Raw genomic sequence first — 144,179 nt, 5'->3', positions numbered from 1 at the left:
TGGGTTTTTGTCGTTTTATGAGAATTGGAGTTTGTTGAGTTGGCAAGTGAAAAATCAGGTCTTAATTTGAGTTGAAGTTGGAGGCTTTTAAGGATTCTGATGAGGTTTGGGAGCCTGAAATCACCCACTCTTTTATGCTTGATTGTAACAAATTGAGATGAAATACTGACTGTTTTTATTTGTTTAATCCGTTTTCTTGTTTTGTTTTGGGGTCACCTTCCTTCCTTCCTTCCCTTCTTTTATTTACCAAACTGAAGGTTTGCAAATGTAACTCTCCACCAAGGAGTATTCCACTCACAGTACAGGGTGCGAAAATTTGCTGTATTACATGTTTCCAACAACAATTATTACTCAATGTCACTCATATATAGTTTTTATTATTAATAATTAATGTTATGATTCAATATAATTATTCAATCAATTAGAATTTATACACTAATCTATAAAATATAAATAAATAAAACAATCATACAGTTTTATGTTTAAATTCGATTTTTAATTCAATAAATCAATTAGATTACTTATAAGTAAATCGAACCGTTTAATATTTTATTTTTTTAATGTAAAAAATCATAAATCACTTTTTCCCCTATGCCTCATGTGCGAACATTGTAAAAAATAAAGTTGAAATTTGTCTGTAAGTGAAAACAAGTATTTTTGATTAAGTTCATGGGTTTATGAGGATTTTGATATGAAGAAATCACCGACTCTACTATTATAAGTTAGATTACAATAAAGATAAAATAATACCTTGATGTTCAAGTCAGTTCCTTTTATTTAACGCATTTTCTTTGTTATTTCTTTTCCATTCTTCCTTGTAACTCTCTATCTATTAGAATTTAGACTTATATTTATCACAGGTTTTAGTAATTTACTCCATTATGTTACATTAAATAGATATGACAAAATTACTTATGATACAATACAATACAACCCATCATAATTTGTATCAATATGACCATGCTATAGCAATGGATCATGCCGAAAACTATTCTTATTATACTATCAAGTATGATCATGATTTTTTGAATTATGAACTAGCACAACATGATTCATGATGGATGCAGACTTATATATGATAAAAAATTAGTTTTTTTATCAAATTTTTTAAATTTTAATCTTCATTATCGTAAATTTTTTATTAGACTTGTCAAACTACATTCAAAACTTTTAAAAAGATTTTTTTTTATATTTTGTCAATAATAATTAGTTCAAAATAAAAAAGAGTTAAAAAGTGAAAACATTTGATAAGAAGAGATTTTATTTTCAAATTGATTTCTTTGCCACATTTTAAATTTGGATTTATTTTCAAGGTGATGAAAATATTTATGCCAGTGAACAGATGAATGTAATTTGGGAATAGATGAATTCTAACAACACAAATTTTAACTTCAAAAGAGTGATGCAGTTCCAAACACAACTAATTCAACATAGTATATTAGTATGGCTTTTGAAAAGCAAGAAAACTTTGAATTCGTACTTTTTTTTTCCTATTGCTTTTCAGTACCGAAAGCGAGAATAAAAGTACCAAGTTTTTTTTTCTTTTGGCCCTTGAATACCTGGTATTGATGAATACCTTAATTCCAGGTTGAATATCCTTGCCTGTATGTCCGAATGACTTGCTGAAAAGATTGGTAGTATTTGATAGCTATGATCAACATTCTTGTGATACAGCGAATGACTTTTCTGAAAGCAGCTAACTTCAAATTTCCCATGTAGCGCGTTTAAGTTATGGTTTTTGTTACCAAATGCTTACAAGGAGTATGCAATATGTCATCTTCGATCTCTGCTTTTGCAAAATTAATTTCCTTTTCTATTTATCTGTAATATGGTTTCTCAAGACTTAAATATTGAAACCATGCTGGTGGCTATTATTTTAGCAGTGTTTCCTCTGAACTATTGGTGTTTGATTAGCAGAAATGTATGATATCTATCAACCCTACTTGTCACTAATATTTCTGGTACTACTTTTAATGCTAATCAATACAGGTCTTGAACAAGGATCTGCGACTTGTTATTGGCCAGCAAGAACGTATGATTAATGGGGCAAATGTCTGGAATGATAAGCTAGAAGTGAGGTACATGCTATGGAGAGATACCGTTAAACGAGGAGCTAAACAATTACCCTTCAGCAAACCTATGTAAATTTTAACTCTAGCAACCGATTTGACATCCCTTCTCACATTATGTGGACCGACTTTGGCAGTCTCAAACATGCTTAGTACCGTAATCAAAGAAATTTTTAAGGTTTGGCATTGGCACATTGAGGACAAGCAAGGAGATTCAGCGGATAACAACCAAGGTTTGGCATTGGTACGAGTTGTTTGTCCACACACAAGCCCTTGTAAAATATAGAAACTGTACAGTGCTTTTATAGTTTTTATGTACAGTCCAAATCCAATCCCCTTTTTTTTTTTTTTCTCCTTTTATAACCCCAGACCAGAGAAATGATAAAAAAAATAATTTTTTTCTTTAGAACTTAGAAGCCAATGTTAATCTCTAGTCCTGCGGCAGCAAAGATCCTTGTACTATAATAACTGATGTTTAATGAAAATTTCCAAGATTTGCATTTGACTTTCTTGAATTCATCACCTTTTTACGCCCTCAAGGTTCAAAAAATGCACGTCACTTTTTCATCAAGCAGTTGTCTCAAATCCATTTCTATTACCATAAAGATACCAGCTGAAAACACTGAAGATAACCTGATATTTCTAGCAGAATCCTTAACAAATTTCAACTCCAGAAACTGTTTATTTATTGATAAGTGTCAAAGCATATATAATTCAAATTGCATTTTTGTTGAAATTGCTACTTCTAACAGTTATCGATAGAAATTAGAAAGGAATCCTTTTCTTATGTCTTGCTCTCAAACCAACCATTAATTTATTGATCCATTTCAATTTTCAGTAACATTTTCTACCCTACGAAATGTAAAGCGTCTCAAATGGCAGCAGATGATGAATTAATATTGGGAGGTGTAAAAGACAAATTCTTAGGGAAGAAAAGCTTGCAGTAGTTACAATGCTCCAGACTGAGATGCTCTTTTCCAGGCCATCTCCAAATGGGAACAAATAAAAGCTTTAACACTTTCTCGTACACAAATAGGAGCAGCGTTGGCATTGTAATTGGTACTTTCCAGATAAAAGCTGCATTGATAGAATTGTCTCCTTTTGATGCTCTTCTTCATCATCATCAGAAAGAAAACCTCTGCCTGAACCAGGGAAAAAAAGCTGCACCTTAGTTCTCTCGAGGACATTAATCAACAACATACTAAAAGAATTGACTTAATTACTGGAAGATCATATGAAATCGAATAAATTGGACATCTGGTATCGGCATAGTGGATACAATTGACTGGTCTTCAACCACTTAACGATGCAATCATCATGGTAAACATGTCCACAAGGCATCGGGGCAACCTTGTCACCATCAAAGAATTCATTGAAACATATCGTACATTCATTCTTTCAACTCAAACCTTCGAGTAATCTCTTCTTCTTGAAGGGTAGGCAACCTTCATCATCCAATTTAAAGAGCTTGAAGGTTGAAAAAGAAGGTGGTTTCTCCCGGGAATTTAGAGAATATTTGGTGGATGAGATCTGAGACTGGGTTTCTGAGAAAGCAAGGACCTAAAGAAGGAGGAGAGTCGAGAGACAGAAACAGACCAACCAACTAAATAAGAGATCTCCGGGGTACAGTTACCAAGCCAGCAAGAAGGCAAGGCATAGAGTCAATCAACATAGCCAGGAATTGGCTATAGAGCTTTGAATTCTTCTTGCCCAAGAAAAAAACACGTTCTTACCTAAGGTGCCTATTAATGGGAGCTTTGCTGAGTACTTTTCCTTCATCCCTTGCCTTGCTTTTTTGCTCAGCCATTCTATTTTCTTAAGTAAGGTTTCCCTTGAATAGATGAACTGCTAGCAGGCTTGAAATTCAATGTTGATAGCAGTTGAAGCAACCAAGTATGGCATTTCTATTGCTACAACTTGTTCTGATTTTTTTTTTTTTTTTGTGTCAGTTTATTAGAGTTTAGGTAGCGTAATGTATATGTTGTGGTGATCCACAAAATTTGGCAAACAACTTATGTAGTAATTAAGAGTCAACCAAACTTTTGTATTTTTGAAGGTTATAAATGATGAAATGCAGTCTATGCTTTACGTGAAGTTTTTACAGCAACTTAGAGTTAGTTTCTTTATTTTCTTGTTAATTCTTCATACACTTCATATCCTTCAATTGGTATCAGAGCCTTTGTAAGGTCTTAAAGGGCTTGTAAGCTATTGATTTTTTGAGTAAAAACCATCAAAACTTCAAATGGCCTTAAGCAGCTGCTTCTTGCCTCCATCTCTTGTCTTCTCTTGTGAAAATTATCAGATATGGGCTATAAAAATGAAAACATATCTATGTGCCTTTGATTTGTGGTATGTGGTCGAGAATGAGAAGGAACCACCTCACTTGCCAGTAAATCCAACTATAAACCAAATAAAGAATTACAATGAAAAAAAATAAAGAGGTACAAGACTAAAAGTTGCATTGAATCATCAATTTATGATGATATTTTCATCAGAATTATGGCTTGTGAAACTATAAAATAAGCTTAAGATATGCTCAAGGAAGAATTCTAAGGCAGTGACAAGACAAAGCAGATGCAAGTGCTAAACCTTAGGAAAGAATATGAAGTTTTAAAGATAAAAGAGTTTGAAAGCCTAAAAGAGTACAATCACAGACTTATGAAGATTATAAACAAGATTAGACTACTTGGTGAGGAGCTATTAGATAAAAGAATTTTGGAAAAGGTTCTTGTCAGCCTACCAAAGAGGTTTAAGTAAAAATTTTCATCATTTGAAGACTACAAGGACCTGACCAAGATAACTCCAATAGAGTTATTTAACGCTTTGCAAGCTTAAGAACAAAGAATGGTTATCAAACAAAAAGATTCAACAGGAGGCGCTTTTGCAGCCAAGGAAAAAGGCAAGATGTAAACCAAAGGCAAAGGTAAAAAATAAGGAGATCGAAAAAAAAAAAGTTCTGGAAACATTGGAGAAAAATAAAAATTTCTACCTTGCTCTCACTATAAAAAAAACCACTCATTTGGAGAAATCTTACTGGTATAGAACTAACATACAATGTAGGTGCTGTAAGCAACTTGATCACATAAAGAAGGTGTGCAAAATAAAAAACCAGCAACAATAAGATCAATAAACCAAAGTTGTTGACAACTAACAACAACAAAAAGAGTAAGTTTTTGTTGCAACTTGCTATACAACTAGAACCTTTTTATGTGCATGGCTCATTAATAGTGGATGCACATACCATATGGCATCTAATATCAACATATTCAAAGAGCTAGACAAGACTTGCACCTCTAAAGTCATAATAGGTAACGGTGATTTCATAGAAGTTAAAGGAAAATCAATAGTGGCTGTTGAGACACCAACAAGCATCAAACTCATTTAAGATGTGCTATATATGCCTAAAATATATTAAAACCTATTAAGTGTAGGATAGTTGCTAGGAAAGAACTACTCTTTAGTTTTAAAAAGCAAGACATATAATCATGATCCCCTTTGCCATGAACTCTATACTATTAACATGAAAGGAAAATTTTTTTTCTTTAGTTTGGCATGAAGCAAACTCCTCTACATATGTTAGTTCACATGATAAATCTATTTTATGGCATAAAAGGATGGGACATTTTAACTACAATTCATTAAATTACATGCATAAAAATGATCTTGTATTAAATATGCATGCTATTGAAGTTTGTATTGGAGTGTGTGAAGTATGTCTGCTAGAAAAACAAAGTAAGCTGTCATTCACAATTAAAAAAGCATGGAAGGCAACTGAAAAAGTACAACTTATTCATACTGATGTTTATGATCCTATGAGAACCTTGTCCTTGAATGGCAGTAGATATTTCATTACTTTTATAGATGATTTTACCAAAATGTGTTGGATTTACTTTATGAAACAAAAGTTTGAAGTTGCAGTTATGTTTTGGAAGTTTAAGGCTTGGATTGAAAATCATAGTGGCTGCAAAATCAAGATCATAAGGTCAAACAATGGTACGAGTACACATTTGACAGATTTAATGAGTTTTGTGAAGCTGTAGGTGTAGACACCTCATTTTGTTTGGAGGTTTTTCGAAATTCATTAGGTTTCAAATTTTAATTTTGATTGTGCAATTAGGCCTTAATTGAAAAAGTGAATTTTGGGTTTAAAGATTAAGCCCTAAATTATATTTATATTTTAATTTTTTTAGTTTAATTTTTATTTTTTTAGTCAAAAGAATTAAAATCAATTGATAAAAAATAAAAAAGGGTAAAAATAAAAAAAATGTGGGATTTTGCATGAAAATTTTGGATTCAATTCAACTATTGGATTCTATCTCAGATTTTAACTTTAATGGTTGAATAATTTTGAAAAAACTTGGGGCACAATCTATTGAAAAATGGAAGATTGCACAAAGAATAAAATTTGAATAGAAATTCTAGATTCGATTGAATAATTTTTTTCAAATCGAAAAAGATTCAATCCTTATATAAAGACCTTGAATCTAAAAAAAGGGCTTGACAGTAATTCACTTCATGATAAAATAGACGTCATTGAAAAGAGAGAAAATTTGGATAAAATTTTGAATTAACAAGGAAGAAGCTATCAAGCAAAAAATTTGCAAGAATATTTAATTGGAGTTTTTAGAAGGAAGGCTAAGATTTATAATAGGAAACATCAGTTTTCGAAAGGTTAAAAATTCTTAGAACCCGTGATCCATTGATGTAATGTTTGTTTTAATTTTTTTTTTGTGATTTTTGTATAACTTTTATAATATTTAATTACTTCTATTTTTATATTTGTTACTTGATGTTTATTTTTTGCATGAATTTGCATGACTAATATTATATTTGCATGATTTATATATTATTATTTGCATGATTTTATATTTAATTATATGTTTGTTTGCTTGATTTATATATATATTTTTTGCATGATTATATATTAAATTGCATGTTTATTATATGTTTATATATTTAATTTCATGTCTATTTGCATGATTATTAATTTATTTATTGGTGTGATTGTATGATTATTAATATATTTATTTGCATGGTTATATATTTATATGATTATTATTGCATTATTTTATATTTATTGCATGATATGATATTATATGTTATTGCATGATTAATATTATATTTGAATGATATTTAATTGCATGTTTTTATATTTATTGTGTGCATAATTGCATGACTATGTTTAATTGCATAATTACTAATATATTTGTATGATTATATTCGATTTCATGATTATATATTTGCATGGTAATTTATATTATTGAATGATAATATATTTGAATGATATTATATATTTACATGATTGTTATTATTGCATAATAATTAATATATTAGCATGACATCCATGCGTGAATATTTTAGCATATCTAGGTATGATATTATTACATGATATTTAGTATAATTTATAATATATTTGTGTAGATACCCATATGTGTTCGGGGTTAATAGGATTATTTTTAGTGTTATTTTTATTATTATATAGCAATATATTATAGTATTATTATTATTTTTTATTTTTTTTCTTAACTGCCGGGGATTAAGGAAATGGATTTGGATTGAATTCTTTTGGTCAATGGAACCAAATCAAAGGCTTTCAGTTTCACCAAAATCTAGCCAAGTATCATGCTCGGACAGAATCAATCTAGGTTTAAATCTTGAGATTGGATTATGTTCAATTCCTAAGACTGTTTATAAATTGAACTGAGCATTACAATGAACAACAAAGAGAAAAGGAATGAATTTGGGGGAAATGGTTTTAATTTTTTGGAGAATTGGTGTTCTGAAAAATTTTTAGACAATAAATGTTTCTAGGACTTTGATTTTGAGAATTTTATGTTCGTTGGAAATCTCTATGTTAGATTTAGGTTTTTGGACGTTGGATTAAGGTTTTGGAGGACTCAAGGAATAATTTGGACAAAATTGGGGAAAATCTAGAATTTTTCTAAAATATTTAGATTTTTTCTAGAAAATATGAATTTTTCGATGAATGTTTGAAGTTTCTGATGATTTTTTCGATGATTGGTTGAATTTTTCGATCGTATTCTAGCCAGTTTTCTAGAAATTGGTATGTTTTTCAGCTTCTGGTTAAATTTTCCAATGACATTCCCAGAAACTGATGGGATTTTTAATTTTTGATTGAATTTATCTGTAGGTTTCTTGGAGAATTCTAGAGAGAAGTCATAGCTTCCTGGTTTAGAGAGAAAAGGAGTAAAGGAGATTCTAAAGCAAAAACATTGAGGTTGGCTTTTATACAAGGCCAAGACGATGTCGATTTAAGCAGCTTAAGATCCGCGCTCTGACCCAACAACCCGCATGTTGATCTGCGCTCTGACCTAACCCGATCACAAGGTTTCTTTTTTTCATTTTATTTTTATTTTTTGATTTTATTTTTTAGCTCATTTTATTTTTAGTTTTTTTATGGTTTTATTTTTAAGAAATTTTATAAAAATTATTTCTTAAAATAAATAGGTTTTAAGAAAAATAATTATATATAAAAAAAAAAACCTTTTCAAATAAGTAAAAAAAAAAACAAAAAAAAACTTTTCAAATAAGTTTTCAAAATAATAATAAAAAAGATCTTTTTAAGTTTTAAAAAAAAATTTTCAAAAAAAAATTTTTTCAGATAAAAATTCCTACAAAATAAACTCATAAATTTTACCAAACTATTGGAGAATTTTCATGGATTTAATTTTTAAAATGAAATCTACCAAACTATTGAAAAATTTCATGAATCAGTTTTCATAAAAATAAACAAATAATTCTTTTGTCGTTTAAACTATTGAAAGATTGTTTCAAAATGAGTCATACCAAACTATTGAGAGACTTTACTAATTTTTTTAAATAAAATACATTAACAAATCCAATAACGGAGCCTCTTCATAGTGAGACACTAGTCTCCATGAATATTCTTGAAGTGAGAAAATTATCTTAAATTGCTACTAAACTATTGAGACAATTTTAAGATATATTTTCAACATTAAATTATATGGTAAATCACAAATATAATTAAGGCTTGGATAATCTAAAATTTAACTGATACCATCTTTTGGATAGGGGCTGTGGGGTGCTATAACCTTTTCCATGCGTAACCGTACTCCCAAACTTAAACTCTAATTTCGTATATCAAAATATACTATTTAAATATGCCTAAGTCAATCTTGGGACTCCTCTTTAGAGAGGACAGATTCAATCAAGTAGCCAATCACACCTAAACAAAAAGATTGGTGGTGACTACTCTAATTCATGTCTAGCGGTAGGCCCACGATCTATACGTTATACAATTTAGCAACTCTATTGGGGACATCAAAAGTCAAACCAGTAAATGATTTCTTATTATCTAAGCTTTGCTTAATAAACTTAAGATTATTTTCTGTCTTTCCTATTTCTTTCTTTTCATTGTCTATATTTGGTTTATTATTTATTTATTTTCACTTCTTCTCATTGTTTATATTTGTTTAATTATTTATTATATATATCTGTCATTTATTTGACTAAGCATAACATAAAGCTCTCCACTTGAGCTCTACCCTTAGGAAGGAATAAAGTACCTATGCCTTTGTGAGATTTTATGTCTCCGTATGGGCTTACGAAACACTCCAACTCAAATTGGACCCTTTCTGCTTATAGCCTATGATGGGCGAGGATCAAGGTGTTTTACTAATCTGTGATGGACTATGATGTAAGGAACAATTTGGAAACATTTTAAAGGTTGTCCAAACCACATATAGTTAACTTTAAGAGCCTAACCATAGAGCCATGTCTTTTCACCCATTGTAGTTAACCCAAATCTAAGGTCATGTTGTTATTTTACTTGCTTTGTAGTGTTTATTCTTTATTTTATTCATAAACATACATGCATATTACATATTATGCTTACTAACTTTTCGTTTTATTGTGTATGCATGCATTCATGCATCATTGCATTCATTATCATGCATAATTTGATAGATCCATAAACATCATTCTAAATTTGCACCATAATTATGAAAAATCAAGGTTTAAAGATAGCTCAACATCAGTATTACACTCAGGCTAAAGCAAAAAAAAATGGAGCAAGATAATGTAGACTGGCTTGAAAGAATAGAAAAGGCTTAAGAGATACTTAATGGAAAGTTGAACAAAATCTTAGAAGCTATGAAAAGGGGAAATAGAGGAAAGGCAACAAAAGAAGGCATTTCACATGAAAATACTAAGCCATTGTATCTTTCAAGTTTCGCTCCACATTAGACTCGAGACACTTCAAGTTTTCATCAATAACAGACCACGTTCTTAAATTTTAATCAAGAGAATGTTCAGAGCTATACCAATTCTATCTTCACTGAAAAAACAAATAAGCCAATCCAAATCCCCAAAAAGGATGAGGTAAAAAAAAAGTGAAGTTACAAATGACTGTATCCTTGAAAGATTCAAAGACTAATCAAGCTATGAGTATGATTGAGGAAGGATTGCAGGCTATAAAAGACATTGATTTTTATGGATCCATGGATGCTGCCAACCTTTGTCTAGTTTTAGATGTTGTGATTCTTTCAAAATTTAAGGTACCAAAATTTGAACAATATAACAGTACCAAGTGCCTCATTACACACATCACAATGTATTATTGTAAGATGGCAGCACATGCTAGTAATAAGAAATTGCTAATGCATGTATTCAAGGATAGTTTAATAGAGTCTACTATAAGGTGATATGTCCAATTGGATAGGACTCACATTAAGTCATGGAAAGATTTGACTCGATCCTTTATTAACCAGTACCATCACATTATAGACATAGCTCTTGATTGCCTTTTGTTACAAGGCATGGAAAAAAAGTATCTGAGTCTTTTAAGGAATATGTCCAAATATGGTGGGATGTCATCACTTAAGTGCAACCTCCTCTAATAAAGAAAAAAATGATAGTGCTATTTGTGAACACTATAAAGTCGTCATACTATGAGAAGATGGTAGGAAATGCAACTAAGAACTTTACTAATATGGTGATCTTAAGGGAGACTATTAAAAATGCCATCAAGAATGGTAAAATTAAAAAAAAAAAAGACCAACAGTACTAGAGAAGGTGGGATGCCTAAGAGAGAAGAGGATGAAGCCTAAGTGGTGAGTTTTAAAGAATAGCAATCTAGAAGTTATGCTCCATATCCATCATATGTTCATCCTGCTTACTATCTAGTAGCCAATAATGTTGCACAAGTTTCTTACTAGCCTTATCTTCTAACCGTGAACAATATTGCTTTAAGTTCTTCTCAATTAGCTTTTCAAGCACTTACATATGGGCCTAATCTTGTTACTATACCATTTTTAAGGCTTAACAATCAAGTGAATGGTTTGAGAAGATCCAGAGGCAATCAAGAAAAAGCTCGCATTGATCCTATTCTCATAACCTATACTAAACTATTTCCAAAATTGGTCAAGAATGACCTAGTATTGTCATAACGTTTAGATCCAGGGATCTATTGCTAGACATTGACTTGAAGAATCGCCACCAATCTTTTTTGTTTAGGTGTGATTGACCACTTAAGGAATCTATCATTTCAAGGAACACCTAAGCTTGACTAAGGGTCCCTACAAGAATAAATTTGGGTTTATTAACTAGAACATGGTTCGGGAGTTCAATTACAAGTGAGGAAAGTTATAGCACCCTCACAACGCCTATCGAAAGATGGTACCAGCTCAATTTCTTGTTATCCAATAAGTCTTAAACATTTTACCAAGTAATTAATTATTGAAAATAATTCTTAATTAACTCTAATATTTTTGGTAAAAAATTAATAAAAACTCCTTCACCTCAAAAGTATGCAAGGAAACTATTGTTTCTCTTGCATAGGCTCCATCATTGGATTATTTAATATAAAAAAAATTCTAAGAAAAAAAACAAAATGAGAAATGAATGATGATTGACTTTCAATATAGATCTTTGTTTTTTTTTTTTGCTTTATAAGAAAAAAAAACTCATGCTTTTATACAAGAAAAATTGATACTTTCAACTTTTCCTTAAAATATTTTTTTCTTTTCTTAAAATTTATTTTCAAAGAAAATTGATACTTAACTTTTCCTTAAAAATATTTTTCTTGAAAATTTTATTTTATATTTTATTTTATTCTTTTTTTAAAAAATTATTCATGCAAAAATTACTCTTAAAAAAATAAACAAACACATAAATAAAAATAAAAAAAATACAATAAAAATAAGAAATAAATAAATAAAATACCAAAATAAAAATAAAAACAGCTCGGCTGGAGGAAAATTGGCTCTGCTCAGCAACAAGATTTGCAAAACGAGTTGAAGCAGGTCACGCTACAGGTCGAGTCACTCCAGGTGAAAATACGCGGATCCTAGACTCTTTTAAAGGCCAAAATGACGTCGTTTTTAGGAGAGTATAAAAGCTTGGGTTTCAGCATATTTTTGCCATAATTCTTCTGTTCCTTCTTTCTCTCTCTCTCTTATCCCCTCAAGAACATTGATTGAAATTTAACTGAATTCTAAAAATTTTTATCGAAATTTGGGTTATTCACCGAAAGTTCATCAAAAAGTTCGTCAGTTTTTGAAAAGTAGCTGTCGAAAACTGGAAAGCTAACTGAAATCTGTGAAGTCTACCAAAAAACTCAACCGACGCCAAAAAAACTCACCGAATGATTCAACTAACGTCGAAAAATTTCATTGGGATCTGAAAATTTTCTAAAAAATTTCCAAAAAAAAATTGTCAAAAATTCGAAAAAAAAATCTTAAAAATTTTAGGATTCTTGTAGCCATTCTAAACACTTTTTACCCACTTCTACTTTCTATTTTCTCTATTTTTTCTTTGTTTGTCTCCCTTGTATCCACTGTGTTGTGTCTAAGGCTGCATTTATAGAACCATAAAAGTTTCTGATTAATTAGAAATCCTTATTCGATTGGGTTTCTACATTATCAGAAAATCTAAGAATTATCCTAGGGAGATTGAAACCAATTGTAATTCTGCCAGTGCCTATGCACGACAGGATTTGCAAATTTTCCTTTTTCTTTTTTTTTTTAAATTAAAATCCTATTATCTTAAAATAATAATAAAATCAAAAAAATCAAAATAAAAACAAGAATAAAATAAAATAATAAAATAAAATAACCAACAGTTGGGCCTATATACTTGGACCTTATTAAGCGGGCTCCAATGGGTTTAGGCTCAAACCCTGTTGGATCAGGCCTAATGGGCTTGGGCTCGGATCAATTAAGGTATTTACAACTACCCCTCTTTACACATTTTTTGTGAAACAAGAATTGTGCAAAGACGTAGACACCTAATCAAGACTTAACTTAACATTTTTTTATTTTTGTTTTGTTTTTTTAAGAACAAGCTCCTCTAAACAGAGGTTCAATGACTTTGAGAAAAATAAACAAAGCTATTCTAAATAGAGGCTCAACAACTTTGAAAAAATAAATAAGACTTTTCTAAACAGAGGCTCAACAACTTCAAAAAAATAAACAAGGCTCCTTTAATCAAATACTCAACAACTTTGAAAAAATAAATAAGGTTCATCTAATCAGAGGCTTAACGACTTTGAAAAAATAAACAAAAAATAAATTGCTCCTTGACAACTATGTCCATATGAGTCTTAGATCAGATCTGATAAAATTTGTAATAAAAACTCAAAGATTCACAATTTGAGTTTGAAAGTCAAAGGTTTAGATTCGCAAGAACCTTTCAACTTAGCAAGAATTCACTGAAATTTAATTCTCCAAATTTTAGCTTCACAAGATCTCAAGATTCGCATTTGTAAATTGTAAGACTTATATCATTATTTAAAGATTCTCATTTGAACTTTGGAGATTCACACCCAAACGTTCAAAGCTTCTTATTTGAATTCAAAGATTCACATTTGATAAATTTGGGATTTATATCCAAAAATTTTAAAGCTTTTTGTTTGAATTTTGGAGATTCACACCCAGAAGTTCAAAACTTTCCATTCTAGTCCAAAAATTCACATTCGATGAATTTTAGGCTTTACATATTAAAGATTCTCATTTGAAACTCAAAAATTTTCATTTGAAAATGTCTTAAGGATTCCCATTTAAGACTCAAAGATTCTCAATTGAAAACATCTTAAAGATTATCGTTTAAAAATGCCTTAAAGATTCTCATTTGAAACTAAAAAATTCTCATTTAAAAATGTCTTAAAGATTCTCATTTAAGACTCAAAGATTCTTATTTGAAACTTAAAAATTTTCATTTGAAAATGTCTTATAGATTCTCATGTAAGACTCAAGAATTCTCATTTGAAACTCAAAGATTCTCATTTAAAGATTTCTTAAAGATTTTCATTTAAAAAAAATCACGATTCTTATCAAAAGATTCATAATTTCTTCTTTAGGTGACTCAAAATTTTATATGTCATGATCAAAGATGCAAGTACAACAATCTGGATTCACATAATAATGTAGATGCCATATCCTAAATCATAATTTCCATATTTATTAGTTAATGCATGTCTAAACAAAACTTTAAATATTCACCGAATCATGTACATGTACTGTTCAAATGACAAAGCAAACATAATGTATGTAATGTAGATAAATGTCATGAAATTCTAATTATTTGTGGTAATATGATTCTCAACACCCCACCATTTCATGTTTTCTCCTTGTTTAGCTTCTCAACACTTTGGAACAAGTTTCATCAACTAATCCACATTATTTTCATCACTTGATCCCAATTCATCGACCTCCAAGCACTAGCAATTCCAGAATAAATTCTGTTAAGTGATCTACATTAAGATCGTCACTGGATCACCATTCACAGACTTCTTAGCACTGGCCATTCCAAAATGAATTTTGTCCATTGATCCTCATCATTTAATCATAATACACAGGTTATGTCAATCAATCTATCACACTATTCATCTTTTGATCACATCATCTTTTTAGATCATATTGAGCAATCCATCATCATGTTTATCATTTGGCCATCTCATGTGTCATTCTTTCAAGTTTCTGCCATCTCTTCATCATTTTTGCCTTCGATCATCTTGGATTTCTTTTCAAAAGAATGAAAGATCCTTTTAAGCACATATTCATTCATTCATTATCATTTTAATTCTTGACAAACACAACGCAATCATACATTTTCCCAATTCATTCTAGGGATGTGAGAAAAAATAGCATAAGGTGCATTGAGAGAAAAGTAATCAATGAAGAGTGAGTTTTGGTACAAAAGCAAATGGAGAAAAGAAACAAGTTGGATGTATGTCATTAGGACAAATGAATATTTAGACAATTTTAAACATTAATTCAAGATTCTTTTTCGAAAACTCATTCCATTGACTGTTGAAATCATTTTTGAGCTCATCAAACTTTGCCTCAACTTTGGAAAATCTTTAGATGCCTTAATTTTTTTTTATATTTGAACTGTTCATCCAACTTTTAGCTTAAAGATTTATCTACCTAAATCGTCTTTTCGAGTTTTCAATTTGAGTCTTCTTTTTTCTTTTCATCTTTTTTTTTCATTTTTTCTCTTATTTTTTCATGTTTTCATTTTCTCTTTTTCATTTTTTTCATCCATTTTCCCTTTTTCATCTTTTTCATCCATTGTTGATATCTTTTACACATTAATCTATAAAGCAATATAGCATGATTCCATTATTCTATCATGAGCATGCCTTTGCCCAACATATGATCATTTAATTCAAGCATTCACACTTGATCCAAATAGACTTTTAAAGGTTGTAATGTAAGCCATGGTGAGGGATCATAAAATAAGATAAAATAGGCTCAAAACATGTGTTTAAAGGCTTCAAACCAAATGATCATTTATTATTTGATACAACTTGGCATTTTGCCCAATTTCACATTATTTTGACTACTTTTTCTTTTTTCATCTATCTCATTCTTCACAAAAGGATTCCCTTTATTTTGCCCCAAATCATGTGTGACATTCATTTTTTTTTCTTTGTTTTGCTTTTCTTTCTTTTTTTTTTTCTATCTTTGAGACCTTTTATGATTCATTTTTTTTATCTTTTTTTTTTTTTAAAATACCCTCAAGTATAGAGGGTGATCCTTGGTTAGGGTTCTTTAGAAAAAAAATTATAATAGGCTTAAAGGGGTAGCAATGAATGATTTTTCAAATGGTAAAAGAAAATTGACCATTTTTCATCTAAAATGTGAATGCTTTCTTTGAAGATCATCTATTAAACAAAAACAAGCTCATGGATCTTCATAAAAGATTGCATCTTCAAGATATATCCATCTCATATCTGTCAATAACTTTTTTTTTCAAATAATCAGCTCAAATCAATGTGAATAAGTTCTCAACATTAAATCCTATAATTATTGTTAGCATCATTATCTAAACATTCATCATTTGAAGTTCAAAAACGGGAATGAAAAGTTATGAAAGGTGACAAAGAATGGAATAGTGATTGAATGAAAGAGAAAATGTAATGAAATGAATTATCTTTGCCTTTTATTAAAATGATAACAAATGAAATCTTACTGCATAAAAAAAATCTTAACATTACTTTAAAAGAAATCCTAAAATGACATGTAGCTTCCAACCAACTTTGACATCTTTTTCTAAAATCATGCCCCTGTGCAATCAAATGAAAGACTTTTATTGACATCTTGCCCACCTGATTCATCAAAACTCACTAAGCTTTTTTGGATCAAACTTTACACTTTATGTTTAAAAGCATGGCAAGTTTCAATAGAATGATCCACATTTCCATTATGATAATCGCACGTCGCATTAGATCATATCACTTTAAATAAGGTGGCTTCAATGGTTCTAGCATAACTGGAGATACCAAATTGTTTTTGACCAGTTCTGGGAATAACTCAGTGTAAGTCATGGGGATGGGGTCAATATGTTTCCTTTCTTGATTATCCTAAGATCTCTTTAAACCACTCGCTTGGTTTTAGGCTTTGAAACTATTATAGTGATATGACTAGAATCATATGTAAGTACTTGAAAGGCTAATTGGTCAATTGGTAAGTAAGTTGGTTGTGGATATGGCTGATAAAGGTAAGGTGAAATATTGTTTACAATAGGATAACATAGGACATAACCTTATGGTAGATAGGGTTGATATCCCTTGAATTGTCTATCAAGGCTTACGGCTTAAGCTTCAGTCTCTTTTTTCTCTGGTATCTTTTTAGTTTCCCCTTCTTTCAACTTGTCATTTTTAATGGCATTATCAATGATTTCACCTGAGATTACCATGTCAGCAAAATTTTTTGTGGTATTCCCTATCATCTTTTCATAATAAAGAGATTTTAGATTGCTGACAAATAATACCGTAGTTTTTTTATCAATTAATAAAGGCTGCACTTGAGAGGATATGTCTTTCCATCTCTAGGCATATTCATTGAATGATTCAGCCATTTTTTTTCCATATTTTGCAAAGATAGACGATCAGAGGACAAGTCTATAATATGTCAGTACTGACTAATGAAGGCATGAGTCATATCACTCCAAGAACAAATATGGGTCATATCCAACTAGACAGACCACCTAGCAATAGAGCCCGTGAGGCTTTCTTGAAACACATACATTAATAGCTTCTCATTATTAGTATGGGCAGCCATTTTTTGACAATAAATGGTAATGTGGGTCTTCGGACATTTTGCACCATCGTATTTCTTAAATTCTAGCACTTTAAACTTTGGAGGAATAACAACATTCAAAATCAAACAAAGCCTAACAGCATCCACTGAGCCATAAGAACTAATGCTTTTTACGGTTCGTAACCTCTCATTTAACAAGTTCATCTTTTGTTTAGCTGTTGAGGCTTTTAAAGTATCCTTATTTTTGGGCCTCAACTTCTTTTTTTTTTTTGGATCATCCAAATTAGGGACTAATATTGGTTCTACTACCTTCTCAGTAAAGACATGATTTACATAACTTTGATACTGCTTCAGATTTGAAGTTGATGGTATTCTAGGGTATATATACCTTACAGGATAGATAAACTACTGTGGTGGTGGACCTTGTATAGGTTGGGCTTGATGTGGCCCAAAACATGAAGGGTACAATAGGGTCATCCTCTTTTTGTGAGGGATGATCTTGTTGGTTGGTATTCTCCTCTACACTTTTTCCCTTATTTAACTTGTTCAAAGTCTCGAAAATCTTATTCAACTCTCATTTTAGCTTCTCTTGAGCTTTTTTTATTCTCTCGAGATGATTGAAAATTTTTTATTCCATTTGTCTGGCTCGAGCTCTTGTATTGTATTGGTGAGTGAGGTTACTTAGTGGAGCTATCCTTGAACCTTTAGTACCACAATTATGATTAAAAATGTCATGTTATGCTTTATGTATGATATGTTGATGCACGAATGAAATGTACATTTTCATGGATGAAATCTAATATGAAAATGATGCAAATGCCAATGTTACATATGACAATAAAAATGATGCAAGACATGATAATGCAAATACATAAAGTCAAACAATCAAAATGGTTAGATCAACATAACTTATTTCTTTTTGTGTCTTAGTTTCGAGGTATATCTATCATTGGGTAGGAAAAGCTCTATCTTAGGGTTAGGCACTTCTAAGGTTCACTATATATGATTCAAGGCTAAAGTCTAAAGGTTCCCAAATTGCTCCTTATTTTATTGTTCATCACAGACTAGTAAGGCACCCCAATCTTCACCCATTACAGTTTGTAAGCGAAAAATGTTTCATTTGAGTGAGAGTATTTCGTTAGCCACTACGAAGGCATTAAAACCTCATGAAAGCATAGGTACTTTACTCTCTCCTAGAGGGATGGAGTTCGGGTATAGAACTCATGTCATGCACATACATATGAATGACATAATTATCAAACAAATAAACAAAATGAATGCATAAAAATCTTTACAAAAAAATTTAATTTTATTAGGCTTTCGAATAATACAAATTTATTTGTTGGCCTAACTCTCGATTTATCCCTAGTGGAATCGCCAAACTGTCATAACGTTTAGATCCAGGGATCTATCGCTAGACATTGACTTGAAGATCTTTTTTGTTTAGGTGCGATTGACCACCTAAGAAATCTATCATTTCAAGAAACACCTAAGCTTGACTCAGGGTCCCTACAAGAATAGGTTCGGGTCTATTAACCAGAACAGGGTTCGAGAGTTCGGTTACGAGTTAGGAAGGCTATAGCACCTTCATAACGCCCATCGAAAGATGGTACCAGCTCAATTTCGTGCTATCCAATAAGCCTTAAAAATTTTACCAAGTAATTAATTATTAAAAATTATTCTTAATTAACTCTAATACTTTTGGTAAAAAATTAAAAAAAAAATTTTCTCACCTCAAAAGTACGCAAGAAAACTACTATTTCTCTTACATATGCTCCATCGTCAGATTATTTAACATAAAAAAATTCCAAGAAAAAAAAACAAAATGAGAAAAAAATGATGATTGACTTTCAATATAGATCTTTCTTTTTTTTATTTTTATTTTACTTTATAAGAAAAAACTCATGCTTTTATACAAGGAAAAATAATAATTTCAACTTTACCTTAAAATATATATATATTTTTTAAATTTTATTTTCAAAGAAAATTATACTTGCAACTTTTTCTTAAAAATATTTTTCTTAAAAATTTTATTTTACATTTTTTTCTATTCTTTTTTTAAAAATTTATTCATGCAAACAATATTCTTAAAAAAAATAAACAAACACATAAAGAACAAATAAAAAAATACCAAAGAAAATAAACAAACAAAATATAAAAATATAAAAAAAAATCAAAACGGCTTGGCTAGAGGGTTGGCGCAGCTTGGCTCCAGACACAGAAAATGACTTAAAGGCGTAATTGGAGGAAAATTGACTTGGCTCGGCTCGGCTCAACAACAAGATTTGAGGAGTGAGTTGAAGCGGATCGCGCTACAGGTCAGGTCACTCCAGGTGGAAATTCACGGATCCTGAACTCTTTTAAAGGTCAAAATGACGTCGTTTTGAGGAGAGTATAAAAGCTTGAGTTTCAGCTTATTTTTCTCAGAATTCTTCTACTCCATCTCTCTCTACTTCCCTTCTATCTCTTTCTCTATCCTCTCAAGAACACCGATTGAAATTTAACCAAAATTTGAAAATTCTTGCCAGAATCTAGGTTGATCACCAGAAGTTCACCGAAACATTCATCAAATTTTGAAAAATAGCTGTCGAAAATTGAAAAACTAATTGAAATCTGAAAAATCTGTCAAAAAATTCAACCGACACTGAAAAACTCACTGAAAAATTCAACTAACGTAAAAAAATTTCATCGAAATCTGGAAGTTTTCCAAAAAATTTTCAGAAAAAAACTGTCAAAAATTTAAAAAAAAATCTTAAAAATTTTAGGATTTCTGTAGCCCTTTTAAACACTTTTTACCAATTTTTGCCTTTTGTTTTCTCTATTTTTTTGTGTTTTTCTCCCTCGTATCTCCTGTGTTGTGTCTAAGGCTGTATTTATAGAACTAAAAGAGTTTTTGATCAATTAAGAATCCCCCTTCAATTGGGTTTTCACATTATCAGAAAATCTAGGAATTATCCTAGAGAGATTGAAACTAATTGTAATTTTGCTAGTGCCTATGCACGACAGAATTTACAAATTTTCTTTTTTTTTTAAATTAAAATCCTATTATCTTAAAATAATAAAAAAATAAAAATAAAAAAAATAAAATAATAAAATAAAATAACCAATAGTTGGGCCTATCTACTTGGGCCCTATTGGATCAGGTCCAATGGGCTTAGGTTGAAACCCTATTGGATCAAGCCCAATGGGCTTGGACCCGAGCTAATTAGGGCATCTACAAGTATCCCCAATCTTTTTGGAACCATTAAAGCCACCTTACCCCAAATAGTATATTGTTAATGCCACATGTGACTATTATAATGGGAATGTGGGTCACTCCATAACAACTTACTCTGCTTTCAAGCATAAGGTGCAAAGTTTGATTCGAGCAGGCTTGATAAGCTTCAATGAATCAAAAGAGCTGAATATCCATGAAGACTTTTTACCCAATCATCTAGGTGCATATTTTGGGAAGGTTGATTGAAATTGATTATCATCTTAAGATTTTTTGAGAATATAAATCTCTTTTATGTGCATGAATTTCATTTCATTTTCTATCATTTTAATAAAAGCGACATAGATGATGTATTTTCATGATATTTCTCTTTCATGTGAATCTCCATTATTTACTTTTACCATTTCATATCTTTTTCTATATCCATTCTTTAATTTCAAATAATGAATGTTTAGACAGTCAAAATGATAATTCAAGATTCGATTTTGAAAACATCATTCATGATGATTTGATTGATAGATGAAGATTATTGATTCATTGGGACTATTAAATAAATAAAAGATAAATCTAGTAAAGAATTTTGAAAGTAATGTGACAAATGATCTTTGTGATTGTTCACTCATAAGCTTGCTTTTAGTCAATGAATGTTCTTCATTGAGAGTATTCATGTTGGAAATAAGAAATGGCCATCTTTCTTTTATCTTTCAAAAAATAAAATTATTCCTTGTTACTCCATTTAAGCTTGTTGAAAATTTCTTTTGAGAAATCCTAACGAAGAGAGGGGCAAAGTTTGAGAAATTTATTCATTTTTAAGGGCAAAGCCTTTTTGTGCTCAAGTTTTTTGACAAATGAAAAAAAAAAATGAAGAAAAAATTAATGGCGGCAAAATGCCAACATCCACAAAAAAAAAAAAAGAAAAGAAAAAGAAAAAAAAATTTGATGGGTTAAAATGCCAAAGTGCTCCCCCAAAAAAGAAAAAAAAATAATTGATGGGGCAAAACACCAATGTGCTTCACATGAAGAAATGATCCTTGGTTTAATTATCCTTTAAAAACAATTTAGGCATGTTTTATCTTTTTTTTGGCGACTTTTACCCTAGCCTACATTATGTCCCTTAAAAGTCTATTTTAATCAAATGTAAATACTTGATTTGAAAAATCATGAATTGAATTGGGACAGGTTTGCCATTGGATTGTGTGAAGCTTTAATCAAAGTGTCAACAAAGGAGAAAAAAAAGAAAAAAAGAATGAGAAATGAGAAAAGGCATGCAAAAAAAAAAAGAAGAAGAAAAAAAGCAAAAAGTAAAAAAAAAAAGATGCAAAAAAAAAAAAAAGAGAAGCAAAAATGAATGAAAAGAGAAAAAAGAGAAAAAAGAAATACTTAAACTAAAAACCCGAAATGGAGGTTTAAGTGAAGATGAAAACTTGAAAAAATAACCTCATGTGAAGGTCTTTAGAATGAGGATGATGATTAGCTCAAAGATTGAAAATATTAATGAAATGTATTTTTGAAGGATGATCCTAAGTTTGATATCAAAATTGTCTAAACGATTGTTATTTTGGATGTTAATATCTTATTTGAATAAACCATAACATTTTTTCTTTGTTCACCCTTAAGTTGTTTTTGACTCTACTTTTTGTTTTCTCAATAATAAAGACATATTTCTGTTGTTCTTTGCTAAATATAAATCCTTTGAATGAAATAAGAAAATGTATCATATCAGTCATTGATTTGAATAATGACAAATAAATGAATGATATTTTTCATAAAGAGTTTTCTATTCTTTTGAAAGAAACCCAAAATGAGATGAATGAAAAAGCATGAGAAAATGATTTATAATGGGGCAAACAAGTGACTCGATGATGAATTCAGTCATAAATTGATTGACATGACCTATGAGTTATGACTAGATGATAGGAATGATATGGACTAGTTGACAAATTTGTTTTGAGATGCTGTGAAGCTAAAAAAACTATTGGAGTATTGAGAACCTTGCCACCACAATTGAAATTTCATGACATTTGCATTACATACATTGTTGCATTTGCATTCATAGCTTGGATAGGACTACATATACATCGTTACAATATTATCATCACTAATTTGATCTTAGCTCAGTCCGAATCATTTTTTACTCATGATTTCATTCTGGTCATTTATTTTTGATCTCGACTCGGTCCTGGTCTATTAATTTTTAACTTGTGGTTTCATCTTGGTCACTCGATCTTAGCTAAACTCAGATCATTTTTTGACTCATGGTTTCATCCTGGTCATTCATTTTTAACTTTGACTTAGTCCTAGTCGTCTTATTTTTTGACCCGTGGTTCAATCCTGATCACTCATTTTGATCTTAGCTCAGTTCAGATCATTTTTTTAATCTTTGTGAAACTTGAAATCTTACAAATCTTTTTTTCTTGTGAATCTAAAAGTCCTTGTATCTTTATGAATCTAGAACCTTTATGAAACTTAATATCTTATGAATTTTTTTTACAAATTTGAAAGTCTTTGCGAACCTTGCATCTTTGCAAATCTAGAACCTTTGTGAAACTTGAAATCTTACGAATCTTTCTTTCTTGCGAATTTGAAAATACTTGCAAACCTTGCACTTTTGCGAAACTTGAAATCTTGTGAATCTTTCTTTCTTACGAATTTGAAAATATTTGTGAACCTTTCATCTTTGCTAATCTAGAACCTTTGCGAAACTTGAAATCTTGTAAATCTTTCTTTCTTACGAATCTAAAAGTCCTTACAAACTTTGCACCTTTATGAAACTTGAAATCTTGCGAACCTTTCTTTCTTGTGAATCTGAAAATCCTTGTGAACCTTACACCTTTGCGAAACTTGGAATCATGTGAATTTTTCTTTCTTACGAATCTAAAAGTCCTTGCAAATCGTACATTTTTGTGAATTTAGAACCTTTATAAAACTTGAAATCTTGTGAATTTTTCTTTCTTTCTTGGGAATCTGAAAGTTCTTGCGAACTTGAAACCTTTACGAATCTAGAACCTTTGTGAAGTTTGAAATCTTGCAAATATTATATTCTTACAAATCTGAAAACCTTTGCAAAACTTAAATCTATACGATTTTGTTAAAATTAGAATGTTGGGATCTTTTAACTTCTAAAACCTCACCAAAAATTTTTTTTTGTCCAAAATGTGAATATTTGGATTTAGAGCAAAATTCACTTTCTTGATCCACGGCATCATCCCGGTCATTCATCTTCGACCTCGACTCGGTCATGGTCACTTTTTGACTCATGGCATAGTCCTAGTCATCCAATCTTGGCCTAGGCCAGATCACTTTCTTAACCCGCGATGTCGTCACGATCATTTAGTTTTTACCTTGACTCAGTCCTGGTCACTTTATTTTTTACTCGTGGTTTTGTCCTGGTCACCTAATCTTAATTCAATCCAAATCATTTCTTATGACTCATAACCTGATCTTGGCTCAGTCCAAATCATTTATTATGACTTGTGATTTCATTCTAGTCATTTTTGCTCACTGATTTGACTCAAACAGAATGGATATTTAGGTCTTTGCATCATCCATGTCTAATAGAGATGTGCAAAGAGGAGTAGCTATAGACACCCATATGTGTCTGAAGCCAATAGGATTATTTTTAGGGTTATTTTTATTATTATATAGTAATATATTATAGTATCATTATTATATTATTATTATTGTTATTATTTTCTTTTTTTTCTTAACTGCTAGGGATTAAGAAAATGGATTTGGATTGAATTCTTTTGGTCAATGGAACTAAATCAAAAGCTTTTAGTTTCACTAAAATCTAGCCAAGAACCATGCTCGAACAAAACCAATCCAAGTTTGAACCTCGGGATTGGATTTGTCCGATTTTTAAGGTTGTCTATAAATTAAACTGAGCATTACAATGAACAATAGAGAGAAAGGGAATGAATTTGGGAGATTTTTTGGAGAATTAGTGTTTTAAAAATTTTTTGGACAGTAAGGGTTCTAAGACTTTGATTTTGGGAATTTTGGGTTCGTTGGAAATCTCTGGGTGAGATTTAAGTTTCTGGAGGTTGGATTGATAATTTTTTCGGTGACCGATTGAATATTTTAGCCACTATTTCAAAAGCCGATGGGTTTTCCAATTTTTGATTGAATTTTTTGATGATGTTCTTAAAAACCGATGGTATTTCCAGTTTTAAGTTGAATTTACTGGTAAGTTTCTTAGAGAATTCTAGAGAGAAGTTAGAGCTTCTTGGTCTAAAGAGATAGAGAGCATAGGGGATTTTAAAGCAAAAATGCTGAGGCTGGCTTTTATATAAGGCCAAGAAGACATCATTTTAGGCAGCCTAAGATTCACGCTCTAACCCGATGACTTGCGCTTTGACCCGCGCTTTAACTTGACTCGATCAAAAGGTTTACTTTTTTCATTTTATTTTTATTTTTTGATTTTATTTTTTAGCTAATTTTATTTTTAGTTTTTTAATGGTTTTATTTTTAAGAAATTTTGTAAAAATTATTTATGAAAATAAATAGGTTTAAAAAAAAACAATTATATATAAAAAAACCTTTTCAAATAAGTAAAAAAAAATCTTTTCAAATAAGTTTTCAAAATAATAATAAAAAATATATTTTTAAGTTTTCAAAAAATCTTTTCAAAAAAATCTTTTTCAAATAAAAATCCTTACAAAATAAATTTATGAATTTTACCAAACTGGTGGGAAATTTTCATGGATTTAATTTTTAAAATGAAATCTACTAAACTATTGGGAAATTCTAAGAATCAGTTTTCATAAAAATAAAAAATAAAAATAAATAAAAAATAATTTTTTATCATCTAAACTTTTGGAGGATTGTTTCAAAGTGTGTCCTACCAAACTATTGTAAGATTTTACTGATTTTTTTAAATAAAAATACATTAACAAATCTAACAATGGAACCTCTTTAGAGTGAGACACTAATTTCCATAAATACTCTTGAGGTGAGAGAATTATCTTAAATTGCTACTAAACTATTGAGATAATTTTAAGATATATTTTTAATATTAAATTATCTGGTAAATCACAAATATAATCAAGGCTTGGATAATCTAAAATGTAGCTGGTACTATCCTTTGGATAAGCACTGTGGGGGTGCTATAACCTTCCCCATGTGTAACCATTCTCTCAAACTTAAACTCTGATTTCATAGATCAAAATCTACTATTTAAAGATACCTAAGTCAAGCTTGGGACTCCTCTTTAGATAGGACAGATTCAATAAGATGGTCAATCACACCTAAACAAAAAGATTAGTAGCGACTCTTTTAATCCATGTCTAGCGGTAAGTCAACGGATCTATACGTTATGACAAATTGCATGATATGATTTTATATTTTTTGTATGATAATTTTTACATAGTATGATTTAATATTTATTGCATGATTACCTGATATTTTGATACAATTTTTTTATCACCATGTTTTGTAAATAAATAAAAGAATTAGATTGATTTTGATTTGCATGATAAAACCATATTTGATTATGACTTAGATAAGATAACACATAACTAATATCATACTAATTTTAAGCGTAAAAGGTGCTAATATATTTCCTGCACGTAACTAACTCCCAAACCTTAGTTTTGTTACTATAGACTAGAAGTTATTCTTTTTAAGAACCATTAAATTAGGCTTAGGATAAACTTAAAAAGGATAGACTTATATAAGTGGCCAATCACACATAGCTAAAAAAGATTGGTGGTGACTCCATGATTTTTGTGTCTAATGAATAGGTTTCCTAACCTAAACACTATGACAATTTGGCAACTCTACTAAGGATATTAAAGAGTCAAGCCATTAGTTAGTTATGTGTTATCCTAAGCCTTGTTTGATGGTTTTATTAAGTAATTATTTGTGATTTTCATATTAATAAACTACTTGTTTTTGTTTTTTTTTTTTTTTTTTTGCAGATTTTAGTTTCAGTGTGCATCAATTTATTTGATTATTTGGCATGTCTTTTTACACACACCACTCTTGCATTCATGTATAAGCTCTAGAACTAAGCTTTGTCTTTTATTAAGAGGGAGTAAGTACCTACACTCTTGTGAGGTGATAAAATTCATGTGTTCTAGCTAAAACTCTCACTCAAATTGAATCATTTTCGTTTAAGCCTATAATAGTGGGCGAAGATTGAGGTGTCCTACTAGTCTATAATAGACGATGATGTAGAGAACAATTTGGGAGCCTTTAGATTGTCAAGCCTTTGAACCTAGCATATATATAAACCTTAAGGATCCAAACCTAGGCTGGAGCTCTACCCTCCCTTTAATTAGAAAAAACCTAAATAGGATACATGATAGGACAGTTATTATTCTTTTAAATTTATCTTATATTTTTGCATACTAACTTTTATATTTTGTTATTCCTTGTATATATTATGTTATGTTAACTAACTTTTTTTCTCTACTTTATTATGCATGCACGCATCGTTAGATTTATCATAAAAAGTGATTGCCATAAAATAATCTTAACAAAAAGAATCTTAATTACATCCATAGAAAACCTATCAAAGTTCCCTATGTGCCTGAGAATGAAGTCCGAAGAAGCTTAGCTTAAAGAAGATGATTGTTTGCTAACTAATTACGTAACTATTTTTCCTACCAAAATCCATCTCAATCTCAAATGAAATGATCTTAACGATTTGGTTAGTGTTTGGAACCAATGAAATGTCATTACCAAGGAGACTTTTTAAAAGAAATTTAGGGACCTTGCATTACTTTTTTTAATCCCTGTTGATGATTAACTTATTAGGGCCATGGTTCAATTTTGGAACCCTTCATATCAATGCTTTGTGATCAAAGAGGTTTACATAGTGCCAAATATTGAAGAATATTCAACTCTCCTTTGCTTGGATGTCTTTAATCATGATAAGGTATATTGGAAAAATAAAAAGACTAGTTATCAAAAAAAGCTTGCTCAAATGATGGTTGTAGATGTCTAAACTATTGATAATTGTGTAAAAGGAAAATGTGAAAGTGTTAGTATTCCTCGGTCCATTGTTCATGACTTTATATACAAATATTTTGATACTAAAAGAGGAACGGATTTGATGGCATTGGTTTTATATGGGATGATGGTATTTTCAAAAATTATAGTAGGGGATTTTTTTTATCAACTCGGTTACCAAATCAACCTTATTCGTGTAATTGGCTAAGACTATTAGATCTATAAATCATCATCAAAATGAAAAGGCATTTTATTAGATGTGCTCAACTGTTAACTATTTGGATAAAAAGTTATATCGAAAATAACAATGATAAATTTTGCAAGCCATATTCCATTACAAGCATTCCCATCAAGAAATTCTATGAAAATGAATGGCCTACACAGAAATCCAAAAAAACATGAATCTTATTTCTATGCAAGCTCACTAGCCAATATGTGATATGGAAAGCTCTTTGGTTGCCTTATGGACCAGTGTTATATAGTGTGAAGAAAACCTTAGGTTATTCTCTTAAGCCTTTGGGGTGCAGTGAGTTATTCTTCCATTATGGTGCAAAGATAATATGATAATGAACAGTTTATCCTAGCCACGTCTAGACTTTAAAAAAAAAATAGAGTTATCATATGTTGAAATTGATGCTTCCATAAAGATAGACAAAATTATACAAGTTTGGAATTTATCTCAAAAGAAAGATAAGATGAGACACTTAAATAAGGTTACCCCTGAATACTTTGTGCGGTACACTAGGTGAGGTAAAGACATTAAAATCCTTGAAGAAGCAATTCCAAATGGCCCAATGAAATCATCACCTCTTGATCCTTTATTAATAATGGAAACCACTAAAAAAAAGCTTCAAGTTGAAAAATATGAATTGAAGCTTAAAAACAAAAAGCTAAAAAGAGAGTTAGAGAGAAGAATGGACAAAAATGTTTAAGCACTCAGACAAGAAAAAGATGAATGGAAGAATCTTTTTTCTGATCTTAACATCACATAGTCATCCACCAATCATGAGTTAGCCCAACTTTTGAAAAAAAAAATAGACAATTGCAAGAAAAGATGAAAGAAAAAGGCGAAGCACTAATTGAAGCATAAAAGCACATCCAAATGTTCAATGGGGTAGTGGTCAAAATTGAAACACAAATGGGTGTTGTGAATGAAGAATGTGAACAAGCCAAGGAAACATATGTGAGAAAGCATAACCAATTAGAATGCTTGCTTGACCTAATCACTATAGCTACCTATAAAGCGAAAGACATGGTAGAAAAAGTTGAAGAATGAAAGATAAAGGTACCACCAGTGGGAACACATGGCCAAAAACTGCTAGCTTTCCTTAATGAAGTGCAAGGCAAATTTTGACAAATTAGGGATTTCTTTCCATAATAAACTTTAGACTTTTCATGGATGTAGTATTGGATTTGGTTAGAAATAACTTTCAATTCAACAAAGATTTTTTTTGTTAACAATTTTATGTGATAAATCATCCTTATTACATTCATGCATTCATACATAAATATATCCTTAATGTGCATGATAATAGGTCATCCTAATTCTTAAAAATTATAAAAAATTAAGACTTACGGATAGCTCAATTTTCAAACAATCTGATGTGCTACAGCACTAGATATCAAGCAAGTATCATAAAAGAGGAAAATACTTTTCACCTCTAAAAGCTAGAAAGCATAAAAAAAACTAAAGGTGCAGTTGGAAAATATGATCGAATTGTTGAAAAACATGAGCAAGGGAAAGAAAGTGGTGGAAGATGTGGTGATACAAAATGAGACTAATCCATTATATCTCCTTAGTTTTGGCCCATATTCAGCACATGCATCCCAAATGCCAAATGCCATTCACTGCAAGTTATCTTTATGTACAGACTAACATGCTAACAAATGTAACTCATGCTCTAATTTTTTTTATTCTTGACATCAAGACATCTGATCCTACATAAGTTTTAAATCTTAAACATCTCAAAGAACAAGAAAAGCTTAAGATAAGCTCTGTTGAAACTAAAAAAAAACTCTAATTCTTAAAAGATAGATCTCATGAAAAAGAGGCTTAAAAGCCATTGAATGAATATACTTTTCTAGGTCAATAAATGCAACTGGATTATGCTTAATTCTTGATGTTATGTTTCATTAACGTTTAAAGTGCTTGAGTTTGAAAATATAATGAAACCAAATACTCTATTACACATGCTACATATGCTCAAAATGAAAAGTTGCTCATTCATATTTTTCAAGGCAATCTTACTGGTTCATTGGTTTAGTTGCTAGATGGTATGTGCAACTAGATAGATCTTGCATTTGTGGATTGAAAGAACTTGCAACATTTTTCATTGCATAACACAAACACATTATATAACTAGCACCAGATCGCATGTTTTTTATAAAACATGCAAAAGAAGGATACTAAAAGTTTCAAAGAATATGCCCAGAGATAGAAGGATATTACTACCTAAGTTTAATCATCACTCATGAAAAAGAGACCACAATTCTGTTTGTCTATACTCTCAAGGCTCATTACTATGAAATGATGATTGGAAATGTCACTAAAAATTTTAATGATATGATAATTTTTAGAGAGATAATTGAAAATACCATCAAGAATGGAAAGCTTAAAGGTAAAGAAAGGGGCTATGCTAAAAAAAGAATGACGAAAATGTTTAAGTTGTAATTTATGAAAGGTAATAGGTTGAAAACTTCACCTCATATTCTCCTTACCTGATGTACCAACCTTACTACCCAACCATCAACAATGTCTCCCTAAGCCTTTATGCTCATCAACTAGTCATACAATCACCCAACTCTCAGCTAGTTGCTCAACTTAAAAATCTGGTGAAAAAAGAAAAAGCTCTTATAAATCCAATTCTTATGACATTCATTGAGCTACTTCTTTTAACTTATTGAGAACTATTTGGTTGCACCAATTTATTCAGAACATATGAAGCTTCCCTGCCCTAAGTGGTATAATGCTAATGCTACTTGTGACTATCATTCTGAGATTGCTAGTCATTCTACAAAAAAAATTGTATAGCATTGAAGTATAAAGCGCAAAGTTTGATAAAAAAATAGATTGGTGAATTTTGATCAAGAATGAGGGACATATGTCATAAAAACCCTTTACTTAACCACACTGTGACATAATTTTAAAGGAGTTTTTATGAATGTCTATCACTTTAGGAACTTTAAGAAATAATGCAAGTTTGAAACATTTAAATCTTTTATGTCCATCTTTTATTTATCTTTCATCATTTTAATAAAGTGACAAATGCATTTTCATTACATTTTCTCATTTGTTCCATTGTTTTTATATACATGCCTTTCATATTTTACCCAGTCTCATGTTCTAAATAATGAATGTTAAGACAATCATGACAATAATTTGAGATTTGATTTTGAAAGCATCATTCATATTGATAGAATTGATAAGTTAAGACTATTAATTTGTTGGGATCATTGAAGTAAAAAAGGACATGTTTCAAAAAATAAAACTAGCATGAGATTTCATTCATTTATAGACGGAAGTGATTTAGTTTATGGCTTTTTATGATGGTTTGCTCACAAGTTTGCTCTTAGTTAATAAATATTCTTCATTGAGAGTATTCATATTTGAAATGAGAAATGATCATCTTTCTTTTACTTTCACACAACGAGTAAAATTATCTATTTGCTATTTCATTTGAGCCTATTAAATTTTCTTTGAAAGAAACCCTAACCAAGGGTCACCTTCCACATTGGGGGCAAAGTTTGAAAAATGTTTGATCATAAAAAGAAAAATAAAGAAAAATGAAAAATGAATGCCTTTAATAACTTTAGAGGGGAAAATATCCTTTTTAATACTCAAATTTTTCCTGAGAATGGATGAAAAGTGCAAATCTAAAAAATGTGAAAAAAAAAGAGAGAATTAATGAAGAATAGGGTAAAAAAAAAGCTACTTCATATGATAATAAATGAACCTTTCGTTTATAACCCTTTGAATTAATTTTGGGTCTACTTTATCCATTTCTTTCATAACCCCTTACCCTAGCCCACATTACATCCTTTAAAAGTAAATTTTGATCAAATATGAATGCCTAAAATTTTGATCGAAATATCATTGATTGATTAAGGAAAAAAAAGAAATAAGAATGAAAGGATGTGCAAAAAAAAAAAGCAAAAAAGCAAAACAAAAAAAATAATAAAATAATAATAATAAAAAAAATGAAGACTTAAACTGAAAAACCAAAAAGGTAATTTAAGTAATAAAAAGAAAACTTGAAAAAACAACTTTGATTAAGATCACCAGAAATATGGTTAATGCTTGAATTGATGAAAGATCATGAATATAAATGGAATGAGCTTTTGAAAAAAAATTCAAAATTAATTTGTCTAGAATTGTCTGAATATTGATTATCTTAGATGTTGTGTACCTTTCCTAGCATTTATTTTGATTATTCATCCTGAAATGATTTCTTGGCCTATTTATTTTTTACCAGACTTGTTCTTATAATGAATACCCTTTCTTTCATTTTTCTTGTTCTTCACCATTTATTTCTTCGCATGATGAATTAAAAAAATGTGATGAATTACATTTGTCATTGAATTGAAATGATTATGAATGAATAAATGATTGTTATGAAAGATCCTTGTATTATTTTAAAAAAGTTGAAAGTGATTAGGGCATATTGAAAATGAAATATGAAAGATGTAAATAAGTTTAAAATGATGTTGATCCTTGTGGCTTACAAATTAAAAAAAAAAATTTCAGATGTTGAGATCAAATGATGAAGTTAAATTTTGGCTCACAAATCAATTGATACATTTGTTGGCTAGTTTCAAAAAAGTTGAAGAAAAACATGATGAGAAGCTGAAAAGAAGACATGAAAAAAAGTCTTGAGATTCCATTGAAAGAAATAAACTTTGAATTTGGATGATATAATAGATGAGACTACTTGATGATGCATGATAACTCAGCTGAAAACCACAAAGGTTGATGAGTTAAAAGAAGTGAGAAGATAAATCAAGAGTTTTGAGAACTTTCTAATTAACCATAATTAAAAAGATAAATGAATTGCATAGCATACATTACATTTACCACATGCATTACATATATGCATCATACTGAGAAATTGTGCTCATTCATGGTATTCATCATGTATATTTCATAAAAAAAAAGTTTAAAGTTTGAAATTGGGTAGGAATTTTGCATTCATGCGTTGTATTCACTACATTCATTACATGTTGCATATATCACCGTATTTATTACACTCATGCATTTCATGTTTGAAAAAGAAAGATCAAAGTTTGAGTTGTGAAATTAGAATGAAATTTTGAAAATCTTTGGCTCATGCATTCATTGTATGCATACATTGTGTTCATCATATTCATCCCTTGCATCATGCACGTTTGAAAGGAAGAAAAATTAAAGTTTGAATTTTGAAACTAAATTTGAGAATTGTGGAGAATCTTTCCATTCATTGCATGCATCCATTGCATATATTTGGAAAGCATGAAGGAAAAACTAGATGAGGAAATAATTTCAAAAAGAGACATTAGAAAGTAATCAATGATGATTCAGATGAGATACCGAAACTCAATTTAAGGTAAGATTTTTTAAAGTTTCAATGCCTCTATCAAGGATGAGCTTTTTTGAAAGTAAGAATGATCTTATTTTATTTTTCAAAAATTTCAAAACCTTAGCTGTAGGGGAGCATTTTATTTTTCAAAGTTTCAAAGCCTCAGTTGTAGGGGAGCATTTTGTTTTGAAATTTTTAAAGCTTTAGTTGTGGGAGAGCATTTTATTTTTTAAAAGGTCCAAATCCTAGCTGTGGGGGAGTATTTTATTTTCAAAAGTTTCAAAGCCTTAGTTGTGAGGCAATAATTTAAAAAAAAAAAAAGTTCCAAACCTTTGAGGAAGAGCCTTTAAGATTTTTTTTTATTTTCTTGACCCGAACAAAATGAATATCTTTTGTCTTTGTATAATTCCTGTTTCATAGAAAATATAAAAAGATGGGCAACTATAGACACCCTATTTTGTTCGGAGATTTTTCAAAATTCATTGAGTTTCAAATTTTAATTTTGATTGTTCAATTGGCATTAATTGGAAAAATGAATTTTAGGCCCAAAGATTAAGCCCTAAATTTTGTTTATATTTTAATTTTTTTAGTTTAATTGGTTTAATTTTTATTTTTTAGTCAAAAGAGTCAAAGTTAATTGGTAAAAAAATAAAAAAAAAAGGTAAAAATAAAAAAAAAATGTGGGATGCATGAAAAATCTTATATTCAATTCAATTCTTCAATTTTATCTCATATTTTAATTTTAATGATTGAATAATTTTGGAAAGAATCATGGCTTAATCTATTGAAAAAGGAAAGATTACATAAAGAATAAAATTTGGAGAGAAATCTTAGATTCGGTTGAATTAATTTCTTTCAAATCAAAAGAGATTCAATCCCTATATAAAGACCTTGAATCTAATATAAAAGGGAAGGGCTTGACAACAATTTGCTTCATGATAAAACAAAGGTCATTGAAAAAAGAAAAAATTTGGATAAAATTTTGAATCAACAAAGAAGAAGCAATCAAGCAAAAAAATTTGCCAAGAGATCCAGTTGGAGTTTTTGAAGGAAGGCTAAGATTTATAATAGGAAACACTAGTTTTTGAAAGGTGAAAAATTGTTGAAACCCCTGATCTATTAAGGGAATGTTTGGTTTCTTTTTTTTGTGATTTTTGCATAACTTTTATAATATTTAATTGCGTACTCTTATTTTTTTATTTATTACATGATATTTATTTTTTGCACAAATTTGCATGACTAAATTATATTTGGATGATTTATATATTATTATTTGCATGATTTATATTTAATTGCATGTTTATTTGCTTGGTTTACATATTTTTATTTGCATGATTATATATTAAATTGCATGTTTATTACATGATTATATATTTAATTATATGTCTATTTGCATGATTATTAATTTATTTATTGGTGTGATTTTTTTATTATTAATATATTTATTTGCATGGTTATATATTTATATGATTATTATTGCATGATTTTATATTTATTGCATGATATGATATTATATGTTATTGCATGATTAATATTATAGTTGACTGATATTTAATTGCATGTTTCTATATTTATTGTGTGCATAATTGCATGACTATGTTTAATTGCATAATTACTAATATATTTGTGTGGTTATATTTGATTTCATGATTATATATTTGCATGAATGGTTATTAATATATTTGCATGGTATTTTATATTATTGAATGATAATATATTTGTATGATATTATATATTTACATTGTTGTTATTATTGCATAACAATTAATATATTTGCATGACATTCTTGTATAAATATTTTAGCAAATCTAGGCATGATAATATTATATGATATTTGATATGATTTATACTATATTTGCATGATATGATTTTACATTTTTTACATAATAATTTTTTCATGGTATGATTTAATATTTATTGTATGATTACATGATTGCTTGATATTTTGATACAATTTTTGTATCACCATGTTTTGTAAATATATAAAAGGATTGGAATTGATTTTGATTTGCATGATAAAACTATTTTTGATTAAGCTTAGGTAAGATAACATATAATTAACTTGGTACCAATTTTGGGCGTAAAGGGATACTAATACCTTTTCTGTATGTAATTAACTCCTAAACTTTAATTTTATTGATGTAAACTATTTTTGATTAAGCTTAGGTAAGATAACATATAATTAATTTGGTACCAATTTTGAGCGTAAAGGGATATTAATACATTTTCTGTACGTAACTAACTCATAAACTTTAATTTTATTGATGTAAACTAGAACCTATACTTTTTAGAGACCCTTAGCTTAGGTTTAGAATAACCTTAAAAATGACAGATTCACGTAGGTGACCAATCACATCTAGTGAAAAAAGATTGATGATAACTCCATGATTTTTGCATATAATGGGTAGGTTTCCTAACCTAAACGTTATGACAACACGAATTGAACACCAACTCATAGCAATTTACATTCCATAACAAAATGGAGTTGATGAAAAGAAGAATAGAATAATCATGCAGATAGAAAGATGCATGTTGTTTGAATAGAAACTTGTTAATAATTTTTTCATAGAGGCAATCAATACTTTTGTCAACTTGCTCAATAGACAGTCTACAAAAGCTTTGAAGGGAAAAACTCTTTTCGAAGCCTAGTACAAAAGCAAACAATTAGTGTAGTATTTTAAAGTTTTTGGCAACATTTGTTTTGAGTTTGTTCCTAAAATCAAAAAGGACAAACTTGATCAAAAGGTAGAAATCTGGATTTTTTTGTAGGCTATAGCAAAATCACCAAAGGCTATAAGACTTACAATCCATTTATAAGCAAAGTGATTGTAAGTAGAAATACAAAGTTCAATGAGCAAGCAGCCTGAAATTGGGACAAGTTAAAGGTAGAGTCAGTTAAGCAAACCTCAACAGACATGATGAATTTGTAAGAAAGTTACATGTTTAAAGATGAAACCATCAATCATGAACCACTAAAAGGAATTAAACCACTCATAGATATTTATTAAAAATCAAACATTGCCATCTTGAACCTACAAGCTTTGCAGAAGCTGTCAAATTTTCAGAATGGAAGAATACCATGAAAAAAGAGATTCATATGATTGAGAAGAATCAAACTTGGTTGTTGGTTAACAAACTAAGTAATAAAAACATCATTGGTATAAAATGAACTTTCATAACAACGTTGAATGCAGATGGTTCCATCAATAAATTTAAAGCAAGATAGGTTGTTAAATGCTACTTCTAACAACCTGGTGTTGATTTTTTAAAGACATTTGCTATAGTTGTAAAGTTAGACACCATAAGGTTGCTATTAGACTTAAAAAAGTTGAAAAATATACCAACTTGATGTCAAATCTGCTTTTCTAAATGGCTATCTTGAGGAGGAGATTTACATTGAACAACTTGAATATTTTGTTGTCAAGAGAGATGAGGACAAAATCTATCTATTCAATAAGGCTTTGCATGGACTGAAACAAGCTCCAAGAGCTTAGAATTTCAAAATTGATAATCATTTACTAAAGTTAGGATTCAAGAAAAGCTTTAGTGAAGTAATATTGTACATTAAGGTTACTAACAACAATGATCTATTGATTATTTCTTTGTATGTTGATGATGTCTTGGTGACAGGTAGCAAATAAGCTTTTATGGAGGATTTTAAATATTAAATGCAGGAAGTTTTTTAGAAGACAGATATGGGAGAAATGTCTTATATTCTTGAAATAGAGATTCGTCAAGACCAGCAAAGAATCTTCATTTGTCAAAGAAAATATGCAACTGAAAAACTTATTAAGAAAGATGGAGTTGAGAAAGTTGATGGTTCTATTTATAGGAACCCGATTGGTTGCTTATTGTATATGACAGCAAAAAAGATAGATATCATGTATGCTACAAATTAACTCTTTAAGTTCTTACAAAGTCCTAGTGAGTTACATTTCAAGGCTGATATATTGGTGTTGAGATATGTTAAAGGATATAATAAACTTTGAATTTGGTTAAGAAAGATTAGAAGTTCAAGATTGGTTGGATTCACTAATAGTGACTGGGTGAGCTCTCATTAAGACATGAAAAGCACTTCAACTTTTGTGTTTTTCATTAGATTAAATGTGTTTAGTTGGAACTCAAAGAAACAAGAAATTATGGATCAACTAACAACAAAAGTAGAGTGCATTATTGCTATGGCTATTATTAATCAAGTAATTTAGCTAAGAAAAATTTTGTTGGATTTGAGTCAAAAACAAGATAATCCAACAAAAATTTTTTGTGATAATCAGTCAACAATTACAATGGTCAAGAACCTTGTGTTTTATGGAAGAACTAAGCACATTAAAATTAAGTATTACTTTATTAGAGAAGTTGAAGCTGAGAATGAAGTGGAGTTGGTGCATTGCAAGTCAAAAAATCAAATTACAAATATTTTGACTAAGGCTTTACCGAAGGCAAGGTTCAAAACATTAAAGAAAAGACTTGGTGTTTCCAATAGAAATGCTAAGGATGAGTGATAGCAATTGAAGCAACCAAGTATAGCATTTTTACTGCTAACAACTTGTTTTGATTTTTTTTTTCTTTTATGTCAATTTATTAGACTTTAGGTAGCATAATGTATATGTTTGTGGTAATCTACAAATTTGGCAAACAACTTATGTAGTAGTTAAGAGTTGTTAACCAAATTTTTGTATTTTTGAAGTTTATAAATGATTAAATGTGGCCTATGCTTTGTGTGAGGTTTTTACCACAACTTAGAGTTAGTTTTTTCATTTTCTTATTAGTTTTTCATACATTTTCATATCCTTCAAATGTATTCGATGACTCATCAATTGCCTGATCAATCTTAGTATCAATCAGTTCCTAATCAACTACATCATTAGTCACCACTTGATCAACCTTGTCATCAATCACCACCTGATCAACCTTGTCTTTTGATCAACCTCATCATCAATGATCACCTTCTAATCAATCTCATTATCAATAACTTCTTGATCAATCTCATTATCAATAACTTTGGCAACCACTTTCACTATTAACTTTATTACTTTATGTCCAAGGTTAATAAGGTCACTATCAATCTCTCATACAAAAGATAAGATATCAAGAGCAGTTTGAATGAACTGTAGAGATGTACCCATGCTAGCAACCATGAAAAGTAAAATGTTTATATTGTACTTTTCAGATAAAAGCTTGTCATAATGATATCTAACGGATTGATTAAAAGTTCCTAAGATTATTTCCAAATTAAGAGATGAAATGTAACAAAACCCTAATTCTATGTTGAATAGATCATATGGGATATAAGAACAATGTTGTTTTAAATGATTATCAATTTTTTGACTAATCTTGATGCTATAAATGTAAGCCATAGCCATATGTTGGAATTCTGTGTTTGGGTTTTGGTTGTATTTCGATTAGAATTGAAGTTTGTTTGTAAATAAAAACAAGTATTCTTGATCAAGCTTTAGGGTTTATGAAGATTTTGATATGATAGAAATCACTGTCTCTATTACTATAGATGAAAAATAACATGATGTTCAAGTCGGTTCCTTTTATTTAATATGTTTTCTTCATTTTTTTTCATTCCTTCTATGTAACTCTCCAGCAATTAAGTTTTAGGATTATAGATTACATTATGTTACATTATGTCACAGGTTGTAGGCATCTACTACATTATGTTACATTACATAGATGTGACAAAATGGGCAGGTTGCTAATGGTATAACACAACCCAACTCATTGTAAATTGTCTCAACATGGCCAATATTGCTATAATATAGATCATGCCTGAGAATGATTCTTATCATACTATCAAGTTAGGTCAAGATTTTTTAATTCATGTACCAGCACAATATCATTCATGATGAATGCAAATTTATACATGGCACGACTCAGCACAGTAAGGCCTGATGGATTATAAATTAACACATGATATAACTAAAATGTTACAATCCATATTTTTCTTTTTTTTTTAATTTTATTTTCAAACTTCATATCTTTATTTTTTTAATTGACAAATAAGTAATGGCTCCATAATTTTTTTTATATAATATACAATTTGATATATATATATATATATTTTAAATTGTAAGACCGTATCATTTGACAAAATAATAATTTATGAAGTGTGTATTCTATTCAAAGATTGGTTAGATGATGAATATAATTCACAAGAATAAGATATATCTTTGGAAGAAAATGAAGAAGATATATTTTAGAAAGAAAATGATGACCATGATACATGGTAATTGTTATTTGTATTTGTAAAATTTATTGTTTTTTGAGGTAATTAATGTTTGAAAATTTTATTTGTTTATAGTAAAAATGTTCGCCTTTTATCATGGATATAAGTATTTTAAGTTGAATTATGTAAATTTTTTAAACATTTTGCATGTAAATACGCAAGAAAAAAAAGTAACAATTGAAAAAAAAATTGGGTCAAGCCTGATCCAACTTATTATGTGTCAAGCCATAGACTGTACTGAACTTAGGATTTAAAAACATGAATCTTGCTTGACACGACCCATATTATAGATGGATTAAACCATCATGATCAATCAAGATCGAGCCCAACATTAAGCCTGTTTAACCGCTGCCACCATCGAGCCCATGTTGCCATCTTTTTATGTACATATGTCTCCTAGTATTTGTAAACAATCATTACTCACTAAATCATGAAAGGCTAATCTCGGTTCTCTATTCTTATTGTATTTTGATTAATTTTTTTAATCAATTCTAATTTATAAATAAATCTATAAAAATAAAAGTAATTTATAAATAAATTACTCATGATTAATTAATTAATCAACTCTAATTTCAATATTTTTATGATCAATTTTTTTTAATTTTTCATATTTTAAATTTAAATAAAATGGTAAGAACACAAAAGTCAAAGAAATGTGATTATACTGATTTTAATCTTTTCATATTATATGAATTAATGATTCGACTTAGATTAATTAAAAAGTAAGGAGACCAAAGCACATTATTAGCTCAACAAATGAAAGCACATAGTTTGATATCAGAACCACATGACAAGAGGGGCAAAAGCTGAATTCAGGTGTCACCGAAATGGCAACGTAAAGCATCTGAAATGTCAGCAGATGATGAATCAATTGGGAGGTCTGAAACGGCAGTAGATGATGAATCGATTGGGAGGTGAAAAAGACAAATCCTGATCTAAGAAATGCTTGCAGTTGTTATAATGCTTAAAACTGAGAGGCTCTTTTCCAGGCCATCTCCAAATGAAAATAAAGATAAAGCTTCAAAACTTTCTCTTACTTTTGACAAGATCAGCATGAGCATGTTAGAATTTTTTCTTTTTGATACTTTGCTTATTCATCATATGAAATAAAAGCTTCTGCACTCAGGGACGGAAAAAAAAAAGATTCGAGTGATCAATCTCCATGAACAAACCCCTTAATGAAGCTAATATAATTTTTTGGATCCCCATTGATGTGAATCCTGTAAGAAACTAAGGTCACTGAATGCATATGGAAATCATAACTTTCCATCAATCACAAGTCAATTTTAGCATATCAAAGAGCAATCGGAACTTTAGCTGGCAAAATTGTTGTACAATTCAATACCATAAACATTAGCATGGAAAAGTTGAGCTAAATGGTTAAGCAATAAAGAACTGGATGTACCACAACTAGAACTGCAGAAAAACCTTGGCATGTGAGAAAATATAGCCTGCAAGAACTAGTAAACTTCAATTTCTTTACCCAAATGCTGCTATTTGCTGATGTAAAGACTTCAAAATAAAGCGAGAACACACTATTGAGATGTGCTCATTTTCTGTAGTAAACCCCCCAACAGCACTAAAAAATGAAGTATGTCTGGTCAATACGCAAAGAACATTCCCTTTAGCCAATCCTTTTATATTACTAATTACAGTAGTACTTTCTCGGACGAAAAACCAGTAGGAATAAACTACTTGTCTAATGTTATGATCAGCATATGTCAATTCATTACTAGCATAGGCTATGCGGTAGACTTCCGGGTGTTGATTTCATATGTCTCCAAAGGAGATGTTTATCCATTTGTGCTCAAGGTGTGGTGGCAGGAGATGGAGCAAATTGGTTCAAGCAATCTATGTATCTGTGTTCATGATTGAAATATAGGCATAAATGCTTGCAGTTAAAATATTGAAACCTTTTCCAAACGTTTCATACAAAATTCCATCAAGTTCAAGCATTTTGTAAACCTCGCATTCTCGAAACGATCACTGGATGATTTGGTCCCAGGCACACCTTTGATCTAACAAACTAGCGAATTTGTTCATTTCTCAGTCAATCTGCTTCAGATCATCACTTTTTACCAACGTGTTACTTATCAAATAAGAATTTTTTTTTGAATCATCCATTCCTGAAGTTTCAAACACTACCAACATGTAATTAACTTGGAACGAAGTCAAAAGGCTTTAATATTCAAAAGATCAATATATTTTGGGATCAAAATAAAACTATAAAACTATGGAAAGAACAAGATGGATCATTATATATATCTCAATCCTTTTGTTTCTTTCAGATTCCATGGTCCTATCCATCAGCTTATTGTCTTCTCATTGTAGCAATCGGAAGACGCAACCAAATTTAACCATGCATCCTTATTCCAAGTGCAATAGCAGAATGATCAAGCAAATAGAAATCACCTTGAAACATTGATTCCTGGAGTTTCAAATGTAAACCCATAACTCATTGATTTAATTAAGACAAGACCAAAAGTGCAACTCACTGAAACAGAGCACTATATTTGTGGTAAGTAGAAGTACACATAAGAAATTCACCAATCATTGGAGTAAATATTCATGCTTGCATTATGGATTTCTCTAATTACTGTGATACAATAATTAAAGATTGAAACAAGAAATATATATGTAACAAAAATTTGCCATATCACTTTATATTATGCTATCATCATGGAGCTCCTCAACTTATCATCACACTTACAATTTAGACATTAATAAGAAAAAATTAACTACATTCTCCCTAAGGACATTAATCAACAGAACTCAATTACGACTGAGAGATTAGATCAAAATCGAATCAACTGGGGAGATCAGATCAAAATCGAATCAACTGGGCATCTGGTATCGGCACAGTGGGCACAAGTGACTGGTCTCCAACCATTTAACGATGCAATCATCATGATAAACATGTCCACAAGGCATCGAAGCAACCTTGTCATCATCAGAGAACTCATCGAAACAGATCATACATTCATTCTTTGAACTCAAACCATCGAGTAATCTCCTCTTCTTGAAAGGTAGGCGACCTTCATCACCCAATTTAAACTTTTTCAAACCTTGAATAGATGAATTACTAGCAGGCTTGAAATTCAATGTACTTAGTGACTCATCAATGGCCTGATCAACTTCATCATCAATTAGCTCCTGATCAACCTCATCATCAGTCACCATCTGATCAAACTCATCATCAATCAACTGCTGATCAACTTCATCATCAGTCAACTCATGATCAACTTCATCATCAGTCAACTCCTGATCAATCTCATCATCAGTGATCACCTCCTGATCAATCTCACTACCGGTAACCTCCTGACCAACCTCATTATCAGTCACCTTGACAACCACTTCCAGTATCAATTTTACTATTTTACGTCCAAGATTTACAGGGTCACTATCAATCTCCCGCGCGAAAGACAAGATATCAGGAACAATGACAGTTTGAATGACCTGTAGAGATGCACCCGTGCTTGCAAACATGGAAAGTACCATGTTTGGACCGTACTCTTCAGATAAAAGCATGTCACGTCGATACATGAGGGATTGATTAAAAGTTTCTAAGGTTGTTTCTAAGTTAAGAGATGAAACATAACGAAACCTTAATTCTAAGTTGAAAAGATCACATGGGATATAAGAACAATGTTGTTCTAAACGATTATCGATTTCTTGGCCAATCTCGATGGTGTCAATGGAAGCCATGGCAACGCGTTGGAATTATTTCTCTGGGTTTCGGTTGTGTTTTGATGAGAATCGGGTAAACAAGTATTATTCTTGATGAAATTTCGAGGGTTTTATAAGGATTTTGGTATGATGAAAATCACCGATTCTACTCTTATAAGTATGTCCGTACCAAAAATGAAGAGATAACTTGATGTCAATGTCGGTTCCTTTTATTTAACCCGTTTTCTTGGTTACGTCCTTTCCTTTCCTAAATAGAATTTAGGATTATATATGTGATTATAGGGTGTATGAATTTTCTACATCATATATGTATACAATATGTTTTGGAATTCTTTTATGGGTTTTTGTCGTTTTATGAGAATTGGAGTTTGCTGAGTTGGCAAGTGAAAAAACAGGTCTTAATTTGAGTTGAAGTTGAAGGCTTTTAAGGATTCTGATGAGGTTTGGAAGCCAGAAATCCCCCACTCCTATATGCTTGATTGTGACAAATTAAGATGAAAAACTGATTTTTTTTTATTTATTTAACCGTTTTCTTCTTTTGTTCTGGGGTCACCTTCCTTCCTTTTATTTACCAAACTGATCGAAGGTTTGCAAATGTAACTCTCCACCAAGGAGTATTCCACTCACAGTACAGGGTGCGAAAATTTGCTGTATTACATGTTTCCAACAACAATTATTACTCAATGTCACTCATATATAGTTTTTATTATTAATAATTAATGTTATGATTCAATATAATTATTCAATCAATTAGAATTTATACACTAATCTATAAAATATAAATAAATAAAACAATCCGATAATATTATGTTTAATTTCGATCTATTAAGATTTAGACTTATATCTGTCATAAATTTTAAAAATTTACTGCATTATATTACGTTATGTAAATGTAACAAAATCGCTCGAGCTACAATACAACACAACCCATCATAAGTTGTATCAATATGATCATAATATAGCAATGGATCATGTCGAGAGCTACTCTTATCATATTATCAAGTATGATCATGATTTTTTGAATCATGAATCATGACTTGATACAACATGATTCATTATAGATACAGACTTAAACATGATAAAAACTAAACTTTTTTGTCAAATTTTTTTAGTTTTAATTTTCATTATTGTAAATTTTTTATTAGACTTGTCAAATTATTTCATTCAAAATATTTAAACAGATTTTTTTTAATATTTTTATCGATAATAATTAATTCAAAGTAAAAAAAAGCGTTGAAAAGTGAAAACATTTGATCAGAAGAGATTTTATTTTCAAATTGACTTCTTCGCCATATTTTAAATTTGGATTTATTTTCAAGGTGATGAAATGTTTATGCCAGTGAACAGATGAATGTGATTTGGGAACAGATGAATTCTAACAACACAAATTCTAACTTCAGAAGATTGATGGAGTTCCCAACACAACTAATTCAACACAGTATATTAGTATGGCTTTTGAAAAGCAAGAAAACTTTGAATTCATACTTTTTTTTCCTATTACTTTTCAATACCGAATGCAAGAATAAAAGTACAAGCTTTTTTTTTTTCCTTTTGGCCCTAGAATAGCTGGTATTGATGAATACCTTAATTCTAGGTTGAATATCCCTGGCTGTACGTCCGAATGACCTGCTGAAAAGATTGGTAGTATTTGATAACTATGATCAACATTCTTGTGATAGAGCGTATGACTTTTCTGAAAGCAGCTAACTTCAAATTTCCCATGTAGCACGTTTAAGTTATAGTTTTTGTTACCAAATGCTTACCAGAAGTATGCAATATGTCATCTTCGATCTCTGCTTTTGGAAAATTAATTTCCTTTTCTATTTATCTATAATATGGTTTTTCAAGACTTAAATATTGAAACCATGCTGGTGGCTATTATTTTAGCTGTCTTTCCTCTGAACTATTGGTGTTTGAATAGCAGAAATGTATGATATCTATCAACCTTGCTTCTCACTAATATTTCTGGCCCTACTTTTAATGCTAATCAATACAGGTCTTGAACAAGGATCTGCGACTTGTTATTGGCCAGCAAGAACGTATGATTAATGAGGTAAATGTCTGGAATTGGCCAGTAATCTATGATAAGCTAGGAGTGAGGTACAGATTATGGAACGATGTTGTTGAACGAGGAGCTAAACAATTACCCTTCAGCAAACCAATGTAAATTTTATCTCTGGCAACCGATTTAACAACCCTTCTCACATTATCTGGACCAATTCTTGCACTCTCAAACATGCTTAGTACTACAATAAGGTTTGGCATTGGCACATTGAGGACAACCAAGGAGATTCAGCGGATAACAACCAAGGTTTGGCATTGGTACGAGTTGTTTTCTACCCACAAGCCCTTGAAAAATATAGAAACTGTAGACTGCTTTTATAGTTTTTGTGTACAGTCCAAATCCAATCCCCATTTTTTTCTCCTTTGAGAACCCCTGACCAGAGAAATGATCAGAATTTTTTTTTTTTTTTTTGCCTTAGAAGCCAGTATTAATCTCTTGTCCTGCGGCAGCAAAGATCCTTGTACTATAATGACTGATGTTTAATGAAAATTCCCAAGATTTGCATTTGACTTTCTTGAACGCATCACTGTTTTACTCCCCCAAGGTTCAAAATATGCAATCACTTTTTCATCAAGCAGTTGGCTCAATTCCATTTCTATTACCTTAGAGATACCAGCTGAAAAAACTGATGATAATATGATATTTCTAGCAGAATCCTTAACAAATTTCAACTCCAGAAACTGTTTATTTATTGATAAGAGTCAAAGCATATAATAATTAGTTTGAAGTAAAAAAGAGTTGAAAAGTGAAAACATTTGATCAGAAGAAATTTTATTTTCAAGTTGATTTCTTTGCCACATTGTAAATTCGGATTTATTTTCAGGGTGATGAAAATATTTATGGCAGTGAACAGATGAATGCTATTTGGAAGCAGATGAATTCTAACAACGTCTAACGTTGAACACAAATTCTAACTTCAAAGGACTGATGCAGTTCCAAACACAACTAATTAAACATTGTATGGCTTTTGAAAAGCAAGAAAACTTTGAATTCATACTTTTTTTTTCCTATTACTATTCAATACTGAAAGCAAGAATAAAAAGTACAAGATTTTTTTATTTTTTATTTTTTTTTTCGGGGGGGGGGGGGGATGGGTCCTTGAATACCTGGTATTTATGAAGTCATTGATGAGTTCAAAATCAGTATCAATGCAAACATATAAATAAAGCAAGCAGCAAGTTACAGATGCTTACACTACATATAAGCTTTTTTCTTTAATATGCCGCTATTCCAAAGCCAATCACTTTCAGTTCTTTTGAAGGCATCATCTAGAATCCATTTGCATATGACTATTAGATTATTAAACAGGTAGAGACACAAGCAAGGACGAATACGAGATCTATTCTACCACAGATTCTGTTTATACATTTTTCACTACTCTGTCAGGTAAAGTTTGTTTAGTCTCACATAAAAATGAGGAGGCAAAAAAAACACACACACAATCCGAATAACACTTTTATATTTATTACTTCCAAGTAACTGACCCCTGTAATATCAAGTTTGCTACAACTGCAAACCTCTCTTTAGCAAAACTTCGCTACAATTGCGTTTCTACTAGAAAATAATTGATTGATATGTAATACAATGTTTATCTGCTGCTTTAACCTCCAACTGCATAAGAAAAGTTGGATGATCTCAACTTGTGAAATAAAATGAAGAAAACTTTAAAGCTACTCAGAATTGCCGCTAAATATGTACAAGAAACTGGGAGTAGGACGCCACTCAGATTCTTGTCTTCAAAACTTGTAACTTTTTTGCCATGTGCTCCGTGCAAATTCCAAATACAAATCTGATACTTGCGAGCTCAACCGAGGAAGCTTGAAACTATCATGACATTTTCATTTGGATTTGCCGATGAATATGTACAAGAAACTCAACATAAGAGGGGCCACTTGCGTTCTTGTCTTCTACCATGCATGAGAAGAATACCATTCCTGAAAAATGTTACAATTGCATCATGTGAATGTCATAATATAGTTGATTTTTTTTCTAAAATAAAAATCATAATACAGCAATAACTCTGACAACAAGAAACCTGCAAGCATGGAAACAATAGTCCAGAAGCTATTTGCTCCATTGTCACAAAAATAGACAAGCCAAAAATTTTCGGACAACCAAAAAACCCCTAGTCTCCCTCTCTAATTACACAGAATGAGAAAACTTTAAATGATGCATGTGGAAAATTTTTGTAATAGTTGTGAGATGCAAGAAGGAAAGCAGACAACCAGAAAAACCAGTATATAAGAGAATCCATGGCTATTTTGGTTAAACATTCCACAGGCTATTTTATCAAGCAGTATCATGGTTTGCATGAGAGGTAAGTTCTATGCACTGACCTGATGGATCCCCCTTCTTGCACAATTTCAAGCTGCAAAAGAATATAAAGATAAAATGCATTAAACAGAGAAATCTACTTCAATTTTTTATAAAAGAGATGGAATAAGCCTTCTTTTAGGAGTAAAGTAATGCTAAAGAAAGAACCATTAATCATACCGAAGGTAGGAACATCTTTGGCGCCGAATCACATTTACCACATCATTTAACTTCTTCGATAATGGATTGTCATATTGCTGCGTCACAAACTGAACATGCAGAAGTGTTGACAAAAGGGCATAAGTGTCTGTACTAGATAGGCGAAAGGGTTAAGATAGAATAAAGCTGAAAAGAGAAAAACATATTATGGAAATAGACCAACAAACTTCCATAAATTTTGTTCTCTTTTCTTTTTCAACCTTTTCTTTCTCAAATATTACAGGGATAACCTAACCTAACCCAAGAATCCTAACACTTGAATCCAAGGCCACTCATTTGAGTGTCATACCATTCAGTAATCAAGCACAAGACCTTTCAAGACTCTTCTCAACCAATCCGCAAATCACATACAACATAAATCACCAAGAGAAATTCACAATAATAAATGGAAGGAAAAAGAAACTGAGATGCAGATAAAATCCCATCATATGAGGAGTTTAAGAGCAATTTCAAATCAAAACATGGATGAGATCAATTTAATATATAATGGGCCATTGACTTTATAAATAGTGAATTTATTTTTAAATAAATAGGTTAACAAAATATCCTATGTTTGCTTATCTTCAACAGATACAAAACCTGACTAGTCTATAAAAACAATTTCAGGTGCTCAACACTTTGTGTGATTATGGTCACAACTCACACGTTGTTTAGACATATATACTCCAAAAGGAATTAAAACAAAATACCTGATTGGGGACTTCATCAACTGAGGTAAAGCCAAAAAGTTGTTGCAAGATACTCGAATCCACTGAGTTCCCAAAATATATTAAAGCATCCTCACCATTCTCAAGAAGATAGATTCCATCATCGCTGACATGTTCACTAGAAAGTGGGATTATAGGAGGAAGAACAGACTCTTCCCCTTCCTGTCCGACAAGCAAAAAATTGTCTATTAGCATGGTTGAAATACTCTGGACATAAGCAAACTAGAAATTTTTACCTTTGAATTAAGGTTGTGAATGGCAAACATCCTCGGATAAACCAGTGGGACTGCCAAAGGAGTAGAAAGGGAGGAAACATGATTGAACCAGAAGGAACGGTCATCTATTCTGCCATCATTTCGCAACCCTGTACTCTTGATTAATGCTGAAAAATGAAAAAGACTATTTATCAACCGATGGAAAATATTTCAATTTTTTATTGACAAGATGACTGAGTTTCTACCACAGTATTTACCAAAATGGAAGAGAACATGAAGTTTGCAGGAGGTAATAACAATAATAATAATGGAAGAAAGACAAGATATGGAATAACCTAACAAGCTAGGAATCAGGTAGACAATTAGCAAAAGGAAACATACATACCAAGGGTGTATAGAGGAAGAAGCTTAAGAGCCTCAGGAAGAATAAGTTGTCCAGATGATGATACTGTGGCACAAAATTTACGATATGATAGCAGGATGTTGATGCAAAGATTTGTCACTTGTTCCCTCACTTGCACGAGCGGGCTTGTAGGAATTTCAATTGCAGCTGCATTAAAGGTAAATTAGTAAAAAGCAACACACAGTCAGTATTCTTGCACATCAAATTAATGATACCAGGAAGAAAATTGTGTCAAAAGTCCTTGGATAAAATAACCAAGTAACACCTCATCCATATTAAAAGAGTCAATTTGTAATTTGAAAAATAATGGGGAAGAGGAACATCTTCAAATCACAGTTCGAAGCGGGGCAAACATGCCATGAGAGGGAAAAGAATGATTAACAGAACCAGTTAACATGCACAACCAATTCACCAAATAGGGAAAAGAAAATAAGGAAAGATGTACAATGCTCGAATACCTTGCTTTAAGAAACATGCGAATTGAGTATCCAAGTCCGCAAAGCGAAACAAATTACTTAGCATATTTGTGCATGGCAAGGATAAGTTTGTGACTCGAATTCTTCTTTGCCCGTAAACAGTGGTATAGAGAAGGGCACACTGGAAAGAAAAAGCCAGAATATTATAGAAGCATCAAAACTCTTAAGTGCTAACAAATAATGTAATAAGCATGATGGACAATAAAAATTCAGACACCATTAGGTTAGTACCTGAAAAGCACATTCAGAACCATCTTGCAATTTGTCATCATGTTTTAAGGTTACCAATATACATTTGTCACAGTCAATCTGCAAAACAAAGAGGATTGGTCATGATTGACACGAACTGATATAGATAAAACACTCAAAATCTGCTCTGGCTTAACCATGTCAATAAGCCTTTATAGCAGTAAAACGTGTAAAACTTCTTTCAAGAAAAATTTTATATATATTAGAAGCAAAGTTACCAAATTCATGAGCTACAATATTATGGCCCACAAAAGCACAAAAATACATATGTGGTAGGTGACAAATGTTGAATAAGGATTATCTCATTATGGAATTGGTTATATGATACTAAATATGAAAATTAGATCAAAACATTTTAAGATAAGCATTGTTATAACAGTGTGTTGCGCCCAAGCCTCCAAAACATAAATTCATGTAACCATGTTACACACAATCAACACCTCAAAGTGGACATAAATTATGAAGGTATAACTCTTCAGACAGAAGGAAAAACTAGGAAAATTTGCACGTACCCCTGTCAACCCCATACCCATGCCTGAAAATATCTCAACTCCATGAATATACCAAGAATCAAACCATTCAGAAGAAGTTACACATCACACTCAACAAGTCATCACTCATCTCCATAGCTCATTCATAGTGCAATTATAAGATTGACTTAAATCACACTATAAGAAAATGTAAAATCATTTTGCTAAAAAATTAAAGACTCATTGATTGGATTTCAAACACCTGGAAGAATGTAAGTGATAGTTTAGAAATAAATTCTTCAACACATCAATCCACCAAATGGGAACAATATTAAGCCAGGCTTGGAGCATCATACCCCAGATATTTGATCTAAGCATATTTTCTAACTCTTTCTTCCCTTTTTTTTTTCCTTTTTTTTTCTTTTAGCTAGGATTAGCTAATCATCTAACTTCAGTTCAAAGCTAAACATTGTGAAGGAAATAATCACCATTGTGAAGCTTATACTTTCCTAAGGTTAGCCAAACAGTGCCAACAGTTATGGTTAAAACTTTTGAATCATACTTTAAGTGATAAAATAATGAAAATAATTGCAGTACAGAAGCTAAAAGACATTAACAAGAAAAACATGATCAAGTATTTTTCAAATGGAGCACAAACCCCAGGTAGGTCAATGTCGGTTGGAATGCGTTTACAGAAGTTTCCAGAGTAATCTTGAACTTGAATACCCTACAAGTATTAAAGGGGTAAATAGATTAAAATGGGGTTAAATTACCATCAGAATAAGATGACGCTGATTATTAATATTTCACTAATGAAACAGAGCAAAACATCAGACAACGTTACCTGGCTGCACCTCACACGCATGACAGCCTCAAAACCTTGGGGCCTAGTGATGTTCCATCTAAGGTCATTATAGAGCTTTGCAGGATCGGATACAGCAGAGAAGGGGTAATAATAATACACCTGAAATTTAGAGAAAATATGTGAGTCTTCTGCTCAAGAAATAACTCCGTTGTCCTGATACTGAAGAACTCATAAATAGAAGTTCAACAAGTACGGATTTGATGATGAATAATATAAACATCAATATAGAGTCAGGCTCTCAAGTTTCATCAAAGCATGCATCAGGCTCGAATTATTTTATTGAGTTAGCACTCCGCTGAGGGCAGTGAACAAGTAGGTGGAGGATAACAGCAGCAAGTTAAGTAAAAATGATAAGGGAGTAATGCAGTTTAAAACAAAAACAGAGTATTAAGTAAAGACAACTTCTTATCTAACAAAGAAAGGAAGGCACCGCTCATCCATCACTATTTTACTATTTCCTTTAAGCTTGAGATGCACCTCATCCATAGTTTACCACAGTTTAACCTTGGAAACTTACGTATGCTATGGAAACTCAGCAGCCAATATATCAATTATTTGGATGTGGTTCTGGAGATTTCAAAAGTAGGGAGTCCAAAAGAAAAGTATAGAAAGATCACAAAATCAAGCCGGTTCTGACTTAAGTAACAAACTTGCACTGTGCAACCTGATCTAAAGAACTAAGATGTCCCCAATAAGCACCAACATACAAAGAAATATTGAAGTACTATGCAATAGAAAATTTTAAAGCACAGCCAAATGCAAGATTTGCAACCTAATGCACTTTGCAAACTTCAAAAAGTGCTTTCAAACATGTTGGCTCCATTAAAGTTACTTAAATAGAAGCAGGAATATTAGCTGCACACTTTGGCTCACAATAGGAAATTTGGTGAATGGGTGACTTGTAATAGAAAATGTACTCCCTCCATTTACATTATATATGCTGTTTCACCTTTTAAAGAAAATTGGTTGCAACATTTTTCATTAAAGAATTTTATAATTTTATGTCAAAAGAATTACCGTCAAAAGCTTCAATCTTGACAAGAAGGGCATAGATAAAATTTTTAAATACTTTTGTAAGTTTAAAATTAGAGAAACAATTAAATTGAGAGAACAGTGCCAATGGAAATTCAACTTGAAGCAGAGCGAGTAACAAACAACTTGCACTTCACCATTTCTATTCAAGTATGGCTGTAAGAAGTAAACAATTTGTGTTAAATTATCAGCCAGTGAAACATGAAAACCCAGGTAAATATTAGGTTAATACCTGGCCTCCCGTTGTTCTTGGGATGACAGAGATGGATGCAGTGTCTACATAAGTCTGAGTAGTGACAAATACGTCAACACAAACCTGCCATGTGTCACAATATAAGAGCAAGCTCAAAAAAATAAATCATAGCACAGATTTATCTAACCAGTATGAATTTCAACAAGCATTCATCAAGCAAATTCTTTTATCTCATCGTAATGTTATCAAGGAGAACAAAAATGCTTGAAATTTACCTGATACTCTGCAAACTCAATAGCCATCGTCTTGAGAATTTTGTCTGCTGGTTGCAATAATTTATGAGCTTCCTAATCAAACAAAAATGAAAAATTTTTAGAACAGAAGCAAAATTCCATCTTCCATTGAATAAAGAATAGTTCTTGCTTCAATTACAAATATTCCGCATTTATTATACATGCAACTATATCACTGATATTCAATATGAAAAAGCAGAAAAATAAGATAATCATATTCGAAATGCTGATAGATAGATGGTAAATTCATTTTACGAATAGTTATGGATGAATTTTTTTTTCCTTTTTTCTTCATTCTCTCGGAAGGGGACTCACACAAATCCACAGTTAAGCAAAAGTCACAAGTCCATCACAAAGATGATTATGTGAGATAACTGTACTTAAGTATAACCCATAAGCACTCCCAAAAGGGCTTAACCTTTGAAAGCCTACCAACTGTAGAAAAAAAAATACAATTAAAAGCCAAGTCAATAGCCTTGCAAATCACTTTTTGGTTAGGAAAACTTGAATCTAAGCCAAGCATGATATTTGAAAGAAGATTATCAACATCTTCATCTAGAAGATCAGAGAAGCAGCATTTCTAATAATAAATTAGCAGACAGATTCATCAGGGTTACAATAAATCAAATTCTCATGTAGTAACTATCCCAATCTTCTGAATACATGAAAGAATCAATTTCTAAATGCTAAAAAGATAAAGTAGGTTTCAGAGATGAGATGTAACATCATAACTCAGAAATCGGACAAACAAACAGAAGGTTCCACATGTTCAGGTATAAGTGTGACGCGATAACAACATGTCCATCTAAAAGAACAACTATTCTATGCAAAAATAAATAAATAAATAAATTACTGCAATATTATTCAAGTAAAAAAGACATAGGAAACAATTAAAACATATGCAAACCTTTTCACCAGCAGAGATGTTAGTTCTCCCTTCAGCCTCCCTAGAAGAAAGGGCACCAATGCCAACTGACGGCAAGACTGTCAGAAAAATACATATGCTCAACAGAGAACTCTGGAAAATGATATAGTAACTTCTATGGTATAAGAGCTGAATGACACACATGCCAAAACATGCAAATGTTGTATAGGTAAACAAGAGCTTGCCTGACTGAAATACTAGAAGCTTCCCCCCAGTACTTTTCATGGCCAAGAACGCAGCCTGAAATATAAACAAAATAGAGAGATATCAACATCTATCTACCTTAAATATACAGGAATTGCTGTATATCCTAAATTATGACCAGGCATTATTAAGTTTCCAGATATCCATAAAGTCTATTTTTTATCAGTCAGGCACCTTTCTCCATCAAGTACCAACCAGCAGCCATAAACCTCAAAGCAAGCTAAAGCTAACAATAATAATTTGTTTAAGAGGCAGAGGATAAGTTTCTTGCCCTTCAAACCTTGAAATAATCCCCCTTTTCTAGATAATCATATCTATAAGTCTTTGCTTAAATAGGGATCAAAATAACCTACGACAAAAACCCAGTGATTTTAGATGCTATATAATAGCAGAAGTCATTTAACTTGCTATACAATTTGGGAAGCAATATGAATATCCCATTGCCACCCAAGGATAGCTGAGGTGGTAGGATCAGTGAGGATTGAGCAGACTGTATTGGTCATAGGTTTGAGCCCTGGTGATCTTTTATGGTATTAGAAAAAGATAATAATATCCCATTAATGATATAAATCTGCAAAGCACAAGAATTTTATCTGCTAATTTATAATATAGCCTTGTAATGGCTTACCTTGATTGCAGCACCAAAACATGAATCAGTAGTTTTACTAGTCTGAAACATTGTTGGGATGTTTTCAAGCAATAGCTCTAAATGTTGGCAGCACTGAATCCTCGGAAGGAACATAAAACAGCCAAAGTCAGAGGAAAGCATTTGAGAAATCTCAAATATGACATCATAGCATCAGCCACTGTTAAATTAACAATTTGCACACTTGAACAGATATAAGAGCAAAAGAAATTCCATAAATTAAGAACTAACTTCAGAAAGCTGAACAATGACATCTGTTTGAAGAGGGGTATAGACATCTTGTATGTCAGGAACGATAAGCATCAACGGCTGCAAATTTAAGACATCAAAATCAGCAGAGGAACATTTTCAAGAGGTTCTTCAGTAGATTACATCAGAGAAGATAAAGTTTAAAGAGTTTTTAGTAATCAATAAAACATGGAAACTAACATATATGCATTCCTGTTATACTCCAAACCAAATCTCAATTTTCAGAGACAGATAAAGCTAATGGAGGCAGAGGGACTCAGGTAGATGGCCTCCTTAAAAAAATAGTGCAAACTTTGAACCCTTCCCCAAGAAATGCAGACACAAACACAATAGATACATTATTGGCAGCATGTTCATTCTATTCTCTCTCTCCCTCCCCCCCCCCCCCTTGAGGTGATAAATGACAAGTAAACTTACTGAATATTATTTTCATAATCTCTTATATTAAAATGAGTAAACATGATTTCCACAATTTAACCACCTTTCTTTCTTTTATTTAAATATATATATATATGCTACTTGAACCACTCTTATATTGATCCTCCATCAATCGCTTGTAATCAGTTAAATCTCACTTAAACACATCAGAGAACTATTCAAACTGCAAGCTGCAGCATCAAAACCATATTTCTGCCATCCCATGTCCCCAAATTCAAGCTTCCACAGTGCTGCCCAGTCCAGAATGTGTTTAATTTACCATAATGTCATCAATGCAACTAATAGCAGAAAAAAATTCTTGAAACTGCTTAAAAGTATTAGAATGTTCTACATCATTATTGCCAATTCGACTTCTCTTTCTCAAATAAAAAGCATCCCACATGATGAAACCAAGAAAAAAAATCTTCTACTCAGTTCAATAGTAACTAGAAAGAGTGAAATGCATGATGAAGAGGATGAAACACTTGCAACAAATACTGACCTGTTGTAGTGCCCGTTTTAAATTATAAAAATGGATTGTTGCATCAAATGTTGCTATTCCCACCAGAGTTCGAGGACCTTCCTGCAATAAGCAATTAACACATCACACAGCTGAATTCCCAAAGCCTTTTATGAGTGTTAAGTAAAAAGCCATTGGAAAGAATGGGAAAAGTAAGATGCAAGACCATGTATCAACCTCCAACTCAACTAACAGCTACAAACATCCAATTACTGCAAACACCCAACTGACTCAAAGGTTCACACAGAGACATACACTTCACAATCTCTATTTTGTTACTATGTCAAAAATTTAAATTTCAACTTTTTTCTTTAATGCACAAACAACTTATTATCAAGAAAAGATGCAATATACACACAATATTACATCAACAAACTGACTCAAAGGTTCCTGTGGACAGAAAAGAAGGAGAAGATTTGCATTATCTTTACAATGCATTGCAAAGGACAATTAACCACACCTGACAGGCAACCATCATAACTTTTTTTGGTTAAAATCATACAATGCCATGAGATACTACCAAACTCAAAGGAAATACTCTAGCAGATTTAGAAAACCATGTTCAACAATTTTCTCAAGAAACAAACAATGGAAACTAATCATATTTGTTCTATTATGACAAAAATTAAGTACATTGAAAGCCCATGTGATTTTCTTGATGATCTTTTCACCTAAACCATTTGAAAAAAAAAAAAAGATATTTGAAATACAAGAACTAATACTGACCAAAATGGATAATCCATATTAGATTTCTCAACCAAAATATACACACCAATAATAAAGCTTAAAATTCTCAACTATGAACATCCAAACTGACTAAAAGGTTCATGTGGAACCATTGCACAACCTCTATTTTGTTCCTACAACAAAATTTTAAATTTCAACTTTTTTCTTTAATGCACAAACAACTTGCAATCAAGAGAACAAACAAATGCAATATATACACAGCATTACATCAACAAACTGACTCGAAGGTCCATGTGCAGCCATTCTCACTTCACAACCTCTACTTCGTTAGTAGAACAAGAATTTACATTTAAACTGTTTCTTTAATGCAAAAACAACTTAAGTTCAAGAGAACAAAAAAAATGAAATACACATACACAAAATATTGCATCAACAACAGTAACTCTAGTAGCTCCTATCAGAACTAAGAAAAACTACAAATCAGACCACAGGTAGATGTGCATCTTGTGACTAACTTGAAACTAAGGAAAGATACCCTTCAGTTCTTATTTATCAAGGGAGAGTTGTGGTCAAGAACTAAGCATTGAGATGCAACTATGTCTATGAAAATGTTTACATTAACGTAAACCTTATGATACATTACTCACGCAATAATAACAAGAAAATGGCTCACATTCATGATGTGTTCTAATAATGAAAACAAACAGTACAGAACCCCATCTCTTTAGAATTAAATAGGCAACAGTTTCTGCATACAAATTCAATATAATAATTTAAAATCTTTTGCAATTAATTATTAAAGAAAAATAATAGATCAAAACACAAACTATGATCTTCTTGGTATAATTTCCACATCCACTGATATAATGCAGTGAGAACAAAAGGGGAGGAGGGAAGAACTGGATCAATAAATTACAACAAGAAAGAACAAACACCATCAATTCTAGAAACTGATATAAAACTCACAGGAAGATCAGAAATAACTTGATTAATCGCACTGCAAGCTGCAGCGGTGGCACCTGTCTGTACAGCATTCACGGATACATCAATTAGGAAAAAATACACCGCTGGCATTGGATCACGGACCTGGAATGAGAAATTCAGTGCAAAAGAATGAATTATCCTCTGACCTAATTAAACAAATAACAAAAGAAACACCATTTATGAAAGAAGAAAAAGAAACAAACTCAAAAATCCCCAATGTAAACTCCTGGCCACAATAATTTCACACAACTAAATACTACCAAATTTTAGCATAATTTTAAACTGTTTAAAATCTTTTTTCATCTTTGTCATTTTTTGGCTCATCTAATCTTTTGGATATTACCCCAAGAATGCAGGACTGGTCAAAGTTGTAAATGAAAAATTCAGTGTCTTAGCTAATTTAAAACAGGATGGCACTCAATCAGGTAGAAATGAGGGACAAGATACATCTACCTGCTGGGAACTAGTATGACATTAAGTTGAGTTGGGTAGTGACGTATCATCATCATTATGCTAAAATCAAATGTTTACCAATCAGTTCATTCATACATTATCCAAAGGTGTCCACATTCATCTAACAGTTGCACTTAAGCATTTAATTAACAAAAGAGATAGAGATACGGCTACAGTTCAATAAAGAGGAAATATACAATCCAATCAATTTAAAATTTACAAATTTATAAATTTTAACAAACCATGTACTCTTTTGAAGCAACAAATTCAACTGTTCCTCTACACAGCTCAGGCCTCTCATCAGCATCTCTACGCCTGCCATCAGGACCTAGGTTGCAATGGTAGTCACGAGGAGTATCATCGGTAAACCCTGAAACAAAATAGCACAATCAGTGACATTGCCACCTTATTACATTACAGCAACACAATCAGAGAGCAGAAATAGACAAGATGAATGTCTGTGGTCATGGCATTTATCCAATATATAAGTAGCATTTTATGTGTGAAAAGAGGAAATGTTAAAGTGATAAACTCCAACAAGCTAAGACTAGAAGCATAGATCGGTATACAATCTAAGGAACCTATAGCTAACTAAGACACTTGGAGACTATTATTACATTTCAATCGTAACGGTAGTTTAAACAGCTTCCCAAAAAGATTTCCCAAATAATAATTAGGACCAATCCACAGTTTAGCTCCCACAGTGTATGTATAGCTAATCATTTAAGTTTTGACAGCAATGGAACACAAATGCAACAGAATGGTATGAATATAAGCAAAATTAAAAGCCACAAGATACTGCCAAATGTATGATATGAACACACAAAGATAATTAATACTGACCACATAAATTACAGATAAACTTCCTTCCCTGATCGATGAACTTCATGAATGGATTTATGTAACCTTTGCAACGAGAACATCGTACAGGACCACTTTCCCCAAAATCCACAACCTATGGTAAGAAATGTTCAAAATATGATGAGTAGATGCAATTTTCAAAATCCATTAAGAGCCTGACAGATTGGTAGCAAGCTAGAAGAACAAGATGATCAGGCATTACTTGAATAGGATCCTCTGATGGATGAGGAAGGGCCATAGGTTGGACCAACAAAGCCAACTGCATCGCTGAGGTTGTCAAAAGGTCGACTGTGCAAGGGATCTGTTACATGGAAAGAAAAATAAACAAGTACCTAAAACATCAAAATGAGTACTGGTTGAGAAATTGCAAGGAAACCTCATTAAAATATATGCAATTACAAAGTAAAAGGCCACAATTAATTTATATAGTTTGTTATTACCTGATTGATAGTGCATCTCATATAACGCGGACTACAGTTACCAGTGTCTCTGACAATGTAATCGCTTGTAGCAGGCTTCAAAAGATTACAAGACATCAGGATAAGTAACAAAAATCAAAATGCAGCTACACAGCAAAGCTGTGATTGCCATATGCATACATGCAATGACAGCATAGTAAAAGAATAGGAGAAGCCAGCCAAAAGAATGATGAGCCTAATTTAAAGGAAGGTTAAAAGGAAAAGGAATAGCCAAATTAGCATATTCCAGAATGAATTAAGTAACTTTCTTTCTGTTCCTCTGAAATGAACAGAGATTATACCGGAGGAGGATTTGCCGAGTTGCCTTGGCGAGTTTCATACACGATTAGTGAGGAACTTGGAATGGGCCTTGGAATTTGATTAGGATCAATCTTTGATGGCCCTGACAGAGGCGCTCCAGCTTGGCCCATGGCAGGTGGAATGGTAGTCATAGCTTGATTTGGTAATTGTTGTGGCATTCCAAACATTCTTGGAGGTTGTGCATGTGTAGTGCCAGGAATAAGAGGAGGTTGGGTTCCCTAAAGCAATTCAAAACATTCAGAATCCAAATCACAGATGAAAGCAAGACACAAACACCACTTAAACCAAACCACACAATCCTGTACTTAGAATTTTCAGCACCTCATATACACCACCTTAAAATGGTTTCCAGTTCTACCACGATTTTACAAACCTGACTCAGAGGCTTTAAAATATCCATCTAGACCATATGTCATATGCCAAATGATCAAATTCAACCTAATTAAAGTTCAATAACCAACTTCTAATTGATTTTGTTCCTATGCAAATTGTGATCAGTATAGACAGTAACAGAATTATCAAATTTTGCACTGCTCTATAAGTTTCTGGACAGTTTAACTTTTACCAATCAACTATTAGATTATGCATGCCAAGGATATCAATTCTCAAGCCAATGCAATATTTATGATGCTTCAATGACAAAAGTATCTTTAATTGCTACTATTGAATGATTGAAATGTTGAAAATAACAACTATACATATTCAATCAACCAGAAACTTGGCATGCATGTTGGCGTTGATAGAATAATTAATCCAACAGCTGACTTAATGAAATATGAAATGTACAAAAAAGACACAGTGGGGCATTAAAAAGAATCAAGCCCGAAACCATTGATGCAGGCACAGATACACACAAAAAAGATCTAAATTTTGTTTCAAACTAACATAATAAATGGTTAAATGGGTATCAGCTGATGCCTGACACAGTTATAGCCACGCAATAGGGGCAATCAAGTAAGGATGGGGTGGTAAAAGTGATTGCATTTTGGGGACTGGATAGGTCAAATCAATGGTAGCACTTTGGATGCCACATTACAGGGCGTATCCATTTCTCCCAGAAAACCAAATTGATGGGAATGAAAGATGCTTCTTTTTAATAACACAGTAAAGTAGATGTTTTTTATCTTTCAAATGTGAAGTACCAAACAACCAATTTTCTTAAGCCCATATGACCAGTAAAACAATTGATATCTTCAGAAAAGAAGAGATGGCTGTGTTACCAATGGATCCAAGTGAAAATTTAGGCTCCATTTAGTCAGTGCTTTTGCTTTTCTTTTTGCTTTTACTTTTTCCAATAGAAAGTGAAAAGCAAAAAATAAAAAATGAAGTGAAAACAAGAGCCAAATAGCAAAAAGCAAAAGCATCAAGCAAATGGAGTCTTAATTATACAACCTAAAAGTCTTGCATTAATAAGCCAAACATGCCAACTTGTTATTTTCCATTCAATAAATCATATGAAGGCCAAGGGGTTCACATCCTTAACATTAGAAAGAAAAAATCTGAGCAACATAGCCATAAACTGTAAAGCAATTTTCAAGGCATAAATGAGTTAATTATAAAACAGCAAAGCACATTCTTCCCATTACAGGTTTACTAAAATCTTTTTTATTTCTCAATTCCTTTAGGATTTCTCTGAATTAATGATGAATGCAATGGAAGGGAAGAGAACAAAGGACAAAGGGGACCCTATATTTGAAAAACAATTTAATAGAGGGTTAACAATTTGAAGGGATATGTATGCCCTTCAAACCCTATTTTTCTTAAATGTTAAACCCTTCAAATTAGGAGGATTGGGAGGGGAAGAATCCTCAATGAACGTTTTTTTTTTATAATAGTAACAAAAATTAACATTTGTTTTAACTTACATGTTAATTTTACAAAAATAGAATATTTTCCTTTTCTGCTCTTTAACCAAATAAAATTTGTAACATAGCCTTTATTTCCTTTCCCTCTTTCTTGTTAAGCAATCCAAACAAGCAAAATTATTTCCGTCATTTCCTTCTTCCCCTCTCCCTCGATTTCCTCTCCTTTCCTCCCCCTCTTATATCCCATACACTCTATTAATACATTTTGTTACTTACATGACAAGTCAAACACATACTATCTTGACACCAGCATTAGATGGTTTTCAGCTTACAATTTGGGGAAATGAGGAATAAAACCTACCTCTTTGAGCTAGAAGATATATGCACCAACCATCAACCAAACATTCGGGTCATTAGAAGCAATTAAAGGTAAATACTAAAGTACAGAGCTTAGATTTCTGAACCGATCATTCACAGTTACTAAATAATGCCAAAATTTTCATATCAACATCAAACAGGTGCACATAAAAGTTGCCATTACTAAATTGCATAAACCAAAGGAAGACTATCAAAGACTTCCGTGCCTAATGCAAGTTGCTAAAAGATCAGCTCAGCAACAACATAATCAATGATAAATTTCAATTGATAATACTTAGTTGGAAGAATCTTGAAAGCATAATATCATAAAGTTAGGAGCACTAACCTGCTGGGTTTGCATCGGCCATGTCTGTGGTCCATAAGGAAAACTTGGAGGTGGTGCTCTAGGCACAGCTGAAAACGGTGATGCCGAAGGCAACGGAGGAGCTGGTGGGGAACTAACAGCCAAACTTCCCAAAACAGAACGTGTGGTTGGAGCCTGAGCAGGAGCCCTAGCAGACATAGTTGGTGGAGGTCCAACAGGAGGTTGTGAAACACTTGCAGCAGAAGGAAATCGGGGTGGACCAGGCAAAACTCCTGAACCAATTAATGGTGGCCCATTACTCAAAGGACCACCAGGTGCACTTGACGGGGGCACAGCAGAACCAGCAGTCAAAGGTGAAGATGACGCATAAAGACTCGGGCGAGCACCTACAGGTGGTGGTGCAACTGCGACGCTGGGTACACCTGAAGATGGGAATGCACTAGAAGGTAGAACCACACCACCTGTAGAAGAAGACAACGAAGCAGGAGGAGGTCTAGACCCAAAAGGAGATAAGTGACCAACAGGCGGACCAATGGGTCTCCCAGGAGGTACATTTGCAGGTAACGTAGATTGCGGTGGTCCAGTAGGAGGCACTGCGGGTCTTCCCACCATACCAGGGGGTAGGCCGGGCCCTGACATTGGCAGAGAGGCGGGGAGGCCAGCAGAGACTGCGGATTGAGGGAAAGGTGGATGTTGACCAAAAGGGGAAGGCCTAGGACCAGAATCGGGCATTGAAAGTGGCCGATTTAGGTTCAAATTCTGCACGTTATCGGCTAAGGAATTGGGATTGGTTTGATAATTAGGATGAAAATAAGGTGGTGGCGGCTGTTGTGCACTGGCGCCGGGTCTAGGTGCCCCTGGAGGCACAGGAGCTGCCATAATTTAACCAAAACAAATTCCAATCCCCTCTTTCAATATCTTTTTTCTCTATATATTTTACAACAACACGATCAAAATCTACACAAACCCAAAAAACAATATAAAAAAAAAATCTTCAATAATTCTAAAAAATCTACAGTAATGATGATCCCAAATTAACATTTAAAAAAAAAACTAAGATCGAATTAAACAACATAGAATGAAATCCAATTTCGAAGTAAATTAAGTACCTGAGATCGGAAAGAAAAGAAAGATCGGATCTGTTGAAATAAGGAGATAATTAAGTTCAGATCTGGAGGATCGTGACCAGGGAGTAGGGTTTTAGAAAGAGAGATCAAGAATTAGAGTTTTTTTAGGGAATAGATCGGACATTGAAATTGGCGGAAAGGATCAGAGAAGGAAAAAGAGAGAAAGCAGGGGCAGGTGTTTATGGAAACCAAAATTGTATAAATCTGAACTGTTAAAAAGAAAAAGGCTTTAAGGAAAGTTTTTGCTTTCTGGACATTGCGACAACAAACCCGGCTACTTCCAAGCTGTCAAATGTGAATACGACTTTGTTTTATACCCTTTTTTTTTTTTTAATTTCACTCTATCTATGATAGAGTTACAGCCGTTAATTTATTGCTTTTTCTTTTTATTCTTTGATTTTTTTTGTTTTTTTTTTTTTATTTTCTTTTTCACTAAGAATTGTGATGATAAATATAGAAATTATATTAAAATTAGTAAACCTTTTGTCAGTGAATGGACTATCCGAGCATATATTTGTTGAAGGGTTATGTTTTTCGGCAGTGTGCTAGACAAATTTATATTCATATATATTTATTTTATATCAAATATATACAAAACATAAAAGTTATCATATCATAATTTATATGAATATATTAAACACAAAACACATATTATAATTTTTGTCAAAATTATATATTTTTTATTAAAATTTTAAATAATATTTTTTTATGTTTTTTTTAAATTTATATCATTATATTTAAAATTATCAAATCTACTTACAACACTACATATGTCAATTTAAAATGGCATATAAATTCAGGTTGAAGATTCTTGTGGTAAGAAATCATTCCAATAAAATCTTAACTACAAAAATTTTGGGTATCAGAATGGATGTAATGTAAGCAATCATCTGAAAGAAGCAATCTGAAAAAAGTATAGCCCTCCAGAGAACCACGGTGACAGGCTAAAGACTAGAGGACTACGCTTAAGGAAGAAAAACTCAAGCTAGGGAATGAAAATGAATGGAAATATCTTTCATTGTTACTTTCACAAGAATTTATGTTATTATGTAATGAATCTTGGCAGTTTTGAGGAGGGATGAATAGGGGTGTTTCCAGCATTTTCGTCTTTGCATCAAAGGGACATGAAAATAAACCTGTTAAAGAAAAAATTTGCCAGCTCGTGGGAATGGGATGAACAACATGCAATGCAAAGCAAAGGCAGCCCAAAACCAAAAATAATGGTGATTACAAATACCGACAGCCGTAAACCTTTATGTTTGTGGTTGCATACACCTGCCTGAACTTTCCCCTTGTCACTATCTTGGTTGAAGTTCAAGTGGTTGCATTCATCAATAATCATAAGTAATTACTTAATTACCAAATAATTATTGATAGAAAAGAAAACAACAACTCAAATATGAAGCAATCATACATTTCCTAACTGCAAAACAAAGCTCACAGAGAAGATACTCTCAACGACCCAAGCTTAAATTCCTTACATGCAAATGAAGATTTAAAATCAGGTACCATATAAAGCTACACACAACCCAAGCTATTGATTCCTGACATGTAAAAAAGATCTTAGCAGACCTATATATGCATATTATAAGAGGAAAGAAGGAAAAACAAAAAATAAAAACAAAAACAAAAGATGTGGATTTCATTGAGTAATATACAACAAACTATACTGTATGGACTCCTATGTAATTGTCAGCTCACCAGCAACTGAAACTTAAAACCCCAAGGAAAGTCATACCAGTTTCCAAACTGTCAGTACTTCTTGAAACATCTCCAGCATCAGTTCTCTGTCTGCCATCCTGAAAAAGTTATTGATTTCGTCTCTAACATCATATATCTTGCCAAAATCAAACAAGTACATCATGCACCCTTTCTTCAGCTTGTTCAATTGGTAAAGCCAAGCCTCCTGCAACCTCTCAAGCACATTCTGTGAGTTGATGTCTTCTAAGAGACTTTCCTCGCAAGCATCTCTTAGATCTACAATGTCATATTTATTTGCCGCTCCCAGTAATGCCAGTCGATGCTTCCCAAAGTCCTCTTGTTTTATTATTCCATACAAGTAACTTAGAAGGGCCATGCAAGATTCCAGCAACATGTCCTCTATAAGGATTGTGGATGATGCCTTTTCCTTAAGGTTGTGATGGAACATGCTCTCAAAAACGGGTAAACTAGCAGATAGAACCGCCTTGTGAGCACTTACAGTACCTTCAGCAGTCTTGATGGTAACATCTGCAAGAATACCCTCATCAAGCATGCTAGCAAGGCAGCACAGGGTGCTTTGAGTTGATACAGACTGCATTGCTCCACCAGTAGGCCATATGGAAATGAATTCACCACCCTGGATTTTAACAAGAAAAGGGTAAAGAAAAGAAGAAATCTGCTGACATACAATAAGGGCTTGCTTCACAGTCATATAACAAGAAAAAGAAAAATCTCGCTAAGCATATTACTTGTTATATATTACCTGGTTTTAGGGGAAAGGAGGGGACCTTCACTAGGATAGAACTCCATAATGAGGTTATGAAGGATTCGAGTAGTACGGGATAAGCTAATTACCATACTGCTCTAAAATAGGTTAATTGCCACCTGCCAGCTACAAGAACAAGTAAGTCACATTTTGAGAGCATTCCTTGCTGTAATAGGGGGCGCAGAGTTTCTAAGTGAATACAAGTGCAGGGAAGGGGGTTAGTAGTCATCATAACACTGTAAATAACAGTAGAATTGATTGAGTCCTTTAAACAATGTTCTCTATTGCCTTGTTTAACTAAAAGGTACACAAGAAAGGCGGGAAGAAAGAAACAGGTATATGTAAATTTGTCAACAACCCTATTCTATTTAAGTTTAGGTCCAGGTACCTCCTCTTTGGGGGAGTGATGTGGCTCAAGGGGAGACAGAGGGATAGGAAGAAGTAGAATACATTTAGCAACATTGCCATTATACCACATTAAAATGATAATCTAAAGGAGCTCACATTTATGGGGCTGATCCTCAGCTCCAGGAACTCAACATCAATAATGAAGCGCCCATGGAATATAGAATCAACAGGCCAAACAAAATCATCACATGTTTGCAGTGGTCTATCATGAACTGCAGCACCAAGTAAACAAATTAGGGTCAAGGGCATCTTCTCAAAGCTGCTTAACAGATTAATTATGCATAAAAGAAAGTTGAGAAAGCAATTCAAGGTCCCTTGGTTTTACTCAGGATAAAGTAAGTTAAGAAGGCCGTAGAAAAGTTTAAGAGTTCAAAGGAACGATCATAATTACTCATTTCAAAGTAAATTAACATGGATTACTCACTGCGAAGTAAATTAACATGATTTCCTCTTTCTTGACAAAATACGAGCACAATTAGATTTATCTCAGCATATGGGCTCAATATGAAAAGTTTCTTTCTCGTCACACCAAATCATAATAGATAGATCCAAAATTTCCTGTTTCCATTCTTGCATCAGCATGATATAAACAAAGTAAGCACCAACTGTCACTTATCAAACACTTCTTCCTATTTCCCATTTTCTCGTCCAAAAAAATAAAAACACTTTGCAATCAAAGGTGAAGTTGAGTGGTTTTGTACCCATGTTTTCATTCGCAACCGAAAATAAACACTGCCCATAATCATGAATCACGATCTAGTTTCAAATATCATTTCTATGCTAATAATTCTATCTCAAAGAACACCAACAGGCAGACACACATAGCCACAGTAAAGTCATATTTTTTTAGATAATAGAACTACAACTCGAAATCCCAAACTTGTTTTTCACTTTCACATGTTAAATTACTTCCACTACCATAATTCAAATATAAAAGTTGGATACTGTTTCCTATTAGGAAAGCTTTTGGATAATTGATCATTCAATTGTCTTTCTTACAGAGAGAGTGATTACATGCGACACTCTTTAATCCATCTTCAGCTTGCACCTTTCTTCTAAACAAGAATCCCCATTTAAAAGCCATTAATCATTTCATCCAGCTTAGACATGAGCTATAATTTAAATGGTATAAAGGTTTGTGCTTTCCTATCAATATAAACCTTCAGATAACTGGTTACCAATTGTCTCTCTTATCATATACAAAACATTAAAGAACATTAACATGAAAAAAAAAAAATTCAAAAACCTATGCTTAGAACAACAACATAAGCCAAATAAACAAAAGCAGGAGATAAAAAAAAAAGGGAGAGAGAGGGAGAGAGAGAGCAAAAGGCATACCTGGGGAGATATAAAGTCTACGATTAGCACCAGCATTTGAGACCCGAAGTATAAATTTAGCGAAAGGAGGCTGCTCTTTAGACACCCGAGATGGTTCAGGAAATAAACGAATATACAAATACCGATTCTTCTCTATAGACAAGTGCCTGTTTCATAAAATGCCACCAACCCCCCTAAGAATCAGTCAAAATTACCAAGAAAGAAACAAGAACCAAAAATACCAATTTCCAACTAAAAGAAAATCTGGGTATTAGATAAAAGTACCAGTTCCAAAGACCAACCTTGAAAGGGTCGGATTTTTTGTAAGAACAAGGACCAAAGTTGTCGATCCTCCATTGAGCTAATCTGGAGATAGTTTCCACCTTCGAATCACCCATTTTTGGATCTCCTGTTTTGTTCCTATTGTTTTTTCCTCGGTTTCTGTCTTTAAAAGAGCTGAGACCTATGTCGGTAGTTTGTTTCAGTAGTAGCGTAGCTGCAGAGGAAGAGAAGACGTTTCTTTGACGCCTTGCAAAGTTGACTACTCTCTGAACTGAGAAAAGAACGGTTTTTTTTTCGGGTACACTTGTCAACAAACAGAAAGCATATTATTTTTTTTCAAGTACCAAAAGGAAGATAGCATTTAAAAAGAATAGGGGTTGACTTTTATGAATCGTATGGCTTACTTAACCGCACTTAAGGGGCACTTCATCTCAATTTTAAAAAGTTTGTGGTCCAACTATGGATGAGGAGATTATGATTTACCGATGGATGAATAATTACTACAATTGAATACTCCAAATATCCCATCTAGTCAAACAAAATCATATGCGGCATTATGTTTGGCACTTGGCAGCTGCACGGACCAAATCGCTTCCACCAAAAACAAAGAGGGCATTATGGTAAATCGACCACTCACAACCTTCCTTGCCCGATCCCCGTCTTCCTATCCTCTTTAGAAAAATAAAAAATAAAAAAACCAGTAAGAAAAAAAATTCCGCAATCTGATCCAAGAATTATCCTATCTCCGCAACCAAACAAATACCAAAGGAAAGGATGTCCTCCAATTTCAGTGGCGATGAAACTGCTCCTTTCTTCGGCTTCCTGGGAGCCGCCGCTGCTCTCGTCTTCTCTTGTAATTTCTCCTTCACTTTCTCTCCAAATTATTTTTCTCATTTATTATGTTAATAATGTTAAGTTTTTATGAAATATTTTTTATTTGTATTTACCTTAGTTAAACTTTTTTAAAAAGCAGTTACTTGAGTGATTATTAATGTTATTGGAAGATATTAATAAATTTTCATTTTTTTAATTCCAATTTAAAAGTTTTAATGAATTCCTAGGGTAAGATGTCAGGAAATTAATAGGAATTATAAGAGATATTTTATTTGCTTAAGGCCAAAAATAGAATAAAAGATTCAGTGAATTTTGTTAGTCTTTTAGTTGATTTGCAGTTTTTTTTATAGGTATGGGGGCGGCGTATGGAACAGCGAAGAGTGGGGTGGGAGTGGCCTCAATGGGAGTGATGAGGCCAGAGCTTGTGATGAAATCTATAGTTCCAGTGGTTATGGCTGGGGTTTTGGGTATTTATGGATTGATTATAGCTGTTATTATTAGTACTGGAATCAACCCCAAAGCAAAATCTTATTATTTGTTTGATGGGTATGCACACTTGTCATCTGGCCTCGCTTGTGGCCTCGCTGGCCTTTCTGCTGGAATGGCCATAGGGATTGTCGGCGATGCTGGAGTCAGGTATTCTTTTCTTCCTGGTGCTGGTTTTGGGAATTGAATTTGATTTAATGCTTTAGTCAATGAAAATGTGAGTTGTATTTTTTTTTTCACTAGTTTGTATTTCCTAAAGTTTACATTCATTATGGAGATGTAGATTTTGAGTTTTGAATTGATGGAACTATTTTTTTTATAGAAAGTTGTTTTCTAATCTGTTGAAAGTGTAATTCTTACTCGCTAATGACGTCGGCAATGAATATGTTTTAAACTTGTTCTTGATGATGGTGTAAGATTGCAGCTGCTAACTTTGGTTTGTGGGTTCTTGCTGTCACCTTTAAAGTAGTATTTCTAGTCTTCTATGTTGTTTTGCCTTTTTTTTAATTGGATGCTAGTTTTCTTAATTGTTCCATAATGTTTCATTTAGCCCTTAAAACAGTTTGTTGGATTTGGACTAAGTAAAATTGTTTTAAAATGAACTTTACTCTGATCTTTTGAAGTTACAACAAAGTTTTTTTACTTGATTATGGACACCAGGGACTTCATTGCTGATTACCTTTATCCCTGTGAGATGAAACGAGGATTGGCTTGATTTCAGTTATGTGCTAAAGTGATGTGGTTAATTCCTAGATTTGACACATAATCTGCATGTTTGATTCTTCTGTCTCAAATTTGAGTTTCAAGTCTAGCTCGAATAACATGTAAATGAGAAAGATATGCAGAGCTTTACAATTAAAAGTCCATTATCTAGCTGAGAACTATGGTTAGTTTAAAGTTCCAATGGAAAAAAATTGCTTTAGAAAGGATCACTTCCAATTGGCGGATAGATTTTTACTCTGGTTTGATTTATGAAGAATGTCAAGAGCTCATCTGTCGTTTCTGAATGGCGAAGGCAGTTTGTTAATGCAACTTTTCCCTTTTATCCCACCACTTTACTATTCTGTGATTGGGCCCTTTAGTCTTTAATACATCCTGGCTTTCAGATAATAGTTGTCTGCAGATGATCTTTTTGCTTAATTGCTTGTCTCTATCATTGCCATAGTCTTCTAATGCACTTTTTGGCTTCTTTTTATTTTATTAGGTATTGTATTGGTATATACTGTATTTCTTGCTGCGGTCTTTAAGATGCTTGCCCATTTTGTTTGAATTCAACTTTCAGTTGATTTGGACCACTCATTTGATTGTTAGATTGATTAGATTTTATTCCAGCCAATATACTTTGATCTAATTAGAATACTGTCAAACTACTTATTGTATACGTATGCTATTCAGTATACATTGATCTAATTCGAAGGCTACCAAACTGTTTACCATTTTCCTGTTTTACCCTTTGGCTATTGTTTTTAGGGCTAACGCACAACAGCCTAAGCTCTTTGTTGGTATGATTCTTATCCTCATTTTTGCGGAAGCACTTGCTCTCTATGGACTCATTGTGGGGATCATCCTTTCATCCCGAGCTGGTCAATCTCGCGCGGAATAAAGAACGCCAAACTCCAAAAAGCTGTTTTTTTTTTAATCTTATTTTATATTCTTTAAAGTTGGAAATGTATAATCAGAAGTTGAATTTAAATACATGAGATCCCCCCCACCCCGCCTTATAGTTCTATTGAGTTTGATGAACTCTCTGGATATGTTGTGTCTGATCAAGATTATGGAACTGAACTCTTTTCCAAACAGCATCTTGCTCCGCTGGATTACCTGGATGTATTATGAGGCTGAGCTATTATTTGTCTTCAAAGCCCTAGTTAGATGCTGTCAGTAGTGTGCTTTTGTCACTGCACTTTCTTAGATACTTGGATTTACGGGTTGAATTATTAGATTGATGTTCTTACCTTGTTCACTTGGTCGATAGCTCTTTAATCCATATTCCTTGGAACAATTGCTTAATGGCCAGGTCTACTTGCCAGTTGATGATACTGCGGGTTCCAGCTGCCAATGTCAAAATGCGGGCGCTTGGGATATTAATTACGACTTGATTTGACACATCATATCATTTCTTGTTTATCTTGCCTGCATCTATGTTTTCAGGGCTTTGAAAAATGGATTCTAAGCAATAATTTTTGTATTTTGAGATATTTGTTGGGTAAAAATTTGATTGATTAATAAAAAATAATTTATTGATTATAAAAAATGAGATACTGTTTTTTAAAATTGTTTTACCTTTTTTAAAAGAGAAAAATAATTTTTGAAAAAGAATTGTTTATAAGTAAAATTAGTTATTGATGTGTTTGAATATAATTTTATCAAGCTTTGTATATGATTTTTAAGTTTAAATTTAATTTGATTTGATTAAAATATTATTATATTAATAAATAATATTTTTATTTAATTTTATTTAAAAAATTAAAATATTAATATTGAAAGTTATTTAATATTTTAATTTTAAATATTTTTATAATTATATTCAAGTAAGATTTTGAATATAATATTTTAAGTTTGAATTTAATTCCATTTGATTTAAAATATTATTATATTAATAAAAATATTTTATTTAATTTTAATTAAAAAATAAAAATTAGCATCAAAAGTCTTTCAATATTTTAATTTTAAATATTTTTAGTTTATATATTATTAAACATAATTATATGTAATATTTCAATAATAAAAAGTATTATATTATTATTTTAATAATAAATAATAACATATATAATGATATTTTTATTTTTTAATAATTACGGTTAAATAGCATAATAATATTATTTTCTTAATATGAATATTTTTAATAATTTCTTATTATTTTTTAGTTTAAAAAATATAATTTTATATTTTATTTATTATGGTATTTATATTATTATTTTAATAATATATATAAATAAAAAAAAATTTGTTATGATTTAAAATAGTTACTTTCAATATAAAATATAAATATTTTAATAGTAGAAATATTTTAATAATAAATATTATTATTTTAATATTAATAAAAATAATATTTTAAGAATAGTAATACTATTTTAAATATTTTAAAACATTAATATAAAAATAAAATAATTTCATTTTAAATAGTTTATATTAATATAATATTTTAATATTAAATATTATTAAATATAATTATTTTTTAATATTAATAATTTTAGTAATAAATAATTTCAATATACTTTAATAACAAATCATTTTTAATATTTTAATAATTATATTAATATTATTTGAGAAAAAATTTCACAAACAACAAAATAACAAAAAATATTTTTCATTAACTCATCAAAATAAAAAAAATAAAAATTTTTACCTTTTTAAAAATATAAACACTTCATAAAAAATATTTTCTTAAAATCAATTTTTACGAAACATACCAAGCCTAAATTGTTTGAAAAATAAAACCGCCATTGCCCGTACTTGTCGTCTTGATCAACTTCTCACCTTTGATTGTTGCAGATTCTATACTTTCAGCCAACTAATTATCTGATGTACTCTTTTGTTTTTACGAAAGAAGCTAAAGGTTGAAATAGAATATTTACATATAAAATTCAGTAAATACCATTTTTAAAAATAACGAACTAAATTTTAGATTCAATTTTATATGCACGCTGCGGATGGCACCTTCGAAGTAACATTTTGCGGCTTTGCAATAGCTTTTGCAAATGATAATGAAAGCATGCAAGTTGGCTAACTCGAGTAATTTCCCCCGCCCCCTTCTTCATAACATTTAGCTGCTTTTCAGCATCAAAACAAAGCATTGAAGACTGCAACATAATAATCTGAATCTATCTTTTATAGCTTATAACTTCCCTTTCAATAACAAACATAACTTTGAGTATAAATTTAAATCACGGTACTCCGCAAGAACATACGAGCTTATGTGCAATCACAAAAAATCACATTATGATATATTACATGGCATAACATGGATAAATGCCAGAAACAAACAAGAAGGCGCACCTAAATCCCTGCATTATGAATCTATGATCCATGGCATCAACTTAAGACATTACTATCTCATGAACACAGATGTATTCATGATATAAAGGAATACAATCAATGCCAACTGCTTGCTCAGAGGAAATATGATATTTACAGAAATGAACTCAGTTGCTGAAAGCCTTAACCGGGCACGTAATAATCCATCTTTTCCACTGGCAGATTTAAAACAGATGTTTCCACCTAAACGACAGAAGACAAAGGCCAGATGATTAGTTGTGAAAAACACAAATATAGTAGAGAGATGCTAGCCAATGCATACACACTGTCTTCCCAAACCTAAACACACTTTCTATTAGTGAAATTAGATGGAAAGCAAAGTCTTGCCACAAACTGTTAACTACTTAAGAAATGAGAATAAACATTTCGCAGATTCTGAAGAATTTCTCAGCAATAGTCTATTGGTTAATTAATCAAAAGATCACAAGGCAGAAATAAAATTACCTCTTCAAACGGGACAAAGACAAATGGTGTTAAACCCCTTTTATGGGACACTGCAGGCACATCTGGGTTGTGACTTTCATTGTCCTGCCACCCTTCAACAACTCCAAGGATGTCCTCTTCAGGACTGCTGGCTTCATTATCATTCACGCCGCTTGTAACAAGTGAAAGCAAATCCATTCGATTGTTAGCCCCTACTGTCGTTCCTCGTAATCTGTATATGCATATAGGTAAGTGAACTGGATAACACCGTTTATGGAGGGGAATTAAAGGAATTAAACAGAGGGAAGAATGTTGAGGAGATGGGAAAAGGGCTGTAAATAAAGATGCTCCAACAAGTAATTATCCATTAACCATGAGGTAAATCCCTAATCTAAAGCCAGCATCATCTAAAATGCCAGATATCTCAAAACATGTTTATAGTTTTATGGTATTTTGCTTGTTCATAATTGAGCATTAGGCATGCTAGGTTTAAATCAGATTGATTAATAAACAATAAATGCAAACAAAATGCAGTATGTGCCATCAAACCCCTCAGCTAAAAGTAGATAGTTAAATGCATTGAACAACTTTGTACTTAAAGCATGAATAAAGGTTTTATCTCCACGGCAAAAGTTAATTAGGAAGTCTCGTCCTGAGCTCATAATTGAAAGAAAAATAAACAAACAATAAACTTCCGTGCTTATTATATTACCTTAAACGAATTCTCAGCACAGTAGGACGCATGCCAGGGTACAAGACAGCAGCTTCAACCTGCGGGATAGAATGATCATAAATACCTTTGAGATGCATATCAAGCAACTGATACTAGGATGAAAGCAGGCAATGAATTGAACAGTTAATTTAATGGACATTCAATGGAACTTAAGTGCATTGACCCAGTCAAATATGACATTCTTAACGTTATTGTAAAGAAGAGAGCCTGACCTTGTCCTCTGACAAAGTGTAATGACCACCAAAAACACAGTCTGCTTTTGATGCACGGAAATTCATAAATTTTGCTGCATCCTTTATTTTTTGAGAAGAATTCTAATCACAAACAAATAGAAATATCAATTAGATTTGGAAAAACACTATCATGTCCACAAGTGAACTACGTTATCCGTAAAATACAACCTTGTACAGAAATCTGCCAGAAGGAAAAAATCTCATGTACCGGAAGTAGCAGACCTGCAGGAGTATTCACGAAAAGACAAAAAGAAATCAGACTACATTCAGAATAAAGAGAAGAACAAGAAAAAGTTGTGGAATGAAGATGCAGATTAGCAGCATACTATGTGAACTGGATTTGTAATCTTCCACTCTGCAACTCCAGCCCGAATATAAGTATTCCTACTCACATAAAGACCTGCAATTTGAAAAGTGATTCTAGTTTCACGAAACAATCTTTAGGAATCACAAATGTCCAGAACAAAAGAAAGCACTGGTAAGCACAGAAGAAAACCATGCTTGGGTTTATGCCACTCCATATGCAACATGAACATAACAACTTAAAAGTGGCATTTTTTTTTAATGTAAAGCAGAGTCAACATATTTGAGGCTAAAATCAGTATGCTGTTTATAAAAGTAATATATAGCAGGGTAGTTGACATTTTCCATGTCAGACATATCCTTTGTAACAGTATAAATGTCTGAGTAGGATGTCCAGAGTACCATACATCAAAAACTGCCTACAAGATACCTGTGGAAGAAAACTATGCTCTGATACAGGTGATGCTGCTGCTATCTTAATTCTAAAACTATGTTAAATCACTCAAACAGAAACACTCTCTCTATCGCTGTACAAATGTTGGAATGCTCAGAGAAAGAGAGAGAGAAAGTGTGTTTTGCGGGAAAACACTTAATTACAGCTGGCTGTAATCTGTATATATTTGTATTCCTAAAATTAAGTATTTGTATCCCTAGAATTAAAGACAGAAAATTGTGATAAACAATCCCTCAATTATAGGGATCAGCTTTAGGAAGATTTAGTTTCCCACTTTATCCTCTAGTTAGCTGTATATAAACCTAAGGTGTTTGGTTAATTCAATAGAAAAGTTTTTCAATATCCTTTCAAATTTTCCACATGGTATCAGAGCTTTAGGCTCTTTTTAGGAAGAATTTTTTTTTCAGCCTTCATTGCTGATTTCTTTTTCAAGCCTTAAAGGCCAAATACTATTAAGTCTTTCTTAGTCATTTTATTTTTTCCTTATTCGGCCTTCATTGCCAAGAATCATCTCCGATTAAATCTTCACTATCAAGACTCATGTAGTCCTGAGAAAGATAACTAAGTTAGAGATAGCAAAATCCGTCACTACTACCCGATTTGAGGAAGTGATAACTGGTCAAACCATAGAAGAACTACAAATTATCCAAGCTGTGTACAGATTGAATGGAAACAACCACTTGAAGTGGTCTTAGTTGGTTCAAACCTTTCTGAATGGGAAAGGAAAATTGAGCCATCTTCTTGGTACTGATCCTAAGAAAGGAAATCCAAAATTTGAAGCTTGGGATGATAAGGATTCCATGGCTATATCATGGCTATGGAATTCTATGACACCAGATATCAGTGACATATTTTTGTCCATGGCCAAAGATATTTGGGAATAAGTTCGGCAAACCTACTCCAAAGTTAGGAATGCTGCTCAAGTCTATGAGATAAAGATCAAGACTGCAGCTCTCAAACAACGGAATAAGTCAATCACAGAGTATGCTATTGTTCTGAAAAATCTTTGGCAAGAGATGGACCACTGCCAGTGTATAAAGATGAAGGTTAGTAAGATGCAGCAACTTTGAAGAAGTTTATTGAAAAAGATCAACTCTATGACTTTCTTGTTGGACTTAATGTTGAGTTTGATCAAGTCAAAGTCCAATTTTTGAGAAAAAAGGATCTGCCTTTTTTAAATGAAGTGATCTCCATGGTTAAAGCAGAAGAGAGCAAAAAAGGAGCGATGCTTGACAGCCTGCATGTAGAAGGACATGCCATGGTCTCTAATGGTGGGAATAAGCAAAGCTTGGAACAATTACTAGTCAGCGAGAAAGGGAAAGGTGATTTGGCTAAAACCTCAAGTCATGACAATCTTTGGTGCACCTAACGCAATAAGCGGAGGCACACCAAAGATCATTGTTGGAAACTAAATGGAAAACCTTCAACTTCAAGCAAAAAATAGGGTTATAAAGGAGGATAGCCAAGAAATCAAGAGCAAGTTCACATGACTCAACATAGTCAAACTAGGAGAAGTCTCGAGAACAAGGAGAGTTGGACAGAGAAGAGATTGAGAAATTGAGAAGCCTATTGGGAACCCTTGAAAAGTCTACTAGTGTACGTTCATTGGCACACTCAAGTAAAGTCTCTAGTTCTCATGGATTAAATGTCTCAAATAGGTCTATTACGAGTGCTTAGGTCATTGCCTCAAGAGCCACACCACATGACATTCTTTGTAGAAGTTTAATACATATACCTTGTGTCCTGTTAATAAGAAAATTGTTGTTGCAGATGGTTTGCTTACAACAGTGACAGGATTAGGAGATGTTCAAATTAATCCCTTATTTATTCTTAAAAATGTTTTTCATGTTCCCAAATTGTCTACTAATTTGATATCTATACAAAAACTTACTAGAGACATGAACTTCAATGTGACTTTTTATCCCTCCTATTGTGAATTTCAGGCCTAGAGTTCGGAGAAGCACATGCGAAGGAAAAGTATGGACTATACTATCTTGAGACATGAAACAACACAAGTAATACTAAGAATAGCATTCATTTGCCATTTCTTTTTGAAAAAGCTCCCAATAAAAACAAATTTTGGCTTTATTATTTTCGTCTTGGACATCATTTTTTTGGAACTTTGAAAATCATGTTTCCTTCTATTAAATGTCGAAAATTTTCATTGTGATATTTGTGAACTTGCAAAGCATAGACGTGTCTTTTTCAGTTAGCAATAAAAGAAGTTATACTCCTTTTCACTTAATTCATAATGACATATGGGGCCCATCTATAATTCCTAATATTTCTAGTGTAAGGTGATTTGTTTCATTCATAGATGATTGTACCAAAGTCTCTTGAATTTTTTTACTTATCAGATATGAATAGTGCGTTTTTAAGCTTCTAAAACATGATCCAAAATCAATTTTGAGTGAAAATCAAGAGATTTAGGTCTAATAAAGCAAAAGACTATTCCAACCAGAGTTTATCTACCTATTTCCTAAAAGAGGGGATTATCCATGACTCATCCTGTGTTAATACCTACAGTAAAATTAAGTGGTAGAAAGGAAAAACAGTCATTTACTAGCCACAACTCAACCCTTAATTTTTTAAGCAAACGTACCCAAATCCTACTAGGGGAAAGTTGTTCTCAATGACACACACATTATAAATAGGTTACTTTCAAGTGTTTTAGGATTTTAAACTCCTATGGAACTACTCTCACAATTCTATCTCAACTATAATACCATAAACAACTTCACACCTAGGATATTTAGTTGTACATCATTTGTTCAAGTTCACAGTTTTAATAGGGGGAAGTTGGATACAAGAGTAGTTAGGTGTATTTTTGTGGGGTATTCATCAATTCAAAAATGGTATAAGTGCTAGCTATCATCCTCCTACTAAAAATTTTATGTGCTACATATGTCACTTTCGAAAAAAGTAAACCATTTTTTACTCAACCTTATCTTTAAAGGAAGACTTCATTCATGGAAGATAAAGATAAAGACTTCTTTTTGCTTGACTTATCCTCTTCCTCAACATCTTCAACCATTAATTCTTCTAAGTCTAAACTTGTTTCTTCTTAGTCCAAGTCAAACACTGAATCTAAGTCGAAACCCATTCTAAACATAGAGGTTGTGACTAAGAATAATACTATTCTTCATTTTATGAAGGAATTATAGGTGTACTCAAGAAGGAAAGTTCTAGCTTCTAAGCTAGTGCAAGTCCAAAAACCTGATCCTAACTTTAGAAACTAGGTAACTACAGTCTCTGATTCTATTTCTCAAAATGAGCATGACTCGCCTAAAACTAGAACTAGTGATTATGCTCTGCCTATTGCCATTAGAAAAGGAACCTGAAAATATAATAAGCATCCACTATACCCAATCTCTAATTTTGTGTCATTTGAAAAAGTCTTACCATCCCACAAAATTTCCTTGTGAGCCTAAACACTATTTCTATTCCAACTACATTATTGGAGGCATCATCCAGTGAGAAATGAAGGCAAGCCATGAAAATAGAAATGGAGAAAAAAATAAGACATGGAAACTAGTAGAGTTGCCTAAAGGAAAAAATCCAATTAGGTGTAAATGGGTTTCCCCTATAAAATACAAGGCGGATGATACTGTCGAAAGGCATAAAGCCAAGTTAACGGCTAAGGGCTCCAATTGCCAAGATGAATAAAATTAAGATTTTATTATCCTTGGCTACAAATTACAATTGGCAGCTTCAACAATTTGATGTAAAGAATGCTTTTCTACATGGTGATTTGGAAGACAAAATATATACGAAGGTCCCACCAGGATATGGAGGTCATCTAGAAGCAAATAAAGTATGCAAGTTGAAAAAAGCTTTATATGACCATAAATAGTCTCCTACGGTCTGGTTCAGGAGATTTGTCAAAGCAATGCTAGCAATGGGATATAAGCTGAGTCAAGGAGATCACACACTGTTTATCCAGCACTTGAATTCAAGGAGAGTCTATGTTTTGTTAGTGTATATTGATGATATAACTGTAACTAAAGATGATGAAAAAGAGAAAATCTCTAAAATAGTGTTTGGCCAGAGAATTTGCGATAAAGGAGCTAGGGAGATTGTAATACTTCCTAGGAATTGAAGTGGCTCATTCACAACATGGTATTTTCATCTCACAATAAAAATATTTGATGGATCTTTTGAAGGAAACTAGGAAGCTCGCATGTAAACTTGCAAATACCCCTATAGATCTTAATGATGAACTTGGAGAAACTAATGAAGATGTTGCTATAATAGAGAGATGAACCAAAGATTGGTTGGAAGACTGATTTATCTCTCACATACTCAAATTAATATAGCATATAATGTGAGTGTGATAAGTTAGTTTATACATAGTCCTAAAAAAGTGTACCTACAGGCGGTCTACCATGTACTAAATTATTTAAAGCCAATTCTAGTAGAGGAACCTTGTTTAAAAGAAATTCAAGGTTGGTACTAAAAGCGTATACAGATGTTGATTATGCAAGTTCAATAACTGGAAGAAGATCCACCTCAGGCTACTGCACTTTCCTAGGTGGTAATCTTGTGACTTGGAAAAGTAAAGAATATGGTGGCAAGATCAAGTGCTGAAGCAAAGTTTAGAGCAATGGCTCAAAGAATTTGCAAACTACTATGGTTAAAGATTATCCTAGAAGACTTGAAAATCAAGTGGGATGGACCAATGAGACTTTACTGTGATAACAAGTCTGCAATAAGCATTTCAGTGTGTTTGATAACCTATATTAAAAATCACTTAATAGAATTTTTTTCAAAAAAAAAAAAGTAGAATTTGATGATTAGGAATTTTTCTTTATTCCAAGTATCTTTGTAGTTGTTTACTACAATGGTAATAGACTACCCAATCTTCTATAGTTTTTCCATAGTCAGATATTGGAACTGCATATAAATCTAAATAAGTATACCACCTTGAGCTACTGGTATTTTTTTAGAGATTTATAATAGGAGACAGTTGAGGTATAGGATCAATCTGAGGCAAAACAGAGAATTCTCCTTCAGTTTTTACCTTAATTTCTTCTCTATTTCTCATCTGGAAATCTAATTTGATCATCAATCTCTGGATTAGAGATCTCACCAACCTTTCTCTTGCCTTTATCAGGCAGAGAATCAATTAAAGAACTTGAATCTGTTTCCATTGGTTCTATGTTTTCATCTTCTAAGGATGTTTCTATTGGGTTAGTAACTAGAATTTTATCATCTGTTTCTTCTTCACCACTACTATCATCAATACTACTTTCATTCATGGTTTCATAATTTAACATATAATAACAGTTATATTTTTTAAAGAGCTCTATATGTGTTTTATATAACTCTTCTATCATGTTCAAATATTCTATCCATTCTTTCGGAATATCTGTTTTAGCCATTTTTGCTTTAAAATGTTCTACTATAAGTTTATAAGTTTTAAAATCTCCTATTTCTTGCCTCGAAGAAGAGGATTCAGCTACTTGTTTTTTTGTTTAAAGTTAATATTTCATTTCAATAATATAAAGGACCATAATTAATATCTTGTCTTTGTTTTTCAAAGTTTTCTAATTTGTGTGGTTGACTTCTAATAATATTTGTTTAGACTCATGGTTTAAGTCTAAACTAGTAACTTGTCCTATTTTCTATTTGACTTTCAATAATTTATCTAATATAACAAATAACTTTTTAAACAAAGTAGTACTAGCATCAATAAATCCATTAATACTATGACCAACAGCTATTAAGCTATTTTCATATCTAGGTTCTATATGTACACTATGATTATAAGTTTTTTCTTTATAATCACATTCATTTAATTCCTTTTTTCATTCATGGTACCTAAAACCTTCTATAAATTGTATTCTTCTCTTAACCTACATCACTTATCTGTGGCCCAACATAGAAATAGAGAAGGTAAACATATATATGGGTTTTTGAACCATCAAGCAAAATTAACAATGATTTAATATAAAGAACAGAAACTTGTGAATATATTACACCCAAAATTAAAAGCAATCAAGAAAGAGAGCACATCTTACCATCAGTTCGTACCCTAGGTCTTAAAAGCCACATTTTCCTCCATGAACCTTCATATTTTGACTGCAAAATCTTATAATTCTCCAGCACTCCAGAGAGCTTCATAAAAGAGGCAGCAGTTCTTAAGCTTCAATATTTACACACAACAGCCTAATAAAAGGTTCGATATCAATTCCAAATTTACCTGCCAAGCCTTTAAGCATGCAATACGCCAAAACATAGGGTTACGAATTGTGTACCTCCACTTTCGACAAACACATGATGCCCTTCCTAAATCATATGGAGCCATCCGTACAAAGACCTGTACATTCATTTCCATCATTACTCTCTATTTTCATTGCCAAATATAAAAAATCTTCAATTTTTTTTCTTCTTGCATATTGCTCTTTGTTTAATGACAGAAGCGATTCATAGGTTGAAAACTGATATTTTGGCATTATAATTAGAATGCTCATAAAGTGTTCCCAAATTGTAAGCAATCAGACAATAACATCAAAAGAAATGTCGTTTATCAATCATCACAATCAAGTGATTCAAAATCAAATTTTCTGCATTAAACAACTCAAACACTAGCATTTTTTCTCTTTTCAACGTGGACAGAAAAACAATTAGAAGCATATACCAACACATAGAGGTGACAAAATAAACCCGAATCCAGAAAAACTCGCCCAAAAAAGAAGAATCCAAACCCTTTAGAAACCCGATTCGGTCATAAAAAAAAATAAAAAATCCAAATCTAAGAAAACCCAAAAACAATGAAATGACCTAAACCAAAAAAAAAAAAAAAAAAAAAGAAACCAGACTTGACCAAGCTCAAAAAGGTTATTAAATTATTACATTTTTCATAAAATTTAAAAAATGACTTGACTAGCCAAACTCTGCTTAAAACCAAAAACCCAAAAATAGCCCGAATCTAAAACAACTCGAATCCAAAATGACCTAATCCAAACCAGTAAGATTGCCACCTTTATCAAAAACTAATGACCTAAGACCATCTTTAGTGAATAGCATGATGGCTAAGATAGGATAATAATCATCCTATACAATGTTTAGTTTATATCTAAAGAAAATTATAGGATTGCAAGGAAGATCAATTCTCCCCTTGGCATAGGATAATTCAATCCTCCTAAAGTGGAAAAGATTATTTTTAATCCATAGGATTAAACTTACATGTTCTATTATACCCTTAAAAATTACATCAATAATTTAAATTGTATAAACTTAAGGGGAAAGATAATTTTGACCAATTAATAAATTATCTTATCCTAATCCTTGCACACATCAAACACAAAATAAGATGATATTATTTAATCTAATCCTATTCATAATATCATCTTATTCAATCTTATCATAATTTTGCATACCAAATGCACCATCATAAGGTAATATTATCTTTGTCAAAAAAATAAAGCCCAATATTACATTGAAATACCTCAAAAAGCAGTTCATCCGGCAAGCAACGATGGATAAGTGCAGGATCAACATATGATCTTCTGCTGGCGCTTCCAAAAGGGGCAACTGGTCTAACATGTTTTCCATAAAGATCTGAAATTTATAAATCAGGTAAAATTAATAACTTACAAAGTGCTTTAAACTAGAAATTAAGCCAATAACATTAAAATTAGAAAAAGAAATATCAAAAAAGTATTATTTAAAAATGAAAACAAAGAAATAAAAAACATAAAAATACCAAGCCATGGCCTTTGCGTTACAAAGTACTGTAGGGTCTTCAACCGCAAAGCTGATTCTAGTTCCGCTGCTAAGGCAAAGTCTGTAAATTAGGCCACACTAATTAATTAATAATAATGAAATATACAATAAAAAAAAAAGGATAACAAGGACAAAACGCGATGGGACGAAACTTAAAAAAAAAAAGAATTAAAGTTTAAAACTTTCATTTATTGAAGTTTTTCTCCTGAATTCTGAAACTAAACAATTTGAAATTGATAGTTAATGAATTCGAAGAAAAACTTTATATAATCGCTGGAAGCAAAAGAAATGGTCGTATTGGAATTTAAAAATTAATGAATTTAATTGTATATACCTGAATTCATGGGAATCAAATCAACTTTGGGTTTTTATGAATCTCTTCTTTTCGCTCTCTCTATAATTCTCAAAGGAAAAAAAAAATCTGCTCTGTTTCTTTTTTTTTTTTTCCAAACCCCAAATTTTTGTTGGCTAAAAATAAAAACCTCGAATTTTCCAAATTGTAAGAAAAAAGATGCAATGGAAAAATGCTGACGTATTAGCTGAAGCGCCCAATCAGAATTAACGAACCTGGCCTAAGCAGGTGAATGAACTAGAGGTATCTACGGGTCTGGTGGATTAGCCCAGTATAGTAAAACCCATAGCCACTCACACTGCATTTTGATCGGGCTTAAATAGCTGTTTTCTGAAAGAAAAAAACAATGACGTGGGTTTACGAGCCTGTTGAATTTTTGGGCTGAACACATTTTAAACATTGTAAGACAGTCCCAACTGTTTGTGAATTAGATTGTGTAAAACAATTAAATTATTTTTTTTTAAATATAACTAGAATTTGACACGTTTATTGTGAGGGTATTTTTTTTCTCATTTTTCTTTAGAAAATAAGTTATGTAGGTAGTCTTTTTATGCACAGAAGGGAATGATTTTTGTAATTTTTTTGATAATTTATTTGATATATTGGTAGTAAAATTTTTTAATCTCACTTATTAAGAAATGGATACATATCTCATTATGTTAATTAGTTTTTTATTTTTTTAATATATCTTAAAGTGGCATTTGGTTCCTGAGAAGTAATTTTTTCTTTAGAATCTTATCTTTTATAATTTAATTTCTTATTTTGACTCACGATAACTAAGATTTTTTAAGATTTCTAATAATGTCAAAAAATTAAAAAAAAAAAAAAAACTCTTATCTACTTAAGGTTTTTAATATTTCGAAAGGAAAGTGAAAATTTTTTTCCATTATTTGTTATCACTTAATTGTATTTTTAGATTATATAAATAATGTTATTTACCTTTAAAATATAGTAATTTTTTATAAAATATTATGAAAATAATTTTTTTCTTAATATATTTTAAACAAATATCATGTTTTTAACATAGTGTTATTGAAATTTTTATAAAAGTTATGATTAAAAATACAATTTTTGTTAAAAATATGAAAACAATTATTTTTCAAAATTAAAAAGTGACATTTTAAGATAAAACTGTAATTTTTTTGAAAATATGATGTTTCCAAAATAATAACATAATCTTTTATTGAAAACATAAAAAAAAAAATTTCTAAAATTTAATACAGACGACATTTCTAATATAAAGAATGCAACCCTTTTATTGAAAATATGAAAAAAAAAATTAGAATTCAACAAAAATGATATTTCTAATATAGAAAATGCATTTTTTGTTAAAAAAAAAGATTTTTTAAGATAAAAATGTAATTTTTGTTGAAATATAAAAAAAAATATTTTTTAGAATTCAATAAAAAATATATGTATAAAAACATAATTTCGTTGAAAATATGACTTTTCTAAGATAAAAAACGTAGTTGTGTTGAAAACGTGAAAAAAAAAAATGTAAAATATTTTTACTTAATATTATTACATAAAAAATACATTAGAATAATAATCAAAATTGTAAGATTATTTTTGTTGAAAAATATAAAAAAATATATTTCAAAATCATTTAGCTTGAAATAAGACAACATGTTATTTATATGTTAGTAATACAAATGTCATGTGTTATTCACATACTATCAAAGATAATATAATAAAAAATTTTATTAAGTAATCCTAAATTTTTGTATTGTAAACCAAATACAAAAACCTTATATTTATATATTAACAAAATCTATGAAGTATACATTTCCCTTCAAATATCACTTCCTTAACTCACTTTCCCCTTCAAAATTTAAGAATCAGCAAATTAAATATTTTTGAAAAAATATGTATTTTCTTACTAATTTATTGAGTCTAAAAATCTCATTATTAATATATTTGATAATTTTATATTTTTAAATAAAAAATACGTTTTAAGATAATATTGTAAACAATTCTTTAAATAAATTGATGATACTTAAATCGTTTTATCAAATTGAAAAACTTCAATAATAGTACATAACATCTTTCCAATGATCCTTATAATAAATACAATAATTTTTCTAAGGATCCAAGTTTACGCTTCCGCCCACCTATCATCACAGACATGTACAATATTTAGTATGATTAAATATTATATTATCAATATATTTTTATAGTTTAAATTTTAACTATGTTTATTAATTATAAGCGATAAGTTAAAGGGATTTGTCAACTATTGATGTGTATTTAAAAAAAAAAAAAAAGGTATTAAATAGTGATTGCTTGATTGCTTATATTGAAAAAAAATTTGTTATGAGAGTTAAACTTCGATGAAATGAATTAATTTTTTAAAAATGATATATTTAAAATTTTTCTGTTATTATGGATAATTTACATAAAAATGTTCATATTCGTAGTTAATGATATATCTTGGTTGTCTTGCAGTCACTTCTTCCTCAGGTGCAGGTTCTTAATTCTCAATGTTTTTGCCTCCGTCTGTTCGTATTCAAAAGGTTAGTTTTTTTAGTTACTACAAGTGTTAATACTAGCTACGCGTGGGTCAATTAAATTGTTTTATTATTTTATTTAATAAAATTTTTTATCATTTGGATTACATTTAAAAATATTTTTTTACTTAGAATTTTTTTAAAGACTTAATTATTCATGATTTTTAAAATTGCTATTATTATATTTATTATTTTTTAAGGATCTAAATTTTAATTCCAAATTTTAATTTATTATTTTTATAAATTTCTCTCTTTTATCTTATTATTGTTTATAAATAAAATGTTAATTATCATTATTAAATTTTTATTTAAAATTTTTCCTCATTTCAGTCAAACTTGGAAAAACTTTTCATATAAAAATTTTTTAAAAAATTAATCATTTATGATTTCTATGAATTTTATTTTTTTTGTTATATTTTTTATTTATTTTCAAAATTTTATCATCTTTGAAATAGTTTTTATTTTTCTCAAAATTTTAATACATTTTATTTTTTTGCTCAAAAATTAATGTCAATTATCATTACTAATTTTTTTTCTAAAATTTTCCATAATTTGGGTAAAATTTTAAAAAATATCTCATATAAAATTGTTTTATAAAATAAATTATTCATGATTATTAAAAATTTCCTCATTGGAATATTTTTTATTTATTTTCAAAATTTTAATACATTTTTTCAAATTTAAAATTTATTATTTTTTGAGTAATCAAAATCTACCCTAATTTTTAAATTTAAATAAATAACAAATTAAAAAATAAAAAATAATTAAATAAAAATAAAATAAAACAAACAAATAAAATAAAATAAAATTGATGAATAAGGGTAAAGTGATAATTTACCAATATTAAATAAGTGTCACATGAAAAATCCTTAAGGGATTCCTTTAATCTAATGTAGTATATATAATTTATGTAATAGTTTCAACGCATTGAAAAGAAACATTAACAATTTTTTAATATGATAATTTTAATGAGTACCCTAGAGCATTCCTTAACAAACCCATAAGTTAAAACGATGCGCTTCACATATTATTGAATTTTTTTTATACTATATTAATTTGTTTAATTTAAGTGAATCAAACATAAATTAATTATAAATATTTTATTATTTAAATAAAATAATTTCAAATAAATAAAATAATTTTTTTATCGAATACAAAATAAACTTAAACACTTCTAAAAATAAAAAAATAAATTACAAAAATATATTCATTTCTTTTTATTCAATTTGCTTGCACCCTTACCTTGAAGGTTAAACTCTTTCCTTTTCCTATAATTTTTTCAACATAAATGCCAAACAAAGAAGCTTTAGCCGTCAGCAAAGTAGAAAAAAATTAAAAAAAAAAAAAAATTGATCATGACTTAATTAACCCCAAACTTATGAATCAAAAATCAAATTTAATCTCAATAATATTTCACTACCAAAATTACCCCTCAAAAAAGCGTTAATACCCTATCGTATCTGGCTGAAAATTGAGCTGCGCTGGAAAGTTTTTTGAAAATTGAGCTGGAAAGTTTCTTGAGACGGCTTCAATATGATGTAGTGATAGTCAGCTGCTAAGCGCCAAAAGTGATTACATATATGTTGTTTTCATCTTGTATTAAAACTTTAATCAGTAGCTTTTGTTGTGATTCTAGGTCATCCATTCTGCCCAAAGGTAACCCTAATTGTTGTCCATACAAGTAAAGTAATGAAATTATACCCTTCCTTGTGGAAAAAATATAAAGAAATAGATGATAATATAAGTATGTATCCCACTAAGAGTTAATGTTAATCACATTTGTTTAATTTGACATTTCTTGACAATATATAACCCACTAATTAATAATTATCTCCTCCTAATTGTTTCTCTTTTAATACAAAAGAAATTTATACTTCTCAAATCTCCTAATTAATAATATCTCCTGTTATTCTTGACCTAACAAGATAAACCACATCATCTCCTCTTTAAAATATTTAATGAGCTCAAAGATTAAGAGGACAGGAGCTGACTCTGGTGTCTGGTGAATCCACTTGTAAAAGAAAAAAGTTACACACTTAGTCAGCGAATATATACATACATATATATACATATATATGTATATCTAATACGGAGTGGGGATTCATGGGATCATGAGTGTGGGATCCGTCAAATCTAATTTGGCTCATACAAAAGGTTTGTCTAAGGTGGTGTTTCAAAGATGGGGGTTGAAAAGGACACAAGCCCCCCCTCCGGTACAGCACATATATAATGCTCGAGTAAGTTTAAGCTTGAGCGCCCAATCGTCACAGGAAGTTGGATCAAGTGAGGCTCTAGTGCAACTTGATCGATTGCTCCAAAGCTCGTCTGAAAGAGAGATGCAGAACAACCAATCATCAAGCATTAATCTTGCCTCTGAAAGGTTAGAAACATAGATGTTTAGAGGTTTATAATAATCTGTACGGATATTCCTCTTTATTATCAATTGATTTTTACTATATACATGTAGAGAATACGTAATGGATCACTCTACCTTTACCATAATCCAAGCTGCCATCGGCTCACTCATATTCATGCTGCTCTCCACCCTCCAAGTTATGTATCAAAACGACGATAACTCTCCCTTTAAAACCCACAGTCTGATAATGAAGATTTTCATCGTCTCTGCATTCACCTACACTTCAGTTGCAGTGGTCGTCATAATCCTACAATCTCGTTGCACGAGCTATAGCTACCTCCCTGTACTGAACCATTTGGGTCTTGTTTTGGGAGTTTTCGCTTGTGATTTCCTTCTCTTGATACTTGTCCCTCCGTTTGGTTATTTCGTCTTGGTTTTATGCATTCTTATGCTTCTAATAGTAACACTCAAATCTTGCCAACATATTTTTAAGTTGATTCGTGATGTAGCTATGCAATCATTCAATAGATCGAGGGACTTGCTTCACCGATATATCTTTGAGTACATATTCATAGTTACAACAATGTTTCGAAGGATTCAATTTGCCCTCCCAGGCAGCATTGTCGACCTCATAGGTTCCGGGGAGGGGCAGCTTGCCTATGACCAAGCATAGAACGAAGTAACATATTGCTTGTGGTGACTCGAAGGAAAAAAAGGCGGCCGTCAATATCACTGCGAGTTGACCACGAGTACTTCGTTCTTGTCTTTCTATATTCTTATGTCTTATTAAGTACGCGTCAAGGTTGTAAGATGTTTGTTAAGGCATGTCTTTCTTTCCGGAGTAGCCATGTGTTCCTTCTAAGTTCAAACATTTATGAGTGGAAAGATTATATATATTATTTTGAGCTTGTATGAAAATTTTAAAAATTGAATATAAAAATGACCCATGAATTATATATTTTTTTATCAATTTGATATCTAAAAAAAAATAACATAGTCAGATTAGTACATAAACTTTTATTTTATTATCATTTTGGCATTTTCAGATTAATGCTATTAGTTAACTTGACTGATATGATATAAATATTCAATAAAATATTGATATATATCAAAAAATTTAATTAGTATCACATCATCAAGATCACACCATCTTTAAAAAATTTTAAAAAATTTTCAACAATTCTAAAGAATTTTTTTTTTAATTTTTAAAAAATTGCAATTTTAAAATTTCTCTTAAATTTTGAAGAATTAAACATGTTGAAAGAAAATTTCCAGAATATATGCTGGAATAATTCACTGAGAGAGTGACCTTTATCGGTAGCAAACATTTAATACTTAAGAGAAGAATTGGGCTTAATTGTCTCGTAATGACAACTTGCCTTGACCATATGTTTAATATTTTTTTTCACGACATTATATAATCATTTCTAGTTTTTCCCCAAAGTGTAAGTAAATTTCAATGTTCACGTTAGGCCCAAGTTAAACCCTGTAGCAATTTGGAACAAATAAAATATTAAAAGATATATATATATATATATATATGTGTGTATATCAAGTAAGTAAGTAATGACAGTTACTTTTAGCACATAACAGTGGACTGCAAAAGATAAGTGCATGTATTCTTTGTTTCATCAACAAGTCCAAATCTCTCCTTCTAAATAAAAAGAAAAAGAAAAAAGGCAAACTTTTAAGTTACTATTGGATGAGAACGCGTACATAAAGATGGTAAAAAAATACAGGTTGAATTAGATTTGAATTGAATTATTTTGGATTGATTCATTTTGAATACAAAAAAATTAAAATATTTTGGATACGAGTAAGGTCGGATTCAAATAAAAAAATATGGGTCATTTCAAGTCAATGTCAATTTAGGTTAAAATCGATTTAAGTTTTAATTTATTTAAATTCGAATCATTTTAATCTCAACTTACTTTAATTTTCAGTTTGGATCATTTCAGATTTAACACTCAAATTATTAGATTTAATTTGTTAATTTCTAAAATTAAATAAATATAATTAAATTACATAAAAATTAAAATGTAAAAATTAAATGAATTAAAATCATTTGTTAATTAATAATATGATATTGTAATACATTGAATATAAAATTAGCTTTACTTGTGATAAAAAATATTATTATTTTTTATTAATTGATATTTAATATTCAATTTCAATATTTCATGTATTGGTTATTAGTATATTATTATTAATTTATATTTATATTTTATATAATCATATTCGTCCGCATTACTCATTATAAAAATAATGAATTAAAAATAAGTAAAAAGTAGATAATTTCAAGAAAAATTTTCAATATCACCACTAAAGAGTAAGATAATGTCAAAACATACGATTAATATTGATTATTTAATTGGCCTAATGACTAATAAACTAATCTTAAACTTTAAAAAACATTTCTAAGATATCAAAGTTATTTGGATTCGAACATTTACAAGTGGAAAGAGTATACATATATATTGTTTTGAGTTCGTATGAAAATTTTAAGGATTATATATAAAAATGATTTTTAATTATATATTTTTTTATCGATACTTAAAGAAATAAAATAATCATATTGATATATGAATTTTTATTTTATTATCATATTGATATATCAAATTAATGTTGTTAGTAAATTTTATGACGTGACATGAACATTCAATAAGATATTTATATGTGTTAAAAAATCAAATCAATGTCACATCATCAATGATATGTCATCACTAAAAATTCAAAAAAATTCTAAAACATTTTTAAAATTTGAAAAAAAAATTCTAAAAATTTTCAGCAATTCTAAAAATTCTAAATATTTTAAAAAATTCTAAAATAATTTGCTAAAACTTAAAAAATCTAAAAAAAAATCTCAAATTAAAAAAAAATCCAAAAAATTTTCAAAAAATTCAAAAAAATAATCACAAAAGTTAAAATCTAAATTTTTTAAAAAACTTTTAAAAAATTGTAAAATTTTGTTTTTAAATTCTAAATTTTTTTTATATTTTTTAAATCCTACAATTTTTTATTTTTTATATATATTTTTAAGTTTTTGAAAATTTTTGGATTTTTATTAAAATATTAAGTTTTTGTTATTTATTATTTTTCATATATTTTTTAATTTTTAAAAATATTTAAAAATTTTGAAATTAATTAATTTTTCAAAAAATTTAAAAAAATTTTAGAATTTTTTTAAAAAATTTAGATTTATTAATTTTCATGTTTTTTAAAATTTTTTATTTTTTTAATTTTTTTACAATTTAATTTTCATTTTTTTGAATTTTTATTAAAATTTTCAAAAAATTTTAAAATTTTTAAAATATCATAATTTTTATAAATTTTAAAATATTTCATATATATATTTTTTTTATAAAACTTAAAAATTTTTAGAATTTTTTAGAATTGTTTTGAATTTTTTTAGAAATTTTAAAAATTTTTTAAAACTATTTTGAATTGTTTTGAATTTTTTAGAAAATTTAAAATTGTTTAGAATTTTTTAAAAAAATTTTAGTTTCTTTTTTAAATTTTTTTAAAATTTAAAATTTTTTTATTCTAATGTATCATTGATAATGTGACACTAACTAGATTGTTTAACAGGTTTCAATATCTTATTGAATGTTCATACAATGTCAATAAAATTCACTAACAACTTTTTTTTTTTGTTCAAATGATAGCAAACACCCATACAAAGGCCCACATGTCTTTTCTTTAAAGTCTCTTAACTACTAAGCCAAGAGATGAAAAACGACTAACAATGTTATATCAACAAAGTTAACTAATAACATCGGTCTCAAGTATTAACATGATAAACAAATAAAAAAACAAGTAACAATTTGATAATTTTATTTTTTAAAATACCAAACTTATAAAAAGTATACATTTCAAGACCTAATTTTATATTTAACCCAAAATTTAATTGGATGCTTTTTTTTTTTTTGATGCAACCCTGTTGTTATATCAAGTAGAGTAATAAAATTTTAACCTTTTTTTTTGAAGAAAAAAGAAAGAAATAAGATGATAATATGACCCACCAACTAAGAGTTAATGTTAATTATATTTGTCATAAAAACTCATAAATTATGTCACTTTTCTTAAATAAGTCTTCATACTTTTATTATATATATATAAATAAACTTTTATTTTAAATAAAAAATAGGTTTAGATTAAAAAATTATTTAAGTAGAAATTAAAGCCAAAATTTAAAAATTTATTTGGATATAAACTACATGTCAAGAACTTATTTGAGTATAATAAAAGTATAAAAACTTCTTTAAATAAAATGAAAAAACTTATGACCTTTTATGTTATTTTAACCTTAAAACTATAATGACCAATGTATCTAAAAAACAATTATTGCTCATCTTTTTGTTATCAAATCTCATATTTATAAAATGTTAGAGATATGCATACTTGCATCGAGAATAATAAAACATTCTAACATAATTTCTCAAATAAGCATGCTTTATAATAGCTATTAATAATGCAACATTAATCTTAAATAATACATCTATAACAAAATCACTTAGTAATTCATAATATGTGTAGACACCGATTTTGTCCGGGTCTACTATTTTCAATTCATGTTAATAATAATAATTTTAATAAAAATAATAATATTGGTTTAATTAAAACTAAAAATTAATTTTAAAAACAAAAAAACAACCAAAAAAACAAAAAATGGCAAAAAGCAGGGCGGTTGATGCCCGGCACCAACCACCCTGCAATCACCCTTACCCTACAACCTTCGAACCAGCCTCCTGCCACCACCCTACAGCCACCTTATAGTCTACCCTAGCAATATCTATAGTCACCCAGATCCCCATCTATAAAACACCCAACTTTCTCTCTTTTACCCATCTCTTGGATAAATCTTAGACACACCAGAAACCTCAATCAGCCCTCACTAGTTACTCCACCAAAAAACTAGAGTCCAACCTACATCAGAACACTCAAAACCTCTCAACCCTCACCAAACAAAAAAAAAAAAACAAAAAAAAGACAAACACAATCCTTCCTACAGGGAGGAACCCAGTGTCGAGCTACCTGCAAAAGAAAAAAAATCACATCAATCTCGTTTCAAAAAAAAAAAAAGGTAAAAAACTTCAAACCCCGATCTATAACGATTGAGGCTTTTTTAAGATGATAGACCTTATCTTCTTCTCTTTCATTTACATAGCTTTTTGATTGCTCTACATAGATCTTCTCATACAGAAAACCATTTAAGAACACTGACTTGACATCTAATTGGTACACTTTCTAATTTTTTTACACTATAACGACGAGTAAGAGCATAATGGTGTTGAGTCTAGCGACTGGTGTGAAGGTATCTGAGTAGTCTATATCGAGTATTTAAGTATATCTTTTGACCACAAGTCTAGGTTTATACTTATTAATTGAGCCATCAACATTAAGCTTGGTTCTGTATACCCACTTGACTCTAATTATTTTTCTGTTCTGGGGTCGATCAACCAACTCCCATGTTTCATTCTTTTCAATCATTAACAGCTCTTTCTTTATTACAGTAATCCAATTTTGATCCGTCTTAGCTTCTTCATAATCTGTAGGTTCACACACACTAATATTACATTTTTTATAAACATCAAAAAGTAATCTTATGCCTATGATAGGACTATTATCCACCATTTCATTCTCTCAGTCTCCAATGTTTTGTTCTGCTGTGTCCAAAATAAAAAATTTGAGCTTGGGCTCTTTTAAGGTTGGATCCATCTTTTTTGCATTATTCTAGTTCCACTTTTTATCTTCCATAAAGTGCACATCTCTGCTTATAATAATTTTTTTAGTTTGTGGTTAGAAAACTTTATAAGCTTTTGCAATCGAGCTATAACCAATGAAGATGCTTGAAAGTGTTCTTTTATCTAGTTTATCTTTCTTGATCTGTGGAATATGAGTGAAGCACAAATATCCAAATATTTTAAGGAAATTCAAAAATGGTTTATAACCATTCCATGTGTCAAAGGGTGTTTGATCCTTCACTGCTCTTGTGGGAAGCCTGTTTTGTAAAAAAATAGCAGTGTTTACTGCTTCAACCCAAAATTACTTTGGCAAGTTCTTTTTATGTAGCATACATCATGTCATCTCCAATATGAATCTATTTCGTCTCTCACTTATTTTATTTTGTTATGGAGTGTATGGAGCTGTTAATTTATGTTGGATGCTTGCATCCTCATAAAAATGATTGAATGCTTCAGAGGTGTACTCATTGCCATTGTTTGATCTGAGAGTTTGAATTCTACAGCCACTTTCGTTCTCAACTCTGGCTTTAAAGTTTTAAAAGAGTTGAGCCACCTCTGACTTATGCTTTAAAAAAAAGATCCAACACATACGGGTAAAATCATCAATGAACACGATATAATAAAGACTATCTTTCAGAGAAGGCATTCTTTGTAGGTCTACAATGTCAATATGAATTAATTGTAACTTTTTTTATGCTCTCTATATTGCCTTAGGAAATGGTTTCCTATTTTGCTTTCCAAACTGACATGCTTTACAGTTTGAAATATGATCATCAAGTTCTGAAATATTATTTATCATCTTTTTGGATTTTATCTATAGTAGCCTTTGATGATGATAGTGCCTGAGCCTCTTGTGCCATACTTTAGTGATATTTTTTTTATTAAGAAAGTAATTTGCTCATCCTCTAATAGATTTAGAGCAAAGTTTTTTCCTTTCATTTTTACTTTGAAAATATCTTGGCCAACTGCATCTTTAATCAAGCAACTTTTATCTTCGAACACAACTTTATAACCTTTTTTCAATTAGTTGTCCAACACTTAACAAGTTTTGATCAATTTCAGGGACATACAACACATCAAAAATAAATTTTGTACCTGAACAGGTTAAAATTACAATCGTTTCTTGTCCTTTCATAGTTATGTACTTGCCATTACCAACTCGAACCTTCGATGAGTTTGCGTTGCATAGTTTCCTGAATAGATCTTTGTTATGTGTCATGTGGTTAGTACAACCACTGTCTATAAGCCAACTCTTACTTGTTCGATGCCAGAAAAATGTGTAGTGATGAATAGGTGATCCTCTTTCTCTTGATTAGCAATATTTGTATCTTTACCATGTTGTTGATTTTTATTTTTATAGATAACAGCTTCATGCCCTATCTGATTACATTTAGTACATTTAACATCGGGTTTTCTCCAGCATCTAATGAAAGATGACCCTTTTTTCCATAATATTGGCTAGGTGGATAATATTTCTTTTGATTTTCATTCTTTTCTTTTACATTGGTTGATGCTATACTTGATGCATTTCCTTCAAAATCTTTTTTTTTCTTTTATTTTTAGTCACGTTTTAATGCTTGGCTGTCAAAGCTCCTTCGATTATTGTATCTTTTCTTATCAGTCTTTTTTGTTCTTGTACTTGTAAAGTGTTAAGCAATTCTGCTAAAAAATTTTTTTATAGATCTTTGGTATTCTCCAAGGTAGTGATGGTTACTTCATATCTTTCAAGTACTGTAACAAGAATTTTTTTTTACAATTCTTGAGTTAGTAAATTCATATCCAAGAAGCCTAACTTTGTTTACGATACTAAGAAGCATGTCGAAGTAATCTTTAATCATCTCGGAGTCCTTCATTCTTTGAAGTTTAAATTCCCTAATCAAGTTCAAGACTTGCATCCTTTTAATTCTTTTATCTTCTTCATATTCGTTCTTAAGATAATCTCATATCTCTTTTGCTAACTTCAAAGATATGATACGAGTGAAGATGGTGAATGAGACTGTAGTAAACAACTAAGCTTTTACCTTTAATTTCATTATTTTCTTTTCTTTTTGCACTTTTATCTATGCCATTATGGGATTGTCTAAAAATGCAAGAATTTGATAGTCTTCTTCCACTGCTTCTTAAAGATCCAAAACTTTCAAATATGTTTTTATACATACTACCCAAATCTTATAGTTGTCTCTGTCGAACACCATTGGAGCAATTACATAGAGACTGACTTCGACTTCTATGACGTATCAAATTCACACATAGATCCTTTAAGAAAAAAGCTCTGATACCATATGTTATTTTTTTTAAGCAAAGAAAATTTTTTTTATATATATCTTAACATTAGAAACATTATAATTTAAAGCTTAATTAATAACTACTCACTTACACCATGACCACAAGCATGAATAACAAAAAATAACTAACACCAAAAAAAAAATAAGAACAATATGAAACATTCAACTAAGCAACATTTATGAGTTTGTTTCACAAAATTATGCTTTCCTCCACTCATAGAATAAGATGATTTAAATCTCTTTTTGAAGCATATATATTGACTCCATAAAAACAAAGCATTATCGAACTTTGGGCAATAAAACAAAGACTGCAACTTGTCAGATATTGAAGAGTAAATAGTACCCATGGTCTATAAATTTTAGGTCAAATTTTATTTTAGTTTTTAAATTTTAAAAAATTTTAATTGAATCCTCAATTATCCAAATGTGTATCAATGTTATCTTTCAATCTATGAAACTATCTAAATTGATGACAAATGCCAACTAGTATCACATGATGACATCGGCTAGCATCTCACGTGGCAGATGAAAGACCAAAATATAATTTTCTCGATCAAAATAAAATTCTCTCAAAATTTTATATATTTCATATATATTTTATAAAATATTAAATTTAAAATTATACTTTTTGTTATAATATAATTTATTAGTTATATTTTTGTTTTAAATAGAAAATAGTTCTTTTAATTAAAATAAGTAAAAAATATTAAACCAATAGCAATTCATACAAGCTAAATCTTCTAATCGATAATTGAGCCAAAGAAAAATTTTTAATTTAATTAGTTTCTTTTTATCACTATCAAGATGTTTGTTTTTATTCAAAATTTGATCATATTTTTTTACATTATTTAAAAATATTGGATTTCTATGCATACTATTTTTATCTCTTGATTTGAAAGAAATTCAAATTCTTAATTTTCTCAGGTGGATAGGGGATAAAATATTTTTAGGAATAAACAAATCATAATGATTTTTGTCTTTATTTTTAGTCATTTTTTTATGCCTTGCAATGAATTCATAAAAATTCTTTTTATCAATATAGTTTTTTTTCTTGGTATCTTTGATTAATTTGATGTTAATTTTTATGAACTAATATAATACATATAATTTGATATATAATAAATTGTCCATTATCTTTTACAGATAGGCATATCATTTTAAAAACAAAAAAGTTATTTTTTATTAAAAATATTATTTTACTAATAAATTATAATAAAAATATTATTTTCTATCCATAAAATATATTTTTAAAATAGTAATATATCTTTTATTTTCTTTTTTAAAATATATTTTATAAAAAAAAAATAAAAGAAAAGATAAAAATAATTCAAGAAAAAATTGATTTTTTATATATTTCAAATATATTTTATAAAATATTATAATTTAAAATATTTTTTAATTTTTATTATGATGTCATTTATCAATAAAATAATATTTTTAATAGAAAATAGATTTTTAAAAAATTAAAACTAAGTTGAAAATTTTAAAATGCTTTTGTTAAAATTATATATGTTTAAAAAATTAAGCAAAAATTTTTATATCAGTTTAAGAAATTAAATAAAAACTCTATATCATTTTAAAATATTATGCAAAAAAATTTTTAAAAGTAAATTTATTAATCTATTCAAAAATATAAAAATTTATATTTATATAAAATAAAATATACTTTAAAACATTTTATTTTTTTCTTTTTTATAAAACTTATTTTATAAAATATATTTAAAAATAAAAAATAAAAGATATTTAATATCTAAAAAATAAATTATTTGGATAGAAAATAATATGTTTTATTAAGACTTATGAGTAAAATAATATTTTTCATAATTTTTTGTTTTTAAAATTTAATAAATTTTTAAAAATAGAATTTGGAAATTTTAACTTAATTTTAAGTTTTGAATATTTATTTTCTATTTAAAACAAAATTCTATTTAATAAGTTATATTATAACAAAAAAATATAATGAAAAAATATGCAAATTTAAATACAATTTAAAATTATATTTTTTGTTATAATATAACTTATTAGATAGATTTTTGTTTTGAATAGAAAATAAATATTCAAAATTTAAAATTAAGTTAAAATTAAGTGATAATTCTATTTTAATCTCTAAACTTTGAGAAAATTCTATTTTATTCCCTCATCCGCTACTTGAGATACTAATTAATGTCATTACGTGATACCAATTGATATTTGCAATCAATTTAGATGGTTATATAAATAGATTGACTATATTAATACACATTTAGACAATTAATGAGTTAATTAGAAATTTTTTAAGTTTAAGAACAAAAATAAAATTTGACTTAAAATTTAGAGACCATGAGTGCTATTTACTCATTATTGAATTATTAACTATAAAAGTTTATAACTAGAACTTATCATTCTCTTGGTTATCTTCAAACGTATGCATGCGTGATTTATAAGAGAGTCACTTCTTCCTCAGCTGCAGGTTCTTCTCAATCAAGGGCGGCTCGTAATACAAGTCAGAGGGGCCTTGGTCTCTCCAAAATTTTAAACCTTTAAATATTAAATGTATCTTGATAGTTTAGTTTTGTGTAGCCTTGATACATAAAGAATCTCTATGATAATCTCTTGATGTATCTTTGTCTTGAATTTGATTTGTATCAGGACTTTTTTAGTAATAAAATTTTCTTTGATGGCCAAAAAAAATGTAAATAAATTAAATTCATCCTTAAACCAAACATGTTAATTTTTTTTTAGAGGCAGCCTTTAACGTACTTTTGCACATTGTAATTTAAGAAAATTAAAATCACATAATTATTTATCCATCTATTATACCAATCAATTATTACTTACAAATTAAATCCAAAATCAATAGATTTCTTATAAGATTAAATCACATATCAATTTGCTAAGAGTCAAGTTGACTTTTTAATTTTTTCATAAGACTTTAAAATTACAATCAAATATCAAATATGTTTTTTTTTGCGTTTGAATCAATTACAACTTCTCTCCATATACTCTCTAATTTTAATTCTATCTTAATTTTTTTTCCCACTATCATATATATATATATATATATATATATAATATGATACATTAATTGAAAAAATAATATTCAAATAATATTAATTGGCTCTTTCAAAATTAAACGTCAAAATTCACCACTGTTCTCAATTATTGCTTCACTATCTATTTGAGCTGATGCTTCATTTTTGTCTGTAGGAAGGATAATCGAATGGCTAATTTTCTTAATTACTATTACACAACAGCTGAGTTCCAAAAGTGGTTGCATGTATTCTTTTGAGCTTGCATGAAAACTTTAATCTGTTGCTTTTTGTGATTCTAGGTCATGCATTCTCGGCCAAAAGTTGAAGACCTATTTTTTTGTCGATATCAAGTAAAGTAATAAAATTATATCCTTTTGTGCAAAAAGAAATAATAATAAGACACACTAAGAGTTATGAAGTTAATTATGTTTGTTTAATTTGACATAGCTCCACAATGTAACCCAGTAACCCACTGATTAAGAATTATATGTTAAAGTGATATTATCTCACGTATATTAAGTATTGAGTTTTTTATAATTTTATATTCGAATTAAATCTTTTTAATTATTATCAATTAATTTAAGATTGTATGCTTAAGATTATTCTCGTAATTGTTTTTCTCTTAATACAAAAGAAGTATCTACCTTCAAACAATTATATATATATATATTATATCTTCTGCCGTTCTTGACCTAACAAAGATAAACCACACGTCTATTTTCAAAAGTTGAAGAGGACACGAGATGACTCAGGCGAGTCCTCCACTTATTAGATATCGTCATCTCATATCCAATATGAAGTGGGGATGCATGTGATCATGACTGTGGGGTCTGTCGAATCTAATTGGCCCAGACGAAAGTTTGTCTAAGATCGCATGTTCCGAAGAAGGGAGTTTGATGAAGAAACGTGCCCCTCACATGTATAAGGCTCAAGTAAATTTAGGCTCGAGCTGCCAAATCATCATAGAAATTGATCAAGTGAGGCTCTAGTGCAACTTTACCGATTGCTCCCAAGCTTGTCTGAAAGAGAGATGCAGAATAACCAATCATCAAGCATTAATCTTGCCTCTGAAAGGTCAGAAATTTAGATGTTTAGAGGTTTATAATAATAATCGACAGGGATTTTTCTCTTGATTATCAATTAATATCATATACTATATATTATTATTTGTGTTGGGAAAAACAACACCCACGCGCAGCAACCACACACAAAATAACAAGCTCAAATCAAGAATAAGAACACACAAATATATTTGGTTCGGCCCAACTCAAAATGACCTACTCCAAACCTAATCCACTATCAAATAAATCTTTATAATTGTGAGACTTTTAGAATGAGAAAAGTCTCCTAAAACTCCGTACTCAAAACTTAACCCAAAACCCAATTACACCCTTTAATAGCCTACTCACTTAGCTATTCTCTTGGTGTCTAACTCTCTGGGGGTTACTAAGCTAAAATCAAAACATCTTATTTATAAGGGTGAAACCCTTTATACTTTTACTAAACTCTCGATGTGGGATACAAGACAAACTCAAACTCACTTAACTTTCGATATGGGATTCTGAGATTCAAGGCAAATCCCAACAAATCTTCCCTTGACTTGAATCTCCAAACACTTCAACAGTATCTGCAAAGCTAACACGCTTACCTTTCTTCTTTTCGTTCATCACAGGCATCTTAGCAACTGAGCCTCCGTCAAATATGTACAAATGATTATTGACCCTATTCCCTTGTAGAATCACACTATCATTCTTGTACACTTTCAACCAATCATTACTACCATAATATGTGTACCCCCAAGAAGCTAACTCACCCAAAGCAATCAAATTGTAGTGACAATTTGGTACATACCTTACATGACGAAGTGTCCTAATAACACCATTGTGAGATCTAAGGCGAACACTCCCAATGCCTTGAATCTGCACCTTTTCTTTGTTAGCAACCACAATATCTCCATACTTTTCATTCTCATCCAATTCCACAAAGCAGCTTCTATCATTGCAAACATGAACTGTAGCAGCTGAATCTAAAACCTAACATTTATCACTTTTCAGAGTCTGGGTCTCATCCGCACAAGTTGTCAAAACAACATCATCATCATCAGACACGATAGCAGCAGTATCACTCTTTTTTTCATCTGATTTCTTCTCATCATTCGCCCTTTTGAAAGCAGCCATATCCCTTCTCAGCTTCCTGTAGCGCACTTGGATATGTCCCTTCTCACCACAATAATAACATTCTACATCACTGTAATCTCTGTCTCTTGACTTGGATCTCCATCTTGATCCATCAATCATCTTTTGAGTCCTCTCTCGATCAAAACCCTCTACAACTAGTGTACTCCCCCCAGGTGATGAGTTCTGAACTCCCATAAACCTTTCATTCTCACGCAACAGGGCAGTCACATCATCCAACTTCAAAGTAGACCTGCCTACCAACACAGTCTGAACTAAAGGCCTATAAGACTTGGGCAAATATGACAGCAAAATTAAAGCCTTCTCTTCATCTTTTAACTCATCAATAGAAATCGCTAGCAATTGAGAAACCAATCTATTAAACTCATTCAAATGATTATGAAGACTCATACCTTCTTCCATCTTCAGAGAATACAGATCCATCTTCAAACATAATCTATTAGTCAATGACTTCGAAGCATAAATACCTTCAAGTTTATCCCACAAACTCTTCGGAGTACTCTCAGTCAACACACTGTACTTTACTTCTGGAGCTAACGTCAATCTAATAGTACTAACAGCCTTCTTCTGAATCCTATTCCAATTAGCATCAGACATTCCTTCAGGCTTACTACTCTCTAATGCCTGATCCAACCCTTGTTGTACTAACAGATCTTGAATCGTACTTTACCATAACATAAAATTACTCTTTCCATCAAATAACGGAATCTCAAACTTAGGCATAGACATACCAGACATACCTTCTTCAGACATCTTCAAACACTGCTTCACGATCTTTTGGACCCACGAATCTTAAACCTCGAACCTCGAACCTCGCTCTGATACCACTTATTGAGAAAAACAACACCCATGCGCAGTAACCACACATAAAATAACAAGCTCAAATCAAGAATAAGAACACACAAATATATTTGGTTCGGCCCAACTCAAAATGACCTATTCCAAACCTAATCCACTATCAAATAAATTCTTACAATTGTGAGACTTTTAGAATGAGAAAAGTTTCCTAAAACTCCTTACTCAAAACTTAACCCAAAACCCAATTACACCTTTTAATAGCCTACTCACTTAGCTATTCTCTTGGTGTCTAACTCTCTGGGGTTACTAAACTAAAATCAAAACATCTTATTTATAAGGGTGAAACCCTTTATACTTTTACTAAACTCCCGATGTGGGATACAAGACAAACTTAAACTCACTTAACTTTCGATATGGGATTCTGAGATTCAAGGCAAATCCCAACAATTTGTAGTGAACAAGGAGTCACTACAACACAAAGCATATTTAGAGGTCAAATAACATTTCTGTCTCTAGATCAGAACTTTTAGAGACAAATATGGTATGGTCGACATAATTCATCATATCTATCTCTATTTAATTTTTTTTGAGGGAAATATGATATTAATTCCTATATTTACTGATATTCACTTCTAAAGTTATTATTTTGGTGACAAACATATGATTCCTTATACATATATAAATAAATGTAACATTTTTAAAATTGAGTCGTCTCACAAAGTAAAAGTTTGACTGTAAGTGAGTAGGTGAGTGGGGTCAATTGGTCACAAAATGAAAGTTTGGGCATACGGCCACTGCCAAGTAAGTAGCATTAAGTTTGTTGATACTCCCATTGGATAAAAATTTTAGATCCTTGTCCCTAAATACTTGAAACCCTTTTTTTTTTCTAAAATAGTCCTAATGCGGATCGAGCAATAAGAGTAGGAAGAGCATGCTTTCAAAACTAAAGAGAATGAATGAACCAAGAAAAGTAATGTTAAAGTCACATTTTCCAAAACTAGCCCTATTTGGTTCATGGAAATTTTGAAGTAAAGAAAAATATTAAGAAAATTAAAGAAAAATGAAAATATAAGAAAAACTAATTTTTTCTTGTTTTATTTGGATGACAAGGAAAATATTATGAAAAATATTTGAAAAAAACTGTATTTTATAGTATTAATAAAAAAAATAGTGGATTTAAAACGTCGAAAACTTGATAAGATGAACCCCACAAAAAAAAAAAAGTCTTGTTTGAAAATTTGAAACCATAAAACTTTCAAAGCTTGCATATTAAAGCATGACTTTAGGCCTTTTTATAACATAAAGACAAATTAGACGAGAGGGCTAGGAGAAAAGATGACGCGAGTTCCTCAATCTCCTAATATTCTTACTGCGATTTCTTCGTATTTTTGTAAGAAAAGTGAAAGAAATAAGTTAAGATATATTTTTCTCAAATTAATTTTTTATTTTTTTCCACTTCCACCAAACACAAAAATTATTTATAGAATTTCATTTTTTTTTCTCTCAAAATTTTCTGATACTAACAGGGCTAAAAGAGAAATAAATGGAGAAAAGAAAAGTGATCCAAAAGTACATGTTAAAGGAGAACAATGATCCATTTAGATGGATCGTTAAGAGGGGTTCTAATGATATTAAAAACAACGGTAAAAATAAGATTAATTATCATAATAATAAAATTAAAATTAATAATATGATATGTGTTTAAATACAAAATCAACGATGACAATAAGGGGAGATATAGTAAACATAAAAAATGATTATTGACATTTGATTAAAATTGGTATATAATAGATCTTATAATATATTTAAAATTTATAAATGTAACAAATAATTACAAATTAATAAAATTATTTGTTATCAATTCATAATTTTGTTAAAAATTAATAATAATAGATTTATATATATATATATTAAATTTAACCAAGTAACATTTTGTAAAAAAACAATATTAGTATACTTATACATCTTAAAATAAAAATAATTAATATTTATTTACTTTATTATTTATATAGTTATCTATTTTATTTTTCATTCATTAATAATTTATTTAATTATAAAATTGATTATTTATTTATGTATTTAGTATTTTAGCTACTTATTTATTAATTAATTTATTCAATAATTTTATAAATGATATGTTAAATAATTATAATAAATTGTTTTAAATTTTTTAAATAAAAAATGAAATAAAAAAAGAAAAACTAAATAAATAACAACAAATGCCAAATCAATCTATAAGTGCAGATATATTGGCCCATGCATTATTAATTCAAGAGCAAAAAGATAGACAAATAAAAGAGTCGGGGTGCAATATGGAAAAGGAAAGGCACGATGAAAAGGAAAATTTTCAGTGAAGAAAGATTAATGAGTGAAAAACTGAGACTTCAATGCAGTTGAAAAGTACTTTATCATTTGGATTGGTATAGAGTTGTAATCAATCGAATTCGAGTTGATATAATACCAAGCTCGATTTCAAGCTAGAGCTAAACTCCAAATTTGAAGCTCAAAACTTAGCTCGAACTTGATTTATTTTTATTTTTTTAATTCGAGCTCGACTCAAAATAAAAATCAAACTACTCGAGCTTGCTCAATTAGGCTCAATTAATATGTAAAAATAAGCTCGATTCTTATATTCGACAAAAACTCAATTATTTGTGCTCAAGCTTAAACTCAAATTTAAGATATTTTATCAATTAAAATATATTAAAATCTAAAAGCTTGATTATGCTCGCAAACAACTCAAGCTGAGTATAAGAATGTTTGAACTCGGCTCGATTGATAAATTAAGCTACTCGAGCTCGAATTTAACTCGATAATAATTGAGCCAAATTCAAGTTTTATTCGAATCAAACCTGAGTAGCATGCGAGTATTAATGTATCACTACACCTTTAGATTGGTATGCCAAATAAGAATTTCAACCACACCGCACGTATGACACACCTCACTGATAACATAATTAGAACCAAAAAGACCTAAACGAAGAAAAAATAAGTGAACCTAATTAAGGACACATTTTTACCAAAAAAAAGTTGAGAAAATTAATCATAAAAGTAATAAACCTTGTCTCTCTATGTCATGCTTCGGGCATGTGCCCCAGGTGTTAAGGATTGCACCCCAGCGGCCACGGCTCGAGCAACAGGGATAGAGGCATGGGTTCACATAATAAGCATGGTAAATGAGTCCAGACTACCCGTCCGATAGCCAGGCCTGCCCACAACAAGGGGGTTTTACCCGCATCATGCGCATATCACACCCAGGTAGACCCAAGGAAGTAAGGTCGATCCAAAATCATCTAGAATCTTTTAGGATCAGTATCATCTAGCAAGAGATCCGATCAACCCTTAAAATCAGGATGGGATCCTTAGAATTATAAAGTAATATATATTTTAATATGTAATTTGTTAATTTTAAGAATTATATAATCATTTGATTTTAAGAGTAGCCATACCGATGCTGAGGCCTCAACTACAAATAGAGGGCCACCCCACCCTCATTTGTATCATTCACCACATAGTAATATATAAAGCATTCCAACATTCTTTTATTTTCTTAGCTTGTATATTCTGCCTTTCTGGTTGGTTTTATGCTTGCACGCTTGTTTTATAAGCTGACTTAGACATACAGAGTTTAATCTCAATTTAAGATCACATAGATTTTGGCTCAAAACTGAAGCTCGTGATAATTGGTATCAGAGCAAGTTTTGCATAAAGATTGTGTTCAGGTCACATTTAAGGCATTCAAAGAGATGGCATCCCAGATTGATATTACTAACCAACAACCAAAGGTCTAAGAACATGGCCACAAAAACGAAAAGAAAGCTAGTTCGAGAGATATTTAGTCTAACATAGATGGGCGTCTGGCAAAGATGAAGGTGACAATGGCTGATGTAAAGGAAAAGCTTGACAAGGTAGAAACTCACATTGAGGATTTGGACTCTATGAAAGAGTTGCTCAAAGGTAAGCTACAAGCTACTTTAAATCAGACCATTGATTTGTGCACCTAACAAAATGAGGCCTTAAAGGCTCTGGTAGAGACCATGTATAAGAAGATGAAAGAGCTCAAAGAAGAGTTCACTACTTACAAAATAACCATTGGGAATGACATGATTGTTGGAATGTCTAAGTACTATATAGATGTTCCCAAGTCTAAAAAGTTCAAGGGTACCAAGGCTACCAAAGAAGTAGACACCTTTTATGGGGGATGAACTAGTACTTTCAAGCCACAAGCATACAGAATGATGCTACTAAGGTAACCATCACTTTAATGTATCTTACTAAAGTTGTCTTATTGTGGTGGAAGTGTAAGTGCGATGATGTAAAACATGAAGGTGTATTAATTGAAACCTAAGAAGAGTTTCAAAAAGAATTAAAAAGTAATTCTACCTCGAGTATGCCAATGATAAGGCATAGGCAAAGTTTCGTTGGCTTACTCAGTAAAAAGAGATACAAAAGTGTCTTTAAAAGTTCTCTAAATTGATATTACAGATCTTATATTTGAATGAGATCGAAGGTCTAGTTACCTTCATGAATAGACTCAAGCCGTGGGTAAAGTATGTGCTGCAAAGAATGGGAATGCATGATCTAGCCAAGGCCATGACCACTATTAAGTCTCTAGTGAAGTTTAAGTCATAGAATAAGTTGGAGTTTACCAAGCCTAAGGGGAAGGACAATAGTAAAAAAAATTGAGAACGACAGTCCAAAGGTAAAGAATGTGACTAGTAGTCCACAGATAGAGACTAAGACTATTTAATAAGGATGGCCAAAGTAAGCCATCAGTAGAAAAGTGGAAGGCTACAAGAGATCGAAAGTCGATCTCTTACTTTTTATGTGTAAGGCCACATAAGCATAAGACTGCCTCAAAAAAAGTAAACTGACTGCCATAGACAAAGGGTCAGATAAAGAACTAGAAAGGGAGACTACAAAGCTTGGCTCAATTATGCTTAATGCAATCTAAGGTAAAAGGAACCATAAGCCAAAGGGACTAATATATGTGGATTTGTTAGTTACCAATAACAAGGTGAATGTATTGATGTACATGAGAGGTTCACATTTGTTCATTTCTAGTGATGGAACCCAGAAGCTTGGTCTAAAGGTGCACAAGGGGATTAGTACCATCAAGATAGTCAATTCCAAAGAGGTTCCAACCATTGGAATGACATATAGGGTAAAGTTACAGCTTAAAGATTGGAAGGGTAAAGAGACCATTGAGGTAATACGTTTAGATGATTATGAATTTATGGTTGGTTTAGATTTTTTGTTTAGATTAATGCCATCCATATGCCTTTTACCAATTATATATGTATTCTGGATGCACGATGCCAATACCTTGTGCTACTAAGGCATGGGTCCAAGACCAAGGTGCTGTCGACCATTTAATTTCCAAGGCAGTGAGTAAGAATGAAGACACCTTCTTGATGGCCCTGAAGTATGATGAACCTAGTAAACCAAAAACTAATACCTCTTTAAAAGTGCTAGAAGCTTTTAGCAATATGATGTCCATACAGTTACCTAGTAAACTGCCATCTAAGAGAGAGGTGGATCATAAGATCGAGTAGGTGCCTGGGTCTAAACCACCAACCAAGGCTCCTTATCGAATGTCACCTTCAGAATTGGAATAGTTAAAGAAACAGCTCAGGGAATTGATCAATATTGGCTATATCAGGCCATCTAAGGCCCTATATGATGCTCTATTTCTATTCTAATGCAAGCATGATAGGTCTTTACGATTGTGTATTGACTACTGGGTACTGAATAAGCTAATCGTCAAAAACAAGTACCCTATCCCCCTAATTGCTGATTTGTTCAATCAACTTAGTGTGCAAGGTGCTACACCAAGTTGAACTTATGGTCAAGGTATTATCAGGTCAGGATCATAGAGAAAAATGAGCCTAAAACTACTTGTGTCACCTATTACAACTCTTACGAGTTCTTGGTTATGCCATTCGAACTCACCAATGCTTTGGTAACATTTTATATACTCATGAACAAGGTATTATAACCGTTCTTTGATCGTTTTGTTATGGTTTATCTTGATGATATTGTGATTTATAGCTAGACATTAAAGGAACAAGTGGACCACCACCTAAGGCAAGTGTTCGAGGTTTTATGGGCGAATGAACTATTCGTAAATAAAAAAAAATGCTCATTTGCCTAGTGAAAGGTACCATTTCTAGGCCATATAATGAGAGGTGGTAAGATACATATAGATACCACCAAGGTCCTTGTAATTTTGGATTGGGAACCACCAGCCAAGGTCACCGAACTGAGATCATTCCTTGGGTTAGTTAACTAATATTGGTACTTCATCAAAGGCCACTCATTTATCGTCACACTATTGACTGATTTGCTCAAGAAAGAGAAAGTGTGGGATTGAAGCACCGAATGCCAATAAACTTTTGATCAGTTGAAGTAAACGGTGATCGAAGAGTCAGTCTTGACCTTTCTAGATCATGCTAAACCGTATAAGGTGTATACCAATGCATTAAATTTTACGATATGAGGCGTACTGATGCAGGAAAACCATTTGGTTACATTTGAGAGCCAAAAGCTCAACGAGATCGAGCACAGATGCACAGTTTAAGAGAGAGATGACAGTAGTGGTGCACTACTTGAGCACTTGGTGGTGTCATAACGTATAAATCCGTGGACTTATCGTCAGATATAGATTAGAGGAGTCGCTATAAATTTTTTTTGTTTAGGTGTGATTGGGCACCTGATTGAATCTGTTATATTTAAAAAGGAGTCCCAAGATTGACTTAGGTATCTTAATATAGTAGATCTGATCTACAAAACTAGAGTTTAGGTTTGAAGTACGGTTATACATAGGAAAAGTTATAGAACCCCACAACATCCATCCAAAGGATGATTCCAGTTTGATTTCAATTATCCAAGCCTTGATCATATTTGTAATTTACCAAATTATTTAATATTAAAAATTAGTCTTAAAATTATCCCAATAATTTAGTAACAATTTAAAATAATTCTCTCACTTCATGAGTATTCATAGAGATTAATGTTTCACTCTGAAGAGGCTTCGTCATCAGATTTATTAAGATTTTTTATTAAAAAAAATAAGTAAAGTCTCCCAATAGTTTGATAGGACTTACTTTGAAGCAAATCTCCTAATAGTTTGGCAAGATTGTAAAAATATTTATAAAATATTTATTTATTATTTTTAAAAAAAATTTATTAAATCTCTCAATAATTTGATAAAAGTTAATTTAAAAAACAATCCTTCAATTGTTTAAAGGATAAAATTATTTTTTATTTTTTCTCATTACTTTTTTTCGAAAGAAAATGATTTATGAAATTTTTCAATAGTTTGGTGAATTTCATTTTAAAAATTAAAAATTCTTCAATAGTTTAATAAAATTCATGAATTTATTTTGTAATGATTTTTTATTTTTAAAATTTATTTTTTAATTATTTTTTTTCCAAAATAAATTATTACAAAATATTTAATAAATGACAAATCACTCAATAAAAATAAAATGAAATAAATAAAACTGAAAATAAAATTAAAATCAAAATATAAAATAAATAATAAATTAAAATAGAAAATGAAATTAAAATAAAAAAAGAAAACCTATGATTCAGGTTGAGTTAGCGCGTGGTTCAGCACGTAGATTAGCAGGTTACACTTGGGTCTGAGGGCTTCCAAAATGTTGCTATTTGGGTCACTACATAAGCCAAGTTTCAACATTTTTTCTCAGAAACCTTCTGCTCTCTCTTTCTAGTCTCAATTCTCTCTGACATCACTCTAGAAACCCCAATGAACACCCACCAAAAACTGAAAAATGCATTGATTTCTGAAAAAGTCACTAAAAATTTCAATCAAAAATTGAAAAACTCACTGATTTATGAAAAATTGGCCGGAATGTGGTCGAAAAATTCAACCTTTTGCTGAAAAATTCAACCTTTTGTCAAAAAATTCATAGTTCATCCAAAACCTAATTTTTTTCCAAAAAATTCCAAAAAAATTCTTAGATTCTTCAAATTTTGTCCAAATTTCTTCAAAAATTCTCCAAAACCCTGCTCCAAACCTCAGAAACCCAAATCTAACCTTGAAACTTCAAATTGAACCTTAGATTCCAAAATCAAAATCTGAAAAATTTTCTACTGCCCAGAAAGTAACATTAAGTTCACCCTTTTTTAGAAAATTGATCGTGCCTATTTCTTGTGATTCTTGGTTTGATTTATAGGCATTTTTAGGATAGATTTTAGGAAACAAACAAAACCAATCCCAAGCTTAAATTCTAGGATTGGATTCTGCCCAAACCTCAATTTATGTCTAGGTTCATTGCTGATTTCTTGGATTGATTAAAAATCCATTTATTTGGGTTCTGATTAACCCTTTGACCGAATTCAATTCCAAGTTTCAATTTTTTTTAGTTGCAGATTAGGAAAAAAATAAATAAATAAATAAATAATAATAATAATAATAATAATAATAATAATAATAATAAAAGTAATAATATTGATCGACGTATATTATTACATTATAGTAATAAGCTATACTATAATAATAATAATAATATACTATAATAATAACAAACAATAATACTAATAAAAAATAATAGTAATAATAATGATGAAAATCAATCATGGACACATATGGGTGTTTACAGGTGGCATTACCTATTGGGTTTGAGGTTTGTAGTTAGAAGCAACAATGTTGCAACCAACTACTTCTAGACATAAAAGAAGCTATCCCCCAAACAGGCCCTCTGGCAAGACTTTTTTACGGAATTTGATTACAGGTTGGAGTACAAGTCTAGGCATGCAAACACAGTGGCTAATGCCCTCAGTCGAAAGGCAAGCTTTGCTGCCATCAGCCAACCAAAAGAGTCCTCGGTGCCGCACATCAGAAAGGTTATCCCACGATCCTACAACTAAGATTTTCATCAATCATATCAAGCAAAGTTAAACTAGATGATTGTGGTTGTAGGATGATCTTTTGTAAACCAATGATAATTGATTGTTTGTGTCGTAGCATGAGAAGCTTCATAGGGAGGTGATGCAGGAGTGCCATAATTCGAAATGGGCTGGTCACCTAGGCATGCATCACATGTTAGCCTTGCTAGAGGATTGTTACGACTAGCCACACATAAGGGATGATGTTGAGGCCTATGTGCAAACCTGTCTTGTGTGCTAGCAGGACAAAGTGGAGCTCAAACAACCAACTGGTCTTTTGGAGCCTTTGTCCAGACCAGAACAACTATGAGAGAGCATTACACTGGATTTCATAATCAGTCTACCTAAGGTGGATGGGTTTAGAAGCATCATGGTAATGGTGAATAGATTTTCTAAGTACGAGACTTTCGTTCTAGCAACCAATGAATGCCCAGTCGAGGATCAGCCTGTTTGTTCCTGAAGCACATGGTAAAGTATTAGGGAATACCGTAAATCATTATTAGTGATCGGGATGAGTGATTCATATGGCGATTTTGGATTGAGTTATTCAAGCTATTGGGGTCAGACTTGAACTTTTTCACCAATATGCATCCTCAGACCGACGAGAAGACCAAAAGTATAAATGGATTGTTGAAGGTCTACCTCAGGCACTATATGAGTGTCAACACAGCAGGACTGGACCAAGCTGTTTGATATCACCCAATTCTCATACAACTTGCAGTGTAATGAAGCAGCAAACTAGAGCCTTTTTGAGATCGTGATAGAGCAGCAACAGCTAACACTAGTTTCAATTGCAGCAAGTTACATAGGGCCAAACCCAGTAGTATATAGGTTTGCCAAGGCTTGGCACAAGCAGGCTAACCTAACCAGAGTCTATCTATACAAGCAGTAAAGAAGTCAAATAAGTAGACAGACTAGAGGAACAGGGATGTGCAGTTCCAAGTAGAGGACTTAGTCATAGTGAAGCTGCACCCCATCATGCACAATAAAGGTTTATATAAAGGCCTAGTTTAAAGGTACGAGAGACTTTTCAGAGTTTTTAAAAGGGTAGGCAAGGTTGCCTACAAGCTGGATATACCACTAAAGTCGAATGTACACCTAATTTTTCATGTTAGCATGCTTAAGCCATTCCATGAGGGCCAGAAAGATTTAGGGCGAGCAGAGTCAGGGCGTGCACCATTAGAATCCAATGCCTCATATGAAAAGGAGGTCCAAAGCATTATTGCTGATTGGGTCATAAGGCGACAGAGTTATAAACCAAGACAAGAGTATTTATTATGATGGAAGGGGTTTCCAAACAATGAAGCTAGTTGGGAACCAATAGAATATCTATGGCAATTTCACACAGAGAACACGATGAAGGTGTCACGGGATCAAGTGGGGGAGAATATCATGCCCCGAACAAGTGCTCCAAGAGCTGAGGACCACGCCCAAGCGGCCAAGGCTTACGCACCAGGGACAAAAACAGAGGTTCACGCAATAAACATGCTAAATGAGTCCAGACCACTCACCTGATAGTTAGGCCTGCCCATAACAATGGGGCCTTACTCGCATCATGCCCACACCGCAACTAGGTAGACCCAGGGGAGTGGGGCCAATCCAGAATCATCTAAAATCTTTCAAGATCGACAACACACAATAGGGAATCTGGTTAACGCTTAAAATCAAGATGGGATCCTTAAAACCAGAATATAATATGTATTTTAATGTGTAGTCCATTGATTTTAAAAATAGTCATACCAATGTTAGAGCCTTAACTATAAATAAAAGTTCATCTCACCCTCATTTATATCATTCACCACTCAATAATCTACAGAGCATTCCAACATTCGCTTATTTTGTTTGCTTGCATATTTTACTTTTTTGGTTGATTTTATGCTCGTACGCTTATTTCATAAGCTGATTTAAGCATACAAAGTTTAATCATAATCTAAGATCGTACGAATTTTGGATCAAGATCGAAACCTGTGACACCTACGCATCATCTTTACAATGTTAGAATGCTGGATGACGTGAAGGGCAGAGTCTAAACCCACCTTGTAGCTCCTCCTCCTAGTCCTCGTATTATGAAAAAAAAAAAAAAAAAAAGGAACATCGAGAAAAATAGTCATAATTGCGCAGGCCGAGGCTGAGCCGTCAAGATAGTAAATAAAGGATTTTAAAAGGTTAGAGGGAATAAAAAGTTTTTGAATTATATAATTAAAAATTATTTGTTTTATTTTTTATTATAATCAATTAATTTTTTTATTTCAATAAAACATTAATATCGTTAATTTTTTAATTAATACAAAAATTTTTATGATATTAATAAAATAAATAAAAATTTATCACATAAACTAATTAATATATATGAATATTAAATAAAATATTTTTTTTCACCTTCCGATAAGTTCCAAAATTCGAAGGATAATATAGTATGTATATATAATAAATTAAACTAAGCTCGTGTAGTAATCAATTAACTAACCTTTTTTAATTTTTTAGTCAAACCAGCGAGGACTAACGCAACAAATACCATTCGGAAAAGCATTCCTGGCAAACTATGACAAAGACAATACTCCCTAAAACTTGTAGCAGATTGCCTAATTTTCCAATTGAGAAAGCACCAACACTGCAATTCTCTCTTTTGAGTAGCCCTTGTTTGCAAAAAAAAAAATTAAGAGAGACAATACCCCCTTTTGAGTAGCCTTGTTTGCAAAAAAAAATACTGACAGACCCCCTTTTGAGTAGCCCTTGTTTGCAAAAAAAAAAATATTACGAGAGACAGACACCCTTTTGAGTAGCCTTGTTTGCAAAAAAAAATACTGACAGACCCCCTTTTGAGTAGCCCTTGTTTGCAAAAAAAAAAATATTACGAGAGACAGACACCCTTTTGAGTAGCCTTGTTTGCAAAAAAAAAAATATTACGAGAGACAGAATCCCTTTTGAGTAGCCCTTGTTTGCAAAAAATATATATTAAGAGATACAGACACCCTTTTGAGCAGCCCTTGTTTGCAAAAAAAAATATTAAGAGTGACAGACCCCCTTTTGAGTAGCCCTTGTTTGCAAAAAAAAAATATTAAGAGAGACAGAAGCCCTTTTGAGTAGCCCTTGTTTGCAAAAAAATATATTAAAGAGAGACGGGAGAGGAAGGGAGAAAGGAGCTATAAGATTCCAATGTTTGTTTGCCCGTTTCCCCCATGAGTGCAGCCTTAGCGTTTCTTTCATCACACCTCCGTTGTGCTACTTGAGCTTCTCTATTCTTGTTTGTTGAAAAAGTACATTAACAGCAACGAGAGAGATGCCAATGAACCAATCAGGCTCTGAAATTGTACAAAGTGAGGAAGGAGTCAGTTGCTCCCCCAAAATCCAAGCTGCCATCGGCTCTCTCGTTCTTATGCTGCTCACTACCGTCCAAGTGATGTATCAAAACCAACATAACTCTCCCTTTCAAACGCATGCTCTAATAATGAAACTTTTCATCATACTTGTCTTCATCTACACTTCCCTTGCGGTGGCTGTCATGATCTTCAATTCTCATTGCAATAGCTACCTTCCTATACTGAACCGTTGGGGCCTTGTTATGGGAGGATTTGTCTGTGACTTCCTTCTCTTGATAATTTTCCCTCCATTTGGTTACTTTGTCTTGATTTTATGCATTCTTATGCTTCTCATAATATTACTTCAATCTTACCAACAAACTTTTGAGTTGATTTGTTCTTTAGCTATGCTAGCATTCAACCGACTAAGGGACCTGCTTCGGAAACAAAAATGTTTCCAAGGCTCCAAATTACCCTCCCAATCCCACACAGCAGAATCACAGGCAACAGGGAGGTGCACATTGCATGATGAGGTGCCTCAGAATTCAACGGAGAAACAAACAGTTTGCGGCGACTCTGGAGAAAAGGAGGAGGAGGTGCCTGTCGAGTTGCTTGCTGTCTGACTATAAATTACAAGTGGCGTTGTAGTCTTTTGTACTCTTTGTATATGCCGGTAAAAGGTCCCGGCTACATAATTATTTTGTTACTGTTTAAAAAAATTAGGTAATTGTAATATCAATCTGATACATCTAATTTAACATTATTCTAAAATGAAAGTCATTAAAAATATGATATTGAAAGTATTTAAATATTATTCAGAATAATATGAACCCAATCAAAATAAAAAAAGAAAAAGCTTTCTTTCAACCCAATAGCTTTGTTTGTAGCTTAACATCCTAGTCGTGCAACGACTACAGGGTCTTGATCTCTATAAATAAAAAATTTTATGTTTTAGTCTTTTTAGTTGTTAGAACATGTTTCAAAAGTCTCAATGTTCCGTCTTTCTTTCAAAAGTCAAATTTATTTATTTATTTATTTTTAAAGTTCCAGTCACGAAACAAAACAGACAAAAAGTATTGGCAAAATGGTTATCTTTTGAAGGTCTTTGGTTAAGTTGCATGTTATTTTCCTTTATCTTCCCATTAATGCTTCTATTTCATATACAAGGTAACCGTTAATTTCCTCTAAATGCTTCTATTTCATATTCAGGCACCCGCCAAATCAGTTCTATAGTTTCACGTCATTGCCATTTTCATTATAAATTTTTTGATACAATTATTTTATTATTATAATGTTGCCATAAAACATGTCTTCCACATGGTTTTTTTAATTTCCCCAATCTCTTTTACATTTCAGTTGACTCAATCTATTTTTGCTTGTTATTTTTATCTATAGCATTCTCATAACATATTAATTCGAAGACTCGACCGCTAAACGTAAAAATCAAGAGTCGTCATCAATTTATTTTGTTAAAAAATGTTTGATCATCAATCTTATATTTTGGTCTACAAATTTGAGTTTGGGTTTGAAAATATAGTTATATGTAATTTAATTTATAAATCTTCATAATGTTCATTCAAAAATGGTATCAATTAATCTTATAAGATCTTAAAAATAGTCTTATTTGAATAATCTTTTACTTAATATTTAATTTTATGTCTTATATTTTTATTATTAGAAAATTTTAAAGCTATTCCCGATACTTTTAATGTAACTTAAGAAATTTTTTTACATCAAAAGTATTAAAAAAATCATTTATTTTTTTTTGAAAAAAACTCCGTTGTCAAATTTATTTTATTACTTTGAAAGGTGTATTATAATTTCCTTATGCAGGCACTTATGGTAGATTTTAAAAATTTAGAAGAAAATCACCAACATCTTAATTGACAAAAATTTTAATCTATTATGTAATATTTATTTATTGTTTATTTTACTATTGAGGTATAAAAAATTTTTATTAGTTAAAATTTCAAAATATTTTCAATATTTTTGAACTATTTTGAAAAAAAATACCTTACCTAAGAAATTTTGATAAAATTATCACTCATTACTTTTATTCTCGCAAAATTTTATTTACTTTGACAATTTAAGTATTTTAATAATTTTTTTTGGAAAAGATTTTCAAAAATCTTACTAACATTTCTGCAAATTTTTGAAAAATACTTTTTAAATAATCACTACTTGTGATTTTATTGCTATATTTATTATTCTTTTCTTTATGCATTTATTTAATTTTTTCTATTAATTTGTATTGAATATGGTTATTATTATATTTATGAAAAATTCTAAAAATATTTTCAACACTTTTGGAATATTTTAAAATTTTTCCTTGTATGAAAAATCACTACTTGTGATTTTATTTTTTATTAATACTATTTTTTTATACCTGAAAAATTTTAAAATATTTTTAACACTTTTAGAATATTTTAGAAAATTTCTGTGTAAACATGTCAAATAAAATCACCACTTGTGATTTTATTGTTATTTTATCATTTTATTTATTATTTATTATATTTTTCTTTATTCTTGTTTACTAAAATTTTTATTATTATTATTTCATTTTATTTTTTCAAATTATTTAAGAGAAAATAAAATTTTCAAATTTTCCTAAGTTTATTTTTTAGCAATTATTTAAATGAATTTCAATAAAAAATATTTTATATTTTCTACTATTTATAATAGAAATATAAAAAATAGAGCAAAAAATTAAAAATTAAAAATTATGACTAAAATACCTAAAATGCCTCTGATCAACTCTAGTTAAAGGTCCAAGGGGTGACTCAAACGGCTCAGTCAACCAGCTTAAATCCATAGTCAACAGCTTGATCAGTTTGTTCAAAAACATGGCTTGGCTTGGTTCCTAGCTCAGCTTGATAACTTGGTTACAACTTTAACTAAAACGACGTCTTTTTTATTTTATTATAAATAGCCCTAAAACACTAAATTTTTCATCTTCTTCTTATTCTCATTTTCTCTTCTTTCTCTCTCCTCTTAACTTTCAGCTACTGGAATTGTTACTAATGTCGTCATCGATCGTAGGTCACTAGTACCAAAAAATTCAAAAAAAATGTCAAAACATTTTTCTTTGCCTCTTCTTTTGATCTAACAACTTAGATTTTCCCAAAAAAGCTTTATTTGTTCCTAAAAATTAAGAAAAGCTAAAATAGAAAAAACTCAGATCTATCATCGAGGTCACTTCTGGTGACCACCAAAACTTCATTAAGTATTCCTCTCACATTTCACTTGATTTCCACCATTAGGATTTTCCAAAAAGCCTCTATAGGATCCTAGATCTAAATTTTGGTTTGAAAATTTAAGCCACTAGAGAACCACCCCACTGCCATATGATCATGTTGAGAATTTAATATATTCATCTCTTTTTCATGATCTATCTATCATAACGTCTAGATCTGGGGATCCATCGCTAGACATTGACTTAAGGGAGTCGCCACCAATCTTTTTTATCTAGGTACGATTGGTCACCTAAAGAATCTGTCCTTTCAGTGAATACCAAATTTAAGGGTCACGAAAAGAATAGGTTCAGGTCTACTAACCAGAACAGGGTTCGAGAGTTCGGTTACGTGTGAAAAAGGTTATAGCACCCTCACAACGCCCATCAAAAGATGGTACCAGCTAAAATTTATGTTATCCAATGAGCTTTAAAATTTTACTAAGTAATTAATTATTGAAAATTATTCTCAATTGACTCTAATACTCACTTCAAGAGTATGCAAGAAAAAAAACTACTGTTTCATTTGCAGAGGCTCCGTTGTCGGATTATTTAAAGAAAAATAAAAATGAAACTCAAAATAAAAAGGAAGGAAAGGATGATTGTTCTTGTGCAGGAAAAATTGATACTTTCAACTTTTCCCTAAAAATATTTTTTTGAAACTTTTTTTTTCAAGAAAAATTGATACTTTCAACTTTTCCCAAAAAATTTTTTTTGAAAATTTATTTAAATTGATACTTTCAACTTTTCCCCAAAAATAATTTTTTTGGAAATTTATTTTTAAGGAAAATTGATACTTTCAACTTTTTTCTAAAAATATTTTTTGGAAACTTTGATTTTCAAGAAAAATTGATACTTTCAACTTTTTCTCAAAAACCTTTTTTTTGAAATTTTATTTTTTAAGAAAAATTGATACTTTCAACTTTTTCCCAAAAAGATTTTTTTTTATTTAAAGAAAATTGAATAATAAAACAAAATAAAAATACAAAAATAAAATAAAGAAAAGTAAAACAAAAATAAAAATAAAATAAAGATAAAAAGAATATTAACTAAACCTAATCTAATAAATAAAATAAAAAAAATTAAAAAAAAATTTGGAGTGGCTCGATGTACGGCTCGGCTTGGCTCGACTCAAGGAAGAGAAAACGGCTCGGAGAAGCGGCTTTGGAGCTCAGCTCGGCTCAGGGGCAGACACGCGCGGGTCAGGAAACGGGTCGATGCTCGGGTCGGGTCGGATCTCGGTAAAAAATACGGATCCTCTGGGTCACTTAAGGCAAAAATGAAGTCATTTTAGAAGGGTATATAAGGCTTTTCCCTTTGTTTTTCGACAGAAAGCTCCTTCCCTCTCTCTCTCATCTTTCCCTTCTCTCTCGCTTCTCTCTAAACTGTTGAAGAACTCCGGTTGAATGTACGCCAAATTCTGAAAAATTTTATCGGAATCTAGATTTTTCGTCGAAAGTTCGTTGGAAGTTCGCCGGAAGGTGGTCGTTTTTCTGGGAAAGGTCACCGGAAACTAGGCAGCTGGTCGAAAACTTCAAAGTTGACCGAAATTTTCGTCAAAAAATTTAACTTTCACCGGAAAATTCAATCGAAATCTGGAATTTTCCAAAATTTCCAAAAAAAAATCGCCAAAAATCTTCAAAAAAATTCCTACTAACTCCCAAAATACTTCTTAGCCTTCTATACTCTTCTATCTCTCAAATCAGTAGCTTTGCTCACGTTTTTTTCTCTGTGTCTTGTTTTGTCCCAGGAGGTCCCTTTTACAGGGATAGATAATTAGAAAAGATAAATCAAAAAAATATTATAGGATAAATAAAATAATAATAATAATAATAAAAGATATATAATTAGATAAATAAAAATAAAAAATAAAAAATAAAAAAAATAAAAATAAAAATATATATTAATAAATAGTAATAATAAATAAATAATAATTACATAGGATATAAAGGAAAATATATACATAAAATATAGAATAAATAACAAAATAAAAAATAACAAAAAAAAATTAGACTTACCTATTTGGACCAGGCCCAATTGATCCGGGCCTAGATCAAATTAGGTGTCTATAACTGCTCCTCTTTGTACATTTTCTGTAAAACAAAAATTACGCAAAGACGTAGACACCCAATCAAGATTCAACTCAACATTTTTATTTTTTTATTTTTTTTATATTTTTTTGTTTGCTTTTGTTTTTGTTTTTATTTTTTATTTTTAACCAAAGCTCCTCTAAACAGAGGCTCAACGACTTTGAAAAAATAAATTGCTCCTCTAAACAGAGGCACCACGACTTTGAAAAGTAAATTGCTCCTATAAACAGAGGCACCACGACTTTGAAAGTAAATTGCTCCTCTAAACAGAGGCACAACGACTTTTAAAAGTAAATTGCTCCTCTAAACAGAGGTACCACGACTTTGAAAAGTAAATTGCTCCTCTAAACAGAGGCACCACGACTTTTGAAAAGTAAATTGCTCCTTGACAATCATGTCCAAAGGAGTTGAAAGTTGTGTTTGAAGGAATTTCAGGAGATTACGCCCAAAGGTCTTATAAATCAACCCTGATACCAAAAGACATCCTATTTCAAGGATTAGGAACTTACCTGACAAGCTTTTCTTTTTTCAATTTTGCAAAATATCTTAATATCTGTCTTCTCTATGTGGGATGTTGGAACACCCCTGCTTCTTGAATTTATACACTATACTTTCCTGAAAGTAGTGTATGCTATGCAAATGCATATGAATTTCAATACATCCTATGCAAATGTTGACTAATTAATTTCTGTTCAATGTATGGTACTCAAGTTTTTCAAGCTTTCTCTTAGGCATCAAGCCTTTTGATTCTTCAGAGATCCAATTACACTGTTCTTCTAAGATTGAACCAGTGTAGCTCTTAATTGTTTCTTCCACTCATAATCTTTCTGTAAAAAAAATCTCTCCCCAGATTCAATGTCCTAATCAGGAACTGAACATCTCAATTCTGCCTTTATCACTCTTGATTTATTCAATGTAATGTAAAAATCTTTTTATGTTGTTATTCATTCATCAATCATTATTTCAAACTCAAAAAGTAAGAATGCATTTGCACATTTCTTCCATGGTGGGGTACTAAGAAGAAAAGAATATGAATGGTTGAGAAACAGTTATCAGAAAAAGGCACAAAGAATGAAATAAAATATTTTTTTATTAGCAAAATGTTCGCAAACTTTGGTCAAGAAAGAATTACAATGATAAGTATGGGGACAAAGCCCAAAATGAACAAGCATATAATCATGATAACATATCTCAAAGTTTTTTTTGAAAACTCAACCCTCTGATGTATTTAACAACTTGAAACTTTTCCGAACTTGTTAGACTCCATATCAGCGGACTTTTAAATTCAATGTTGTATTCTCCTTATCTAAGCTACCTTTTCAGGTTTTCAACTTAGACAAACCCCCTATGACTCAAACCGCCCTTTTAGGGTTTTCGCCTTAAGTCCTCCTTTTTCACTTTTTCTTTTTTTCATTTTTCATTTTTTCATTTTTTCATCTTTCATTTTTTCATCATTTTTTTCATTTTCTCATTTTTTCATTTTTTCAAGCATAGTATTTCTTCACAGCATCAGAATTTATAAGATGGGGTAAATCATTTCCATCCATCTCAGTCAGTATCAGCGCTCCATCCGAAAAAACCCATCTCACCACATACGGTCATTCCCAATTCGGAGTCCATTTTTCTCTACTATCGTGCTGAATTGAAAGAATTCTCTTTAAGACTAACTCTTCTTCTCGAAAGCAATGGGGCCAAATTTTTTTATCATAAGCCCTCATCATTCTTCTTTGATACAGCTGACCATGGCACAGTGCAGTTAATCTCTTTTTTTCTATGAAATTTAACCGATCATAACGTTCTCGAATCCATTCAGCTTCTTCTAACTCTACTTCTTTTAAGACTCTCAAAGAATGGATCTCTACTTTTACTGGTAGTACAGCTTTCATTCCATAAACCAAAAAAAATAGGGTTACCCCAGTAGAAGTACGAACTGACATTCAATATGCATGCAATGCAAATGGCAACTTCTCATGCCAATCTTTGTAAGTCTTGATCATCTTTTCTAAAATCATTTTTATGTTCTTATTGGCTGCCTCAACTGCTCCATTCATTTTTAGACGGTATGGTATCGAGTTATGATGCTTGATCTTGTATTGAGCACATATTTCTTGCATCATCTTACTATTTAGATTCTTGGCATTGTCTGAAATAATTCTCTTCGAAAGTTTATATCTACAGATGATCTTTTTTTTTATGAACTTGCAAACCACAAAGCGTGTCACATTTGCATATGAAGCTGCTTCTATCCATTTTGTAAAGTAATCTATCATCATAAAAATGAATCTGTACCTGTTAGAAGCTTTGGGGTGATTGGACCAATGACATCCATGCCCCACATTGAAAATAGCCATGGTAGTACCATAACATGTAAAGCAAATGGCGGAGCATGGATCTTATCAGCATATATCTGGCATTTATGGCATTTACGAGTATAATCAATGTAATCACTCTCTATTGTCAATCAGTAATATCCTACTCTCATAATCTGTCTTACCATCATATATCCACTAGTATGTGCCCCGTATATTCCATCATGTACCTCTTCAATGATTTTTTTTGCTTCAGTCTCATTTACACACTTCAATAATACTTAATCTTTGCTTCTTTTGTACAGGACATCTCCATCCAGGAAGAAGCTCATAGTCAATCTTCGGATGACCCTTTTATCATTTTTTGTTGCTTAAACTGGGTACTGTTGATCCTTAACATACTGTAAGATGTCATAATACCAGGGTTTTTCATCTTCTTCTCCCTCTACATTAGAGCAATAAGCTGGTATATCCTTAACATCTAGCTTGATTGGTTGAATGTCAGTATTGTCATTAATTCGAATCATCGCAGCCAGAGTAGTCAATACGTCAGCAATCAAATTCTCTTCTCGAGGTAAGTGATCAAACTGGATATCTTCAAATTGTTTCGCCAACTCTAGAATATACTTATGATATGGAATAAGTTTTGAATCTTTTATCTCCCATTCTCTTTTCAACTGACATATAACTAGAGTTGAGTCTCCAAACACTTTTAGTATTTTCACTCTTCTATCTATAGCAGCTTGCAAACCCATGCCACATGCCTCATATTCAACGATGTTATTTGTGTAATTAAAATTTAACCTCGCTATTACAGGACAGTATTGTTCTTCTAAAGAAATCAAAATCGCCTCAATTTCATGCCCCAAGGCATTAGTAGCTCCATCAAAGTACATTCTCTAACATTTTTCCACATGCTCCTCTTCTTTTAGTTGGAAAATAGTCATTAAGTCTTCATCAAGAAATTTCAGCTTCATCGGCTCATACTTTTTAGTAGCACGATCTGTAAGAAATTCTGCTATAGCACTTTTTTTTATTGCTTTTTGGCTCACATATATAATATCATATTTTGAGAGCATTACTTGCCATCTAATGATTTTTTCAGACAAAGAAAGTTTCTCGAAGATATACTTAATGGGATCCAATTTCGCTATGAACCAAGTAGTGTGATAGAGCATATACTGTTTGAGTCTTTTGGCAGTCCACGCTAATGTAAAACATATTTTCTTCAATGAAGAATACTTGGATTCATATTCCATGAATTTTTTACTCAAATAGTAAATAGCTCTTTCCTTTCAGCTAACCTCATCTTGCTGCCCCAGCACACATCCCTTTGAATTTTCACATACGGTTAAGTATAAGATTAAAAGTTTCCCTGAAACAGGTGGCACCAATACTTGAGGGTTCAATAAATATTACTTAATTTTATCAAACGCCTCTTGACATTCTTCATTCCATTTTCAGGATTATCTTTACGGAGAAGCTTAAATATGGGATCACATTTGTAAGTAAGCTGAGAGATGAACCGAGAAATATAGTTTAATCTCTCCAGAAAACCTCAAACTTCTTTTGGTGTGCTGGGAGGTGACAAATTCTGAATAGCCCGTATCTTATCTGGATCAACTTCAATTCTTCTTTCACTGACCACAAAGCCTAGCAACTTTTCTGACTTTACCCCAAAGGTGGACTTGGCTGGGTTTAATTTGAGTTGAAACTTTCTCAACTTTTCAAATAACTTTTTGAGGCTGGTGACATGATCTTCATCCTCACAAGACTTTGCAATCATATCGTCTACATACACCTCAATCTCTTTGTGCATCATGTCATGGAAGAGTGTTACCATAGCTCTTTGATATGTTGCCCCAGCATTCTTCAACCTAAAAGGCATGACTTTATAGCAGAAGGTTCCCCACATGGTCACAAAAATAGTCTTTTCCATATCCTTTGTAATCATTTTTATCTGATTATACCTCGAGAAACCATCTATAAAAGAGAAAATCGAATGCTTAGCCGTGTTATCTACCAGTGTATCGATATGAGGTAAAGAAAAGTTATCCTTTGGGCTAGCCTTATTCAAGTCTCGATAGTCTACACACATTCATACTTTTCCATCTTTCTTAAAACTGGGACTATATTAGCTATCCATTTTGGATACTTAGCCACTTGTAGAAAACCTGCATCAAATTGTTTTTTCACCTCTTATTTAATCTTTAGCAGCATTTCGAGCTTCATCCGTCTTAATTTTTGTTGAACTGGCTTACATTCTGGCTTTAAGGGCAATCTATGCTCCACTATCTCTGTGCTTAGCCCTGGCATATCCTGGTAAGACCAAGCAAATATATCTATAAATTTTTGAAGTAGGTCTGCCAATCGTTTCCTATTTCCTGATGAAAGTGAAGTGCCCATTCTGACCTATTTCTTATTCTCTTTATTTTTCAGATCACTAAGTCCACTACCTCCTGATGAGGTTCAATTGGCTTATTCTCTTGTTCAATCATCCTCATTAGGTCCGGAGGTATAACATGTTCTTCAAAATTTTTTTCATTGTCAAGTTCATTAGTGTTAATTGAATTCTCAAAGCTAACATCTTGATTGTTATCATGATTATCTTCATGTTCATTTAAAGACCTGCAATTGAATGAAATGAGATATGTTGGCAAGATGTGCTTGGAGAGATGGAAATAATGAAGAAACAAGAATAAATTAATGAAAATGCATACTTTTTAATTTTTATTAAAAATAATAAATGATGAATGACCCGAACAGAACAGATCACCCCAATGCCTTGGACAATAGCTATTGAGATGTTACAATTACATTGCATCTAAATCAAAAGTCAAAGGCATCTCAATGGCACTCCAATTATTGAGCTCAAAATCTAGTGGACAAAGGTGAACCCACTCCTCTTGATTAACCTTCACTTCATCTTCAACAACATTAATGGCTAACTGGGTAAAATCGTCTTTCACACATTTTCTTGCATCTGGGTACATGAATCCTCCAGGTCTGAAAGTTTTATATAAATGTGGGATAAACATCAGTCTTGCTGTCTTTCTTGATGACCTTCTTTTGACTTCCCACTCTGCCATCTCATAGCCTAGGCCCACCCTGTCGTTATTGTCTATTATTGTTGGAGGTTCTTTAATTCCCTGCAAGTTTTTACCTAGCCCAAGTCTTGGATACCAGCCCTTGTTGATGACTTGGCTCACCACTATTTTTAAAAAAGGTTGATTTTGAAATCTTTCACCTATAGAATTGACCAATTCAAAAGATCGATAGGAGCATTCCAATGCTTTTTCAACAGCCCTACGTATGGAGTGTTCAATGGTTGGGTCATCAGCATGTCTTCCTCTCCAACTACCACTACCAATTAACCTTCTACATTGAACTTGATCTTCTAGTGTAAAGTGGAAGGCACAGCTCCTGTCATGTGAATCCATGGTCTTCCTAACAGACAGCTGTAAGATAGAGAGATATCCATCACTTGAAATTTTATATTGAAAGTGCATGACCTAATTTGTAAAGGCATTTCAATATCCCTCAGAACTTCTTTTTTGGTCCCATCAAAGGTTCTCACAATCATCTGACTATCCCTCATATGAGAATAATCAATGGGTAGCCATGCCAAAGTTGACATAGGCATGACGTTGATAGCAGAGCCATTATCGATAAGGACCTTGGCTATAATATGGCTCTTGCACTTGATGTGATATGTAGAGCCTTGACATTTCTTTTTCCCTCCAAAAGAATCTCATCATCGCTAAATGAAATGTGATTTGACATGACTAAATTTCCAGCCAGGTGGTTCACATATTCAACAGATACATTATGTGCCACGTATGCCTGATTTAACACTTTCAATAGGGTGTTTCGGTGTGGCTCCGAGTTCAGCAGCAATGATAATAATGAGATTCGAACTGGCATTTTATTCAACTGTTCCATAACAAAATACTCACTATGTTTTACCAGCTTCAGAAATTTACAAATCTCTCTTTCTGATACTGGCTTCGGTTGATCTTCTTCGGGTTTTATCTCAAGATTATTCCGTCTTTCTTTTTCTTTAGCCTTCTCCCTTCTAGCTTTCTCTAGCATTTTTGGAGTGTAACATCTCTCACTTCGAGTAATGCCTCTTACACCAGTAATATTGAAAGCATCGACTTTGGAGACCTCTTCTTTCTGTCTCTGACTACAGTGTCACAATCATATCTCCAAGATACAACTTTATCATCTTTGTATAAAAAAGAGTCAGGATTTTAAAAGTTACCAGCCTGGGCAAGAGTTTTTCTATGATGACTTTGGTTTGTTCCCACAATGAATTGTCACTGGTTTTGAAAACAATTTTACAGGCCTATCAGTCATGTACACTTCAACATTCTTCAAGTTTTTTCTTTCTTCATAAATCTCCATTTGATGTGAATCTAAAAATTTTTGCACCTCTTGGTGAAACTGCTCATAGGTCTCAATGGAATGACCCATTGCCCCACTATGATACTTACAACTTGTGTCAGTTATATATGCTCCATGATAACTGTATAGACTTACCAGTTGTATCATGTCTGCTCTTCGTAAAATATCGAACAATTGGCTGAGAGGTGTCTTAATATCTGCCACTTCTTTCTTCACATGATGTTTCTGTTCTTCACCTATAGCATTCACATTATGATTCGGTAAAAGATTACCACTAACATTCGGCGCAGTCATCCCTCCAGTATCAAAACAAATCATCCCATCCTTGATCAACCATTGTACTTTGTGTTTTAGGGTAGTGTAATTTTTGGTAGAGTGACCAGTAATCCTATAATGGTAGTTACAGTAGGCGGTGGGATCATACCACTTGGGGTAAGGTGGCTTGAGGGGTTCTAATTTACTTGGGGTAATCAAATGACTATTGTAAAGCTCCTTATATAATTCAATATAAGTTATTGGAATTGGGTCAAAAAAGGGTTTCTCATGAGTGATTCGTTGCTCCCGCGAGCCACCAATGGGGTTAGTTGAGCAATTTTGGGGTCTTGAGGTAGGTTGAATGTTAAGACTATACATGGTATTTTGGGGTTTATAAGGGGCTTGATATGTTTGGGGGTATGGTGGTTGTGTAAATGGTTGGTATGGGTGAAAGAAAGTATTATTTACAGCGATGTGATATGGTAGATATTTTGGTGGTAGGTAAGGTGAATAACCTTTAAGTGGCTGTCTATCAAAGCTCACAGCCCGAGCTTCAATTTTTTTTTTCAAGACATTTTTGCTAGATGCTTCATTTCTTTCTAGCTTGCCATTCTTGATGGCGCTCTCAATGATTTCTCCTAAGATTACCATATCAACAAAATTTTTCATTGCATTCCCTATCATCTTTTCATAATAGGGAGGTTTTAAAATGCTAACAAACAGCACTATAGTTTTTTTTTCAGTCAGAGGAGGTTGTATCTGAGAAGTAACATCCCTCCACCTCTGGGCATATTCTTTAAAAGACTCGTTTACCTTTTTTGTCAGATTCTGTAAAGACAAACGATCAGGGGCCAAATCGATGATATGTCAATATTGACCAATAAAGTCATGTGCCATATCGCTCCAAGAGCGAATGCGAGTTCTGTCCAACTGAACATACCATCTGGCCGCAGAGCCAGTAAGACTGTCCTGAAAAATATGCATCAAGAGTTTTTCATCATGCGAATGAGCTACCATCTTCCTGCAATACATAGTGATGTGAGTTTTGGGGCACTTTATACCGTCATATTTTTTAAATTTCGGTACTTTAAACTTATGAGGAATAACCACATCAGGAACTAAGCAGAGCCCAGCAGCATCAACTGACCCATAAAAACTAAATCTTTTCACAGCCTGTAGCCTTTGCTCTAACATGCTAATCTTGAAACTTTCCTGAACTTTCACTCTCATCTTTTCCTTTTCCTTTTATTTTAAATCATCTAGATCAAAAATTGGTTTTGCTACCTTTTTAGTGAAGACAGGATTTATATAGCTATTATACTACCCTGGATTGAAAGCTGATGGTATTTCAGGATATGTTGGATATACGAAGTGTTGTGGCGAGACCTCTTGAACAGACTGGGCCTGAGGTGGGCCAAAACTTGAAGGGTACAAAGGGTTAGCCACTTCTTGTAATGGGGAAACTTGCTGGCTTGTATTTTCTGCAACTCCTTTTTCTTTATTCATATTATTAAGAGCCTCCAGAATCTTGCTTAGCTCACTTTCAATCTTTTCTTGTGCTTTTTCTATCTTTTCAAATTTATGGGAACTTTTTTCTTCCATTTACCTTGCTCTGGATCTTGTGTTATATCGATGGGTAAGATTTTCACTAGATGGAGCTATCTGGGATCTTGAGTACCATATCTTAGAATTAGTAAATGATCATCACATGGTTACTTTGTTAAGTGTAATGAATGAGAATGCAATGAATGAAAAATGCATGTATGCAGAGAACATTTGCCTTAAAACGATATTCAACTAAAAAATTTCATTTATTCCAAAAAATTTTGATCTACATTGAGTTTATCATCCTAGAATTATAGCCATAAAATTGTTCAATCTATTCATACTGGGTCTTGGCTTCTTCTATGAAGTTCAAGAGGCGCTATCCATGTTCTCTTGCTGAGGCCACCACTTGTCTTAATATCTCTGCCTCTTCCACCATCTCTCTTGCCTTACATATCCCTTTATGGATTTGGGTTGTTAAGTGCTCAATGTATTTCTACCTTCCTAAATTCTCTCTTTTACCACACCAGACTTGGTATGATAGTTCTCTATGTTCTCTAACCAATGCAACGATGTGGTCTCCTTATTCATCCAACTTTTGACTTAGCATGCTCAAATAACTATTTAGCATGTTAATTTTTGCCTGTGCTTCGGTACTTTCTTCTTCCAATTCAGCATACTCTTACTTCAATCTTGTATTTTCCTTAGTAAGCTCGACAATGGTTATCTCTTTGGCTTTTTCTCTCACACATAGCCTCTTATGCTCCTAGTGTAACTTTGCTAGATCTTCAGTAGCTGTATCCCGTTCTCTAGCAATCTTATGAACATTAACTTCATAACTTTCGACTCTACCTTTCCACTAGGCTTTTTCTTCTTGAAGTTTCTGAATCTCTTTCTTTAACTTGATCTTCTCAAACTCAAATTTTTTTATTGTCAGCTCTAACTCTGATGGTGTCTCTTCAAGTTTTTTCTCTGTTGGTGGTTGAGAGATTTCATAAGTGAATACCATTTCTTGTCTTCTCTTTGTTCTCCAAACCAAATAACCTGGGATGACTTTTTCAGTGAATGGTCCAGGACTCACTCTTTGGGGATTTTTCCATGCTTTGATCATCTTATTCATCTTCTGAAATGCTTTAAGCTCACTGTAAGAGAAATCTAACTGATGAAACCCATAAGTCATAAGAATGAACTGTTCTGCCCCCAATTGCCTTCTCACTAGGAGTGGTGCATAATTCGTCACTCCTCATAAACCCAGAAGCGGAACCATTGTACTATCCCCACATTGGTATAACATAGGCTCACGATTCATCCATGGGGCCAACCATCTCACCCTGGCACTTTCTAATTTTTGTAAGAAAGTTATCCATTCTTGTTTAGACTTACGCTTTGACCACCCACTTTCACAGAATTCTTTGATTGGAAAACAATTACGGATGTAAAGCTTCGAGAAAGTGCCATTTTCTTGTTCAAAATGACCTTTCATCTATAAGTACAATAATTGTATGCATCTTATGAAGCGCCCTCCATTTCGATGATAATAACTCAAAGATCTGATAGTCTCTGCTAATATCACCGTTGAAGGATTACAGCCATTGATCACATTTTCGAAGAAATCAACCATCGCTATCTCAATATGTCTCAAAACCTTTAGAAAGATTATCAATCCATATATAGCTAAGGTAAATATGTCTAACCCCCGTTCTTCATTAGCATGTTACATCAGAAACTCATGAAAGAACTTCCAAGGTAGGCAGACCTGTTTTTGTTTCTTCTTTGTATGAGAATCCATAACTTCTTTGTCTATCCTTATGAGTTGAGCTAGACTTTTACGAAATTTTGACTTATATTTTTTGACATATATCTTGTCAGGAGTCTTGAGATGCAAACCTACCAAGATCAAATATTCTTCGATGGTGGAGTCATATCAGCTTCATTAAAGATGAAACACCTGTATGCAGGATCCCAAAATTGTGTTGCAGCTCTAATTAGTTGATCATCAACAACCATTACTAGAAGGTATGCTATATGCCCATGTTTCTGACAAAACTGCTCTTGTCTTGACGGACTCATCTTCTTTCAGATATCAACCAAATCCTCTAAATTATTCTGTTTGAGGAGGATAGATGTTTCTTGAGATAGAGTAGAATCATACCCAATTGGCAAGCAATCTTCCATCTTCAGTTGAGTCTTTTCTGACTGGGCCCTTACTTCATTGGTTGTCCCACAGGGTGCTAATACTGATGAAGAACAAATTAAGCGTTCATTGACATCCATGAAAAAATTTGTTGAAGACCATTTTTCAAGCAAATGTTCTTTATGAAACTTTATGATATGCGTATGAACCAATGCAAAAGAAATAAGAAAAAGGTTAGTATACCCAAAAAAAGAACAAATAACTAAGTAAATTTAAACATCACATAAAGTAAAAGGGATGAATCATATGCTTTTGATCAATTCTAAAAAGGAAGAGTGATGGCTATATCTATAGGTTAGGCACTCTTAAGGTTCACTATATGCGATTTTAGGGTCAAAGTCTAAAGGTCCTCAAATTGTTCCTTACATCCTTGTCCATCACAGACTAGTAAGACACCCTAATCCTCACCCATTACAGGTTACAAGCAGAAAATGTTTAATTTGAGTGGGAGTATTTCGCTAGCCACTGCGGAGACATTAGACCTCATGAAAGCAATAGGTACTTTACTCCCTCCTAGAGGGACGAAACTCGGGTATAGAGCTCATGTTATGCACATACACATAAATGACATAATTAACAAGGTAAATAAACATGAATGAATAATAATACATATATACAAAAGGGTTCAATTTTATTAGGCTTTTGGATAATACAAATTATTTGCTGGCCTGACTCTCAAAGTCTCAAGCGGAGCTGTCAAGCTGTCATAATGTCTAGATTCGGGAATCTATCGCTAGACATTGACTTAAGGGAGTCGTCACCAATCTTTTTTATCTAGGTGCGATTGGCCACCTAAAGAATCTGTCCTTTCAGGGAACACCTAAATTTAAGGGTCCCTAATAGAATAGGTTCAGGTCTACAAACCAGAACAGGGTTCGAGAGTTCGGTTACGTGTGAGGAAGGTTATAGCACCCTCACAATGCCCATCAAAAGATGGTACCAGCTAAAATTTATGTTATTAATGAGCCTTAAAATTTTATCAAGTAATTAATTATTAGAAATTATTTTCAATTGACTCTAATACTTTTAGCAGAAAATTGAGAAAATTCCCTCACCTCAAGAGTATACAAGAAAAAAAATTATTGTTTCACTTGCAGAGGCTCCGTCGTCGGATTATTTAAAGAAAAATAAAAATGAAACTCAAAATAAAAAGGAATGAAAGGATGATTGTTCTTGTGCAGGGAAAATTGATACTTTCAACTTTTCTCCAAAAATATTTTTTTGAAACTTTTATTTTCAAGGAAAATTGATACTTTCAACTTTTCCCCAAAAATATTTTTTGGAAACTTTGATTTTCAAGGAAAATTGATACTTTCAACTTTTCCTCAAAAACTTTTTTTTTGAAATTTTATTTTTTAAGGAAAATTGATACTTTCAACTTTTCTCCAAAAATATTTTTTTTTAGAAAACTTTGATTTTCAAAGAATATTGATACTTTCAACTTTTCCTCAAAAAAATCTTTTTTTGAAATTTTATTTTTAAGAAAAATTGATACTTTCAACTTTTCCCCAAAAAGATTTTTTTTTATTTTTATTTAAAAAAAATTGAATAATAAAACAAAATAAAAATAAAAAAATAAAATAAAGAAAAGTAAAACAAAAATAAAAATAAAATAAAGATAAAAAGAATATTAACTAAACCTAATCTAATAAATAAAATAAATAAAAAACAAATAAATTCAAAAAAATAAATAAATTCAAAAAAAAAAACCTGGAGCTGCTCAGTGTACGGCTCGGCTTGGCTCAAGGAAGAGAAAACAGCTCGAAGAAGCGGCTTTGGAGCTCGGCTCGGCTTGGAAGGAGGCAAACACGCGCGGGTCAGGAAGTGGGTCGACGCTCGGGTCGAGTCGGATCTCAACAAAACACGCGGATCTTCTGGGTCACTTAAGGCAAAAACGACGTCATTTTGGGAGGGTATATAAGGCTCTTCCCTCTGTTTTTTGGCAGAAAGCTCCTTCCCTCTCTCTCTCTTCTTCCCCTTCTCTTCCGCTTCTCTCAAACTGCTGAAGAACTCTGGTTGAATGTACACCAGATTCTGAAAAATTTCATCGAAATCTGGATTTTTCGTCGGAAGTTCACCGGAAGTTGGTCGGAAGGTGGTCGGTTTCTGGGAAAGGTCATCGAAAACTGGGGAGCTCGTCGAAAACTTCAAAGTTGATTGAAATTTTCGTCGAAAAATTCAACTTTCGTCGAAAAATTCAACCAAAATCTAGAATTTTTTAGAAATTCCCAAAAAAAAATCACCAAAAATCTTCAAAAAAATTCCTACTAACTCTCAGAATACTTCTTAGCCTTCTATACTCTTCTATCTCTCAAATCTGTAGCTTTGCTCACGTTTTTTTTCTCTGTGTCTTGTTCTGTTCCAGGAGGTCCCTTTTATAGGGATTGATCAGGAGTTTCTGATCAATCCCAATTCCTCTTTGGATGGGGATTCAATCTTTGAATCCAATCTGGACTCTTCTGATTGAATCCTCATTCTCAGTAGGATTCTTCAGCCTTCAATCTCAACCTTCCAAAATAAAAATCAAATAAAAAAAATAATAGATAATTAGAAAAGATAAATCAAAAAAATATTACAGGATAAATAAAATAATAATAATAATAACAGATATATAATTAGATAAATAAAAATACAAAAATAAAAAAATATAAAATAAAAATAAATATATATTAATAAATAGTAATAATAAATAAATAATAAATACATAGGATATAAAGGAAAATATATAAATAAAATATATAATAAAATAAAAAAATAACAAAAATAAAATTGGACTTACCCATTTGGACCAGGCCCAATTGATCCGGGCCTGGACCAAATTGGATGTCTACACTATCTTTCACCGTTCGAATCTACCAAATACCTACTGCTTGGTTAGCTATGGTTTTCATTTGGAGTTGAAAAAAAAAAAATTTTGTGTGTTTCAAAGATTGGAAAAAAGTTTTACAGAAGATTGAGTTTTGTGATTTTTGTTTCTAGCGTTGTGGTTCTCGTTTTAGGGATTGTATTTTTTTTTTTTCTTTCCATTTAAGCAAAGAGCTAACCTGAGATTAAATCCCAGAATTTCTAGGATTTGGAAAAGACTTTAGGGGTAATTTTTGTATTGCCAAGTTAGGTACTAATAGGATGGGCGATTAGAAAAATTCATCAATTGAATTGCTTGAATTCTACTAATAAAAGTTTTTTTGAAAGTTTTCTGCTTCCTTTTTCTTTTTCTTTATTTTACTTTCTTGCTTTTTTTAAAACTTTTTTTTATATAATTAATAAATAAAATAATATTAATATGTAATAATAAAAATATTTGAACCCAATATAATAAATGCGATCAAAATTTTTGATTGAATTTAAATTAGATACGAATGCAATTCGGATTAATTTTGATCAATTCGAACAAAATTATGTGTTTACAAACTTTTAAATTTTTTTCTTCTTTATGTAATAGATTTTTCAATGATTTGTTGGGTATTTAATAATCAAGCAAAGCGTTGGAAGCAAAGTGTTTTTCTTCCATAACCTTGGGAAACAAACTTGATCTTCAATTTTCAACCTAAAAATAGTTATAAATTCAATATCTCATACATAATTAAATTTTTACTTATTAACTCTTTTGTGGGATATGTAATTTAAAAAAAAAAGGTAAAATGATAAAAAATTACTCAAATAAAAATTCAATAACCATCCAAGTTATATCATTTTATTACAATCAATTAAATTTTCAAACATTTATTTTTAATTTTCATCGATTGAATCCTAACTAGACGAAAATTGAGTAATTGTTGATATTCATTTTTGTCAAATCGAAGACATAATTGGAGTGAAAATAGATATTTAATGGCTCAATAATTAGATAAAAATATATGTTTAAATTTTCAATTGATTCAAAATAAAAAATTTAAGACTTAATTTATTGCAATAACATGTCAAAAACTTAAATAATTATCGATTTTTTATTCTAAAGAATTTTTTAACCCTTTTGCCCAAAACATACCAAAATCGGCTGTAATGTGGAGTTTTCCTTGGCTCTAACAACTATCATTTGGACCTTTTAAAATAACTTATTAATTTTAAGGTTAATATTATAAATGATTCTTAATTATAGTAAAATATTTAATATAAACTTGAATGTTAAAATATTTTAATGTAGTACCTAAATTATAAATCTTTTAATTAATGTAATACTTACCTCTAACATAATTAACTACAAATAATAAAATGTGATAGATAAACAATTCTTCATGTATCATATTAATTAACAGATTCACAGTTTAGATACTATATTAGAGATTTTTAAAATTTAGATACAAAATTAAATATTTTACTATAATTTAAGAATCATTCATAATATTAACCTTTAATTTTAATATTGAAATATAAAATGCTAATTTTTGCTTATTGATAGTTCTAGATAAAGTGATTTTTTTTAAAAATTTTGTGACAATGTTCTAAAGTTAAAAAATTTGTATTTACGTATTCCAATTAAATTTTGTTACATATAGCAACATTAATTTTGTTTCTTTTTATCTATTTACACTCTAGACTTCCATTACTTACTAAATCAGCAATTTGTTCAAGATATCTACTAATATAAATTGTGGCACATGATAGGTTTACGAAGTATTTTTTTTATATATTTTTATTGGTTAATTTTAAATACATATTCATTTTTTTCTGTTTATGGTTAGTTTTAAACATATGTTTTTTTGGATAAGTTTTAAACACATGTTCATTTAATTAACAATGTTAATTTTGTGTTAAACAATTGACGAAAACGAAACTTGAAAATCTAATTGCAAATTTGTAAATTTTAAATACATTGTTTAATTATAGTTCTGTACCCAATACTTAATTAGTTCACTAATATTTTAACTATTTTTAATACGAGTATAGTCAACCATAATACTCTTGGCCCCAAAAAAATCATACTATAATTTTTAATATTGAAGTTTTAGGTTTAAGTTATTGTGTGTTAATTTAATTATTTAATTATATTTTAATTTGTTGATTGATTATTACTTATTGTAACTTAATTATGATATAATAGTTTATTATTCAATTGATTATATGAATATAATATTCTCATCCCAAATTTTTTTTTTTTGGTAAAAGGATAAAAAACTCTCGAATAATAGTTTAATAATCATCAAAGTTTTTATAATTTTATTACAATAAATTAAATTCTCAAATATCTATTTTTTTCAATTGAGACCTTCTTAGATGAAAATTAATTAATTGTCAAAACTTATTTTTGTCAAATTAAGAGCCCAATTGAGATGAAAATAAATGTTTAATGGTTCAATTAAATGAAAATAGATATTTAAGGATTAAGTTGATCTAAAATAAAAAAATTTAAGACTTGATTAATTGTAATAAAATATTAGCATTTAAATGATTATTGAATTTTTTTAAAGAGTTTTTTATCCTTTTATCTTTTTTTTCTTTTATATCATTGTGACATAAAAATATGTGTTTCATTTATTTTTAAAAAATGCCACCAAAAATATAAATATAGAAAAAATTAATTAATTTATATTAAAATAATAATCCATTATCTTCTGTTTTCTTCCCCAAATATGTTTTTCCTATCGAACTCATATCCCTCCCTCTTAAGGCTATCGTTGCCCCTTTTTTTTTCCCCAATATGCTTTGCTTATCAAACTCATATTCCTCCCTCCTAAGACTATCATCTTAACATGCATCATCTCTATTTTTTTGATTTTACAAGGAAAAATCAAACCAAACAGAGTACTAACCCTCTTACATTGTAAAAAAAACATTGTAAGCTGATAATTAATAAAGTAGAAGAGCAAAAGCATAAAATGCCAACAAGATATATACTACTTAACTGCCATTATCTATTACTTTAATTTCTTTACCCAAAAGTCCTTAAAAAAAACATAAACCCATATTATATACTTATACCAAAATTATTTTTCAAATGCCAATATCCCATTTGCATGTTAAAGGCCGTAAGTAAGAGAAATAAATAAAATAAAAATAATATGTTTTTCAAAATTTTGCAACATTTTTTTTTTATTTGTCGACTCACCTAAAGCGATAACAATAGAGGGGCAAGAATTTCATAGTGATAAGAGAATTGATCTCTCTTTTGGGTTTTTTTTTTTTATTAAAATTAGTTTAATTTTTTATTTAATGATAATTTTTCCTTTCAAGTAATTTGTCATGTTATTTTTTTAATTGCAACTCCTCATCCACTTGGTTATTTTTTTCTAATTTGAAATAGCCGCGTTAGTTTTTGACATTAAGATTAACATTACTTTATTTTTTTATCCATAAGTAATTAAAATTGCATCAAAATTTATAATAAAATTATAAAATTATAAAAAAAAAAATAGAATGACAAATATAAAAACCCAATTAATAGGACGGCAAATTTGATCTTTTATTCGTAATTTTTTTAATAAATTTTCGCTACTATTTATAATACTGAAAAAGAGTGAAACGAAAAAAACCAAAACAAGCAAGGAACCGTTCCGCAAGTGGCAAGCGGCAGCTCACTGTCAAAAAGGCCACTTGAAGATCTACTCAGAGAATTGAAGATTTCCAATCGAGCCTGGTAAATATTCTATTTCTTAAATTTCTATTTCCGTTTTCATTTCTTTCTTCCACTGATCTGAAAATGGAATTTTCTTTCCGTTTCATTTAGGGACTGCATCTGCCTGGGGCTTTTCCCCATCTTTTTCACTTCAATTCTTGTTCTAAATTTGCACATTTCCATCTGGGTTTTTTTTTTATCTTTCCCTGTTTTTGTTTTGTGTGTGTGGGGGGGGGGGGGGGGGGAGTTTGTTATTTTTTGTCAATTATTATCCTGGGTTTCCAGCCCCATAATCTTAAGCAAATATGTTGTTTTTCTACTCTCAGATTTGTTTTCTTTTGATGAAAAATGCAAGGAAAAAGAAATTTCTTTTGAAGAAATTTTACTATCTTTCTTTTTCCAAATAAATCCACATTTTATTTGTGCATTCTTTTTTCCCTTTGTCGAATAGCCTTATGTGTTACGCCTCGTAAACTTGGTGAAGTGGTGGATTTTTCATGGAAAAGGGTGTGATTTCTTCAACATAACTAAAATAAAAAGCAAAACTATTTGGTCATAAAGCCCTAAGTCTAACTCCCCAAATCTCTTTTCTGAAAAACGAGTAAACAACCTAAACAATTAGCCCTAAGTCTAATTTGTGCTTGGTTCTTTGCTTCAGGTTTTATTTTATTTTATTTTTTGTTTCTTTTATTTCTTCTTTGTTAACTTGAAAATAATTCTTATTCGCTTCAATTATTTCTTTTAATTTTTATATTCTATTTGAACTTTGAAAGATTAAGATGCGTTTTATTGAAGAGTTCGATTTATTAACTTTTTTGATCTGTTTATTCTTTTTGTTGAAAAACCAATGCCATTGAGGAAAAATCAGGTATTTACCAAGTTTAGGTATTTAGTAGGTGTTGCTTATCTAATTCCGGTAGGATTCGGGTAGCGAGATTAAAAAATTACTTGGGTGGTCATCGGGTTTGGGTATTATGAAACAAAATTGGGTTTGGGTATGGGTACCCCAAAAATAGCGGGTACCCTATCTGTTGCCATTCCTAGGTTTATCAGTAGGAGGCTGCATGAGTTAGGAGTAATATATCCTTTGTTTGCAATTATACTACCTAGAGGGTTGGTTGAAGTTCAACATTGCGAAAACTAATCCAAATTGGGTGTCCTTTTGTTTGTTTCTGAATATAGTGGTGAGTCAACTGAGTGCTATTTCTAATCAATGCACTTGGGGAACCTTAGTTTGCTTCAGGGTTGGCATTTTCTTCGGTTCTGGCTATTTATCTTGGACTTTAAATCTAAAAAATCAGTTAACTTTAGATCATTATCACTTTCTTAGTGCCTGTTTCCAAATTTGATGCATTCTATCATTTTCTTGTTTTTTGCTTTGTTCATAGTCTCAATGATAACGACATTAACTGTAAGGAGGATAATAAATCATGTTCGTCTCCTATTATGTAACATTTTTGTATTAAATGGTGATTCCCATAACTTGAGCTTCTGTTGCTACTCTTGTCAGCTCAAGAGTTCTACTGTTGCACTGGATGGCAGTTCCTTCTGTAGATTGGTATCAATCTAAAAAGATATTTTATGTATTTATTTTATCAACAGAACAGATTTGTTTGGTTGTGGATGAGTCTGATTGTTATTTTAGAACATAAAATAGGTGCTCAACATGTTGATATCATTCCTTTCTACTCCAGTGTTTCCTTATAAAATAAAACTAATATTTTATTTATGTTGATTTTACACCTCAACTGTAGAAAAATATCACATTTTGTGCATCTTAATCTTGCAGCCAAGATGTTAATTATGGTATCATGTATCTGCTAAATTCTTTAATTTTTTTTTTTTTTTGCCTAATTGTAGTCAACTTTTGAATGTTCAATGAAAAGTTTTCTCCCTGTCTCTGCAGCAGGTGTTCAGTCAGCAAAGGATGGAGTTATCTGGTGTGGTTGTATATATATACAGGGCCTGGCAAATGCATGTGCACACAATACACACTTGCTAATAGCTAAACCTTGTAATAAATTGTATTTTTTTGTTTTAGATGTCTACAGATGTGGAGGGTCGTCTAGTTAAAGTTCCTGAAACCTCTGCTCTCTCTGGTGAAGCCCAAGTAATATGGTATAGTTGTTTGCTTAAGCAAGTATCTGTCTATGGAATAGCGGCAGGATACTGCATCTCAGCGTCTCTTCTCTCCATCATCAACAAATGGGCTGTCATGAAATTTCCTTATCCGGGGGCTCTAACTGCTTTGCAGTACCTGACAAGTGCAGCTGGTGTATGCCTCTGTGGATGGTTCAAGGTCATAGAGCATGATCCAATTGACCTTCTGACTATGTGGCGGTTCCTACCTGCAGCCATTATATTTTACCTCTCTCTCTTCACCAACAGTGAGCTTCTCCTACATGCTAATGTTGACACTTTCATTGTCTTCCGTTCAGCAGTTCCTATGTTTGTTGCAATAGGAGAGACCCTTTTCTTGCACCAGCCATGGCCTTCGATGAAGACATGGATCTCGTTAGGCACCATCTTTGGTGGCAGTGTGCTTTATGTTCTTACTGATTACCAGTTCACATTAACTGCCTATACTTGGGCTGTTGCATACCTGGTAAGCATGTCTATAGATTTTGTTTACATAAAGCATGTGGTAATGACTATTGGTCTAAATACGTGGGGTCTTGTACTGTACAATAATCTTGAGGCTCTCCTTTTGTTTCCTCTTGAGCTACTAATAATGGGGGAGTTGAAGAAAATAAAGCATGAAATCTCAGAAGAGTCTGATTGGTACTCTTTTCAAGTGATTTTGCCTGTGGGTTTATCGTGTTTATTTGGTTTGGCCATCTCTTTCTTTGGGTTCTCTTGTCGAAGGGCAATTTCTGCTACAGGGTTCACTGTTCTTGGTATAGTTAACAAGCTATTGACAGTTGTGATTAATTTGGCTATTTGGGACAAGCATTCCACTTTTGTGGGGACCGTGGGGCTCTTGATTTGTATGTTAGGTGGGATTATGTATCAACAGTCTACAAGCAATAAGCTCAAAGCTGTTAATGAAGTTACAGTAAAAGAGAGCGAGGAACAACAGAATTTACTTGAAATGCAAAACAATACAGAGGGAAAGAACAATGAAAAGGAAGTCATTGAGATAGAAGTGAAGTGAAAGGGCTTAAAATAGGAGCATTCTGGGCCTTCTCCCATCTGCATATGAAAGACATTTTTTGATTCGGCATGGCTGATGAATTCTTGGGGCAATGTCTCATGAAAACATCGATCTCCATATGCACAAAATACCTACATTGAAGATTCAGGCTCAGGTCTAATGCATATATGGCGTTTAATCCAGTCAGTCTTTCATTGCCCAAACTCAAAACTTGACCTTTCCAGATTGATACATGATTTTTATTTCCCATCCAACAAACTAGGATGGGTTAGAATTTTGCATTCCTTTGTTTTATATTACTACCATGAACATTTTATTAACCCAATCAATTTTTCATCATCTTACCAGTGCCTAAGATTATATAGATATAGGTCATAATGCATTAGTTATGTTAGATCAAGGTTAGCTTCAAACCTTTGGTCGCAAGTTCCCTCCAATTGTTTAATTTATTTGTTATCTATTACCATTTTGTGCATCTTCAAATTTATAAATAAATATATTTAGTTGTTTCCGTTGTTATGTATCGTGTTCATGTATCATCAATAGTGAACATCAGAAGAATAGTTGAGTGTTTGCAAGGAACTGTGAGCCCTTGTATTTCCACCCTGATAAGTGGAACCAAGAAAAAAAGAAAGTGATTTTGCATACAAAATGGAAAAATGTAGCTTTTGAGTTGTTCTGCACCCATGAATGTTAAAGTAGAGAGATGTGGTGCTCCCCGCACTTGAACAAGTAATCAGGTGTTATAATTAAGGGGCAAGTAACTATCACTGGTATGGTGTGATTCTCTCTTTCTGATTCCTCCGAAGAGCAACCCGAGATTACACCGATCCAGACAATCCGCGGATGATCTGGACCGTTACCCCTAAGTAGGCTCTGTTACTAGTTTCACTAGACAACTACAAATTGGAGCGACAAGGCTCAATCAGTCTATAACTGAACTTGTAAGTGGGCGCTTAGCCCAATAAGTCAATGACGTCGGGCTGTTAAGCCTTTTAGGCCACAAGGTTTGAATAACAGAACAAGTACAGGTCGAAAGCAACATGTTAAGATCAGTCAATAAATTCCATTCATACTCCAACGGATGTAATTAAGTGGAGTCAAAGTCGATCCACTACTAATTTCGTGTCTGATTGGATTTGAAAAACACAAGATTCAAAGTTCAATTTATAATAAACAAAGACAAGCTAACGTATAGCATGACTTGTTTACATCTTTAATATTAAAAATTTTTAAAAATTGTGATATGATCCATTTTTTACAATGAATTTTAGCTGTCCCAAAAAAATTTTAAAAATAACTTTGAAAAAGGCGAAAATTTATGATCTTATCCGATTTTCAGGTCCAAAGTAAATTTGTCGGCCATGCCTTTGTTCAAGATTGTACCTGAAACAGATGTGATCCTATTGGAGACCAATTTAACACGTTTCTGAAATGGGACAGGACCTCTCACAGCAATAGAAGCTAACTTTATCTTCTCCACGTGAATTTACACTGCAAGCAACAGCAGGCAGCAGCAGCAGAGATTTTAGCACATGATCAGTCTACTGTTCAGTCAACGTCCAAAAAAGTTTTACAGTAAAAAAAAAATCGTTGCTAAAAATCACCTCTCCTCTAAAAAAATGTACATACTGCTCAAAGTTTTTTTTTTTTTTAAATATGAATTAAAAGAATTTATTTTTAATAAAAAATAGTAATTAATGGATAAAAAATAGATTATATATGTTAAATTTTAAATTTATTGAATATAATCTTTTAAAAATGATTGTCTAAATTAATTTAATTAAATCTCAAATTCATATAAGAGTTTACTTTTGCTATATGGAAAATTAAAAATAATTAAACTCATTCGTTGTTTTGAAATTTTATTTCAATAGTATTTTTTTTCTCCATTATTGACGCATGAAACTTATTTTGCACTTCAATTTATATTTTGACAATACAATGAAAAGATGAAATCCGATTAACAATTGATAAATGAACTAACAATTGTTATCCTATCTAAGAAGAGTGAAATTCAAGATTCCAATCCTCTATTTTTCTCTTTTTAATAAAAATTTCTCAAATCTGTAGCTGCATTAAAAGATAATTACATGTAAAATTACAATAAAACCCTTATTATACTTTTTCCAAAATTATTTTATTTGCATGCCAATTGACCGGAGCTTGACATGTGGCATGTTTATCGCTTTTTAAAAATTCAATGCATTTTTATTTTCTAATCTGTCATTTACAATAATTACAACACAATTAATCAGTGTGAATTTTAAATTATGTAAATTTATTAAAATATTATAGAGAATCTACACTTATAAATGATAGATCTTTATATAATTTTTTATTATGATTGAATAATTACAAAATTAAAATAAAAATATAATTGCAAGTAAACTACTCTATAAAATTAAGATTTTGGGCCTTGATTTGTTGACATATGATAAGTTATTCACTTGACATGTGACTTTTTTCATTTGTTAATTTTTCTTTAATTTTTAAATATTTAAAATATAAAAACTAAAAAATATATTTTTATTATCTATAAATTATATAAAAATTGGGGTTGAATGATACTAAGTTTTTAGTTTTTATAGTGGAATTTGATTTTTGTGAAGTTTTTTATTTGATTTTTTTCCAAAAAATTTGATAATGGTTGTTGAATTAAAAATTATTATATTGTTTGGTTTATTTAGGTTTAGTTGTTACAGATATGTGGATATGTTGTGTCTTGATTTTTAGGAGGTATTTGATTTGTAGAATCATAGATTTCGATAATAAGTATGATTCTTGAGAAAGTGCGATATCTAAATTTTTTTTTTTCATTTTCAGATCATTTCATATATAAATTCATTTATTTGGTTGGGAAGAATCTACATATATCAATTTTTATATAATTATTATAATCTCATTGATATACATGATGACAACTTTTCATTTGTTTTATTAATAATAAATACCCAAACAACAAATGATGCATTTAGTAGCAAAAATAAATAAATATTTTAATTGATTGTAATTTTTATTTATAAAATATTATCAATTAAGGTGTTTCAAAACATTATCGACTTAAATAATCTTTTTATTTTTCTATAACTGATCAATTAAGGTATTTGTATACAAAAACACCTTAAATTATTCACTTTTATAATATATAAATTGGATGACATTTCTATTCACAATCTTTTATTAAAAAAAAAATCATTTAAGACATTTCTGTTCATCTTAAATGATCCACTTTTATAATATATATAAATTGGATGGCATTTATGTTCACAAAACCCTTAAATGATCTTTTATTAAAAAAATGATTATTTAAGGTTTTTTTGAACAATGATCCTTTTATTTTTCTATAACACCTTAATTTATCAATCATTTAAAGTGTTTTTATACACAAACACCTTAAATGATCATCTTTTATAATATATAAATTGGATCATTTAAGGCGTTTCTGTTTACAAATGGCTTAAAAGATCATTTAAGGTGTTTTTCTTCGTAAACAACTTAAATCATCAATTAAGGCCTTTTTTCCATGTCAAACACTTTAGTAATATATCAAAATAATAATAATAAAAAAACTTATAATTGAGTTCCAGTCACTTTCAAACATGCTTTTCAAAATGGTAGTGATTATGTGATAATTTTTTTATTCAGATCAAATTTGAAAATAAAACAACTTTTCCCTTGCATCTTAAAATATCATAAGGAAAAATGGTTTTCTAATTTCGAAACTTTAGATACTGTTAAAAATCTGATATTTTTTCACATAATCGAATTACCATGAACCAAATGTGAGAATCAAATACCCACCATCAAATTTTCAAAGAAAAATTTGTGGATTCTCCCAAATCAAATGCACTTTTATGTGTGTAGTTTTATACTGATTTTTATTATAAATTGGTGTTGCAAGTGTATTAAAAATTTTATATTTATTCGAAATTTTTTGTATTTGATATTTTATAAAAGCTTAACAATAATTTTGAATTAAAAAAATTATGTTTGATGCATTATCAATATATAAATTTTATATACTGTTAGTGAATCGGATGATACTACCTCATCAGTGAGATAAATCAAATGATGTCACATCTCCAATTAGTAAATTTTAAAAAAATATTAATTTTTTGTATATTTCTTTTAAAAACTAAAATTTATTCGTTAATAAATTAATGTCATCTAATTCACTGATAATATATAAAATTTATAGATATT

At 31.1% G+C, this 144,179-nt stretch overlaps 6 protein-coding genes across 15 annotated transcripts; 2 read left to right on the top strand and 4 right to left on the bottom strand.

Moving 5' to 3' along the window:
* Positions 1-42,079: 42,079 nt before the first annotated feature.
* LOC111311231 (uncharacterized) lies at positions 42,080-43,929 on the bottom strand. The gene has a single exon (XM_022910604.2). It carries the CDS (start codon positions 43,248-43,250, stop codon positions 42,381-42,383), a length of 870 nt encoding a protein of 289 aa, XP_022766339.2. The 5' UTR covers positions 43,251-43,929; the 3' UTR covers positions 42,080-42,380.
* Positions 43,930-46,738: 2,809 nt separating this feature from the next.
* Positions 46,739-63,271, bottom strand: LOC111312295 (protein transport protein SEC24 C-like). Of its 6 annotated transcripts, none has more exons than XR_016344116.1 (25): positions 63,054-63,271; positions 61,966-62,901; positions 59,439-59,675; positions 59,119-59,193; positions 58,881-58,979; positions 58,661-58,772; positions 58,060-58,187; positions 57,347-57,466; positions 55,676-55,756; positions 54,739-54,816; positions 54,490-54,582; positions 53,843-53,897; positions 53,640-53,716; positions 52,715-52,786; positions 52,479-52,562; positions 51,194-51,313; positions 51,008-51,076; positions 49,862-49,939; positions 49,613-49,751; positions 49,137-49,301; positions 48,773-48,918; positions 48,519-48,698; positions 47,791-47,917; positions 47,634-47,665; positions 46,739-47,231 (listed from the first exon to the last, which is right to left on the bottom strand). XR_016344116.1 is itself a non-coding variant. In XM_022912442.2 (25 exons), exons 2-25 carry the CDS (start codon positions 62,821-62,823, stop codon positions 47,125-47,127), a joined length of 3,294 nt encoding a protein of 1,097 aa, XP_022768177.2. In that variant the 5' UTR covers positions 62,824-62,901; positions 63,054-63,271; the 3' UTR covers positions 46,739-47,124. The 6 variants fall into 6 exon arrangements, 4 of the variants coding, with proteins under 4 accessions (XP_022768177.2, XP_089620981.1, XP_022768178.2 ...); XM_022912442.2 differs by having other exon boundaries at positions 47,791-47,879; XR_016344112.1 differs by having other exon boundaries at positions 53,640-53,897.
* Positions 63,272-64,520: 1,249 nt separating this feature from the next.
* Positions 64,521-67,852, bottom strand: LOC111311230 (BTB/POZ domain-containing protein At1g21780-like). The gene is made up of 4 exons (XM_022910603.2): positions 67,549-67,852; positions 67,285-67,430; positions 66,043-66,158; positions 64,521-65,409 (listed from the first exon to the last, which is right to left on the bottom strand). Exons 1-4 carry the CDS (start codon positions 67,659-67,661, stop codon positions 64,804-64,806), a joined length of 981 nt encoding a protein of 326 aa, XP_022766338.1. The 5' UTR covers positions 67,662-67,852; the 3' UTR covers positions 64,521-64,803.
* A 172-nt stretch (positions 67,853-68,024) lies between these two features.
* On the top strand, positions 68,025-70,828 carry LOC111312294 (V-type proton ATPase 16 kDa proteolipid subunit-like). Its single transcript, XM_022912441.2, has 3 exons — positions 68,025-68,398; positions 68,730-69,015; positions 70,336-70,828. The coding sequence occupies exons 1-3, from the start codon at positions 68,320-68,322 to the stop codon at positions 70,466-70,468; spliced, it is 498 nt and encodes a 165-aa protein (XP_022768176.1). The 5' UTR covers positions 68,025-68,319; the 3' UTR covers positions 70,469-70,828.
* A 1,848-nt stretch (positions 70,829-72,676) lies between these two features.
* On the bottom strand, positions 72,677-83,306 carry FBP7 (F-box protein 7). Of its 3 annotated transcripts, none has more exons than XM_022912438.2 (11): positions 83,112-83,306; positions 82,758-82,838; positions 82,500-82,612; positions 81,252-81,368; positions 81,070-81,166; positions 74,619-74,692; positions 74,461-74,514; positions 74,272-74,373; positions 74,039-74,097; positions 73,348-73,558; positions 72,677-73,086 (listed from the first exon to the last, which is right to left on the bottom strand). In XM_022912438.2, exons 1-11 carry the CDS (start codon positions 83,119-83,121, stop codon positions 73,027-73,029), a joined length of 978 nt encoding a protein of 325 aa, XP_022768173.2. In that variant the 5' UTR covers positions 83,122-83,306; the 3' UTR covers positions 72,677-73,026. The 3 variants fall into 3 exon arrangements, with proteins under 3 accessions (XP_022768173.2, XP_022768174.2, XP_022768175.2); XM_022912439.2 differs by having other exon boundaries at positions 82,758-82,823; positions 83,112-83,262; XM_022912440.2 differs by having other exon boundaries at positions 81,070-81,194; positions 81,307-81,368; positions 83,112-83,250.
* A 53,405-nt stretch (positions 83,307-136,711) lies between these two features.
* Positions 136,712-140,492, top strand: LOC111312292 (GDP-mannose transporter GONST3-like). Of its 3 annotated transcripts, none has more exons than XM_089764826.1 (3): positions 136,727-136,840; positions 138,726-138,764; positions 138,861-140,492. In XM_089764826.1, the coding sequence occupies exons 2-3, from the start codon at positions 138,747-138,749 to the stop codon at positions 139,971-139,973; spliced, it is 1,131 nt and encodes a 376-aa protein (XP_089620952.1). In that variant the 5' UTR covers positions 136,727-136,840; positions 138,726-138,746; the 3' UTR covers positions 139,974-140,492. The 3 variants fall into 3 exon arrangements, with proteins under 3 accessions (XP_089620955.1, XP_089620952.1, XP_022768169.1); XM_022912434.2 differs by having other exon boundaries at positions 136,737-136,840; positions 138,726-138,759; XM_089764829.1 differs by having other exon boundaries at positions 136,712-136,840; positions 138,729-140,492.
* Positions 140,493-144,179: the final 3,687 nt, after the last annotated feature.

This window comes from Durio zibethinus, chromosome 1 (assembly GCF_047325235.1).
Source record: "Durio zibethinus cultivar Kanyao isolate XHJ-2024 chromosome 1, ASM4732523v1, whole genome shotgun sequence".
NCBI lineage: Eukaryota > Viridiplantae > Streptophyta > Magnoliopsida > Malvales > Malvaceae > Durio > Durio zibethinus.
Note: the sequence above shows the minus strand (reverse complement) of the source record. Positions and strands in the feature narration are given on the sequence as shown.

Bases quoted from the DNA above. Each gene is read 5' to 3' on its own strand.
- LOC111311230 (XM_022910603.2), bottom strand. From the start codon at position 67,661: ATGGGTGATTCGAAGGTGGAAACTATCTCCAGATTAGCTCAATGGAGG. The intron at 67,431-67,548 runs GTACTTTTATCT...TTTATGAAACAG, and splicing joins AAGGTTGGTCTTTGGAACTG to GCACTTGTCTATAGAGAAGA. The intron at 66,159-67,284 runs GTATGCCTTTTG...TTGGTGCTGCAG, and splicing joins TAGACTTTATATCTCCCCAG to TTCATGATAGACCACTGCAA.
- FBP7 (XM_022912438.2), bottom strand. The intron at 74,515-74,618 runs GTATGCTGCTAA...ATACTCCTGCAG, and splicing joins TTACAAATCCAGTTCACATA to GTCTGCTACTTCCGGTACAT. The intron at 74,098-74,271 runs GTCAGGCTCTCT...TCTATCCCGCAG, and splicing joins ACACTTTGTCAGAGGACAAG to GTTGAAGCTGCTGTCTTGTA.
- LOC111312295 (XM_089764855.1), bottom strand. From the start codon at position 62,823: ATGGCAGCTCCTGTGCCTCCAGGGGCACCTAGACCCGGCGCCAGTGCA. The intron at 51,077-51,193 runs GTAACGTTGTCT...TAATACTTGTAG, and splicing joins TGCGTGTGAGGTGCAGCCAG to GGTATTCAAGTTCAAGATTA. The intron at 47,666-47,790 runs GTATGATTAATG...ATTCTTTTGCAG, and splicing joins CAAAGATGTTCCTACCTTCG to CTTGAAATTGTGCAAGAAGG.
- LOC111312294 (XM_022912441.2), top strand. From the start codon at position 68,320: ATGTCCTCCAATTTCAGTGGCGATGAAACTGCTCCTTTCTTCGGCTTC. The intron at 68,399-68,729 runs GTAATTTCTCCT...TTTTTTTTATAG, and splicing joins CGCTGCTCTCGTCTTCTCTT to GTATGGGGGCGGCGTATGGA. The intron at 69,016-70,335 runs GTATTCTTTTCT...TATTGTTTTTAG, and splicing joins GTCGGCGATGCTGGAGTCAG to GGCTAACGCACAACAGCCTA.
- LOC111311231 (XM_022910604.2), bottom strand. From the start codon at position 43,250: ATGGCTTCCATTGACACCATCGAGATTGGCCAAGAAATCGATAATCGT.